The sequence below is a fragment of the Perognathus longimembris genome, chromosome 19, assembly GCF_023159225.1.
Source record: "Perognathus longimembris pacificus isolate PPM17 chromosome 19, ASM2315922v1, whole genome shotgun sequence".
NCBI classification, from domain to species: Eukaryota; Metazoa; Chordata; class Mammalia; order Rodentia; family Heteromyidae; genus Perognathus; species Perognathus longimembris.
Genome location: NC_063179.1, coordinates 42,791,067 through 42,930,566, shown reverse-complemented (window position 1 = coordinate 42,930,566; position 139,500 = coordinate 42,791,067). Strand labels below are relative to the sequence as shown.

The window sequence follows — 139,500 nt, the reverse complement described above, 5'->3', positions numbered from 1 at the left end:
ATTCAATGAGCTGGAAACTGAGGCTGCATGAATTGTTAGTTAATGACGCAGAGGAAGCTATAATCCTGATTTAATGCACCTGGTTTCGACACCAGTTTGCCATTGCCCAATAAAGTTCCTTAGCAAGATGCTGGAGGCTCACACCTATAATCCTAGCTACTCAGGAGGCTGAGATCTGACTGTCATAGTTTTTTTAATTATTTATTTATTTTTTGGCCACTCCTGGGCCTTCATTCTATTTATTTTCTGTTGGTCATGGCTCTTGAACTCAAGGCCTGAGCACTGTCCCTGGCTTCTTTTTGCTCAAGGCTAGCACTCTGCCACTTGAGCCACAGTGCCACTTCTGGCCGTTTTCTGTATACGTGGTGCTGGGGAATTGAACCCAGGGCCTCATGTATACAAGGCGAGCACTCTTGCCACTAGGCCATATCCCCAGCCCCCTGACGGTCATCGTTTAAAGCCAGCTTAGGGAAGAAAGTCTCTGAGACTTTTATCTCCAATTAGCCACCAGAAAACCAGAAGTGGAGCTGTTACTCAAAGTGGTAGGATGCTAGCCTTAAGCAAAAGAGCTCAGGGACAGCACCCAGGCCCTGAGTTCAAGAGCCATGACCAACAGAAAATAAATAGAATGAAGTCGAAACCTGCACATACTAAGAGCAACTCTGTCTGCAGCTGTTTACCTTAAAATGCCTCCACATGCAAGCCAGGAAACTCGATGTTCAGGCAGACTCTAGAATAACTATAGGGAATCTATTCATGTAAAATTCAAAAAAATTAGGAAAGAACAGTACATAGTTATATATTCGTTTCATATAACTTCATAGCATAAGATCAATGACCACATATTGGCATCCCAACTCTTTAAAATCAACTTTGAGAAAAAGAACCAGCCCTTTGGGGTTGGAGGTCTGGCTCAGGTCATAGAGCACCAGCCGATGAGCGAAAACAAGTTTCTGATACTAACTTCATGTCCCAGTCTCAGGCCAAACACTGAAAGTTTGTCCCACCAGACGCCAGTGGCTCAGGCCTAGTCAGGATGTTGATCTGATGGCCGCAGTTCCAAGCCGGCCTGAGCTGGAAAGTCCATGAGGCTAGTCTCCAATCAACCACCAGAAAACTGGAAGTGAAGCCGTGGCTCAAAGTGGTACAGCATACACACACACACACACACACACACACACACACACACACACACACACCCTACATAATGAAACTAGTTCCAAAAAAGAAAATTATTTTGTCCATTGTAGGGCTTTAACTCGGCCTGGGCACTGTCCCTGAGCTCTTCAGCTCGAGTCTAGTGCTCTACCACTTGGGCCACAGTGCCACTTCCAGTTTTCTGGTAGTCAATTGGAAATTGTTATTATTTTTCATGGACTTTCCTGCCCAGGCTGCTTTTAACTGCAATCCTCCAATCTCAGCCTCATGAGCAGCAAGGATTACATGCACGAGCCACTGGCACCTGGCAAGAAAAACAGTTGAACCTGTATATGATGAGTCTGTATGATGAAAACCTGTATATGATGATTGATTCCACTCAAGCTTGGAATACTGGAAATTGAGGAAAGAGCATAAGATTTATTACTAAGATCAGGTAATCTATATACAAAGCAAGTAAGTGCTTCTGTATTCATCTTTATGTCTTTACTGAAAAATATTCCTTTTTCACTTGGAGGGTACATTCTTTCAAGTAGAAAAATATACCTAATTTTCTATCTTTTCAACATGTAAGACTCAAAACTGTAGCACTTGCATTAAAGCCCTGAGAAAAGGAAAGGATTGAGTTCCTGCGCCTTTTCTCCCAGGTGTGCTAGGATTTTTCCAGTATCAACATGTCAGTTTATAAGCTTAATGCATCTTGATGGGGGTCAGTCCTTCATACCTAGTATTTCTCAGTTGTAATACTCGGTTTGTCTGTAGATGAGCTTAATTTTCTTTGGACTCTAGCTTGAACTATACAAATTCCACTAGAGGGTGCCATTCACCTGGATTAACCCTAGAAAGATGTTAAGAGTATTTTGTAGGAACATAATTATATTTAAAAATGAAACATTTCCTTAGAGCAGTCTTTAATGTCATTCTCCTCATATGCAGAGAACTTTCAAGATGTTTTCTTAATCCAAATATAGGGTTTCTAACGTAGACATGACAGTGAGGACTTTAATGCATGTAGATATCACCTAGGATACAATTGATTTCTTGATTCATTAGAAAGAGCTGAGATGTGTGTTCCTAACAAGCTCCCAAGTGATGGTGCTGGTTTTTGTGCTCAACTTTGAAGTATCAAGGACCTAAGAGTTTTAGGGAACCTAAAGTTCCCTATGACAACAGTGACTCTATAAATAGTTAATATATAAGTGCCGAGAGAATACAGGCTTTGTTCATGTATTTGCAGTGCCCTGAAAAATTCTCGAGAGATAACAGGTGCTCAAGAAATGCCTGTTCCATTAATGAAAGAGGGCAGTTTCACAGTGTCTGTGTACACTAGCTCATTTAATCTTGACAGCCTCCGAAGCCAGTCATTCCTTTTTTGCAGAAAGCAAATAAGTCATAGGTCGTGGGACCATGGTTTGAATCAGGTGGGTTGAACTCCTCCTACGTAAGTCTGGAGCCCATGCTTTGGGGGAAATGCCGTGCTGCCATTTCATTTTCAGCACGTCACCGACAGACAGGCGAAGACTCTGCTATAGGCAATTCTTGCGCAAAGGCGTGGTGGGATGCACGTGTTTCTGACAACTGGGAGCTGTCAGACTGCGGGGCTTGTGTCCGCGGGACTGCACGCCGTCCTCGGAGAGCGTTCACTTCCCCTCTGTCAGATGTGCCCCACAGGTTGCAGAGAGGAAGAAACACACTTAAGATCCACGCAGCGTGTATGAAAGCTACAATTAGCCCTTACCCCATTATCTACTTAAGCCCTGTAATCTACCGAAAGAATGAAAGGTCACAGTCCCAAATTAGAGAAGAATGATGGATAAAGGCGATCGTCTCAGTCCTCGGCAACGGTCCAGATGGAGCTGTTTGTCTTCCAGCAGGTCTTCGCTGGGTCAGGCGTCAGTTCTCTGGCTTCCTGTTGGGAATTGCCATCTTATTCATTTTCAAAACTTATTTTGCTTCATTACTTTCCCCGCTCATGCCACCACTTAGTCGGTTGCATTAGCAAATGTAGCACAAAGAAGATGGCTATTAGGATTCTTTTTCCCATCTTTTTTCTTTTTACCAGAATTTACATGATTTAAATAGTGGGGAGGGGAGATGTATTTCAAAAGTTACTTTCTGTCTGAGTAATCCATTTCCTAGCTGTAACTACATGCTGTGTCTATGTCCATGTGCACGCGTGCGTGCACACACGCATGCTTGCCAGTGTAGGGCTTGACCTCAGGGCTTTGCTCTCGCTTAGCTTTTTCCACTCAAGGCTGACATTCTGCCACTTGAGCCATATCCACTTCTAGCATTTTGCTGGTTAATTGGAGACGAGTCTCATGGACTTGCCTGCCTGGATTGACTTTAAACTTGTGATCCTCAGATCTCAGCCTCCTGAGTAGCTAGGATGACAGGTGTGAGCTACTGGCACCTGGCTGATGTCAATCTTTCGCATGTCCAAGGCTGATTGCTCTTTTTATTCATGGTGCTTGAGTTCCTTGTTTGGGACTCTTAACACTCCCGTGACTTAATTTGTGCAACTTCTTGTGGCGTGGATTAAGTGTATGGCCCATCACGGGGCTTTGTGTTTGTTTCTGCTATTTATTTGATGTACAAACAAGTAACCTAGGCCACTTCAAAACACAGTCCGTGCTTGGAGTTTGGGGATTGTTTATTTTTGCTTTTTAAAAATTTTAGCCTGAATTAGCCTACAAATCCATGTTCAAGTTCACAGTTAGGAGTTTTCGCCAGACGCCACCACCTCCCATCTACTGGGAAGATCAAAATTAGCTGCTTTCCTTACTGTTCCGCCCTGAGCAGGTTACATTGCGTCTGCCTTTGCCAGCAGGAGTGCTGTCGTCGACACCTAGTTTATAATGAAGCTGATGTTTTACTAAGTAAAAGGATGAAAAATTTAAAAACAGTTGAGTAATAATAGCCAGGAAAAAAAAGATCAGATCCATAGATTAATACCTTACTCCATAAAATATTCCAAATAGAGTAACCATTTTTAGGTTTAAAAGTGAAATCAGGGAAAGACTGTAATGTATCTGTATATTCTTCTCCTGAAGTAGCGAAACAATTTGATGAAACTCTGATGGCACCTGAGCCCTCAGGAAAGGGCCCCTTACCCTGGCTGTTGAATGTTACTGAGACAAACAAAATAGTATTCAGTAACATCTCTTTATTTTGCTGATGGAGCTGCTGTTTGGGACAGGCTTTAAAAAAATGAAGGCAGGCGCAGGTGACTCACATGTGTAATCCTAGCTACTCAGGAGGCTGCTGTCTGAAAATCCAGGTTTGAAGCCATCCAGAGCACGAAAGTCCATGAAACTCCACTTAACCACCAAGAAGCTGGAAATGGGGCTGTGGCTCAAGTGGTAGAGCACCAGACTTGAGCAACAAAGCTCAGAGACAATGCCCAGGCTGTGAGTTCAAGCCCCAATACCCACACAAAACAAAGAAGCAAAAAAAAAAAAAAAAAAAAAAACCAAGGTCACAGGAAAACCACTGGTCATGGGAGGGAAGTTGAAAGCTAAGAGGAAGTAACATCTGATGAAAACAAGTTAAGGCATGACATAGGACTTCCTCTTTCCCTTCCTTTCTCTACATTCCATGGAAATCACAAAGAACTTCAAAAATGGATTCAAGATAGCACCATAAAACCAGAAGCCACAAGAAAAAGATGACAAAACAGGAGAACTGATTGACAGAAACTGTTAGCAGAACGGAAGAAGTGAAAAGCATGATGGGTGTGAAGCACTAGGTTAACTAGAGCAGTAAGTAACAGAGCTACCCACTTGAGAAGCTGCAGCCCTCTGCAAGAACTCCCTGTGGCTGAAGACGCCCGTCAAGGCGAAACTTCTCAAACGCCCAACACCACAGCCCCAGAGCAGGCCAGGCTCCTAGGAAGGAAGCCAGGCTCCTGGGGGCCTCCTGAACCCCCCTCTTCCCATCACACCCTGCTCAGTCCTGTCACTTGGCTGCCTTGACAGTGGCACCAGCAGAATTGACATGGCATGAAAATTAAGAAATGCTGCAAATTAGGACTTGCTGCTTGCCGCCCCCAGCTGGGTGTTAAACATTTACCAGCATGCCACCGCTCCTGGGTAAGCTAAGGTTAGAGAAAAACCAGTGTCCTGGGGGACAAAGAAAACTGCTACAAAAAGAAGTTCCCCAGGTGGTCCTGTTCCCACCCAAGCACTGGAGAAAACCTCAGGCACCTGAGTCCCAGCGCCCACACTGCCAGGGAACCAGCTCTCTTCTGGAGGGAAACGAATATACCCACAAATAGGGACAGAAATCCACGACAACACTTGGGGAAACCGAGAGTTTGCAGAATTCAAAGAACAGATCTAGCCCACTCTACAGAAAGCCCCTGGAAACAGATGACCTCTCAGCATAGTAGCTCCACATCCAATTAACTCAGGTGCTGTGAAATCCTCAGATTTTATGGAATTGTAAAATAGAATTGCTAAATCCAATCATTGGGGTAACTATGAAGCAATGGATTGGGAAGTGGGGGTGACATATTCTTCTGAAATGATATTGAAAGGAAAATACAGGGGAGGGGAGGGACAGAGATAAGAAAACGAAAAGAAAAACAATAAGGATATAGATCAGTGGTACATTGTTTGCCTTGTATGCACGAGGTCCTGATTCATTCCTTGTGTGTGTGTGTATGGGGGAAATAATTTGAAAAGGATGAGGAAATTAAAAATATTTCCCAGAACTAAAGAGGGACTTAGAGGAAATGGGTGTACTAAATGCCAGGTGACATGAATGAAATGGTCTTTGAAAAAGATAACGAGATCCCTAACAAAGCATATAGCACCTAAATAAGAGGTCTTGTTTTGTGTCTCCTTTTAGAAATTAAGAATGAACTGTCAGTTCAACCCCTAACATGGGCAGAGAGAGAGAGAGAGAGAGAGAGAGAGAGAGAGATTTAAAGGAAGGGAGGAGAAGCAGTAATAGCAGCTCAGTACTGGATAAACCTGGAGAGGAGAGTGAGAGGCAGTGAAGGGGAAATACAGATTTAGAGAGGCTTAGAGGTCCAGGGGTAGAGGCTTCTAGAAAGACAGCTGAAACCCTGCACCATAGCTGGCACCTGAAATCCTAGCTGCTCAGGAGACTGAGATCTGATGATGATGGTTGGAAAGCAACAACAACAACAACAAAACACCCAGAAGTGGAGCTGGGCGCAGCTGGTAGAGTGCTGGCCTTGAGCAAAAATCTCAGGGACAGCGCCCAGGCTCTGAGTTCAAGCCTCAGAACCGGCCGTGAATGTCCATATATGCACACGCACACACAAGCCAGGTGAGTATGTGACTGCAAAGTACATCACAGAGCCTAAGATGAAAACTCAGTAATTCCTTTTTTTTCTTTTTTCTTTTTGTAATTAGCAAAGGCTTTTCTGGCCCCAACTTGGCACTGAGAAAAAGCTGAGGAAGTAGATTTGAGCAAGAAATATCACAGATGAATCATATTTTTCGGGAAGTAGTCTGCAGTTGAGTAAAGAGGAGAGGAAGAGCGGGTTGTGACATCCCTCCGTGCTGACCTCAAGCAGGCTGCCGAGATGCAAAATCTAACGGAAGTGATCACACGCATAAAGCGCTGTGTTGTGAAGAGGATCTCAAGCCTGGAGTGCAACCTGGCTTCTCTCAGAAACCACATGCCAATGCACTTCATTGCAGGTTCATTGTTTTTTAAAGCTTAGGAAATATAAAACAAGGGAAACTGTATCTTAGTGGGGAGAAGTGGAGAGGACCAACATTCTGGCAAGGCAAATGTCAGATGAAGCATTGTCACTATGCCACGGATAAAAATGGAGCCCAAGCAAACGATCATCAATTAACTTTATCATTAGCAGTAATTGCACCTAGGATAAACTTCATTGGCTATGATGTTCCCAGTGCACAAAACTTATAATATTGGTCTCTATAAAACAAAAACACAGGGCTGGGAATATGGCCTAGTGGCAAGAGTGCTCGCCTCACATACATGAAGCCCTGGGTTCGATTCCTCAGCACCACATATATAGAAAACGGCCAGAAGTGGCGCTGTGGGTCAAGTGGTAGAGTGCTAGCCTTGGGTAAAAAGAAGCCAGGGACAGTGCTCAGGCCCTGCGTCCAAGGCCCAGGACTGGCAAAAAAAAAAAATATATATATATATATATATACATATATATATACATATATATATAAGAAGAATATTCTAAAAATAACATCAATCAATTGAAGAAACATGATGTATCATTGGCAAAAATCTCCGTTAGATACCAAATTCCCTTCTCTGCTTTGCTAAAGAACTGAATCTATGACCAGAGTCCTAGAATTGTGTTAAGAACAGTTGTTTTATTACCTCAAATACCTGTTATTGACTGTTCACTTAAGAAATAAGTTTTGGCTGGTAATGTGGCTTAGCGCTAGAGCACTTGCCTAGCATGCATGAAGCCCCGGGCTCGATTCCTCAGTACCACATAAAGAGAAAAAGCTGGAAGTGGCGCTGTGGCTCAAGTGGCAGAGTGCTAGCCTTGAGCAAAAAGAAGCCAGGGACAGTGCTCAGGCCCTGAGTTCAAGCCCCAGGACTGGGAAAGAAAAGAAAAGAGAAAGAAAGAAAGAAGGAAAGAGAGAGAAAGAGAAAGAAAGAGGGAGAGAGTGGGAAGGAAGGAAAGAAGGAAGGAAAAGAAAGAAAAAGAAAAGAACTAGGTTTCCCCTCTGTTTTCTCAGTACCGATTTATTTTGAGAATCTACCACTATAATTTATTTGACCCTACCTCATTTAGGGTCACAGAAAAAAAAAACACATGCAAAATATCTGTAATGTGCCTATGTGTTATGAATTTATATATATTTTTGGTGGTGGTGGGGTTTGAGCTCGGGACCTTGAGTTTGCTTGGCTTGATCAGTGGCGCTGTACCACCTGAACCATGCCCTCGGCCCTGGTCTGTGTGTTCCTTTGGAGGTGGAGTCTGTGGCCCTTCCCGGGTCGTCTGTCTTGGGTGGGACCCCAGTCCTCATCTCAGCCTTCTGAGCAGCCAGGTGGACGGTGTGAGTCACCGGCCTCCAGCGACATTTTTGCACAGAAGAAGAGGATGGAATGTTTCCTGCTCCCTATGCAGAAGATGAGCGTGAAACACTCACCGTGTGTGGTTGTTTTTTGTTTTAGTTGGCCGTGGGGCTTGAACTCAGGGCCTGGGCGCTGTCGCCGAGCCTCGCTGCTGGAGGCCAGCGCTCTGCCGCTCGGGCCGCGGTGCCCCCGGCGGGTCGGGGTTTCTGGGGGTTCGTTGGAGATGAGGAGTGTCGCGGACCGTCGCGCTCGCCTGCCGTCCCCGACGCTCGCGCACGTCGTGGGGGAGGCCGGGGGCGGGCGCAGGGAGGGCGGGCGCAGCCGCGGAGCTCACGCTCGCGACACGGAGGAACGTGAACCGCGCGCGCGTGGGTGCGGACGGGCGGGAGGGGGCGGGAGGGGAGGGGACCGCCGGCGGACGGGACGACGTGGACGGGAACGCGCTTGTTACCCGCCGTGCGCAAAGGTAACCCTGCTGTGTATCACCCCCAAAACAACGCCCACCCCACGCACGAGACAAGCACGTGGGGACTCCCACGAGGGTCCGCCGGCCCTGGGGTGCACACGCCTGCACACACGCGTTCAGAGACGGAGAGCCAGGACACACCCACCCCAACACCAGCACTCTGGCAGTACTTCACTACCCTATGGCCAGCCATCCTGAAGAGTTGAGGATGAACACTCAGTGAGCCAGTAGAACCAGGGGTTCCGTACAAATACCGCAGACAAGGCTATCCTGACAGTGGGTTGGGTTTCCCAGTGTCCAGAAGATCTCAGCTGGAAAACAGATGGCTTTGAAAACATCGTGTGCAAAGCTGTACAGCACTGCATCTAGAAGAAATAAGTACAAGACGATGCTGGAAAGATCTAGATTGGAACTTAGGAACACATAAGAAAATAACAGGGCTGGGAATGTGGCTTAGTGGCAAGCGTGCTTGCCTAGCATGCATGAAGCCCTGGGTTCGATTCCTCAGCACCACATACACAGTGGCTGTGGCTCAAGTGGCGGAGTGCTAGCCTTGAGCAAAAAGAAGCCGGGGACAGTGCTCAGGCCCTGAGTTCAAGCCCCAGGACTGGCAAAATAAATAGATAAAAATAAGATAAAATAACATACAGTTTTCCACAGACTAGGCCACAGATCACCAAATAAATCATTGAATGACCTGGAAACTACGCAAGGATTTTATGCTATCATTAAAGGACTACGCTGATTATGAATCTTTATTTTCAAAAAAAGAGACTAAGTCAATTTTTTACCCAAGCCTTATTTAATATAGGGTAGGAAAATTTTTACAACAGCAAGTTGTGTTGTGTGCGCTAGTACAGTATTCTATTGAAAAATATAAACAGGTAAATAACTCAATAAGAACAGTCTGCTAAAAATATGAAGTAACATAGCTGTAAGTAGTACAAATATTCTTAGATATTCTTATATTGTTTTATTGGCAGTACAGTGATTTGAACTCAGGGCCTTACACATGCTCGGCAAACACTTTTCTACCTTAGGCACACCCCTCAGCCCTTTTTGTATGTATGTATGTATTTATTTTTTTTTGCCAGTCCTGGGCCTTGAATTCAGGGCCTGAGCACTGTCCCTGGCTTCTCTTTGCTCAAGGCTAGCACTCTGCCACTTGAGCCACAGCGCCACTTCTGGCCGTTTTCTGTATATGTGGTGCTGGGTAATTGAACCCAGGGCCTCATGTATACAAGGTGAGCATTCTTGCCAGTAGGCCATATTCCCAGCCCCCTTTTTATATTTCTAGGCTGTCCTCAGACAGTGTTCCTCCTACCCACAACCCCCACAGAGCTGCAGTTGCAGAAGTGAACCACCACTGCTGGCGTGTTCATTGAGACAGGATCTCTCTAACCTTTTGCCTTGTCTGGCTTGGTTCTGTGGTCCTCCTGAGCTTCACCTCCCAAGTAGTTGAGATTATGGTATGAGCCACATGAGCCACTGAGCTACTTCTGGCCTTTTCTGGGTATGTGGTACTGAGGAATCAAACCCAGGGCCTCGGGCTGGGAATATGGCCTGGTGGCAAGAGTGCTTGCCTTGAATACATGAAGCCCTGGATTTGATTCCCCAGCACCACATATACAGAAAAGGCCAGAAGTGGCGCTGTGGCTCAAGTGGTAGAGTGCTAGCCTTGAGCAAAAAGAAGCCAGGGACAGTGCTCAGGCCCTGAGTCCAAGGCAAAAAAAAAAAACAACAACCAAAAAAACCCAGGGTCTCATGCATGCCAGGCAAACACTCTACCAATAAGGCATATTCCCAGTCCCCTGGTATGTTTTTAAGAGCAAAGAAAAAAAAAAGGATAAATTTTCTCCTATCCCTGTAACACCAACAAGCAGTACAAACACACAAACTTAAAAAAACAAACAAACATACAAACAAAAGATACAGGGGCTGGGGATATGGCCTAGTGGCAAGAGTGCCTGCCTCATATACATGAGGCCCTGGGTTCGATTCCCCAGCACCACATATACAGAAAATGGCCAGAAGTGGTGCTGTGGCTCAAGTGGCAGAGTGCTAGCCTTGAGCAAAAAGAAGCCAGGGACAGTGCTCAGGCCCTGAGTCCAAGCCCCAGGACTGGCCAAAAAAAAAAAAAAAAGGAAAAAAAAACAAAAACAAAAGATAGAGCTTTTTGTGACAAAAGTCAATAACTTTAAAGAATGCATCTATCCATAAATATGGAGGGGGGAAAGCAATATTTTAGTCATTTCCTATTTTGGGAGGACATATTTGAACACAGCTTAGAACACAGGAAAGAAGTGGTTTGAGCTGCCTGTGGGAGGTGGGAAAATAAAAATACATTTTCTGGACCTAAATGAAAAAAAGTACTAATTAGTGACAGTTTGTTCTTGAAACACTATATTCATATTTATATACATATATAAAGGCTGATGTCACCCAATGGCATTTTAAGACAAGAAACAAAAAAAGGGATTTTTCTTACACGTGTGTGTGTGTGTGTGTGAGAGAGAGAGAGAGAGAGAGAGAGAGAGAGAGAGAGCGCTCAGCACCTCCAGCATGCTGGAACCACTGAGCTATAGTCCAGATATTAGTGATCATTTCTAAGGATTTTGATAAGAGGTGATTGCAGCAATGTCTATAGGCTGATTTGGTTCTCTTTTGCCTACAAAAGAGAACTGTAATTTCCTATTTTTTTTCCAGTGCTAGGGATGGAGCCTAGACCTTTGGACACGTTAAATACCTGCTCTTCCACTGAGCTATACCCCCTGCCCAAAGAGACTAGGCCGTAATACAATGACCAGATGTCCTGTTTAGGGTGGGTCAGCCCTTGATTTTGATTAGAATCTGAGCTTTTGGGCCATTTTATTTTCTTGCTTTTTCAGGACCTACAAGAGTGAAAAGACTTTTTAAACAGAGAGGCTACATATAATCTTCCTTAAAAATGTTTATGGCTCTTTATTAGGTTATCTATAGAGTACCTGGGATTAGGAGACATTTACCCAGGAATGGATTTCTCTTTACAAAGAGTGTCGATCCTTCGGTCTAAAGTCAAATTTAAAAATAAAAATAGGAATAAACCAAATCCCTGAGTAGGAGTTTAACTTTCACCATTCTCTTCCTTTTTATTTTTGACAGTCCTGGGGTTTGAACTCAGGTCAGCCCAACGTTGCTAGGACGGCCCCAGACCGCTGAGCCCTGCCCTCAGGCCTGCTTTGGGGTGGTTTGCAGGACGGCGTCTTGCTTCCTGTACAGACACTTGCTCAAGCTGCTTCCCATGGGACTGGGATGACGGGCCTGAGCTCCATGTCCGGCATCCCTCCTGTGGACATGGAGCCTCACGGACTTTTTCCGACTGGCCTGGCCTTGAACTGTGATCCTCAGCCCTCAGCCTCCTGAGGAGCTAGGATTACAGGCGTGAGCCCCTGGTGCCCAGCTCTCCGAACTGTTTTAACTGTGGCGGTTGCCTACACTTGCTTGGTGGGTTGGGCAACTCCTGGAGTGTATGGAGATCAAAACAGCCTCATAGGGTTGTCGTGACACGTCAATGGGCCAAGATGCGAAAGATGGTTTGTTTTTTTTTGTTTTTTTTTTTTTTGGCCAGTCCTGGGCCTTGGACTCAGGGCCTGAGCACTGTCCCTGGCTTCTTCCCGCTCAAGGCTAGCACTCTGCCACTTGAGCCACAGCGCCGCTTCTGGCCGTTTTTTCTGTATATGTGGTGCTGGGGAATCGAACCTAGGGCCTCGTGTATCGGAGGCAGGCACTCTTGCCACTAGGCTATATCCCCAGCCCCGATGGGTTTGTTTTTTAAATTTTATTTTTGTTTGCCAGTCCTGGGCTTGAACTCAGGGCCTGAGCCACTGTCCCTGGCTTCTTTTTGCTCAAGGCTAGCACTCTGCCACTTGAGCCACAGCGCCACTTCTGGCCATTTTCTATGTATGTAGTGCTGGGGAATTGAACCCAGGGCTTCATGTATAGGTGAGCCCTCTACCACTAGGCCACATTCCCAGCCTGCGAAAGATGTTTTTATAACTTTTTCTTCCAAAGCTGAGGACTGAACTCAGGGCCTGGCACTTGCGAGGCACGTGGTCTTCTGCTGAGCTAAATGACCAAACCCATGAAAGATGCTCTTAATGTGCAGAACCAAACGAACTACTTTCCTCACCTATCCAGACTCTCAGTAGACTTGTTAGCTCCAAGTTCCATGTCCTTTCCTCGCCTCTCCTCGCCCACTGGGTCACACAGTGTGCTTGTTACCTGGTTCCGGCCCAGGCCCATCTTACTGCTTCTCCCCTTTCACCCAGTTCCCTTTAATAGCTGCCATTTTCACCCCCTTCACAGCAAAGCTTCCTGAGGGAGCTGTCTGTACTTCCTGTCTTTACTTCCTTTTTCCTTTCTAACCCACTTCAATCAGATTTGTATTTCCATCACTTCAAAGACTCCGAATTTGCCAAGGTCACCTCCATTGGGCTAGATCCAGAGGCCATTTCTCAATATCCATCATCTGTTGGCCACTTACAAAACGTTTTCTGTTCTGGGCCTCAGTTACCTTTTCCCAGTGCCGCTTCTACTTTACATTAATCTCCCCTGTGAACTCCTCCTCTTCTTCCTCCTCCTCCTTTTCCTCTACTTCCTTCGCTCCTTTCTTTTTTTTCCCCCTATGTAGTCCATGAGGTTGATCTTGAACTCATGATCATCTTACCTCTGCCCCTGACTGCTAGGATTATAGGTGTATACCAAGGAGTATAGTACCATAGGGTTATAGGTGTGTACCAGGCTGGCTCGCTCACTTCTAACCTCTAAATGCAGGAATCCACTTGCTACTAGAGATTGAACCCAGAATCTGTGCATGCTAAACACACACTAACATGTGCGTGATCTTATCAAGTGTCAACTCTATGTGCTGATGACCCTTCAATTTATGTCTTGAATCAAGCCTCTGTTGTGAGCTCCGGAATCACAAGCTGAAACACACGATGGTATTTATGTTTGGATTTTTACAAAGCACCTCAAACTTCAGTTAAAAACAGAGCCTAAGCCAGGTACTTGTGGCTCACCCCTGTAATCCTAACTACTCAGGAGGCTGGAAACTGAGGATCATGGTTCAAAGCCAGTTCAAGCAGGAAAGTCTATGAGACTCTTATATTCCAATTAAACACCAAAAATCTAGAAGTGGAGCTGTGGCCCACTAAAAAATCAGAAGTAGAGCTGTGGCTCAAATTGGTGGAGTGCTAGCCTTGACCAAAAAACAGGTCAGGGACAGCACGCAGGCCCTGAGTTCAATCTCATGTCCCACAAAAGCAAAAACCAAAACAAAACAGAGCCTGGAATTCTCTTGTCTCAAACCATTATTCACATAGTTTCCCAGCCACGACTCAAAGATCATCCTTAGTTTCTTTCCTCCCTTTTCACCCCATGTCCAATTCATTAGTAAGCTCTGTCAGCTCTGTCCTCTAAGTCCACCTGGAATCTAGCCACTTCTTTCTTCTTTCATGCTGTCACCTTCTCCTACCTGGGCTATTTTATCCATCTTGTGAGTGACCTTCCAATAATTGTTCATACACTCCTTCATAGAGCACTGTGAACTGTTAAAAAGTTAAATCAGTTCCTTCACTGGCTTCCTATCTCCCTTTGATGAATCCTGTGTCTTTGACTCACTGTGCCTCCTTTTCTGACCTTGTCTGGGTATTTCCCTTTGACACCAGCTCCACTGGTGTCTTTTGCATGTGCTTGAACACATGCAACATCATCAGCCTTATTGGAGATCTTTTTTTTTTTGGCCAGTCCTGGGCCTTGGACTCAGGGCCTGAGCGCCGTCCTTGGCTTCTTCCCGCTCAAGGCTAGCACTCTGCCTCCTGAGCCACAGCGCCCCTTCTGGCCATTTTCCATATATGTGGTGCTGGGGAATTGAACGTAGAGCTTCATGTGTAGGAGGCAAGCACTCTTGCCACTAGGCCATATTCCCAGCCCCTTATTGGAGATCTTTAGTGTGGACTTTCCTGCTGTTTCCTTTAGCATATTCAAGTCTGCTGGAATGCCTCTTCCTCAGAGAAGTCTGACAACTCTAACTAGAGAAGATAATCCCTTTCTACTACAATCGACCTCACATATACTTCACAGCACGAATCCCTATCTAGAAAGGCCTCCTTTGTGTTCTGTCTTCCCCCAATAAGTGCCAGGGGAGTAGCAAAAATGACTTGTTTTGTTCACCATTGACTCCCTGGTATCGAGAAGATGGTGTACCTCATCACAGGTGCTTGCTAATAAACAGATGGATGAGACCACTGGAACAATGCATTACTGCTGAATTCTGCTGCTACACGGGAGAACAGAAAGTGTTGGTATGCTGGTTGTTATGTTTGCGTCCTGCTGCTATTACAAAGTAGCTTAGACTGGGTATTTTATAAAGGAAAAAGTTTCCTTAGTTTATAGTTTGGGAGGTTCAAGAGCATGATGGCGCAGCTATCTGCTCGGCTGGTGCGGGCCAGTGGCGGATGGTATCATGGTGGTGCGTCTCAGCCCATGAGGAAGAATTCATGGGAGGTGACAGACTTCTTTAGAACAATCTGTCCTTTCAGGAATGAATTCAGTCTCATGAAACCTTCATTAATCCTCTCAAGGGTGGTACCCCATGACTTATTTCCAGTAGACCCCGCCTCTTACAGGTTCCACTACCTCAACACCAGACACTGGAGAACAAGTACCCAGCATCTGAACCTCTGAGGAAATCGTCATAGCCATTGTGACTCAGATCCTTGCTTGCTCAGGCTTCAGGGCGTCTTCCACGGTGACCTCCATGCTTAACTCAGCCAAGGGCGCTTCTTGCTTGGTGCCTATGACATTATTCTTAGTGCTCTGTTCTTCCAGTTCCCACAGCAGTCCATAGTTGGGGACTAGCTGGCTCCAAGACTGTTCTAGACGTTGCTCTAGTCTGCAATAGTTCATGGATTCCCTCAGATCACTTTGCTAAAGGTGAACACTCCTGGTGAATCTAGAGCATGTTCACTTTCCTTTTGAAAGAAAGAAAGAAAGAAAGAAAGAAAAAGAAAGAAAGGAGGAAAGAAAGAAGAAGGGAGGAAAGAAAGAAAGAAGAAAGGAGGAAAGAAAGGAAGGAAGGAAGGAAGGAAGAAAGAGAGAGAGAAAGAAAGAAAAGAAGACAGACAGACATTAAATTTCTGTGAGTTACCCTTCTGGAACACTGATTCCTTAATTTATTCATTTAACAAATATTCATAGTTGGCTGACAACTATGTGAAAAACACTCTTCCATGTCCATTATTATAACTGTCATTTTCTCTATCAAATTCATGATGATTCTGTATGAAATTAGAACTTTCTTAAGAGCAAAGACAAACATTGTAACAAGTGCTTGATAAATTTCTACTACCAAAGTAAAAGAGAGAGCTAATGAAATATGTTAAAGAAGATTAGTCCCAAGTACTTAAAAATAATTTTAGAAAGGGCTGGGAATATGGCCTAGTGGCAAGAGTGCTTGCCTTGTATACATGAAGCCCTGGGTTCAATTCCCCAGCACCCAGGGCCAGAAGTGGCACTGTGGCTCAAGTGGCAGAGTGCTAGCCTTGAGTAAAAAGAAGCCAGGGACAGTGCTCAGGCCCTGAGTCCAAGGCCCAGGATTGGCCAAAAAGAAAATAATAAAACTGTGAGGTTAAAAAAAATTAAAAGCTTAGTTTCAATTTACATATATACATATCTGGAATTGCTCTTGAAATTTTACAGTTGAGGTAAAATTTTGACATTTGTAAAAATGTTTAGCAATTATAAAATTAGCCATATATACATTTCTTCCCTTCCATCTTTTCCTTTTCTTTATTCAGTTTTTTCTTGTCAGTCATGGGGCTTGAACTCAGGGCCGGGGCCCTGCCCCTTTAGCTTTTGCATTCTAGGCTAGTGCTCTTACCACTTGAGCCACAGCACCACTTCTGTTTTTCTGGTGGTTAATTAGAGAGAAGAATCTCAGACCTTCCTGCCTGAAATGGTTTTGAGCCACAATCCTCAGATCTCAGCCTCCCAAGTAGCTAGTGTTACAAGTGTAAATCATCAACATGCAGCTAGTATTACCTTTGACCTTCTGTAATTTATAATTTCTCCTTTCTTATTTTGGAAACCCTTGTTGGTTTCCCTGTGGCCACTTGCAGTGTGAATCTCTTCACAACTTGTCTGAGGTTTTGTGCATCCTCCACAAGCAGCAAGGTCAGGGAGCCCCCTGAAGAGTCTGTGGAGGAAAGGATGGTGCCACTTCAGAGAGCAGGCAGTCCCAGAGGCCCTGAGAAGAAAGGTGCCCAGGGAGCTGCTCTGAACCAGGGAAGTTGTATGCAGACTCACGTTTGGCACATTCTGCAGTTCAATTAACATGTTTCTACCTCTTGGTTTTCGCATTGCAGGCTGCCTGGTTACCATCTGCTGAGCTTTTACTTTTTTTTTTTTTCCTGTTGCATGAAGCATTCACATTTAATATGCTGAAAAGCAAGGTAATTCCCGACTCCTGAGAGCTGGCTCTTTCTTTCCTGCCTTTTTAACAGAGCTTAGTCCTTTTGCCATTTGCTGTCATCAGATAGCTGAGTAGTGAGAAGGACTACTCCACTTGACAGGAAGCTGCCCCTGCAGTTATAAAGTCTACAGGAACTTCTCCTCGGCTGCTGTCATCCTGGGAACAAGTGAACGGTGCCAAATTATATTGAAAACAAATGGGGAAATGTGCTTTACTTTCTAGCTAACCCTTCTGAAATGAAAACTTGTCAGTGCAGTTATGAGGAAAGCAATTTCTGGGTGTGTTATCTCAGAGACCAGACTCTCAAACTTGGTAACAAACCGTATTTTGTAAGGCAAAGAAACTAGATTTATTTTATGCAAATGGTTTTATGTGCTACCAGTCATCAAGTTATGTTCTGATAGTCCAGGAATAGTTTGGGCTATACTGTATATGTTTGGGCAGGAATTTAAGGAGGACCAAGAACAGCTTTTGGAAGTCACCATATTAATGGCTGGTGTGATTAGATAGAGATTCTAAGAGGATAGTGAATCTGGTGGTGGGACACCCAAAAAATGAAAGGGCAATTACTTTTTTGTTCCAGTACTGGGGGCTTGAATCCAGGGCCTGGGTAATCTCCCTTAGCTTTTTTTTTTTTTTTTGCCAGTCCTGGGCCTTGGACTCAGGGCCTGATGAGCACTGTCCCTGGCTTCTTTTTGCTCAAGGCTAGCACTCTACCAGTTGAACCACAGCACCACTTCTAGCCATTTTCTATCTATGTGGTGCTGGGGAATTGAACCCAGGGCTTCATGTATATGAGGCAAGCACTCTACCACTAGGCCATATTCCCAGCCCCAGCTTTTTTTTTTTTGCTCCAGAATGGCACTTTAGCATTTGGGCCACACCTCCAATTCTGATTTTTTGCTGGTTAAGGGAAAATAAGGGTCTCACTGGCTTTCTTGCCTGAGCTGGCTCTGAAACATGATTGTTAGATCTCAGCCTCTTGAGTAGCTGGGATTAAAGGTGTGAGCCACTATCACCATTAAAAGTGTTAGGTTTTTAAAGTAGGTAGCCGGTAAAGGAGAACACCACGCAGTATTCAGGAAGGAGAGAAAGTTTATTACCGAACTGCTGGCCTGTGGCAGAGATGATGCATGGCCGGAGGGAAGGGGCGACCCCCACCCAGCCCTACCTTATCTAGGGCAGGGGCAAGGGGTGTGGCCAGGTGGATTAGGATGTGACCTCAGGGAAATGTGAGGTAACTGCCTCCAGGTCTGCTAGTTACCCCTTAATGGAGTGGAGACTTAATGAGGTGGGGGCATCTGCTTGGAGCCTTGTGAGACGGTCCTAACAAAAAGATATTTGAATATCTTTTCAAAATATTTAAAAAGTAATGTAAGCAAATTAAGTAGGGCATTTTTCTGTGAGTCCTGGGATCTAATAAAGAGCATGTTAAAAGAATGGAGTTATTGAATAGCCACAGACAAATCCACTTTGATGTTTGATAGGCCTAGTTGTTCTTTCATTCATTGAACATTTTCTACATGATTAATAGGTGACAGGTAGGCAGTTTAGTTGTACACTGCTGTGATCCAGGTCAGTTTTTCACAAGTTCACAGTGTATTTGTGTAAGAAAAGGCTAAGAGTGTGTGGCGCTAAGCAGCTTGCCTGCTTAGGGCCTTATCTTTGTTCTGCCAGAGGAGCTGCCCATTGCTGGAAACTTCACTGGAGAGAGGACCCAAGGTGGCCGATACCACCCACGGTCTTCCTACACTATACCTTCTTATCTGGAATTTAGTCACCCTAATCATTATTTATGAAGTTCCACAGCGAAAACACCAGGCAATTACAACACAGCGAACTTTATACCCGGAATTCACAAGGGCTTTATCTCCCTGGCAGACTTACCCTTGATATTTATGGAATCCAAGGTATGAGGACAAATCCGGGCCCAGTGTAGCACGAACCACCATGGTTATGGCAACCACCATGTCAAACCACGTTGTAACCACACATTACAACGCCAGAAGGAGACAAAAAAAAAAAAAAATCTAGGCTTGACACTACGAGGAACGTATTTGTGATGCCAATGTAGTGCATCCAGGCTGGGTTGGAGAATTCAAGTCCCAGCTAGATGACCACTTCCGAATTAAAAGCAGTGTGTGATTTTATTTTTTTTTAACTTTTGAGGATGAAAAGAACTTCTCACGGAGCGTCTCCACATGCCACACCTATCTGAAACCCCGAGACGGGGAGGCGTCGCGTGCCGATGGGGGTGTGACAGCTCAAAGCCGCGGACCGTGGAAAGCTCTGGGGGAGACCCTGCCTCCCGGGGCTGCGGGTTCGGGTCCTGGCTGGGCCCTCCGGTGCGGCAAGCGTTGGAAAGTCGGGCAGGGGCAGGGATTTACAGTCCCCCCTGAGCTAGGCGTGTTAAAACATGCTTTTTTCCAAACGCACAAGTTGCTAGGACAAGCAGGGTGGGTTTGTTTTTTTTTTGTTTTTGGCGAGCAAAGAGGGGCAAAGAGAGGCTTTCCTCGCCGGGGTCAGGGACTCCCGCAGGGTGGGGGTCACTGTGCCCTGAGGCCCGGCGGACCCCCGCTCCCCCCCGCCCGCCCCTGGCCCCCCCCCCCCCCCCACGGCCGCGCGGCGGCTCCGGCGACCCGGGGCGTTGCCTCCCTTTCCGGCCCCGGGGGACGGGGGGGGGGGGCGGGGCGCCTCGCTGTGCTCCGCGTTCCCAGTCCAGGAAAGGCGCCCCGCAGACTAAAGGTCCCCCCAGTCCCCCGGGGTGCAGGGCCGCCCCCCCCCCCCCCGCCGCCGGGCGTCCTCCCAGCCCGGAGGCCCGAGCCGGCGGCGGAGGCGCCGCGTGACCGAGCCTCACCCCCGTCGTCGCTCGGCTTCCGGCCCGCGCGCGTCGCGCCGTTGGGGACGGTGGCCGGGGACTCCCCCCGGGACCCGGCTCCCCCACCACTTCCCGCGAGGAGACTCCGAAGCGAGTGGCGCCCCCCGCGGTGGCGGGGGCGGGGCGGCGGACGGCGGGTGGCCCGGCGCGCCGCGCGCTGCTGCGCCTGCGCGCCCCGCGCTCGCGGCGTGGACGCGCGGCTCTCGCGGCGGCCGCTAGGTGGCGCATGCGCCCTGGAGGGTCCGGGCCGGTCTGTGGGAGGAAGGCGGCGGCGGCGGCGGCGGCGGCGGCGGCGGCGGCGGCGGCGGCGGGGAAGGGAAGGGCGGGGGCGCGGAGGGGGCCGGTCCGTGTTTACACAGCGGCGGGAGGGTGCGGACGCGGAACCCGGCGGCGGCGGCGGCGGCGGCGGCGGCACGATGGTCATGGCGCATTTCGTCGAGAGCTTCTGGGTAAGCGCGGAGAGGGGGCGGGTGGGGAGGGCGCCGGGGCGCGGGGCGCGGGCGCCGGACCTCGGCCTGCGGGCGCCTCCTCGGCGGGCGTCCTCGCACCGCCGCCGGCCGCCGCCTCCCGGCCGCGGCCCCGGCGGGTCCCCGGAGCCCCTCCTCGCCGCGGGGGCTGTCAGCGCGGTCCGGGGAGCCGCGGCGGCGTCGCCCGGCCCGGGACAAAGCGCCGCCGGATGGGGCGGGAGACTCCGGCCGGCCTCGCCGGAGGCTCCGGCCGCGCTCGGCCCCGGAGAGCGCGCCCGGCCCGGCCCCGGCCCCGGCCCGGCGGGGTCGTCCGTTTCCCGCGCCCACCGCGGGCCGCGCGTCCCGGCGCGCCCGCCCCCCGCCCCCCCGTCCCCACTCGCGATCCCGCACGGGGCCCGGCCGGGGCGGCCCTTCCTCTCCGGCCTCGCCGCGCGGCCGTGGGTCGGCGCCCGGGACCTCGCCTCTAGGCCCGTCCACCCCAGAGCCGTGGAAGTGCAATCGAGTGTTGAAACCCAACTCTTGGGGCGTCAGTGCACCCCGACTTCTCAGAGCTTCGCCTTCCTCGTTTCCCCCCCCCCCCCCCCCGACTTAGCCCTACTTCCAGGAGCTCGACGTTTGCTGCAGGACTGCTGGCTGGGTGGCGATGGGAATCCCGGTTCGGCCGCGTCCCGGAAAGGATCCCGCCTCAGGTGCCTGGAGCCAGCCTCGTTTTTATGTCCTGACAGTCGGCCAGGGCCGCACTTTGATTTGAGCAAGATCTAGAAGCTAGTGAGGGGTGAATCCCGGAGTCTGCATCCCCAGTGTTTGAAGCAGGTGCTCAGGCTCAGAAGTCAGATCAGCTCACGTTTGCCAGTCATGGCCCTCGCTCCCCACAAACAAGGGCATATACTAGCCATGTTCCTTTAAACAGCTTTATTAACATAAAATTCACATTCCACACACACACAGCACACCATTTCCAGCGTCTATCTCAAGAGTTCCTGAAAATGTTTATAAGAGTTGTCTAAACGTGACCACAGTCAGTTTCAGAACAGTTTTATCAGGCTAGAAAGAATCCCGTGTCCCTTTGTAGTCACTATTTTCTTCCAGTCCCAGCCCTAGACAGCTGATTTACTTTCTGCTCCTTACAAATCCGTCTCTTCTGGGCCATATTGACTGGCTTCTTTCCTGTGGCATCATGTTTTCAAGGTTCATCCGTGAGGTATTACTGTATGTGGCCAAATTATGTTATTTCCCACATTTTAGTTAACCATCTGTGATAGATTTTTTTTTTTAAATTTGTAGTACTGGGCTTGAACTCAGGGCTAGAGTTCAGTGTCTGCCTTCTTGCCCACAGCTAGTGCCCTACCACTTGAGCCACACCTTCCAGTCCTGAAATGGATATATAATTTCCACTTTTTGCTTGGCATGAATGAAGTTTCTATGAACAGTATTGCACAAGTTTGCCTGAATTGTTCTTACGTCTTTTCGGAATGGAATTTGTTGGGTCCTACAGTAACATTGTGTGTACGGTTTTAAGGAACTTCTGACTGTTTTCCAAAGCGGTTTCCGCGTTTTAGAATCCCGTCAGCAGTATCTCACGGTGCTCACCAGCACTTGTTATGTGACTCTTTTGATTGTAATACAGTATCATAAAGTGCTGATGTGAAGTATATCTTTGTATGGTTACTGTTGTGCTGTTCTTCATGTGCTTACTGTTAAGTTTTACATTTTGTTTGGAGAATTGTTTACATCCATTGTCTATTTTTCAATTATGATGTCTATTACTGAGTTGTATAAGTTTCCTTTATATTCTGGATAAACATTTTTTTACCAGATACGTGACTAGAAACACGATTTTCTGCCATTCTGAGTCAGGACGGCATGCTTGCCTGGCTGGTGCTTTTCTGGTTCAGCCACACCGTCAGCGTGGCTTTATGCTGGTTATTTTGGAGATAGAGTCTAGTGAGCATCTCTGCTTGGGCTAGCCTTGAACCTCTAGCCTCTGTCAGTCTGATTAGTAGCTAGGATTGTAGGTATGAGCGGACTCCCAGCTTCTTCCCCACCCTCTCTTTGCCTGCATTAATTGTGGGGGAGGGCTTTATTGTAACATTTCCACACATTTTGTTTATATTGTATCCTCATCTCCATCAGCAACTCTCTCACATAACTTCCCGAAAACAATTTTAGCAGGGATTGTTCTGTACTTATGCATGCAAATAAACTATGTTGCAAATAAACTATGTTGATCATATTCATCCCTTTCCACCTTCCCACTGCTAACTATTGTCCTTCCCCACCCGCGCCCCCCTTTTTGGTGTCCTTAGGCTGGAACTTAGGCCTTCGGCGCTGTCCTTGAACACTTTGATTCAAGGCTGGCGCTCCACCACTTGAGCCACAGCTCCACATCCAGCTTTGGGGGGTGGGGGGTGGGAGGATAATTGGAGATGGGAGTCTCAGGAACGTTCTTGCCTGGGCTGCTTTGAAGCTCGATCCTCACATCTCAGCTTCTTAAGTGGCTAGGATTACAGGCCTGAGCCCTGGCTCCTGGCTCCGTTTACTTTCTTGATAACATCATTTGAAGCACAGTTTTTAATTTTGATGAAGTCTGGAAATCCAGCTTACCTGCTTTTCTATTGTTTCTCTTTTGCTTAACCCAGGATTTACTCCTACGTTTTGTACAAAGGTTTTTACACTTTTATTTTATCTGCTTATGTCTGTGATCCATTTGCTATTAATGTCTTTGGGGAATAGAATAGGGGCAGCTTCATTCTTTTGCATAGATATGTCTGGGGTTGTTCCAGTCTCATTTGTTGGCAAAAAGCCTTTTTTCCTCCATTGATTGCTGTGGCAGCTTTATCAATCATCACTTGACTATGGATATGAATTTATTTTTGGAATTTCAATTTTATTCTGTTTGCTTTCCTTATGCCAGCCAGTATTAAACCTTTATGATGACTGTAACTTCATATACTAAGTTTGGAATCAGGAGTTGTGAGCTCTCCAAGTTTTGTCTTCTTTTTCAAGACTATTGTGGCTATTCTGAGTCTCTTCTATTTTCATATGAATTGTAGGCTTGGCCTGTATATTTTAGACATTAGATTTTGCACTAAAAATTTAGAATACTATTGTAAAAGTGCTGAAAAGTTGTTATTCTTACTGTTTTTGCTGTTAATTTATTTGTATTATCTATTATTGTTGCTGTTATTATTATTTGTCAGTCCTAGGGCTTGAACGCCCTGAGCCTCTTTGTGCACAAGGCTGGTGCTGTAGCACTTGAGCCATAGCACCACTTCTGGCTTTTTCTGAGTGGTTTATTGGAGATAAGTCTCAAGAACTTTTCTGCCTGGGCTGGCTTTGGGCTGGCTTTGAACTATGATCATCAGATCTCAGCCTCCTGAGTAGCTAGGATTACAAATGTGACTCTTTTTGGTATTTTAAACTCATTAATATTTTTTCAGTTTGTTCACAATTCCAGATTTTATCTTAACATTTTAAAGTTTTGTGTTCTATAAATTGAATATTTTGAGAATCATTTTTTTTGCTGCTTTGAATAATGCTTTTCTGAAATTTTTGTACATATTTTTTGTGTTGTTTGGTTGGCCCTATTAATCAGCAGGAATAAATTTGAATATCTGAAATCTAGAGAAAGCCCCATAAAGTCTTTGCCTTCATTTAGACTATTGAGAGCAGGTAGTAACAGGCTGAATTTCTATGTGATTTCCCATCCTGGAATTGAAGCTGAAAGCTCCAAATTGGAGCATTGACAGCTCCAGAGGAGACCAAATGAGATAAGAGGGTCTAGGAACTAACATCATAGCTCCTGAGAATTTGGTATTGCCTACACAAAACAACTTAGAATTTAATGTAATTTTAGGATCACTTTTGAAGACATTCCTTAAAATAGAGAACTTAACATTAATTTCATTTCCTAATTAATGTTTGAAGTAGAACTGTCATAAGGAAATAAGACTGTAGTTCAAAACATGTACAGGATAGGTACATTTATAAGCCTGTCTTTGGGCTTGAACTCAGGGCCTGGGTGCTGTCTCTGATCTTTTTTAAAAGCTCAAGGCTAGCATTTTATCTCCTTGAGCCAAAGTTCCACTTCTGGTTTTCTGGTGGTTAATTTTTCTTTTTATTTCTTTTCTTTTCTTTTTTGCCAGTCCTGGGCCTTGGACTCAGGGCCTGAGCACTGTCCCTGGCTTCTTTTTCCTCAAGGCTAGCACTCTGCCACTTGAGTCACAGTGCCACTTCTGGCCATTTTCTGTATATGTGGTGCTGGGAAATCAAACCCAGGACTTCATGTATACGAGGCAAGCGCTCTTGCCACTAAGCTATATCCCCAGCCCCTCTGGTGGTTAATTTTTATCAATTAAGAAGAAACTTACAATTTTTTATTAATTAAAAAGTAACTTTCAAAGTGAGGTAGTAGGAACCCTTCAAGTTTTAGATTTCTAACTTCATCTGTTAGCTGTATTCTCGCTGTATTATATAATGAAAAAACTTTTGTTGTGGCACTTCGTTGGATGAAAGTTTAAGTCACTGAAATTTTCTAAATTCTTTTGAAAGTAGTACATCCTTTATAGGTTTTTATTGAAAGAAATTACATGTTAAATAAAAAACTTCCTAACACTATGTACTTTGAAGAAAAAAATATTCACAGCTTCCTACACAGCAGGTGTTTTGTTGCTGATAAGCCAGTTGCTATGAACTATAGTGCCATTGATAATCATGTTGAAAATGTTTTCTCTTAAAATTGGATAGCAGAGTAATTTTGATAGCAGAAATGCACACTATTGAATTGATATGTAAAAACAGCTGTTGATACTTCAAAAGAATATGTAACTTTCAGAAGGGTATTGGCTAGTATTTATGTTAAGAGATTGTTTCTGTATGCTGTACCTTTCTCAAGAGAGTTGAGAATTAGCATATAGTCTAGAGACTATGTCAACATTACTGTAGAACAAAATTAAAATCAAGTTGGAACATTTGAGTATGTATCCAAATTTGGACCTGTTATTACATAGGTAAAACTGGAAGGATTAAAATGCTTTTTAAAAAATCTGAAATTGCTATTGATATGATTCTGGAATGTAAAACTATATTTTTTGCTTGAATGTGTGATTTAAATTTAGTGTCTTAGTTTGAGAGATTAACATCATCATTCTTTAGGGAAATTTACCCATATAAAAATTTTAAAAATAGGGCTGGGAATGTGGCTTAGTGTAGATTGCTTGCCTAGCATGCAGGAAGCCTTGGGTTCGATTCCTCGGCACCACATACACAGAAAAAGCTGGAAGTGGCACTGTAGCTCAAGGTAGAGTGCTAGCCTTGAGCAAAAAAAAAAAAAAAAAAAAAAGAAGTCAAGCTCAGGCCCAGAGTCTAGGACTGGCAAAAATAAATAAATAAATAAAAATATATCTTTAGAAAATTCAGATGACCACGGAAACCTAGAATATAGTCTTGTCTTTTCCTTCCCTCCCTGCCCCCCCTTTCTTTCTTGAACTCAGGGCTTGGGCTCTGTCCCTAACCTTTTTGCTCAAGGTTAATGCTTTCCCACTTGAGTCACAGCTCCACTTCCTGCTCTTGTGGTGGTTTAATGGAGATAAGAGTCTCATGGACTTTTCCAGGTTGGCTTCCAGCTGTGATGCCCAGATCCCAGCCATTGTCTTTGTAACCTGAAACTTCCAAATACTGTAGTTTGGGATAGATTTTCAGAATATGATCCGGTCTGTAGCTATACAATAATTAAATACATACATGCATACACATATGTACATTAACTTTATATGTTAATGAGTTTTACAACATCTTAAATGGTTTAATATTCAAGAGATACAAAAGAGAACATAGTATGTAAACTTCTTTCCTCGAGCCATGAAGATGTCCTTGAAGGCAGTCATGGTTACCAGTTTCTTAGCTTTCCAGAGGTCATGTATACATGGTATATGCTAAGTAAAACATAGTATCTCTAGCACATACTATATGTATACTATTTTTCATTCATACATCTGTACATATACATATTTATGTATATATGTATATATATACACACACTAAATTAAAAATAGTGTTATTGTATAACTTAAATAGACATGTCCAAATTATTTTCACTGCCACAGATTGAAAATACAAACCATAGATTTATCTCACTTGGTTCAATTTGATTTGACAAGCAGACATTCTAAAATTGTTTTGTTAGGTTTTATTTGTTGAGATTGGTGCTCACTATGTAGCCTAGGCTCTCCATCTTGCTTTGCCCATCCTACAGCTGGGATTACAGATATGAGCGACCATGCTTGGTTTAAAATTATAGTGTTAGATTGAGTGTTAAATATCATTGTGATCCCTTTAGAATTTGATGCAGGAGTGGTTTATGTTTTTAGCTAAATATTAGAAAAGATTTGTAAGTGAAAAATTGGTAGGGATTTAGTCTGTGTAAATTCATTTGGAGGGAGAATTTTAGAATATTGACATTGGAGAGAATAAAAATTGGATGTCTCTATTTTCTGGATCTACATAATAAATCTTGAATGCACTAATCCTTTGAGAACTACTTAAATTATCCTGCACATTCAGTTAATGCAAGCCTTTGGAATTATTATTATTATTTAGTCATAAGAATATCTCCTTAGGTTATCCATCCTGATAATCATAATTCTAGAACATTTACAGACACATTTAAGAAATACGAGTGGAAATGTGGTATCATGAAGACTTTTGCAGGAAAAGGACTCCGGGCTTGGCTTTTAAGTCTTCTCAATATGGATAAACTAAAGGATATTAGAATTGGAAGAATTTTACTGAGTCTAGTTCACAGAAGTAAACATAAAAGAAAAGCAACAGAATACAAACACAGCAGAATAGTGGCAACTGAAACCTATACTTGTATTTGTTGATAAAGGTGTGCTAGAGCATGTTGTAAGAGAGTTAAGAGTCATAAGGGATGGAACGGGGAAGTGATTAGGGAGCTGTGTGCTGAAACAGGCCATTTCCATCCTGGAATAGATTAAAAGGAATAAAAATCCTGGGAACTACAGTAAACATGTTTACTTGGCTTTAGGGAAAAGATAGGTATAACTTAAGTAAAGCAAGTTGGTAGTAATGGGTTCTTTTGAAACAAAGGAATGCAAGTTTCATTTGATTAAAACAATAGCCTCAAATGTAGTTTTCATTTTAATTATAGCCATTATTATACAATAGGTATAAAACAATCTGGAATAAAAATGACCAGCAACCTCTGTACTAGCCTCATGGTTTTCCAAATGGATTCTACTATCTGTTTATCTTGATTTTTTTCAAATATGACCGTCAAGTCTTAATCATGTGTCTACATATTTTTTTAGTACTTTTCATTGATTGCATAGAGGTTCCCATTGAATGAATAGGCTGTGATGTTTTTGTTAACTACTCCTCTTCAGCATACTTAGATTGTGCTGACTTTTCACACTTAATTTAGAGGACTTGAAACTTTCTGATGAGGATAACATGCTAGCTTAAGAAACTTGCCTTCTTTTTGTTTGTAAGCATAGATTGAAGAGTTGAGAAAGCTGAAATGGTTAATTTTTTATTTTGAAAATAATGTAAATCATTTTTATTACTGACTAGTACAGAAATCAGAAGATATAAAAAAAGTTACCTTACTACTGTTGCTTCTGCCATTATTTATTTTTTGGCCAGTTGTGGGCCTTGGACTCAGGGCCTGAGCACTGTCCCTGGCTTCTTTTTGCTCAAGGAAAGCACTCTACCACTTGAGCCACAGCGCCACTTCTGGCCATTTTCTAAATATGTGGTGCTGGGAATCGAACCCAGGGTTTCATGTATACGAGGTAAGCACTCTTGCCACTAGGCCATATTCCCAGCCCTCTGGTATTTTTAATTGAAACCATATAAATCTATTTAGATGGTTTTAAGGATTTAATTCCCTAGAAGGGGTGAGTTATAATTAAAAATGGTTAGGGATGAATAGCTGAGTGGTGAGAAAAACCATTTCTTAAAAATGTAGTAAGATTTCTTTCCTTTGGTTAACCAACAAATGTGTTTGAGTCACTTTTGTGCCTGTATCAGATAGTTCTGTCTGCTGAGCAGGGCTTATTGTACATAGTTTAATGACTGTTTTCTGTTTTGGCAATGTCTTGCCCAAGAGCTCTCCTCAGTACTTTTAGTGATAGTAACTGAACATTTCAGTAGATAAAGAAAGCGTTGACATGAAGAGGTTATAACTTGTGGTCAAATTTCCTGCTTATTTATTGAAGAAGGAACAGAAACCGTGTGCATATATTTCATCCTTCTCTTCCTAGCAGTTTCCAAGGCAAAAGAGCAGAGTAGTGTTGCCACTGCAGAATTGATATATCCTCATCAAAAGGATCCCGATAGGTTCTTTACTAGAGAAGCCCTACCCTGCCCTACCTGTCTACCACTGCCTACCTGTATTTCCTGGGTAGCTGGGATGGCAGATGTGTGCTACCATGTCTGGCTTGTTGAGATTGGGGTTTTGGCCAGACTAGCCTTAAACGACGATCTTCCCAATCTGCCTCATGACTAGCTGTGTCTAAGGTATTTTTTTTAATTTAATTTATATTTAATTTACTGTTGCTCTTAATTCACTGAGGAAATCACAGCTGGGAGCCTTTAGCTCATGCCTATAATCCTAGGTACTCAGGTGGCTGAGATCTAAGGATCAAAATTTGAAGCTAATCTGGGCCAATAAATCTTGAAGACTCTTATTTTCAATTATCGAGCAACTCCAGAACTGGAGGTTAAGCACAAGTGTTGGAACACTAGCCATGAGCAAAAAAGTCAAATGAAAGTATGAGGCTTTGAATTCAAGCCCCCAGTACTGGTATAAACAAAATAAAACAAGCTATTGCATTTTTTAGTTCTAGTGGAAATGTTAGAATGCTACACTATAAAACAACCAAAAAATCTGGTTTTAGAAATTGGCTTAAAGGCTTATTTAATTTTTTTTTTTTTTGACAGTCCTGGGGCCTGAGCACTGTCCCTGGCTTCTTTTTGTTCAAGGCTAGCACTCCAGCTCTTAAGCCACAGAGCCACCTGTGACTTTCTTTCTGTACATGTGGTGCTGAGGAATTGACCCAGGGCTTCATGTATGCGAGGCAAGCACTCTATCACTAGACCATATTCCCAGCCCTTAAATTTTTTTCCCTTTTTTTTTTAACTAATTAAATTTTGTTGACAAGGCGTTATGCAAAAAGGGTACAGTTACATAATAAGGCAGTGAGTACATTTCTTGTGATATCTTACACCCTTGTTTTTCTTTCCCTTCCCTAGATCAGGTAGGGATATATACAATACCCCAGTGTACCAAAATCACATACAGTAACCACATAGTGTACGCCGAAGGAAGTTTACCTAGAACTTTAAATGTAACATCAACAATAGAATCCTCCTGTGTCCTTCTCTTGGAGTTGTTTTTGCTTATCCTCGTCTTATATGTACATAGCTGTTGAACTGTTGTGATCCACTGATAGGTCTATTCTAGGCCTTTTTATGTTTAATAGTTGTTTGGTTTTAGATACATAATGTAAGGTCGCTGACCCAAACCTGTGGAAATACCATTTGAAAATAAGTTTTTTGTTTCGCAGACCTGGTCTCTACTGTCTCTCCCCCCCCCCACCCCAACAGTCATATATCAAGGAGATCATGCCCCTTTGTTCTCTGTGTTCTAGGCTTGTCTCACTCAACATTATTTGTTCAAGTTCTGACCATTTCCCTGCGAATACCAGTATTTTATAATTTCTAATCGCTATGTAGTATTCCATTGTGTATAGGTACCACATTTTTTGGATCCATTCATATGTAGTGGGGCATCTGGGTTGTTTCCATATTTTGGCTATTGTGAATTGTGCAGCGATAAACATGGATGTGCAGATGTCTTTTTTGATATCCTGAGACCTGTTGTTCAGAATAGATGCCTAGGAGTGGTATGGCTGGGTCATAGGGTATGTCTGTGCTGAGTTTTTTGAGGACCCTCCATACTGTTCTCCAAAGTGGTTGTACTAATTTGCACTCCCACCAACAGTGGAGAAGGGTTCCTCTTTCCCCGCATCCCCTCCAGCATTTGTTGTTGCCTGAGTTCAGAGTATAGGCCATTCAACTGGAGTGAGGTGGTATCTCAGGATTGTTTTTTTTTTTTTTTGCATTTTCTTTACTGCCAGGGATGTTGAACATTTCCTCATATGTTTGTCATTTTTATCTCTTTTCCTGTGAAGTCTCTCTGTAGCTCCTTTGCCCATTTAATAATTGATTTACTGGGTTTGGAGGGGTTTAGTTTTTTTGAGTTCTCTGTAGATGACGGATATTAGGTCTTTGTTGCTGTGCTGGTGAAGATCCTTTCCCATATGGTTGGCTGTCTTTCTAGCTTGGTGGCTATGTCTTTAGCTGTGCAGAAACTTTTTATTTTGTAGTAGTCCCATTTGTTGAGACTATCCCCTATCTGTTGTGCCCCTGGGACTCTATTCAGGAAGTTCCTTCCTGTGCCTATAAGTTCTAGCATCTCTCCTACTCTGTCCTTCAGTAGTTTCAAGGATTCAGGTCTGATGTTGAGGTCCTTGATCCATTTTGAGTTGATCTTGGTGCATGGTGATAGGCTTGGGTCTACTTTAACTTTTCTACATATGGCTGCCCAGTTTTCCCAGCACCAGTAGTTGAAGAGGCTATGTTTTTTCCATTGTATGTCTTTAGCTCCTTTGTCGAATATCAGCTGACTGTAAGAATGCAGCTTTATTTCTGGGTCTTCTATTCCATTGGTCTTCAGGTCTGTTTTTATACCAATACCAGGCTGTTTTTGTTATGATGGCTCTATAATAGAGCTTGAAGTCTGGCATTGTGATACCTCCTGCACTGCTTCTTTTGCCTAGAATTGCTTTGGCTATTTATTCTAGGTCTTTTGCTGTTCCATATGAATTTATAAATTGTTTTCTCTATTTCAGTGAAGAATGTAGTTGGGATCTTGATGAGGATTGCTTTGAATTTCTATAACAATTTGGGCAATATGGCCATTTTCACTATATTGATTCTGCCTACCCATGAGCATGGGAGGTCTTTCCATCTCCTTGTGTCCTCTTTGATTTCCCTTTTTAGATTTTTATAGTTCTCATTAAATTTTTTAAAATTAGAAAGTTAAAGGAATTTAAAGTAATTTGTCAACTATATTGTAGCTTAGAAAATTTGGACCTATCAGTGACTTGATAATTTTACATATAAATTATCTTTTCAACTAAAGTTTAATATGTATGTATGACGCGCGCGTGTGTGTGTGCGCGCGCGTGCGTGCATGTGTGTGTGCTCACGTGCTGGTATGGGTGCTTGAACTCAGGGTTTTGGTCCCTTAGCTTTTTTGCTAAAGGCTGGTGCTCTTCCTCTTGAGCCATAGCTCCACTTGTGGCTTTTTGGTGGTTAATTGGAAGTAAGAGTCTCACAGACTTCTCTGCTTAGGCTGGCTTTGAACTGTGATTTTCAGATCTCAGCTTCCTGAGTAGCTAGGATTACCGGTGTGAGCTACCTATGCTTGGCAGTTTAACTGATAATTTAAATGTAAAACATGCGTAATCTGATTGCATTCTCATGTTAAAAAGTAGTATCTGGGGCTTGGAATGTGGCTTATTGGTAGAGTGCTTGCCTAGCATGCATGAAGCCCTGGGTTCCATTCCTCAGCACCACATGAACAGAAAAAGCCAGATTGGTGCTGTGGCTCAAGTGGTAGAGTGCTAGCCTTGAGCAGAAAGGAAGCCAGAGACAGTGCTCAGGCCCTGAGTCCAAGCCCCAGGACTGGCCAAAAAAAACAAAAAAAACACAAAAGTGTGTGGCTGTTTTTGTGCAAAAAGGAATCTGGACTGATACATATAACGCTGTCATCTTAGGTATGGGAAATGCATATTTAGAACAGCTCAGCATCATTCTGAAATTACGTTTTAAAAGGATGATAAGACTACATTGAGTTGAAATGGATTAAACTTTGTACCTTGGATGTGCTAGGAAAGCATTCTACTACTGAGTACACTTCCAGCCCCATTACAATGACTTTTTAATACTTATTTGTATTGGATGATAAGATAAATCTCATTTAATTTATCACTAAATGAAATCACTATCTCTTTGTAAAATAGTTGTGAGATCAGCAGGTAAAACATCTCATAAAATACAAATTTGCTTTGCAATTGTCTTCTTTGGATCAGCAATAGCATTAACAGCTATTTTTGTTACACAATAGTGAAAAATTCTTTATAAGAATTTATTAGGACTAGAAAGCTGTTTTTTTTTGGTTGGTCGTGGGGCTTGAACTCAGGGCTTGGATACTATCCTTGAGCTTTTTCGCCACAGCTCCACTTCCAGTTTTCTGGTGGTTAATTGGAGATTAGAGTCTCATGGCCTTTGCTGCTCAGGCTGGCTTCCAACTATGCTCCTCAGATCTCAGCCTCCTGAGCAGGGATTGTAGGCATAAGCTACCAGCACCCAGCTTGAACTCTTTAACCATAGCTATATGTCTCAGATGTTGTTAGTCAACGCAGGGACTTGGAGAGGAAGTACACAAAACTATGAATTACTTAATTTATTTATTATTTTTGGCAGTATTGGGGATTGAATGCAGGACCTTGTACTTGCTAGGCTACTATTATTTCTAACAGGTTATATACTTGTTTCTAGTCGTTCTTCACTTTGAACTCTTTTCTAATTCAGCCTTTATGTGTGTGTATGTGCAAACATACTCATATGCACGTACATATTGGTGTTGGGAATGAGCTAGAGATGGAAAGATTGAACCTTGCATATTTCAGGCACATTCCGCCACTAGATTATACTCGCCCCCCTCTTTAACTCTTTATATTGCTCACTAGGAAACTAGGTAACCTGACTTGTTAGAATTAAAATGAATATGAGAACTGTGGGGTATGAGAGCTCACACATGGATTTTATGGTTTCAGGTTTCAGTGTTTTTGTCGTTGTTTGCTTATTTCAAGGCTCACAACTCTATTCTGGAAGTTTAATTAGGTGGAATTTCTGTGTTATATTCAAGTAATAGAATTCATAAGGAATGCCAATCTTGCATTTTTAAAGTTTATATTTACTTTTATTTTATTTATAAATCTGCATGATGATACTATTTTTTACTTGTTATAACTAGTGAGAATCATTACCTCAAAGAATATTTTTATTTTGGCTGGAAAAATTTTGCTTGAGAACAGCAGCATAAGTAACTTAAAATTAGATGTTATATATTTCTTGAACATGAGAAGATGCAGAAGCCCAATGAAAATGCCTGGATTTCTAAGAGAATGTGTTTTTTGTGTGTTATTATTCTTGGTAGGTGGAAATAAGATGTTCAGAATGTTAAGGATATAGATTGTATAATTCATAACAAGTGAGACATTTTCACTTGTATGGGTTTATTAGAGATCACTTCAATTTAACTGGAAGTTTTAATATTGACTTTTTAGTGAGACATTAGGTTTCAGATTATGTAATACTTGCTTCTTGTGTTTTATTTTGAACAAATATACTTAATTCTTCATTATCTTATTTTCACTGAAGAGAATTAAAAACAAAAACACCTCTTAGCCTGTAGAGAGCTGCTAAACTTAGTTTATCAATGCTTTTTTATTTTCCAGTGTGGGGCTTGAATTCTTCTGGCTATTAATGATTTTTCCCCCCAGTCCTGGGGTTTACACTCAGGGCTTGGACACTGTCCTTGAGCTTCTTTTGCTCAAGGCTAGCACTCTACCAGTTGAGCCACATTCCCAGCCCTGTTAATAACATTTTATTTTACTGATTAGACACTTCTAATGTTTTCTTTGTTATAACTTAATTTAGCATTTGAAGGATTAAGCAGCTTGAAGATTTTTCTCAGATTGTATGTTCATGTGATTCTATTTATTTCTTTTTAATTGAAGACGAAGCTAATAGCTGAATTCTTGTCCTTGCATGTTTTTTTTCTTTTTCTGACCTCTCAAGTTAAATTTCCCGAGTGACTTAGAATGGGAATTCTGAAGTGTTTTATGCTGTACAGTGCTTGCATATTTAGTAGTTTAAAATCATCTGATGAGCCCCTGCTCTCCCAGCCATTGCAGTACATTGAGCTCCATAGAGACAGCACAGGGGCAAGTGAGCTCCGGACCGGCCCGAGCGACCCTGTGCCTTGCGAGGACAAACTACACATGGGCAAAGGAGATCCTAAGAAGCCGAGAGGCACAATGTCATCACATGCATTCTTTGTGCAAACTTGCCGGGAGGAGCACAAGAAGCAGCACCCGGATGCCTCCGTCAGCTTCTCAGAGTTTTCTAAGTCTTCAGAGAGGTGGAAGACTATGTCTGCTAAAGAGACAGGGAAACTTGAAGACATGGCCAAGGCGGACAAGGCTCGTTATGAAAGACACATGAAAACCTACATCCCCCTAAAGGGGAACCAAAAAAGACGTTCAAGGATCCCAATGCGCCCAAGAGGCCTCCTTCGTTTCTTCTTGTTCTGTTCTGAGTATCACCCCAAAATCAAAGGGGAGCATCCCGGCCTGTCTATTGGTGATGTTGTGAAAAAACTGGGAGAGATGTGGAACATCACTGCTGCAGATGACAAACAGCCTCATGAAAAGAAGGCTGCTAAGCTGAAGGAAAAATATGAAAAGGATATTGCTGTCTACTGAGCTAAAGGAAAACCCCATGCAGCCAAAAAGGGGGTTGTGAAGGCTGAAAAGAGCAAGAAAAAGAAGGAAGAGGAGGAAGATGAAGAGGATGAGGAAGAAGAGGAAGACAAAGAGGATGAGGATGAAGAGGATGATGAAGTTGATTCTAACGCAGTTCTTTTTCTTGTCTATAAAGCATTTAACCCCCCCATACACAACTCCTTTTAAAGAAAAAAAATTGAAATCTAAGGCTGTGTAAGATTTGTTTTTAAACTATACCGTGTCTTTTCTTGTATAGTTAACACACTACCCAATGTGTCTTTAGATAGCCCTGTCCTGGTGGTATTTCTTGCCTGGTACAGGATGGGGGTTGTAAATTGGCATGGAAATTTAAAGCAGGTTCTTGTTGGTGCACAGCACAAATTAGTTATACATGGGAACGGTAGTTTTTTCATCTTCATTTGTCTGATGCAGCTTATACTAAATAATTGTTGTTCTCTCAACTGAATACCACTCTGTGGTATTCAAAAAAAAAGTTGCAGCTGTTTTATTGACATTCTGAATGCTTCTAAGTAAATACAATTTTTTATTAGTAAAAAAAATCATATGATGATTAATAGTGATTGAATTAAGGAAATAAGACTTACCAGAAAATGCATAAGAATTGTATAATAACTGGTATAGGGTTATTGTAGTTTCAAGTTATTTTTATGTCTATTTTGTTAACCTAAATATCTCTTCTAATTTTAGGGGGAAAAAAATAGTGGCTTTGATGTTCTCTACCATAATATGAAACATGGACAAATATCAACAAAAGAACTAGCAGATTTTGTGAGAGAAAGGTATGTATTTTTATGAGTAATTCTTAAATAAATTGTTATCAGTTTAAATGATATAAGTAATTAGAAAATTTCTATTTGAAATGAAAGCACACTTTAGAAAAGCATGCTGTGCTGGGCTCTGCTGGCTCATGCCTATAGCCCTAGCTACTCAGGAAGGTCAACTCTGAAGATCATGGTCAAAGCCAACCCATGTGGGAAGTTTGTGAAAACCAGAAGTAGAGCTGTGGTTCACAGTGGTAGAACCCTAGCCTTGAGCAGAAAAGCTCTTGAGTTCAAGCCCCCTTGACTGACCAAAAGAAAAAAAAAATCATGCTGTAGGTGCATTTTATTTTATTTTGTAAGTGTATTTTAAAGTAGGCTTTTTTTTTTTTTTTAAATATCTACACTCCAGAGGCTGAGGTGATGGCTCAAAGGTTGAGTGACCCCCTTCTCAACAGAAAGAGCTGAGCCTGGTTTTATGGGTTTATCATGGTGGGAATCTGTATTGCAGTTCAGGCTGGCTTAAGGAAAAGGAGAGACCCTATCTCAAAAGTAGCCAGGGGCTGGGAATATGGCCTAGTGGCCAGAGTGCTTACCTCGTATACATGAAGCCCTTGGTTGGATTCCCCAGCACCACATATATAGAAAGGGCCAGAAGTGGTGCTGTGGCTCAAGTACCAGAGTGCTAGCCTTGAGCAAAAAGAAGCCAGGGACAGTGAGTTAAAGTAGCCAGAGTAAAAAGTACTGAAGTGTGGCTCAAGTGTTAGAGAACTCACATAGCAAGTGTGAGGCCCTGACTTCAAATCTTATGTTTATTATCTCTGTAATCCCTCTCACTTACTCAATGATAACTGGTTTGCTTCTAAAGCTTAAGCTAATATTTGTTTTCTAGACTTTTGTATAAATGGAGTCATACGTTATAGTATGTAGTCTTTGTTCTCCTGCTGCTTTCATTCAGTGTATTTGTCTCAACTATGTTTAGTTTATTGGTTCCAGGACTCCTATGAATACTAAAGTCCTCAGATCTTAAGTTATTTACATAAAATAGTAGAGATTTTGCATATGATCTACACATCATAGTCACCCAAGTCATAGCTTATCTTAGAATCTACTCTTGTTGTTATTGGTTCAAGTTTCTCTCGGGTCTTTTTATGATTTGCCAGCTCATTTATTTTTAGTGCTAAGTAATATCCCATTTTTCAGATGTATTACAGTTTATTATTAATCTCCTAAAGGACATCTTGGTTATTTCCAAGTCTTGGTATTACAAAGAAAATTGCTATAAATAGCTATGTGCAGATTATGGTGTAGTCTTAAGTTTTTAGCTCTTTTAGATAAATGACTACGATTGCTGAATGATAGAAAAGAATATGTCCAGTTTTGTAAGGAATTAGTGAACTGTTATCCAAAATGGTACAGCCGTTTTGCATTCCTGTTAGTAATGAATGACAGTCTTTGTTTATCCATATTCTTTCTTTTTTTGGGGGGGGGCGGGGAATCCATTGTGGGGCTTACACTCAGGGCCTACGTCTATCCCTGAGCTTTTTTGTGCTCAAAGCTAGTGCTCTACCACTTGAGCCATAGCTCCACATCTAGTTTTCTTTTCTTTCTTTTTTTTTTTTTTTTTGCCAGTCCTGGGGCTTGGACTCAGGGCCTGAGCACTGTCCCTGGCTTCTTTTTACTCAAGGCTAGCACTCTGCCACTTGAGCCACAGCGCCACTTCTGGCCATTTTCTGTATATGTGGTGCTGGGGAATCGAACCCAGGGCCTCATGTATATGAGGCAGGCACTCTTGCCACTAGGCCATATCCCCAGCCCCTAGTACATTGTTTTTTGAACATTTTCTCCCTTCAGACTTCCCTGCCTCCCACATTATATAAATTCATTTTCAACATAGTGTCTAGTGAGTATCACTGTTAAATTAGTTCACCCTTTGTCTCACCCTTTTTATGCTCCCTCTTCTCCTCCCTAAATCAGATAAACTTAGCACAAGACTGACATAAACTTACAGACAAAAGGTACTGAAACAAAAAACATCATCAAAAGGGAAAAAAATCAGAGAAAAAAGAAAAGAATCAAAAAAAGTAAAAACACAACAAAACTTTTTTTTTTTTTTGCCAGTCCTGGGGCTTGGACTCAGGGCCTGAGCACTGTCCCTGGCTTCTTTTTGCTCAAGGCTAGCACTCTGCCACTTGAGCCACAGCGCCACTTCTGGCCTTTTCTACATATATGGCGCTGAGGAATCAAACCTAGAGCTTCATGTATACGAGGCAAGCACTCTTGCCACTAGGCCATATTCCCAGCCCCAACTTTATTCTTTTATGACTCTAAAGGTCTCTTAGATTATCTAGCTGGCATTTCTTCTTTGAGACTCTTTCTCTCTCTCTCTCTCTCTCTCTCTCTCTCTCTCTGTCTCTCTGTCTCTCTCTCTCTCTCTCTGTGTCTCTCTGTATACACACACACACTACTTTTTGGGGCTGGTCCTGGGGCTGTCCTTGAGTTTCTTTTGCTCAAGGCTATTTATGTGTTACTGAGGAATTGAACCCAGGGCTTCATGCATGCTAGGCAAGCACTCTACTATTGAGCCACATTCTCACCCAGACACCATATTTTAATAGAGATATTTAAGTAAATAATAAGCGAGGGAGTTAACCTAGAAAGCTAAAGTGTACTATATGAACATTCCATAAGATTTTTTTTCTGATACTGAGGGTCAAATAGATAAATTGGCCCACAGCTAAATGCTAAGTTATTCTCCCATGACTCTTTGACAAAAGATCTTCAAATTCTGAAATGAATTCACACAAATGAGGTGATCCCACTAACAGATTGTAGAAAGGACTGTGTTCTATTATTGACATGATAGGAAGCAGTTAAGGAGACATTAAGAAAGGCACAGCCTCACCTATAGTAATATACATCTAATAGTTTTCATTTATCCTAGCTATTCAGAGGCTTAGGTGGGAGGATTTTAGTACGAGGGACCCTATCTGAGTAATAACCAAAGCAAAGAAAGGGTTGAGGCATGGCTCAAGCATTAGAGCACTTTTTCATGAAGCTCAGTAGCACACATATACACCAAATAAAAACAGCCAACCAACAAAATAAAAACAACTCAATACATTTTGAATTTGGTATTTTTCTTCGATACCCACATTCTTATTCTGTAGAGCCCAGTATAAATTACACCAAAATTTGATGACATAAACCCACCTCAGCATAGTACAGATATTTTATCTTTTTTTTTTTTTTTAAGTGCTGGTACTGTGGCTTGAACTCAGGGTCTGAGTCTATCCCTGAGCTTTTTTTTTTCTTCCCTCTGAGCTTTTTGTCACAGCTCTGCTTCTGGTTTTTTGTAGTTAATCGGAGATGAGAATCTCACATGCTTTCCTGCCAAGTCTGTGTGTACTGTGATCCTCAGGCCTCAGCCTCCTGAGTAACTAGGATTATAGATGTGAGCCACCAGTGCCTGGAAGTCCTTTTATATATTGATGAAAGAGTTTGCTCTTTTTTTTTTTTTTTTCCAGTTGTGGGACTTGAACTCTGGGCCTGGGCGCTCTCCCTGAGCTCTTCAGCCAAGGCTAGTGCTCAAGCACTTTGAGCCACAATACCACTTCTGATTTTCTGGTAGTTAATTGTAGATAAGAGTCTCACGGACTTTCCTGCTCCAGCAAGCTTTGAACCATGATCCTCAGATCTCAGCCTCCTGAGTAGATAGGATGAGCCACTTAGGGGCCGACTGCTTTAATGTTTCTAAAATAATTTTATTAGCATATTATAGTTGTATAAAGAAGATTTTATTGTCCTTTGCTGCTTGGTTTTTTTAAAAATCTATCACGAGGCTTGAACTCTGGGCCTGGGCCCTGTCCCTGAGCTCTTCAGCTCAAGGCTAGAGCTCTACCACTTTGAGCCACGGCGCCACTTCTGGTTTTCTGGTGGTTAATTGGGGATAGGAGTCTCAGGGACATTCCTGCCTGGGCTGGCTTTGAACCACAATCCTCAGATTTCAGCCTCCTGAGTTGCTGCCATTTTTTTGTAAGTGAAACTGGCCTGAAAATTATTTTCTCTAATGATGCTTTTTAGGTACATTGTTAGATTGCAAGTATTAAGGTTTGCTGGCTTCATTAAAAGTGTTGAAGAATATGCACCATTTTTACATTCACTGTAAGAAATTGGTGAAAGATTTATTTTTGTATGTGTTTGATAGAATTTTCTTGTAGCCAGTTTGGTTTGATATTACCTTCACAGAAAGGTTTTTTTTTCTTATTGAGTTTGTTACTACATATATTTCACAGTACACATTTTAACCTTCACAATGATGAAAATTATTCTACTCTACATAGCTTATGAAGCCTATGAACTTTAATGACAAAACCATTTCTTCCATTTCGGTTGCTATGTACATTACTTTCCTTTTGTTTAGTAACATCTTCACAGAAAGGTTTTAAATTACACATTTGATTTTCTAAATATAAATTTATAATCGATATAGCTATGGCAATATTTAGATTTTTTAAAATTTTGACTGGGGCGGGGGCAATACCCAAGATCAAATGGGCCTTGTGCTTGCTTAGCTTGCGTGTTCACAGTTGACACTCCACCACTTGAGCCTCTACCTGGCTTTTTGCTGGTTGTTTTGGTGATCGAGTTTTTCTGCTTGTGTTGGCTTCTAATCATGAACCTCCGGATCTCAGCCTTCTGAATAGCTAAGCTACAAATACGAGGCATCCATGTCTGCCTTAAATTCTATTTAATGTTAACATTTTTCTTCACAACTTTTTAAAAATTACATGTAAATTTTCAAATTTATTGACAAAAAGCTACTTCTAGTATCTCTTTTTGAATTTCCTTAATGTCTTTAATGTCTGAGGATCTACACTGATGTCCCATTTTTCATTCCTTTCTTTTTTTCTTTTTTTTGGCCAGTCCTGGGCCTTGGACTCAGGGCCTGAGCACTGTCCCTGGCTTCTTCCCGCTCAAGGCTAGCACTCTGCCACTTGAGCCACAGCGCCGCTTCTGGCCGTTTTCTGTATATGTGGTGCTGGGGAATCGAACCTAGGGCCTCGTGTATCCGAGGCAGGCACTCTTGCCACTAGGCTATATCCCCAGCCCCCCATTTTTCATTTCTGAACCTGGTTATTTTGGCTCAGTCTCATTTGGCATTTATCGGTTTTGGTAGTGTTTTTTTTTTTTTTTTTTTTTACAAAGAATCAATTACAGGTTTTGTTGATATTCTTTTGTATTTTCTATTTCACTAACCTCAGTTTCTTAGCTCTTTCTACTATGTTCAGTTTGCTATTTCTTTTTTCTTATTCTTTTATTTTTAAATGTATTTATTAATTAAACAAAATTTTTTTGACAAGGTATTGTGCAAAAAGGGTACAGTTTCTTATTCTTTTTTTGTGCCAGTACTGGGGCTTGAACTCAGGGCCTGATTTGGTCCCTTAGCTTTTTTGCTCAAAGCTGATGCTCTGCTACTTGAACCACAGCTCCGCTTTTGGTTTTTTGGTGGTTAATTGGAAATAAGACGTGGAGAATGGGGTTTTCTACCTGGGGCTAGCTTCAAGCCATGATCGTCAGATTTCAGCCTCTGGAGTAGCTAGGATTATAAGCTTGAGGCACCAGTGCCAGGCCATGAGTCACCAGTGCCCAGCCATTACTTTTTTTTGCCAGTCCTGGGGCCTGAACTCAGGGCCTGAGCACTGTCCCTGTCTTTTGCTCAAGGCTAGCACTCTGCCACTTGAGCCACAGCTCCACTTCTGGCTTTTTCTGTTTATGCGGTACTGAGGAATGGAACCCAGGGCTTCATGCATGCTAGGCAAGCACTCTACTGCTAAGCCACATTCCCATTCCCTAGCCATTACTTTTTTTGGACAACGTTACTCCTTTGTTTGCTTTTCCCCAGTTTTTCCCTCCTATCCCTTCATAGTTCATTTTTCACATAGTATATACTGAATATCATCTGTTCCCCCTTCCCTTTTTGTGCCCTTCTTTTGTCCCCCTCTAAAAAGACAAAACAAACTCAAAGCTAAAAACAAACAAATAAACAAAACAAACCCAAAACTATAGTTCCTCCCCCCCCCACCCCAACAATAACTATGCAAACCTCATGTTGCAATTTCCTGGAATAATTTCAGTAAATAGTATTTTAAATGTTTAGGAGAGTTACTGCTGTGGGTTCCTCTCCTAAGGGTATCCTCTTTTAGTCTGACAGTTTGTGTGTGAATGCCTACAGTGCCGTACAGGCTATGCTATCCACTAATAGTGTAGATCTAGCTGCCATATATGAGAGAAAATGTAAGACGTTTGTCTTTCTGAGCTTATCATGATTTGTTCTACGTTCAACTATTTCCCTGCAAATGACAACCTTATTCATTCTAATGGATGAGTAAAATTCCATTGTGTATATGTACCACATTTTTCTGATCCACTCATCTATTGGAGGGCATCTTGGGCTGTTTCCATAATTTGGCTATTGTGCCACAGTGAACATGATGTGCAAGTAAGTGTCTTTACTGTATCCTGACAATAATAATCTGGTAGATACCCGGGAGTGGTATGGTTGGGTTGGGTCATAGGAAGTTCTATGTTTAACTTTTTGAGGAACCTCCAAACTGTCTTCCAGAATGGTTGTACCTAGCTTATATTCCTACCAACAGTTCTATTATAGAGTTCCTTACCCCACATCCCTGCCAGCATTTATTGTTGTTTGAATTGTTGATGTTGGCTAATCTGAGATGAGATGGAATCAGAGTTGTTTTAATTTGAATTTCCATTTAATGACCAGTGTTGTTGAGCATATCCTCATGTGTCTATTTACCATTTTTGCTTCTTCTGAGATATTACCTTTTTTTTTTTTTTTTTTTTTTTGCCAGTCCTGGGCCTTGGACTCAGGGCCTGAGCACTGTCCCTGGCTTCTTCTTGCTCAAGGCTAGCACTCTGCCACTTGAGCCACAGCGCCACTTCTGGCCATTTTCTGTATATGTGGTGCTGGGGAATTGAACCCAGGGCTTCATGTATCCGAGGCAAGCACTCTTGCCACTAGGCCATATTCCCAGCCCGAGATATTACTTTTGAGTGCCATTATCCATTTATTGATTGATTTGTTAGTTTGGGAGAAGGGTGATGATTTTTTGAGCTTCTTGTGTAGTTTGGGCATTAGGTCTTTGTCAGATGTACTGCTAGTTAAGATTTTCTCCCAGGGGCTGGGAATGTAGTGAAGTGGTAGAGTGCTTGCCTAGCATGCATGAAGCCCTGGGTTCAATTCCTCAGCACTACATAAACTGAAAAAAAAAAGTGGCCTAAGTGCTAGCCTTGAAAAAAGAAGCCAGGGACAGTGCTCAGGCCCTGAGTCCACACCCCAAGGCCAAAAATAAAATAAAATCTTTTTTTTTGTAATTTATTTATTAATTAAACACAAATTTTTTGACAAGGTGTTGTGCAAACAGGGTACAGTTACATAGTAGGGCAGTGTGTACATTTCTTGTGATATCTTACACCCTTACACCCTGTTAAAATAAAATCTTAGCTCTACTTTGAGTTGATACTTTCTGTTTTTTACATATAGGTGTCCAGTTTTCCCAACACCAGTTATTGAAGAGGCTTTTTTTCCCACTGTACATTTTTTCCCCCCAGTCCTAGGGCTTGAACTCAGGGCCTGGGCTCTGTGTCTGAGGTTCTTTTTGCCTTAAGGCTAGTGCTACTTCTGGCTTTTTCTGTTTATGGGGTACTGAGGAATCCAACCCAGGGCTTCATGCATGCTAGGCAAGCATTTCAGCTGTTAGCCACATTCCCAGCCTTTTTACTGTACTTTTTTTTTTTTATTAATTGAACATAAATTTTTTTACAAGGTGTTGTGCAAAGAGGGTGCAGTTACATAGTAGGGCTTTACTGTACTTTTTTGACTCTTTTATTTGTATTTTGATAACTTTGATAGGTTTTTGATCATTAAGCAAGAGGTTCTATAATAATGAAAATTTGATTCAACAGAGCTACAATAGAAGAAGCATATTCCAGATCAATGACAAAACTAGCAAAATCTGCAAGCAATTATTCACAGCTTGGGTGAGTTAATTTCTTCTTCAGTGTTCATTTAGGCAGGGTTTTTTTGAATATTAAGTTTCTATTAAGGATATAATAGTTTGTATGGTGTTGTATGGTGTTGGTGGTATTATGTCATATATCACTTAATCACTTAATCACATATTCTGGGAAATGTGTCAGATGTGATTTTGTCATTCTGCAAACAATAGAATAGAGTGTATGTGCAAAAACTAAGGCATCTAGAATATCACTAAATGGTAGAAGTTTATGGGACCAGTGATTTATATTATTGTAAAGGTTATTTGTTAAAATGTCAGCAGGCATGGCTATACTAAGTACTTAAAATGTCTGTCTTTTATAAATATATTTTTTATTATCTTTAAGTAGTTTAAGGGATTGCAATTCAGCATGTCATTTATGAGTACAGTGCATCTTAAATGTCAGCCTTGTATGAATATATTCTGACTTAATGGAAATAATCATTGAAGTTGCTGAATCAGTTAATGCAAAGATACTGAAACTTACTTTTCTATCCAGCCATTCATTAGTTTAAGTTTGAGATTATAAATGCTCTGGTACATGTAGTTTTAGTTTTCTATCAGTTAATTTACATTCTATTGTAGTTTAACAATGATCCTTACCTTGCCAGGTGTGTGGTGTATTCCTGTCACCCCAGCACTCAGAAGGGTGAATGAGGAAGATTGTGAGTTTGAGGACATGCTGGCCTTAAGAGTAGAATTTTTTCTCAAAAACAAAATTAGATGACAAAAACAAAACTCAATTAAGATATTGAAATAATTAAACATTATTTAAAATGATTCCTATTTAATTGACTCATTAAATCCTTTAAACAATTTGTATTGAAGAAATGTGCTCCTTAAAAAGTTGAAAATTATTAAGACTCTTTAAAATGAACTCATAGCAATAAGAACTATGGAAAGAATGGTTCTATAGTCAAAACCTATAAAACTCTGGAAGGAATTGATCTTGTTTAATTATATTCAAGTTGAGGAAAGGACTGGGGTCATGGCTCATGTTTGCATCTACCTTGCAAACATGAAGCCCTGAGTTCAAAACCCCACCCAGTACTGCCAAAAAAAAGAAGAAAGTTGGGGGAAGCTTCTGTCTTATTCAAGATGTTGAAGTAATTAGTCTAATAAGATTTTTGGCAGTGATCTTCTGTGAGCTTGTCAATTTCATGAAAAAAATTTAAGTCATTTTATGAAGATGGTCAGTACAAATTAACCGATTTTCATCTGTGTGATTACTATTACTTTTTTCTTTTTCCAGTCCTGGGACTTGAACTCAGGACCTGAACACTCACTGTCCCTGGCTTCTTTTTGCTCAAGGCTAGCACTCTGCCACTTGAGCCACAACCGATTTTCAAATGATTCTGTGATTTGCAGAATGTCTGAGAACACCTATTTTATGTAAATATTCTGTAGTATGTTTAGTTTAAACAAAAGTTGTTTGACTTTGGGGCTGGGTCAAGGGGAGTTGAAATCTCAGTGCATTCCCAGTGTAGCGTCCCTGTCTTTTATGTATGTGGCGACAACCACACAACCGAACAGTCCTTGTGCAATGCTAGTGGGAAGGCTGGGAACTCCACCTTGAAGAATGGAGACTGATCGTTGAGAAATACTTCTATTTTTTTCCTTTCCATTTGTATTCCTTTTTACAGCTTCATCCCTACCCTTTTCTCACTTTTTGGCACTCCTAGTTCTAGAGGCTCTAGTATGATAAATATCCAAAACCTAATTTCTTCTTTTCTCGTCACACTTAGAAGGGTCAGAAAAAGTTAACTGGAATGACAAAAGTGTGGCGGCAGCTTTAACTAATTGGCCTTGGTTTTATTATCGAAAATTCTACCCTATTTTAGGAATATGGTGGATGGAGCATTTATTGACATCAACTTTGTTTCTTGACAACGATACTGCCTTTAGAATGTGTATTTTGTGTGTAATGTGTATTTCCATTAATAATAGATTGTTTATTACTTTTTTTTTTTTTTTTGGCCAGTCCTGGGACTTGGACTCAGGGCCTAAGCACCGTGCGTCCCTGGCTTCTTCCTGCTCAAGGCTAGCACTCTGCCACTTGAGCCACAGCGCCACTTCTGGCCATTTTCTGTATATGGGGTGCTGAGGAATCGAACCCAGGACCTCATGTATACGAGGCAAGCACTCTTGCCACTAGGCCATATTCCCAGCCCCTGTTTATTACTTTTTTGTAGTATCTTTTTTTAAAATTTTTATTTTGGCCAGTCCTGGGCCTTAAACTCAGGGCCTGAGCACTGTCCCTGGCTTCTTTTTGCTCAAGGCTAGCACTCTGCCAACTTGAGCCACAGCGCCACTTCTGGCCTTTTCTGTCTATGTGGTGCTGAAGAATAGAACCTGGGGCTTCGTGTATATGAGGCAAGCACTCTTGCCACTAGGCCATATTCCCAGCCCCTGTAGTATCACTTCTTAAGATTGTAATGATTCTAAATATTTACATTGTTTACTGTTGCATATTTTAGCATTAAATTGAATTTTGTCTTTTCATGTTCAGTTGCATTTAAACAGACTTTGAATTTCGCATTATCTTTCATAGTGTTTTTTTTTTTTTTGGCCAGTCCTGGGCCTTGGACTCAGGGCCTGAGCACTGTCCCTGGCTTCTTTTTGCTCAAGGCCACTTGAGCCACAGCGCCACTTCTGGCCGTTTTCTGTATATGTGGTGCTGGGGAATCGAACCCAGAGCCTCATGTATACGAGGCAAGCTTTCTTGCCACTAGGCCATATCCCCAGCCCCTATTTTACCAATTCTTTAATGTACTTAAGACTGCTTAAGGTTGTAAATCCTTTTGAGGAAAAAAATGGTAGGAAAGATTCTCACATCCCGTACACTGTAGAAAAAAGGCAGTTAATGTATTATTGAGGTACAGAGGTAGTGCCAGAACATTTCAGAAAACTGCTGTTAAATAATTCTTAAGTAAATGTTAAGGATTTAAAGTATCACATACAAAAAATTGCTATTTGAATGTTAAATTCAGACAAACTGTTGTTATTATTTGTGGTTCTGGGGATGGAACCCAGGGCTTCCCATATGGTAGACAAAGCCTTCTTAACATTGAACTCTGTCCCTGTAAGCTTATAGAATGTCCCCCCCCCCCCCCAATAAGGTCTGCCCTTGGCAATGCGACTCTGCCCCTGGTGGAGCACCTCCCACCTTAGTTGTTATAAAGACCCCCCCCCCCCCGCCCCCGAGAGAGAGAGTTCAGGTGCCATTTTCCTTTCCTTTGTGGGAATTTGGCCTTGCCGGTCCTGCTGGCAATAAACCCTTTTGCTCTAAGTGACTTTGCCTATGGTCTGTGGTTCTTCTGGGACATTTTCCTTTCAGTCCCTAGGCTCATAGAAACTTCAGTTTTGATGAAATGTCTTGTGTAGATACTTCATAGTTTTAAATTGAAGTTTTGGTGATCAAGTTAATTTTATTTTATTTTATTTTATTTATTTATTTATTTATTTTATTTATTTATTTTTTTTGGCCAGTCCTGGGGCTTGGACTCAGGGCCTGAGCACTGTCCCTGGCTTCTTCTTGCTCAAGGCTAGCACTCTGCCACTTGAGCCACAGCGCCACTTCTGGCCATTTTCTGTATATGTGGTGCTGGGGAATCGAACCCAGGGCCTCATGTATACCAGGCAAGCACTCTTGCCACTAGGCCATATCCCCAGCCCATCAAGTTAATTTTAATAAGTGATAAAAAGTCTTCTAATTGAACTCTGAATAACCAAATCAATATAGAAAACAATTATAATGAGAAGGACCAGTGACCTGTGACATAAAATTGACCCATATTTGTGTACTTGTGGTAGGAATAATTAACCAAGGATGAAAAAAATAAAAATATCAAGATCAGTTTGTCAGTCTTTCCATTATTTTAATTTGGTCTTCAAGTTTTAGTGGCTCCATCTTAGAACCTTAAACTTTTCTTTTTGTTGGTCATGGAGCTTGAACTCAGGGCCCTTTCCCTGAGCTCTTTTGCTCCAGACTAGTCTAGTGCTCAACCACTTTGAGCCACAGTGCCACTTGCAAGTTTTTGTTCTTCTTTTAGTAAGTTATTCCCATGTTGTTCCTTTCCCTTAGAACATTTGCTCCAGTGTGGGATGTATTCAAAACATCTACAGAGAAATTAGCAAATTGCCACTTGGATCTTGTTAGAAAATTACAAGAATTAATAAAAGAAGTTCAGAAGTATGGAGAAGAACAAGTAAAATCTCACAAAAAGGTATTGTGTTTTTTTTCTTACAAAAATATTGATTAGTCAGATATTAAGTGCTTTATCATTTACTCATTTTTTTGTTGAATCTTTTCATGTCAAACAGACAAAAGAAGAAGTTGCAGGAACTCTAGAAGCTGTTCAAACCATTCAGAGCATAACTCAGGCCCTTCAGAAATCCAAGGAAATTTACAATGCCAAGTGTGTAGAACAAGAGCGTCTGAAAAAGGAAGGAGCTACACAGAGAGAAATAGAAAAGGTAATTGTAATAGAAATAGTATATGCCACAGTAGACTCCCTTGGAATACCTTTTAAACAGTCAACAGGCAGTTTAACAAAATGAATATCAAGAACCTAAAACTAATTGGAAAGAGGGGTTACTGGGAGAGGGTGGGCGAATGAAAAAGGGATTGGGGCACAAATGCAATCAGAATACTCAATATACATACATGATAAAGGAAGTAGGAAATGCGAAATGAGTCTGGGGACAGGGGCCAATGGGATGAATGAGAATGGTGGAAGGGATGACATAAAGGGACATAATAACGCTCTCTTTTTAAAAATTCTATTTGTATTATTTCTAGTTGTACAAAGGGGTTATCATTCAGCAAATTTGTTTATACATACAATTCATCTTGACCAATCACCCTTTCATCATTCTCCCCTTTCTGGTCCCAACTCATCCCTATTCTATCTCTTAAATTCCTTTATGATGTGATGAGTAATGTTGTGAAATAATTACTTTGTTGGTATTCTAGAAATACAGGTCTTCTATAAGGAGTAATTTCCTTCTAGGCAGTCATTCTTTATTTATTTATTTATTTTTGACCAGTCCTGGGCCTTGGACTCAGGGCCTGAGCACTGTCCCTGGCTTCTTTTTGCTCAAGGCTAGCACTCTGCCACTTGAGCCACAGCGCCACTTCTGGCCATTTTCTATATATGTGGTGCTGGGGAATCGAACCCAAGGCCTCATGTATACGAGGCAAGCTCTCTCGCCACTAGGCCATATCCCCAGCCCCATTCTTTATTTTTATGACATCATAAATTCTTTGTCAGTAAAAAACCATCACTGAACTGTCCAAAAACAGCTTGTTTGTTTACTTGGAAAATAATCCAAGAAGAGTTAAAGAAAAATATTATTTAACTTTTACAGTTCATGAATATAATAAAAATTAATTTAAGATTATAGTTTAGCTGTAAGCTTATTAGAATAGTTACACCTTCTTAAATAACTTCTTCAAGTATTTTTCTGATTTACTATTAGATTATGATATAATAATTTATATTTAATAGCAAGCCAGAATTTTAGTTCCAAGCCTATCACTATGCTAGATTCTGTGAATGTTACAAAAGATTAAATACATGCTATCCCCTTCTGTCTGTAAGCAGCTTTTTTTTTTTTTTTTTTTTTTTTGCCAGTCTTGGGCCTTGGACTCAGGGCCTGAGCACTGTCCCTGGCTTCTTCCCGCTCAAGGCTAGCACTCTGCCACTTGAGCCACAGCGCCGCTTCTGGCCGTTTTCTGTATATGTGGTGCTGGGGAATCGAACCTAGGGTCTCATGTATCCGAGGCAGGCACTCTTGCCACTAGGCTATATCCCCAGCCCCTGTAAGCAGCTTTGCTTGAAGAGCTGAGATATATGATTAAATAGTTATAAGAAGTTAGCATATACTCAGATGGCTGAGATCTGAGGATCTCCATTTGAAGCCATCTGGGGCAGGAAAGTCTGTGAGACTCCTATCTCCAATTAACCACTATGAAACTCTTACCTCCAGTTAACCACCAAAAAGTCAGAAGTGGAGCTGTGGCTCAAGTAACAGAGTGCTAGCCTTGAATGAAAGGCTAAGGGCCAGGAACCAGGTCCTGGGTTCTACTCTCATTACCAGCGCGCGCGCGCACGCACGCACGCACGCACGGTCCTTACTTTCTTACGACTTTCTCAAGGATTGCTTAGTTACAGTAGAGAATAGCATTTAAAATATCTCTCAAGTGCAATTCATTAGCGATGTAATTAGCAAATAGAGCACATTTGATAAATACAAGTACATTTTATGACAGGTCTCTAAAGCAATTCTTTAAAGAGTACTAACAATGTCAAATGTCCAGGCAATTTTTTAAGATGCCAGGGTGCATAAGGTCTAATTGTCTATGTTGCTATACTGTGACTCTGCGTGAGTGCCTTTGAACAGTGTTACTCTACCTGTGCTTTTTGTATTGCTGCACAATAATTTATATGTAACAATATGAAGAAAACTCTTCCATTTAAAAATATGCATGAAGCATTCCCCCTCCCCCAAATCTGGTTTTCCTTTCAGAAAGCTAAAGAGAAATGTACTACCTCTAGTTGTTCATTAGGCAAATTTCAGTGTTTTCTCTGTTAGTTTTAATTACAGGCTGGGATTCCCAACTGTTGACTCTTCCTCTAGTGCCTTTTGCTGTAGATAAGGTCAAGGTCCAAGTTCTCTGGCATTGGACTAGATCTCAAATCTTAAGTTGTCTTTGTATCTGTGCTTAATTTTGCTCTAAATCTTAAACATCTCGAAAAATAAAGTCTATTAAAATTAAAAATAAAAGAAGTTAGCATAAGAAGTTAAAAAATTGCTTGTGTGGTAAGTTGAGAAGTGCAAGTATCCTGTCATGTATAGTACCTGTGAAAAGAAAGATTGTGGCTAGAAATGTGGCTCAGCGGTGGTAGAGCATTGGATTAGTGTGCTCCAGGTTCTGTGTTTGATCCCCAGCATTGAAAAAAAGAAAAAGAAAAGAAAGACTATAAGAAAGATGAAGAATTTACCTTTAACATTATGGACATAGTCATAGTTTTGTCGTAATAGGTGACATAAGTTACTAAGCCATACTTTAATAAGCAGTAGGGGAAAAAGGTAGAGTTTAGGATAACGAGCAAGTAAAGAAGGGTTTGCCAGTGAGATTACATAATTTTGTTAGCCTCTGTTATTAAAAATCACCCTATAGGCTGTAGGATGACTTTTAAGTTTTAGAAAGGATTTATTTTAGTATAGGATGAAGTAGGGAAAAATGGAGAAGAAAGAAAATAATTTCCTACTCTCCATCCAGGAAATGGGAATTAAACTCTTGATTACATGATATCAAATCCTTGTAATACAAACTGAAAATTTAGGTTGTTGAAAGATGAAACTGAAGGTTTCTGAATAAATATGGTTATGTGGTTTTCTGAGATGGTACTTAGGAAACTAGCCATTTCATGTCATTCTTACACTTGCACAGGATTGTAGAGGCAGTAAAGTAACAGTATAAAATAATAGCAACTAGCTAGAGAGTAGGAAAAGAAATAAAAACAATTTACAAGAGGGCTTGGAATGTGGCTTAGTGGTAGACAGCTTGCCTAGCATGCATTAAGCCCTGGGTTCAATTCCATAGTGACACATAAACAGAAAAAGCCAGAAGTGACACTGTGGCTCAAGTTAAAGAATGCTAGCCTTGACCACAGAGAGGCTTAGGGACAGCTCAGGCCCTGAGTTCAGGCTCTGGGACTAGCAAAAAAAAAAAAAAATTGCAATTTGGGTCATTTTCTCTAGGGATATGCAGCTGTACAAGTCGATAACTCAGGCATTCATATAATAGTATATTTTAATAATATGTGTTTTTGATGGGTAAGAAATGATAAAACAATAGATACCATTTATTTTGTGAATTGAACTATATATCTGATCCTATCCTAAGCATTTTTACATTTCATACTACTACTGATTTAAAAAAAATCTTACATTCTTGTTTTAGGAGAGAAATTTGCAAAGCTCAGACAGTTAAGGTAGTAAAGAGTAGAGCCAGGGTTTAAACTGGTTTCTTCTGGCTCCGAACAGCAACTTTATTATGCATTCATTGTGCTTCATTCTTCTACAATTAGATGGTACAGTTGCAGTCCATATTTTTTACTTAAGAAAGCAGGAAGGCATGTAACATGTACACTTAATATAATATATACAGCTTAGCTTTTACAAAGTACAAATTGGCTTGGTTAGGGAAAAAGACTATATGTGTCTATGGCCAATCTTAAATTTCATGGAAAATCAAATTTCTGCTACCAGCTATTGTTGTTAGACTCCTGATCACAGTAGAGATAAGTATTGGTACTGATTGGTTCTACACAGATGTTCTCATTTCGAAAGCTTTATGTGGCTCTTAGCAAGACTTTTTTCCCCCTCCCCTTTTAATCTAGTGTTATAAGGTATTATGACTTCTACGTTCTAATTCTCATTAAGCTCTCTAGCCTGTCATGCTGTTTCTCCTTTATCATAGACATCTGTAACCTTCTGAAAAACATAGAGATATTTATATTAGGAATTCCTACAATTTGTCTTTGATGTTCTACTAACTTATCTATTCCAATTCTCCCTCCACATTTTCTATATCCAAATTCATCATCTTTTTGAATAGGAAAGTTTCTTGATAGCCATGTATCTGCCCCAACCCACAAGCTACACATAATCTCCTTTCCCCTCAGTGTATCTTCTTCAAAATTTGTCTTGATTTCTGTGGGGTTGTCTTAATATTCCGTTTTGGTCATGTTTGTTTATTTATTATTGTTATTATTAAGGAGTTGTACAAAGAGGTTACAATTCCTTAAGTCAGGTAATGAGTACAGTGCCTCTTGGACAATATCACTCCTTCCTTTGCTTTCCTCTATTTTCCTCCTTCTTTTCCTGCCCACAAGTTGTGTAATTCATTTTTTACATGGTATATATTGAATACAATGACTGCATTTGTTTACCTTTTTTCCCTCCATTCCTTTGCCTCCCTTTGCCCCCCTAAAAAGACAGGAGCAACAACAACAAAACAATACTACCACCAACAAAAACTATGTTTCCATTTCCTGGAATTCTTTTGGTAATTCTTTTTGATGTTCAGGTGGTTGTGTTCCTTAAAAGTCCTTGAGGAAAAGATCCCTTATATAATTTACTTTGATTTTCTTCACTTTCTCATATTTAGTATATTACTAAGATTTTACTAAGTAATAAAACTAGAACTGTGATATTGTACTAGCAGTTCTTTTTAAGGATAGAAATTTTGAAAATATAGGAAAAAATAAAAAAAATCATTGATTTAATTGAACATAATAGAAAATGAGAACAATCAGGGGAAACCAGTAATAATTTTTTAGCTTGGTTTATAGACTTTAATAAAAACATTAAATGGAGGGTGTGTATGTGTGTTGTCATCAGGGAAGAAGAAGAAGAAGGATGCAGGTACAGAAAGAATGTCAAGTGCTTTCTGATGGTATTGTCAGTTTTTCTTGTAGTTAGGAAGTTTCTTTCCAGTAATGTGTTGACATATTCTTAGTAACTTTGAACCACTATCATGTGGTTATATGTTATATAGTGTTATTACTCTAAGCTATAAAGTAAGCATATTTAAAAATTTCAAAGCACATTTGATCAGATAGAAAGGAGAGTCAGTATTTAATTTCTGAGTTATTATTTGACCATAACAAAACCAAAGTGACTAAGACAAGCTTTACCAGGCTATTAAAATTGGTTGTGTGTCATACTGAACTCTTTAAAATGTGCTTTAATTTGTTATTTAAAACTATATTAGGAAAGAAAAGAGGTTAATGTGCAGTTTAAAATGTTTTTATCTTGTTACAGGCAGCTGTTAAAACTAAGAAAGCTACAGATACCTATAAACTGTATGTGGAGAAATATGCATTAGCAAAAGCTGATTTTGAACAGAAAATGACAGAAACAGTTCAGGTTGGTATTTTTAAGGCTTTTAATTGAAAGTATCACATTTGTATTTGTGTATAGTCATTAATACTATCTTTATATGTCACATAATTTAATTTTAGAGATGTTTAGATACATAGACTAAATGTTCTAACATTGCGGTATTTTAAGGTCTTGTATCTTGTTTGTCAGATTGAGGACCCAGATGTACGGTAGCATCCTAAGGACATATTCAGGTGGAAGAGGCTATTTAAAGATAATTGAGCTGGGTACTCAGGCTCACACCTGTAATCCTATCTATTCAGGAGGCTGAGATCTGAGGATTGTAGTTTGAAGTTAGCCTGAGGAAGAAAGTTTGAGACTCTTATCCTTAATGAACACCAAAAAGCTAAAAGGGGAGCTGTGGCTCAAGTGGTAGAGTACTAGCCTTCAAAAAAAAAATAGGTAAATTGAGGTAAATGAGGGCACTGGTAGATAATAAAGATGCTGGTGACAGGCTGCATGTGCATTTTAAGATACTTTTGCTTAAGAAGTAAACTAGAGTGGCTCAGTGCTGAGGGTATGGCAGTAGACAAAACCATTTTTTAAAAAAAAGCCCCATTTTCACAGAACTTACATTTTAGTGGGGGAAAATGAAAATAATGAAATCTTTCTTCCAACCAACCCATTGAGAAAAAATCTTTATCAGTTATATATTTGACAAGGGCCTAGTATCCAAAATGTATAAGGAGCCCAAGAAATTAAACTACCTTGAAATAATTAAATAATAAATGAGCAAAGGAGCTATGTAGAGATTTCTCAGAAGAAGTAAGAATGGCCAATAAACACAGAAATTGCTCATCATCCTTGGCAATAAAGGGAATGCAAATCAAAACAATATTGAGATTCCATATTATTTCTGTGATTGGCCAGTGTTGAGAATTTGGACAATAACAAATATTGTCAAGGTATGGGTCAAAAGGAGCCTTATTATACTGTTGGTGGAAATATAAACCACATTAACCACTCTGGAAGACAGTTTGGAGATTCCTCAAAAAACTAAATATAGAACTACCTTGTGATCCAGCCATACCACTCTTGGGCATCTACCTAGAGCATTACAAGTCTGGATACGGTAAAGACACTTGCACATCCATGTGCATTGCTGCACTATTCACAATAGCCAAGTTAGGGAAACAGCGCAGGTGCGCTAATGTGGACAAGTGGATCAACAAAGTGTGGTCAAATACACAATGGACTTTTACTTGTCTTTTAAAATAGTACTGTATCATTTGCAGGGAAATGGATGGACCTAGAACAACAAGTCATGCTAAGTGAAGGAAGCCAGACTCAGAGAGAGAAATGGCACATTTTCTCTTGTGTGGAAACTAGATCTAACGTACAACTATGCATGATAACATAAGATAGGGCTCAATGCATTTTACACACAAACTTAACTACAGGAGGATATACTTAAGGGTAGGAATAAGAAAACATAACTCCTCTGAACAACTAAAGTTGAAGCGTATTTTGGGAGGTAGGCAAAGAGGGCACAGGAGAGGAGAGAGGAAGGGTGAGCAAATATAGTCATTATATTCAGTGTACATTATATTAAAAAATGAACTATGCATCTTGAGGGTAGGGACAGGAGGAAGTTATGGGGGAGAATGAAGGAAAGGGTGACACTGACCAAGAAGCATTGAACTCACAACCTGAGTCATGGAATTGTAAGCTTTCTGAACATCTACTTAATAACAGTAATAATAATTTAAAAAAGAAGTCTGTCTTCCATAAAATTAGCTAATTTATATTCAATTTGATATTCCTTAGAACCTAATTAAAGGCCTGGTTTAAAGTGCTTTTCATAAAGTCAATTCCACTCTTATTTTTTCTTGTTTTACTTTTTCTTTCTCTCTCTCTCTCTCTCTCTCTCTTTTTTTTTTTTCCTTTTCTGGTACTGGGGCTGTCACTTGAGCTACAGCTGTACTTCTGGCTTTTTGGTGATGATTTTAGATAAGAGTCTTACAAACTTTTCTGCATGGGCTGGCTTTGAAATGAGATTCTCAGGTCTCAACCTCCTGAGTATTTAAATTACAGGTGTGAGTTACCAATGTCTTGCTGATTAAGATACTGGGCATTTTTTTCCCCACACAGTCAGTGACTTATAGTATCAGGGATTAGCTTGTTTCTGTGCTTTGTGTTTGTAGTGGGTTAAAACTCTTGTACTGAGGCTAGTGGTTGGAACTTCTTTCTGGAACATATTTAGTCATTATGTTTGAGAGGCTAGAAACATAGTGAAGGAGCTAGTGAGCTCCTTTACCCTTTTTTTCTTTTAATGGTCATTTCTTTCTTTCTTTCTTTCTTTTTTTTTTTTGGCCAGTCCTGGGGCTTGGACTCAGGGCCTGAGCACTGTCCCTGGCTTCTTTTGCTCAAGGCTAGCACTCTGCCTCTTGAGCCACAGCGCCCCTTCTGGCCGTTTGTATATGTGTGGTGCTGGGGAATCAAACCCAGGGCTTCATGTATACAAGGCAAGCACTCTTGCCACTAGGCCATATTCCCAGCCCCTTTATTGTCGTTTCTCAGTAAAATTTCAGTTCTCTGAGAACAGCAGTTGATGAGCACGGGAGGATTTGTGTGTTTTATGTTGATCAGATGCCAACCCCACCTTTGATGAAGTGTGGAGAGTACACAGGTTTTCTCACAAACTTCCCTGATGACAGTCTACCTCTTTTGGAGAATACATTAAGCATATCAAGGATTGTAAGGACATTTTAAGAGTGTTTAGATTATGAAGGCTTCAGAGGTAACATCTAGTTTTTTCTCTGCTATCATATACAGTTTTTCAGTTTTAGAAACTTTTCCTTGGCTTTTGTAACTATTCTCTTTTGGGGCTCCAGTTTTTTTTTTTTTTGGCCAGTCCTGGGCCTTGGACTCAGGGCCTGAGCACTGTCCCTGGCTTCTTCCCACTCAAGGCTAGCACTCTGCCACTTGAGCCACAGCGCCGCTTCTGGCCGTTTTCTGTATATGTGGTGCTGGGGAATCGAACCTAGGGCCTTGGGTATACCGAGGCAGGCACTCTTGCCACTAGGCTATATCCCCAGCCCCTGGGGCTCCAGTTTTTAAATCATGTTTATAGAGTTTAACTTGAATTATTTTTAAGCTCTAAAAAAGTTTAAATCTGCAAAGTACTATAGCAAAAAGTTAACTTCTAGTGTATCACCTAAATTGTCTAGAGGGATTGTTAAATGCTATATAATCTAACTTGCTTAAGTTGGTTATCTAAATTGAAATGATTTCTAAAACCTTTTGATTCCAGAATGTGTATTTGTATTTGAATCTATATTTTTATATGTAACTAGAAATTATGTTTTGCTCTCCAGAAATTTCAAGATATTGAAGAAACTCACCTCATTCACATAAAGGAAATTATAGGATCCTTATTGAATGCTATAAAGGAAATTCATTTGCAAATAGGTCAGGTAAGTACATTATTTTACTTTATGTTCATTTGATTTATGAAGTTTTTTCTTTATAGCATTTCATAAATCTTTATCACTTTATAAAACTCACAGATACACTGAATTATTGCTGGTAAAGAATATGTATTTGCATGTATTTTTAATTGTTTTCCCATTATACATGTAATTCAAATTATTTAAAAAATAATTATAGCTAAGTGTTATAGTATTTAATTACTGTGTGACAATACAGTTAGTATATAGTTAAGTAACTGGTTATATTTATTTGTTTTTACCAGTCCTGGGGCTTGAACTCAGGGCCTGGGCTCTGTCCTGAGCTTTTGCTCAAGGCTAGCACTCTACCACTTGAGTCACAGCTCCACTTCTGGCTTCTTCTGTGTATGTGGTACTGAAGAATGGAACCTAGGGTTTCATGCATACTAGACAAGCGCTCTACCACTAAGCCACCTTCCCAGTCCCATAACTGGTTATTTTAAATAACTGGTTATAGTTTTTAAAAACAAACTACAGTTCTGTTTACACTATTCAAAAGTTAATAATTTTTAAATATTTCTGATTGCAAGTTCACTGTGTTTAGCATTGGTGGGGTTCATGTCTATAATACTAGCTACTCACAAAGCTGAGATCTGAGAATTGTTTGAAGCGAATTTGGGCAGACAGATCAAAGCGACTCTTTATCTCTAATTAACCAGCAAAAAATGGAACTGGAGGTATGGCTCAAATGGTAGAACACCAGCCTGAGTAAAAAAGCCAAGCCAGACAGCAAGGCTCCAAGGTCAATCCCTGATGTTAGCACCAAAAAAAAAAGTTTTATTTTTAGTTAGAGCAACTTCAGTAAAATAGATAACTTGAACTTAGAAATGTTTTGAAAACATAGAGGAAGTTTAATTATAATATAGGTTACATTTTAAACTATGTAGTAGAGAAGAATGAAGTCTATTTTTTTTTTACTATTAAAATGGCAAACTATATATCATTGTCTTTTTTTGTTATTTTTTGCCATTTCATTATTTATTTATTTTTTGGGCAGTACTGGGGTTTGAATTCAGTCCCAAGTGCTGGTTAGACAAGTGCTCTATTACTTCAGCCATGACTCAGCTCTTACCACATTGGTTTTATTAAAAGTTTTGATTAGCATAAGAATTGAGAATGACTTCTAAGGGCGTTGATAGTTTAAAGAATAAAAGTAAGCACTGTTTGATCCCCATATAATCTGTCAACCTTGCAAATTAGGTAAATAAAGGTTTTCAAACTGTTGGTTGGATCAAAAAAGTAAGAATTTTGGTGGAAAAAGAGAAAAAATTGTCTTTATTTTGTTTGAATAGGTTCATGAAGAATTTATAAATAATATGGCTAATACAACCGTTGAAAGTTTGATACAAAAATTTGCTGAATCAAAAGGCACTGGGAAGGAAAGACCTGGTAAGATTACTAAGCACAAGAGAAGCATTTTCAGATTTGTAAATCTCATAACAAATGTAACAAATGTTTGCCCCCCCTCTCCCTTTTGAGGTGGAGTCTTACTGTGTATGTAGCCCAGATTGGCCTCCAGATTATGATCTTTGTACCTCAGTCTTCCAGTTGTAGGATTATAGTTGTGCTGCATATCTGAATAATAAGTGTCCTTAAAATCATCTGTACCATGGGTGATTTTTAACTTTACATCCTATATCTGAACCGAATCATACTTTTAACTGAAATAGAACCAGATCTAAAATAGGACATACCAAAAAATCAGTGTAGAATCTCAGTTATTATTTTCTTTGGCTCTAATGGATATATTCTATTGAGATTTTTGTTGTAGCATTTAGCAGTTAATAATTTAGTAGTATTTAAAATAGTTTTTAGAGCTGGGTGCCCGTGGCTTATGCTTGTAGTCCTAGTTACTCAGGAGGCTGAGATCTGAGGATCACAGTTGGAGGACAGCATGAGTGACAAAGTCCATTGCAGACTCTAACTAGGGAAAGCTGTAAGTGGAGATAGGACTCAAGTGGTAGAGTGTCATGCTTGAGCCAAAAAGCCCAGTGAGAGCTTGAGCCCCCAGGCCTCAGTACAAGTCTCAGTTGCTCTTGCCTGCACATATGCACACCCCTCCCCACCTTTACTAACTGTTTCATAGTTTGTTAGATTTTTTTTAAAGGAAATTATCTACAGAAAGCCATTTTAGAGAAAGATTGGGAGAGAATGTTAAGCCCTTTAAGCACTGAGATCAACACAGACTCTTTCTTAGGATTTAATTTCTTCCTTTTCCTATGCCCATACACATTGAACAAACATTTTTATCAAGGGTCAGGAGTATACTGGACGTTATTGTAATCATTGGGATCATACCAGTGAGAGAATGAAAATAGGAATCTTTCTGTTTTTATTAGTATGTGATTATTGGAACCCCAAATTCTACTTTTAATACATTTGTTATGATATAGCAAATATAGTAGAATATTTTCCCCTAATGCTTAGCATACTCAGTCTTATCGATTTTTTGAATTTGCTTATTAGTTTCTGTAAGGTACTTATTTCACTCCACAAGTAAATATAACGGTCCAGTTATGGAGTTAAAATGTAGTATGGAATCCAGGAAAATAGAGGTGTTTGTGGAGATATCTGGCATCCATTTTTCTTTAGTATAGTTCACAGAACTAAGGCTTGAGTCAGCTAAAGTTCTTCTTTACAAATGTCATTACTTTTCAAATCTTAGGGTTTGAATTGTGTTAGTACTTCTCCCCTCAGGATGTCTACCCATGCCTTCTCTACCTGCATGATGAATTTCTTTCCTATCCTGGCACAGTAGATGTTTCTTCTACAGCCGTATTTATATGTTATAGCAATTCATCTTTTGACTATACAGTTATGAACTATTACTGTCTACTTGTAATCTTTAAATTTTTTATTATAGACAGGATGAAACTTACACTTCAAATTTGGACTTAAAGCCTTTAAGTGCTGAGGTTGATCAAGCTTTACTTTTTATCGCTATGCATTGTTCTTAACCTGGGACTTTGGCCAACCTGAAAACTGTACTGTTTTCTCTCTATACTCCATATTTCTCTCCATATACTCCATAGCATATTTTTCCTAATGTCCTTACTTCAAAAATTTCCTTGCTTTAAATCCTTCTAAGCATGTGCACAATATACACTTAAAGAGCCAGTTATATATTACTTTCTTTATCAGAAGTGCCATGGAACTTTATTCCTTTTTTTCACATCATTGCTGTGTGCCCGAAATTTTTACTTTTTTGTGGCACTGTTTTGAAGTTGGCGGCATGCTTGCTAGGCTGGCATTCTCCTACTTGAGTCACTCTCCCAACACCTTCCTGCCCTAATTATTTTTGAAAGAGGGTCTTGCTTTTTGCCCAGACTGCCCTGGGCCACAATTGCCTTATTTATGCTTCCTCCTTTAGCTGGAATGATAGGCATGTGCCACTATGACCAGCTTTATCTTTTGAGATAGGGGTCTCATGAACTCTTTTTTTTGCCTGGCTTACCCTGGTGCCAAAATCCTCTCCATCTTAGCTTTGTATGTAGCTAGATAGACAGGCATTGCTCAGCTATTAGCTGATATGGTCTTTTTTTTTTTTTTTTGCCAGTCCTGGGCCTTGGACTCAGGGCCTGAGCACTGTCCCTGGCTTCTTTTTGCTCAAGGCTAGCACTCTGCCACTTGAGTCACAGTACCACTTCTGGCCATTTTCTGTATATGTGGTGCTGGGGAATCGAACCCAGGGCTTCAAGTATACGAGGCAAGCACTCTTACCATTAGGCCATATCCCCAACCCAGCTGATATGGTCTTGTGTGTGGTCTGAGGTATGGTCTTTTTGCCAAGACTGGCCTCAAATTTCATTTACTGGGGCTGGGAATATGGCCTAGTGGCAAGAATGCTTGCCTCGTATATATGAAGCCCTGGGTTCGATTCCCCAGCACCACATATATAAATATGGCCAAAAGTGGCACTGTGGCTCAAGTGGCAGAGTGCTAGCCTTGAGCAAAAAGAAGCCAGGGACAGTGCTCAGGCCCTGAGTCCAAGGCCCAGGACTGGCCAAAAAAAAAAAAAAAAAAAAAAATTCATTTACTTTCCAAGTAGGTAGGCGTATAGGCATGAGCCACCAGACCCTGAGCTAAATTTTACATTTGTGAAAAAATGCAATATGTAATTAGCCCCTTTTTTCTATTTAATATTTTTGTTGAATGATGAACAAATAAGCATATAATGTTAAGATTAGAGCATAAGGAGATTGAAATGAATGATGTTGCTGTTAGAAAGGTCATCTGAACACTAAATATTTATGGTAAATCTTTAGTGAACACTTAGCTCCATGTTATGAACCATGATAATCGCTTTGCAGGCACACTGTTTACTAACTCTTGAAGTTCTTTGATTCTATTTTTATAGATGTGGAAATACTGAGAAGTTAAATGATTTACCTAATCCAATGTGTAGCAGAACTGGACTTCATTTCTGGGAATTTTGATCCCAAGACCAATACTTTGGAAAAATTAGAATAGAACTAATGAGAGATAAAGATAATGATGATGATGAGGTGTTTAAGAATATTATGACAGTCCAGAACTCTTACGAAGACATTAACTAATAAATGAAGGCATGGGGGGAGGGGGGAACAAGTGGAATTTGCATAGAGTCTAGAAGAGTTGATAGACTGAAAGCAAAGATGTATTTGCCAGTTAAAAATAACTTAGGGGGGAAAACATGATTGGTAGATTATATTTATATTGCTATTCTAGTTGTGATGACCTAAGTTTTGCAAAATGTTATTGTTATGGGAAATTGAGCAGGGAAGGATTTTCTTCGTTTTTTTTTGTGTTTTTTTCTCCCAGTGTTGGGGCTTGAACTGAGGTTCCTGAGCTGCTTTTGCTGAAGCTAGTGTTCTACCACTGGAAACAGTGCCACCCGGGGCTTTTTCTGTTCACATGATACTAAAGAATCAAACCCAGGGCTTCATGCATGCTAGACAAACACGAAGCCACATTCCCAGCCATAAATTATTTTTCACAATATAGGTGAATTAATTATTTCAACAACAAAAAAGCTGGTTTTTATTTTACGACAAGCTCTCTGTATAGCACAGGCTGGCCTGGAACTCTCAGTCCTCCAGCCTTGGCACTGCATCAGCCTTCATGCCCAGCTTGGATTTGGCATTTCGGAAAGCCAGTCTTTTGGTTTGTTTTTGCTTTTTGTTTTTTCTTCTCTGTTTTGGCTTCTTGAGGTCCTTTACTGCACTTATGTGCTACTGTTGTTTCTTAAGGCACTGCTCACACAAAGGCAGACACATATGTAGCTGTGTCTGGCCTTATTTTTGGCAGATACTGCTAGTAGATCATTGCACTTTCGTCCAAAGAAGACTCAAGAATTCCTCTTATCACAGTGCTGCAGGCAGCAACTGCCAGTATTGGCACTCATGTCAAAACCTGTCATTTTTGGTCAGTTTAATAGAGGCTCTTTGTTTGCAAATGTCAGCAAGCTTAAGCAAAAATTCCATGCCTTGATCTTTTCTTTAACCTAGGACAGGAATGCATTAAAGTGCCTTAAAGCTTTCTTTTTTGTTTTGTGCTAGGCCTGGAGCTTAAACTCAGGGTCTGACTACGTCCCTAGGCCTTTCTTTGCTCTAGGCTAGTGTCCTAAGCTCCACTTTTGGCTTTTTGATGGTTAATTATAGATAAGAGTCTCTTGGACTTTTCCTGCCCAGGCTGGCTTTGAACCACAATTCTCAGATCTTAGCCTCCTGAGAAGCTAGGATTATAGGTGGGAGCCACTAGTGGCCAGTAAGACTTCATTTTTGTATATATGCTTGCTTCTGATTGACTTCACTCTCTTAAACTCCTATTGTAGCCTCTTTCTGAATTGGCTGGGAAGGAAGACATCAACACCACTCAGCCTATATTTGTTTTGTTGAGCTTCCAAATAGAAAAAGCTTTCTTTTTCCTTAGTGTCAGCATGTTCATTTCCAGGAAGAGTCTTCGTTTATCACATGATTGTTTTTAGAACATTGTTGTGTTTAAGATAGTGGGATATTATAACTGGTCAACAGAGGCCATGGGGCAAAATGCTTTCTGAGGAGATACAATAGCTGCTAGATCGTTTACATTGTAGAGTCACCATATAAAGTACCGAAAATACCATTCTCTCTCTCTTTGTATATATACATACATATACAGTGCCACTTCCAGCCTTTTCTTTATATGTGGTTCCAAGGAATCGAACCCACAGCTTCATGTATGTGAGGCAAGCACACTACCACTGGGTCACATTCCCAGTCATGTATATATGTTTTCAAGTGCAGATACTAGGGCTTGAACTCTAGGTCTGAGTGTACCTCAACTTTTTTTTTTTTTTTTTTTTTTTTTTTTACTGAAAGCTAGTACTCTACCATTTGAGCTACAGCTCTACTTTTGGCTTTTTAGTGATTTATTGTAAATAAGAGTCTCACAGATTTTCCTGCTGGGCTAGCTATATGAATATCTCTACCTCCTGAGTAGCTAGGATTATAGACATGAGCCACCAGCACCTGGCTAAATAAAACCTTTTTAAACTGGTGTGGGGGGGTTGTATTTGTGTTTTAATTATAGGACTTAGTCATGTTATTAATATTACTCAAAACCATCAGAGTAGGAAGTAGGGATTCATTTTATAACTAGTTAAAAAGTAAAGAAAATTATTTAGTCTTAGAATCATGGAATTTTATTGCTTAACAAAGACCTTAAAAATAATTACTCCCAAGCCATTCATCTAGCATATAAAAATATGTTGGACATCTAAACATGCAACTAATTTCATTTAATAGAGTCTTAAAAGTGAATTAAAATTTTGTCAGTTCTCAGTATTGGAGATTGCTGAATGCTTACTTTATTCTTTCCACATCCTCACCTATTAATATATTTCTCAGTGAAATTCTGAAAAAATATGTAATTATTTTATAAATTCAATTCTCTTAACTAGGTCTTCAAAATAACTATACATCACAGATGGCCTCATTTTAGGAAGGTTTTCGAATCTGGCTGACTGATTTCCAGACGTATATTTCTTGTCTGTTTTGCAGGGCAGTTATCTATCTATCTATCTATCTATCTATCTATCTATCTATCTATCTATCTATCTGTTAATTATTTTGTCAGTCATGGGGCTTGAACTTGGGGCCTAGGCTCTGTCCCTGAGCTCTTTTGCTCAAGGTTAGTTTCTACTACTTTGAATCACAGTGCCACTTCTGGTATTTAATGGAAATACGCTAATTGGTTTTCTGGTGGTTCATTGGAGATAAGAGGCCCACAGACTTTCCTGCCTGGGCTGGCTTTGAACTGCAATCCTCACCTCTCAACCTCCTGAATAAGGATTACTTGTTTGGGCCACCAGTGACTGTCTTTAGGGCAGTGATTTATACTCTGCTCTTCATCAGAAGTGAATCTGAAACCAAAGTTTTAGGTTCTGGGCCCAAACTCCAGATGTTTCACATGCCAGGTCTGCCACCTGTCCCAAATAGAGACAGGTACAGGGTAGAGAAAGGAGATTTATCACATGGCACAGGGAGATCAAACTTCAATCCATCTTCAGCTGTCTTCTCTAAGCATGCAATTTCCCTAAGTTAAATAGAGGGAATTAGGGCTGAGAGTGAGAAGAATGCATGAGTGGTTCTAATCACAGGTGTTTTTTGGTGGTCATTTCAGTTCTTTGTTGGTAGGGGTTCCAGGGAGTTGTTAAAACGTTTTTCACTTGAGGGCAGCAGCTTGGGCTGGATAAACAAGCCACTGACAGTTGGCAAGTAGCTAGTCTTTCCTGGATTCCAAGATGGCTGTGAATGATTGCAGGAAGGAATGGCTCAGGGAAAAAAACATAGATATAAAATGGAGGCTGGAACATCTAGATTTTATCCTGTTTTAAGCTAATTTATGGGCCCAGGAAAGGAGTTAGAGTTTTTCAGAGAAAGTAACTTCTTTGTATAAGACCTTAAGTTTCCATGCCCTCATCTGTAAAGTAGGGATAATAGTAATACTTATCTCATGGAATTGTGAGGTTTACATGAGATAATTTTATTTGTTTGTTTGTTTTTTTGGCCAGTCCTGGGCCTTGGACTTAGGGCCTGAGCACTGTCCCTGGCTTCCTTTTGCTCAAGGCTAGCACTCTGCCACCTGAGCCACAGCGCCACTTCTGGCCGTTTTCCATATATGTGGTGCTGGGGAATCGAACCCAGAGCTTCATGTGTAGTAGGCAAGCGCTCTTGCCACTAGGCCATTTTCCCAGCCCACTACATGAGATAATTTTGTAACATTAGTATTCAATAAATACCGTTTTATAAAAAAACTAGTCACATTTACTGATTAATATCTATTTTTTTAAATAAATTTAAGTTCCTCCGTCTCAAGATATACCAAAATATATAGAAAATTCCTATAGTGGAATGGTAGGAGATCAGAGGGTAGACATGGCTTTTCTTTGATTCACTAAGCTTAGAATAAGGTTACTGTTTCAGGTTTACTGTTGATGTCATGTATATAGGTGATTTGCTTAAAAAAAAATGGTCCTACAAGTAACTTTAATAAAAGGATGTAGTGTTGGAGTGAAGGCTCTTTTATGTATTTGCTTAGTTTATTTAAACCTGAACAAAGGGTTCCAATTTACAGTGACTGAAATGTGGTGTTTCTAAGAACAATAACATGCTACAAGATTTGTAGTGATTAGTGGAATTCATGTACTTAAAGGTTTTTTGTTTTGTTTTGTTTTGTTTTCTGGCTTGAACTCAGAGCCTGAGCACTGTCTCTTAACCTCACTGTGCTCAAGGCTAGTGCTCTACCACTTGAGCCACAGCACCACTTCCAGCTTTTCCTATTTATGTGGTACTGAGGAATCGAACCCAGGGTTTCATGCATGCTATGGAAGCACTCTACCACTAAGCCACATTCCCAGCCCAAAGGTTTTGCTATTTATGATGAATTTTAATCTACAGTTATTTTATACTGTTAATTTCTTCTTTTTTTTTTATACTGTTAATTTCTTTTAACATTTATTTCTGTTGTTTTGTAAGGTCTCCCCCTAGTGGATGAGTTTCTTTTAGAAATGAAGTTTTAATCACAAAACAAGAGGCTCCGTTTTTGTTTTCTTTAAATGAATATCTTAAAAAGATAACCTATTTTTCTGGTGCTAAATAAGCGACTCCATTTAATCTTTCTTTTGGCCAGTCCTGGGGCTTGGACCCAGGGCCGGAGCACTGTCCCAGGCTTCTTTTTGCTCAAGGCTAGCACTCTGCCACTTGAGCTACAGAACCACTTTCAGCCTTTTCTGTTTTTGTGGTGCTGAGGAATCAAACTCAGGGCCTCATGCATACTAGGCAAGCACTCTTAACACTAAGCCACCTTCCCAGCCCATCCATTTAATCTTTAGTCTGCTGCAAGGTATGATCTGTCAGTTTATCTCTCCAGCTCTCTTGTGTAAGTCACATACTTTCAGAGCATTGAGACTTTTCCTGACTCACTGAAATAGTATGATAAGTCATGGCATTTTTATAATTGTTTAAATGAAATAGTGCCTGGCCCCTCTGGAATTTGAATCTCTGTAAATGGATACTTTGAATACCAAAGTGCCTATGGTCAGTCTTGAAGAAACAGGTGTTTTCTCATTTTAGGTATCTTTTTATGTTCTATGACATTATCCAAGTAATCCTAGTTATTATGTGTTTTTATTTGTTAAAGGATTATGTTTTTATGTTTTAAAATGATCCTACTAACTTTACTGTCTGCTTTCATGCAGCTTTTCATAGACATTAAACAAGTTTCCACTTAAACAAAAGGGCAAATAATTGAAAGAAAATAAAAAATTTGGTGGCCAATATGTAATATATCTAAATAAAGATTTTGTTGAAGAGGTTATCATTATTTTCATTATATGGCAAAAGAGGCTCATAGCTTCCATTTGAAGACTTCTAGAAACTTTACAAAAACAAATCTTTAAAATTAAAGATAAGAGTGTGCCTATAATCCCAGCATCAGTGGGAGTGGAGATTGGTAGGATTACAGTTTGAGGCTAACCTAGACAAAATGTTAGCCTGACCTCCACCTCTTAGTGAACAGAGGGTTACTGTGGCATGTACCTGTGGTTCAATTATTTGGAAGCATAGCTAGGAAGATCAAAGTCCAAAGCTAACCCTAGGCTGTATCTGAAAAAAACAAAAATAAAATAAAGAAGGACTGAGGACTTGGCTCAAGTGCTAGAGCATTTGCCTAGTAAGCATAAGGGCCTGAGCTCAGACCTCCACTACCAAGAAAAACAGAAGACAGAAGCCTATGACCCCCCAGAAAAAGAAAGGAAAATGTGACTTCTGTTGTCAGATTTCCTAAATGAGATTAATGTACTAGCTTAGCTATTTGGGGATATTTTAGCTTTTATATTAGGTATATTATTGTATTAGGGGGCAAAGCAAATAATTTAAAATAGCTATAATATAGTGATCATCTTTCCAGCCCTCTTGACAATTTGATATTATGCTAAATCCATAGAGCTTCCTGTCTTCCCCATTTAGACTTTAAAACATTCTTTTTGAAATCAGAGAAACAAAAACAAAATTCAAAACAAAATTTAATTATAGCTAAGAAGAGGAATGGGAGATGGATAAGAAAAAGCAGAGACTCACTAACCACACAAGATATAGTATGCTTAATTTGTTTTTGTTTTTTTTCTATTAGAGAATGGTTAAGTTACCAGAAAAAGAGAAGATGAAAGGATAATGACCAGAGACGGGGATACTGTAAATAGTACCAATGGCATAGTAAAAGAGGGAGTTCACAAAGAAAGGAACATCAAAAAACTCCATTCTGACTTGCCTCGATTGTATATCCCTAGGTTTAATCCCCAGCACCCAAATCCCAAATCTAAAACAAATGCTCAACTTTGTGAGGATACATCTCACCTGCATGTCCCAGCTACTCTATGGCAGAGGCCTGATTTAGGCCATTTTTGTGAGGCTTCATACTTTTATGGTTGGGGGAAAAATCAAAAGAAGAGTAATCTTTTATGGCACAGGAAAAGTTCATGATCTTCAGGTTTCGGTGTCTGTAATTTTATTGTTTATGTATTATGGTTGCTTCTGTACCACAGTAGCAGAGTTGGGTAGTTGTGACGGACCCACAAAGCCTGAAATGCTGTTTTATAGACAAAATTTGCCCACTCATGTGTCAGAGAATACTTTTTTGTTTAATTTTTTTAAATATGATTTTATTATATTTTTTATGTGGTACTGAGGAATTGAACCCAGCGTCTCAAGCATGTTAAGCAAGCACTCTACTACTAAGCCACATTCCCAGCAGAGAATACATTTTTTGCATAGCGTAGGAGCATATGGTATGTTATAATATATTAGAACTGTATGGCTCTTGACAGAGCTTTTTGTCAAGAGATTTTTGCTGTTACTAGTTTTGAAATCATTTAATTTTACATTCTGAACTAACTAGCACTTACGTAATAGTAGTTGATTCTCAGAATAATAGTCCTAAATTGTGAAACAGGTAGTAGTGTTTTTATTTTATTTTATTTTTTGTTTTTGTCATCAGTTTGGGTCTTGAACCTGAGCTCTGAGTTCAATGCTAGCACTCTACCACTTTGACCCACAGTTCTACTTCTAGTTTTTGAGTGGTTAATTGGAAATAAAAGTCTCCCTGGGGACTTTTCTGTCCATTCTGGCTTAGTACCATGGTTCTCAGATCTCAGCCTCCTAAGGAGCTAGGTTTACAGGCGTGAGCCACTGGCGCCCGAGCTGGGAGTGGGTTGTGGTAGCCTAGACCTGTAATCCAGCATTCAAGAGGCTGAGGCTGTAGGATCCAGAGTTTAAGACCAGTGTGGGCCATCTTTACAGACCCTGTCCTTGAAAAAGCAATGAAGAGGCTGGGGAATATGGCCTAGTGGTAGAATACTTGCCTTGTATACATAAAGCTCTGGGTTCGATTCCTCAGTACCACATAAAAAGAAAAAAAGCTGAAAGTGGCGCTGTGGCTCAAGTGGTAGAGTGCTATCCTTGAGCAAAAAGAAGCCAGGGACAGTGCTCAGGCCCTGAGCTGAAGCCCCAGGACTGGCAAAAAAAAAAAAAGCAATGAAACAAGGCAGGAAGGTCTGTAAGATTCATCTCCAGTTAACCTTCAGAAAGCCAGAAATGGAGCTGGAGTTCCAAATGGTAGAGCTAAGGGACAGCCCCCAGGCCCAGAGTTCAAGATCCAGTAAGTACACATACACATAAGTATTATTATTGATTGGCTTTGTTCAAGGGAAGACTGATTCATTAATTTGAGATAGTCATTAAAATGTTAATAATGTATACGTTTTCTGGTACCACATTAGAAGTAAGACAAAGTAAGCTGATGATTATTTTCCTGAGTTGGAATTTTCACTGTGTTGCCTGGACTGTAGTTTTCCTGCATTAGCCTCCTAAGTGCTGAAATCATAGGCACTGTACCCAGCAAGAAAAGGGGGTTAGTTCTTTTTGCCATATCAAAGAGAACTTAACTCAAGCCAGTTAGAATTTAAAAGGACATTTATTGGAAAGAAACTGAAATATTGCAAGGACCCAAACTCAGGAATATAGCCAGACTTCAGAAGGAAACCCAAATCAGTAGTAGGAAAGCAAAGTATAATTTTTCTTATATTCTATCTCTGTTTTTATTTTGAATCATTGCTGTTTCAGGATGGTTTTATGTATGTGTGTGAGCTCATAATGATAGTTTGGGATATTTGTGGTAAGAACATCAAGAAAAAGAGCTAAGTAATTTTATTTACAGTTGTATAAACTAAATTGCCCTTGTGACCCAGCATAAAATTTTAAGTGCAGTTACTTACGTATTGACAACAGAGCTAATTGGGTCTAAAACAGTTGAAATTCCAATTATAGCAAACTGTTTATTAAGACTCTCACTCTGGCTTTAGTATTGTCAAAAAAAATAACTTGTCTTATGATTAAGTAGCATAATGATGGGCAGTGGACTGCACTTGAGGGAGATGCTAAATCATCTTTCTTCTTGTGAAGCAGTTGGGCAGTGACATGCTCCCAGGGGGGTCAGACTGCATTGCTATCCAGCTGAGCTGTCAGCTGGCACCGAGCCAGGCACGCAGAGCGCCAGGCCTTGCCGTGTGAAGGAACATATGGGATAATAAGTGCTGCTTGAAGAAAGAGATCTCTTTGTGTGTGACTTAGTTCTTAGAAAGTGGCCCATTTAGTTTCATTATGCTGGGAGCTGTTGGTATTGCTGCCATTAATAGAAATGTTTATGTGGATTGTACTTAGACGTTTTTACATGTTTTCTATGACTTGAACTTGGAGATTTTGACATTTGTATTTCAGAAATGTTTGTTATTTTGAATATTTTCATTGGGTGCTTTGCTATTTCAGGTAGATTTTAAGATGTTTAAAAAGATGAAGGAAATAATCAAGGAATATCTATGTAGTAAGGTTTGTAAAGGAAAAAAGTGGTGAATTTTATTTAAGAGGATTGAGTTGAAAGATGATGTTATTATTTTCACATATATGAAGTTATCCAAAGATCTTAAAAGATAGTTTCCTATGTATTCCATTTTTGATAAGATGAAACAAATGTACATTTAGGTATATTTTAAAAAATATTTGTCAATTCAGTTTATTTGATATTGGTATTTTGTTTTTCGTGTTATCTTCTCTATCTGAAATAAGCTCATGCCTATTGAGTCTTATAGTTATGGGCACAAATTAGGAGACTTTTCCTGTTTTTTTTTTTTTCCTTTTTGTTTATTTGTTTGTTTGTTTTGGATGTCCTAGGGATTAAAACCAGAACCTTGAACATGCTAGGTTTGAACTATACCTACAGCCCTTTAAGAGATTTTTTTTTTTTCAAATTGCCAGTAACTAGGATGTAAACTTGGGCCTTGAGTTTTTGTTTGGCCTTTTCTGCTCATGCTGGCATTTTACCACTGGAGCCGTGCCTCCAGTTCTTACTTCTTGAGGTGTCTCATGGTTTTGTCTGCCCGGACTTGCTTCAATCCATGATCCTCAGAACTCAGACTCCTGAGTAGCTAGTTTTATACATGAGCCAACTGTAGCCCAGCAAGAGAATTACTTGACTAGTCACATTTTTAAATTGCTTTTTTTATTTGACAGATGGTGATATTGCCTAGAACTTAGAAAAGCCAATAGTAATACACAATGAGATGTTTGTAGTTTAGAGCTTTGGGTAGCTGGGTGCCAGAGGCTCCCAGCTACTCAGGAGGCTGAGATCTGAGGATTGCAGTTCAAAGCCAGCCCAGACAGGAAACTCTGTGAGACTCCTATCTCCAATTTGCCACCTAAAAAGCTAGAATAGAGCTGTGTCTCAAAGTGGTAGAGTGCTAGACTTGAATTAAACAGCTCAGGGACAGCACCCAGGCCTTGAGTTTTAAACCCAAACTCTACAACCCACTTGGGGCGGGGGAGGGGGGGGAGCAGGCTGTACTGATTACATATAACAAATTTAAAAATATTTCACTAACTAGCTGGAGTCCATAAATTTAAATATTAAAGAAAGGCAAAAATGATACTTTACTGAGAGATACTTTTTTTGTTCTGATATTTAGCTTTGGGATATTTCAGTAGAGGAATAAGTCAGGCTTTTACTGTTTTCCTGCTTCCTATTCAGTTTTATTATTTTAGGACTATTTTAATAATTTTGTAATTTCTACTTTAGCATCCATTCCTGTTCTACAGTCTTTCATTTTAGTAAAAAATTACTTTTATAATACCACTTTGCCTGAGGTATATGTTTATATGAGAAACCTTTGTTACTTAGTAAAACTTTTCCCATTTCCTGCAAATTACAGTTCATATTCCTTAACCTTCTAATAAAGTTAAGAGGTCAAGATTATAACCCTGGGACTACTAGCTAATCAGCATATAATTCATTTATTTCCTCAACAAGTATTTACTGTAGACTTGGTATTTGCAAAGCATTCTAGGAATTAAGGGTAGAGAGGTAAACAGGACAAAGAGGTTATCCTGCTTATATTCTAATACCATTCATTGTGGATAACTTTTTCCCATAACAGAAGGATTTGGCACCTGCCTCTTTGTGTTTTTGTCATTAGCTGTGCCACAAACTCCTTGAAAGAAGAAACTTGGGCTGGGAATATGGCCTAGTGGTAAAGTGCTCATCTCATATACATGAAGCCCTGGGTTTGATTCCTCAGCACCACATATATAGGAAAAGCTGGAAGTGGCGCTGTGGCTCAAGTGGCAGAGTGCTAGCCTTGAGCAAAAAGAAGCCAGGGGGCTGGGGATATGGCCTAGTGGCAAGAGTGCTTGCCTCGTATACATGAGGCCCTGGGTTCAATTTCCCAGCACCACATATACAGAAAATGGCCAGAAGTGGCGCTGTGGCTCAAGTGGCAGAGTGCTAGTCTTGAGCAAAAAGAAGCCAGGGACAGTGCTCAGGCCCTGAGTCCAAGCCAAGGACCGGCCAAAACAACAACAACAACAACAACAACAAAAAAGCCAGGGATAGTGCTTAGGCCCTGAGTTCAAGCCCCAGGACTGGCAACAGAAACAAAACCAAACAAAGAAACTATGTTAAATCTGTGTCTTCAGTTCTGTGGTATCACATATAAAGTATTTTCAGTAAATTATTGTGAATTTAAGGAAATAAGCAAGTATCAGTTTTTTTCACTGTTTGCATTGTTTGATTTAAATACTTACCATAGATATCTTAGTTATCAGATAACTATAGAACACATTACAGGACAATTGAAAAGATGTCATTCAATTTTGAAATAAAACATTTAAAAAACAAATTATCAAATTTGTATATATTGGATACATATTTTGTACTACAGGTTGTCCTTTTCTTTTTCTCCAGGTCTTATTGAATTTGAAGAATGTGACCCTACTAGTGCTGTTGAAGGTAAGTCAACTAGTTAACATCACACATGGTAGTTACGTATCTTCTGTGCATTGAATAAAGAGGAGCAGATATTTATTTGATTAGCATACTATGGAGTAATATAAAAATCTGAATTGTAATTTGAAGGCCTACATACGTTAATTGTTTCTTACTAAATTAGCAATGTATTTGCCCAAAGAAATATTAGTGTATAAAAATGAGTATTTTATTGTACTTGATATTTAACACAGGTCTCACATATGCTAACAGTTCTTCTATGACTGAGTCACACCCAGCCCAAAATAAATTTTTTACAAGAAGAAATATAAAATGTGCATTTGTTTTTAAATGTACAGTGAAATAGTTCTCTTTTGACATATTTCTTTAAATTTTCTAATGTCATAATATGATTCTTTTCATTACACATTAACTAATAGTGGTTACTCTGCAGGGAGTAACATTTCCTCTATTAATGAGATTATACTTTAATGTTAGTGTTATCATTATTCAAAATGGGTGTTTAAGTACACTTGGAGGAAGGGTCTACAGCCAGCCTGGCTTCTTTATAAGTAGGTATGTCATTCATAGCTTATAACCCAAGATCCCTGCTGTTGTGTTCATATTTTATGTCTTTCAAAATGAGATTATTTCATTTTGATAGAAATAATTTGGAAGCAACATTTCATATTTTTCTTTGTAAAAATGATTTTGTTATGGTGTATAAGTTAATTATTGAGCTAATGAATAGTCTAGGGATCTGGGCTTCTTGCCATTTGAGACAATAATTAAGGTCTCTGAACTTTTAACTTTTATTGCAGAATGAGGCTAATAGGAAATACACTGTGAGAATAAAACAGGTAGTTGATTTTTAAAATATAATTAAGATTTACAAATGTGTAGCTTAGGTTGCTAGCTTTGCATGATAATAAATCCGTTACTCTATGACACCTGAATTCTTGTTCTAAGTTAAGGACAAAAATAGTACTAAAGAGGCTAAGATTGGAAGGATCATAATTAGAAGCCAGATAGGCAGAAAAGTTTGCCAAACCTCACCTCAGTGAAAAACTGGGCATAGTGGCTCAAGCTTGTCGTACTTAGCTACATGGGAAGCCTAACATAGGTGGTTTGCTCCTAGGCATGTGTCTGGGCAGGAAGCAAGACCTTATTTCAAAATAAATCTGAAAAAAATATTAGAAGTGGAGAAGTGGCTCAGCTGTATGAGTGCCTGCCTACTAGCAAGTGCAAGAATCTAAGTTCAAGCCATGGTACACACAAAAAAAATTTTTAAAAGAGAAATTAGAACAGAATTTGCTTGAATTTGCTCATCTCTGAGGTGTGAGGTGTGAGGTCATCAGAGTTCTCTTACTGTTGACTTCTTAAAAAGTAAATAAACAGCTAATAAAGTTATAGTGCTAGGTTCTCTCAGCAGTTAGACCAATCAATTAGTTCAACAATTAGATCTTAAAGATAATGTATCATTTAAGTTGAGGGTGAGTAATGGATGTACTAGGAAAAACAAAGATGATTTTGGGGATAACATTTCGTCTACTTCTAATAGGATTTCGTGTCATGACTTAGGACAGCACATTTCTATTTTGTGACCTTCTTGATAGAGAATGTGATTTGACCCTATTACATAATGAATCATATAATGGGCAATTTGCCTTCTCTGGAGTTTTGAGTTATCTCCATATGATTATTTGCCTGAGGTGACATAGGGGAGACTCAGATGAAGAAAAAAGGCTTTCATTAATTGAATGTTCTGTAATTTCATATTAGAGTATATTATATTAACATAAGAAAGTATAAAACAGACTATGGCTGATGTAAGTAGTAGAGTTTAGTGATATATACTTTTTATTTCTTTTCACAAGTTTTGCACCAATGAGGACAAGTTTGTCCTATAAGTATTCATTGTTCCATATGTTTACCAAGAACAGTTATGTTTCTGTAACAATACACATTTATCTTAAAGGCATAAAACCAAGGAAAAGAAAGACTTTCGCTTTGCCAGGAATAATTAAGAAGGAAAAAGATGCAGAATCTGTGTAAGTATTTTAACTATTGCCCAAATAATTTTCACTGTTATAAGTAATTAAGAAAAAGGGTTGTTTTGAAGATAGAAAAAAGTCTTATAAATAACTCCAAATTTATGTTTAAACTATGTAAAAAAAAATTCAAAGCCTTCTAAGTAAATATATCTACCATTTCCTTTGGTTTTCATTCAGAGTATTTTTAGCCTGGTGTCATGGCTCTCACACCTGTAATGCTAGCTACTCAGAAAGCTGAGGTATGTATGAGGTTCGAGGTTTGAAGCTAGCCAGGCAGGAAAACTCATGAGACTCTTAACCTCCAGTTAATCACAGAAAAAGCTGCAAGTGGCCCTGTAGCTCGAGTGTTAGCCTTGAGCCAAAAGGAGTGCCCATGGGCAACAGTGCCCATGCCCACAGGACGGGGAAAAAAAAGTATTCTCATTTTGTGAAATGCTATATAAAATTAAAACTACAGAGAAAACTAAAAAATTATCAGTATTACTAACCTAAGGTAAAACTTATAATTAGGGCTGGGAATATAGCTTAGTGGTACAGTTCTTGCCTCTCATGCATGAAGCCCTGGGTTTGATTCCTTAGCACCACATAAACAAAAAAAGTTGGAAGTTTGCGCTATGGCTCAAGTGGTAGAGTGCTAGCCTTGAGCAAAAGAAGCCAGGGACAGTGCCAAGGCCCTGAGCCCAAGCCTCAGGACTGGAAAAACAAACAAACAAACAATAACCCAACCCCCCAAACTTCTAATTAATTACTCACTCCCCTTTCCCCATTATTTAGAGAATACTTCGTCAGCATTTGTAATCTGGTCAGCTATTTGCTTGAAAAGCTTTCTAGGCAGTTACAAGCAGATGGGTAAAATAGGGGTGTATTAGTAGAAAAGGTTAAATGGAAGGAGACCTAACATGTTTTATCATTTGTTAGTAGCTCTTGCTTTTACATGGAATCCATTTGTGAGTCTTACTGTCTTTTAAAAATAAGAAACCAAGTGGATGCCAGTAGCTCACCTGTAATCCTAGCTACTCAGGAGGCTGAGATCTGAGGATTGCAGTTCAAAGCCATCCTGAGCAGGAAAGTCTGTGAGACTCTTATCTCCAATGAACTACTGGAAAAAAAAGCTAGTAGTTGAACTGTGGCTCAAGAGGTAGAGTGCTAGCCTTGAGCAAAAAGAATCCAGGGACAGTGCGCAGGCCCCGAGTCCAAGGCCCAGGACTGGCAACAAAAACAAAACAAACAGTAAAGCTTAAAAAAAATAAAGAATTTGAGCCTCTATTATTAACCAAACAAAATTTTCTACTTGGCTACTCATTAGAACTACTGGAGGTATTAAAATAATATGTCTGTGTCATGCCAGCCAGGACCCATTTGAGACAAATCAGATTTTCCCAGTGTGTGAGATCTTACATAGTTTTTGTTTAATTTGTTTTAGGCAGTCTGTGTGATTCCTAGTATATGCATAGGATTGAGAAGTTTTGAGCTATGATTAATTCAGACAAACTAGATGTAAAGGAGTCTTTCATTAATTGCTCAGTCTGTTGAAGAGACAACTGATCAAGTCTTAAGTGACTTGTAATACTATTTGAAAATTATTTTAAAATTCCTTCTCTAACATAATGGAACTCTCGACATGGTTTAGTACTTTGATGGGCATTTATATTAGAGAATAATTAGTGCTTTCTACTATATTAGTGCTTTCTACCTTCTATTATAATAACCAAGTTTCTCAAAGGGGTTTTCTGACTATAAATGTCTGCCTCTTTTTTTCTGCCTAAGTGACATTTAATTAACAAATTAGGACTAATTGCAGAGCAATTTCTATTATTATCATCTTTTTTGCAAATACCTTTCTTAAACATTTATGAAGAAGATATTTTACTATGGAGCAAAATTTCTTTTTACAATATTAGAAATAGTAGAACCTAAACAACTGATTTGTAAGCAGATTGTAAAAATGGAATCACATCTGTTTGGGACTATATTATAAAGAATGAATGCCTTAAGTATTTTTATATTTCTTTCTTTTTTTTTTTTATTACTTTTAACTTAGCGAGTTTTTTTTTTTTTTAAATATGTCTTGCTTTTGAAATAGCTTTCACCATCAAGAATTTCCCAATCTGGGGCTGGGAATGTGGCTTAAGTGGTAGAGTGCTTGCCTAGCATGCATGAAGCCCTGGGTTTGATTCCTCTGTACCACATAAACAGAAAAAGCTAGAATTGGTGCTGTGGCTCAAGTGGTAGAGTGCTAGCCTTGAGTAAAAAAGCTCAAGCGTAGGCCCTGAGTTCAAGCCCCACAACTAGCAAAAAAAAAAAAAAAAGGAAGAAAGAAGAAGGGAGGGAGGGAGGGAGGGAGGGAGGGAAGGAAGGGTTTTCCAATCTGATCATTAAGCCATTAGGATAATGGAATTTTTCTTTATTTTTTTTCCAAATTAGTGTCTTACTATATTACCCAGAGATTTGACTTCTGGGATTAAAAAATCCTTCTTTCTTCTCCTGATATCTGAGACTATAGGTTTGCACCACCAGACCTGTTTTGGTGGTAGAATATTATTTGTTAACTGAGAATACAAGAGCAGAAAGCAGACTCAGAACCCACATCACCCTCTTTCAAACTTCCTAGCAGGAACAATGCTAGAATCCATTTTTCTTGAAGTGCCAGGCGTTCTTCCCCTGCTTCTTCCTCATAGCACAAAGACCAAAGTTTAAGACGCCAGCAATTGAAAGGTTGGTTCTGGTCAGAGCTTTACCTTCCTTGGTCTTTGTATGCGGGTCTTATGCAGACCACTATGGAGACGAGAGATGAGAGGAGAGCCTACCACAAAGACTGGGGCGTTCTGCCTCAAAGCCACACAGTAGACTGCAGTCAGAACATTTGAGGTTTAAGGAGTCCTGGAGGTTTTTTTTTTTTTTTTTTTTTTTGCCAGTCCTGGGCCTTGGACTCAGGGCCTGAGCACTGTTCCTGGCTTCTTCCCGCTCAAGGCTAGCACTCTGACACTTGAGCCACAGCGCCGCTTCTGGCCGTTTTCTGTATATGTGGTGCTGGGGAATCGAACCTAGGGCCTCGTGTATCCGAGGCAGGCACTCTTGCCGCTAGGCTATATCCCCAGCCCCGAGTCCTGGAGGTTTTGACTGCAGTCAGAACATTTGAGGTTTAAGGAGTCCTGGAGGTTTTTTTTTGTTTTTTTGTTTTTTTAAAGAAAGGTTAGAAAAATCCTAACATTTCACTGATTTTTATACTTTACCATGGGTGGGAAACCTTTATTCTATTACCAAGGGCCATTGATATACTAATAACATCATTCTTGGGCCTTTCAAAATTGCCAAGACAGGCATAGAGCTGAGGGCAGCTGACCAGAAGGAAGCATGTGTGTCTATCATGTACCAAATTGAGGACTGTGTATGGCCTGTAGGCCAAGGTTCCCCACCCCTGCAGTCTAGACACATTAAATTATTATTGTTGTGCCTTTTCTAGAACATTCCCTCAAAGTATACTTTTTTTGGGAGGGGGGCAGCTTGAACTCTGGGCCTGGCCATTGTTCCTGAGCCTCTTTGTGCTTTAGGCTAACACTCTACCACTTGAGCCACAGTACCACTTCCCAGCCTTTTCTGATTAGTATTGGAGATAAGAGTCTCATGGACTTTCTTAAGCCTGGGCTGGCTTCAGACCATGATTCTCAGATCTCAGCTTCCTGAGTAGGATTACAGGTGTGAGCCACTGGCATCTGGCTTACTTTTTTTTTCTTTTTAATTGATTTATTTATTGCCAAAGTGATATACAGAGAGGTTACCGTTTCACACGTAAGGCAGTGAGTACATTTCTTATCAAACTCGTTACCTCCCTCATTTTACCCCCTCCCCCTCCCAGTAAGAGTGGGCCTTGCTAGGTTGTCCAGGCTGGTCTCCAGCTCGAATGCTCAGGTGATCCTCTTGTCTCATCTTGTAGGTGGCTGGGATTATAGTCTTGTACCATTAAACTTCACTTTTTAAAAAGTAATATTTTTTAAAAGTGATTTTTGAGTGGACCTAAAGATATATTTGGTCTGTCTCTTGGATATTTCACTGGGATTAAAAGCATCTCTGCTTTTCATTTTAAAACATCTATCTTTCTTTAACAGAATTTGATTGTAAATTTTTCTGCTTTGTGATTATCTTTGGTAGATAGATATTGCCTGTTTTTAGAAGATTCTGATATTATATACATTATCTCAAGTTGAAGTACAAAATGCCTTCTAAATCTGCTTGTGCATTTGTTTCAGATTATATACATAGAAATTCTCGTAGAAATTCTATGAGAACCTTACTCTCATGGCGTCAGTAGTTTTAACTTTATGATAATTTTGGTCTTTGTTTTTTTATATTTCAAGGAATAATTTTACTAGTTTATATGTAAATTTATTAATTTGTTGATCAGTTAAAGGATATTAGTCATCAACTATTGCATTATACTAGAAAGTCATTCCAAGTAGAAGTCTGTTCACCTAGCATATATGAAGAAACTAGTTTTGACTTCTAGTTACAAAAAGTATGTCAAATGAAAGGGTGGTATTTAAAAATTGGTGGTATTTAAAATTTTTGTATCAAATACAAATTTTACCAGTTGGTTTTAAGTGTTTGGATTACTAGCAGCTTTAAATATATATAGACCTTGCCTTTTTTGTGTGCTGATCCTGAGCCTTGAACTAAGGGCCCTCTTGGCTTTGTTGCTCACAGTTGTCACTCATCAACTTGAGTCCTTGAGCCACACCTCCAGTTAGCATTGCATTGATTGAGGATGGGATCTTGCAGACAATTTTTGCCCAGGCTGCTTCAAATTGAGAATATCAGTTTTCAGCCTACTAAGGAGCCAGGACCACGGGCATAAGCCACCAGTGCTCAGCTAGACCTGGCTTTTTTTGTGTGTTTTTTTAAAAATTAAATTTTGTTGACAAGGTGTTGTACAAAAGGGATACAGTTACATAATAGGGCAGTGAGTATATTTCTTGTGATATCTTACACCCTTGTTTTTCTTTCCCTTCCCTAGATCAGGTAGGCATATATACAATACCCAGTGTACCAAAATCATAGACAGTAGCCACATGGCGTATGCCAAAGGAAATTCCCCTAGAACTTTAAATATAACATCAACAATAGAGTTTGCTTATCCTTGTCTTATATGATCATATATACATAGCTGTTGAGCTATTGTGATCCACTGAGGGTAGACCTGGCTTTTTAAAGCCAAGGTTTTGTTTTTTGTTTTTTTTTTTGTCTCTTCTTGGAGGATAAGAAGAGTTGAAAGCCTTATAATAATGATAGCTTTTGATGTGATCTCTGAATGTATTCATAGAAGAAAAAGTGCTGTTAAAATAACTTTTAGAGTATTGGTAAGCTGTATTTTGTTTCATCAGATATTATGCATACCTTCCTTTGAATTGCTTAGAACAATTTGCTTCATATTTTAAAAAATAGTATCATTAACAGACAGTTCTAATAGTTGCATGTTTCTGATCCTTTGTTTGTTTTAATAGGGAATGTCCTGATGCAGACTCACTTGTAAGTAGATTAAACTTTGATACAATTTAAATTTGCTGTTTTCATTAAGATAAAAAAGTGTATTTGAGTTGCTAGCCAATCTTTAAAAGAAAAATGTCAAACATACTAAAATTCATAAAATTATTTTTTAAAATTACTTTTGGTTTTACATTGCCATATACTTTCCTATTAAGTTGGAAGTATTTCTTACTTCTGTAAAAACTGGACTTTATGCTTTCAAAATTGGCATAGTGCCATATCAGCGTGTTGTGTCCCTCCCACCAAAAAAAGTACCAGAGAGAAGATCTGCAGTCTGTATTTTACAGTGTGTTGCCCTTTACTGATTTAGTCTCTGCTGTATAAATACACCCTCATGTGTTCATGCATTTGGATTTTTAGTTAAGAGATTATCATGTTAGAGATAATTATAACAACCATGGTTAGTATTTTTCTGTGCCTTTAGTGTAAAGAAGGATTATTTACACTATTTCTTGTATATATAATTAAAGAAGTTACTAAATGGAGGCGGTACAGTGGCAGAGTAGCTATACCAAATCTGTAAGTTAGGTATAGATAGATACATTTTCATACTTTCATTAGACACCATATTGATACATGTAGGAGTTTCAGATATTCTCTTTTGCTTATTCTTATCATGTAACTGTTATTTCCTTTGGAGTATTTTGATCTTTTAGGGTAAAATGGTATACCAAAATATAGAACTAAAAATGTTTTGTGAAATGTGTTTTATATATCTTAGCTTAACTATTATTTTTCTTCTATATGTCCTTTAAAATTTCAGCTTTTTTTTTTTTAAAGAAAGTTAAGCTTTACAATTTTATATGAAAATTAAGAAATGGATTTTTGGTAGGCTTTGGTGTTAAGACCATCAGTGTTTTTGGAGTTAAAAACATTTACCCTCGATCCTTTGATTAACTAATTAATGAAACAGCAAATGTGTTTCAGGTTCACGATAGCTCTCATCATGCATTTTCATTTGCAGCTAATTATAGACTCATTTGATGGTTGCAATATTGAATAAAATCCTTTAACACTCCATTTTTAAAAAATATTTCCTCCCTTAAATGATTTTGATTGTCTTAGCAGCAGATTGGCACTCTTTCTGTGACTTTCAGTGTTTTCCACTTTCACGGTTTAGCCAGTGCTTATAAGGAATTAGAAAAGGGCTAAAGAGAACATGAAATCTAACCCATGCAAGAAAAGATTGGTAAATGTGACTGTGTAAAAATGGAAAAATCTAATTAGAAAAAATACTACTTACAAGAATTTCAGTTATCAGTTCATTGGTAGAGCATATTTTTAGGACATGTTACAAAGGGATAGTTGTTTGTATTTCTAACATTTTTATTCAAATTAATATGAAAATTAAGTGCTACTAGGAGAAGGACATAGGAAAAGATTAGATTTTCATAAAAGGAAGTAAACGATGAACAACCATAATGAGTGTTACTCAAAAGTGATATAAATTAAATGTCATATTCTCCAATCATATTAGGAAAATTTTAATACATGATACTTCTGTTAACAGAAATATAAAGTGGTACAGTCTGTAATGTGGATAATTTGTCAATGTCATTGACACTCAAAATAAATGTATATTCTTATTAACTAAGAAATCCCCTACTAGGAATTTACTGTTATGGTTATGTTTGCAGAACATCCTGTATTTACAGTATATACATGTGAAAATACTCGATTTATATTTACATAAATAGATGGGGAAAGAGAGGGACAGATGTTTATATCAGCATTATATATTAGCAAAAAGTGGGCCACCAAAGCACTAGTCAAAATAAGAACTGGTTAAATGATTAAACATTAACTTGATGATCAGGTAATGTAAGTTACAAAGAATTAGGTTGATCTGTTTTCTCTGCTCACATGGAAAGAAATTAAATTAAATGAAGTGTGGTCTTGGCATATGTGTGATTTTTTCCCCTCTGCAGCATGAGTTACACAACACACTTAATTGTAGTTACCTTCGGGCAGTAAGTTACCTTTGGTTGCAGTGATGATCAATAAGGAAAGAAGATTGTCACTTTTGTTGTTTTCTTATATTTATGGCTAATTACTATTACTTACTTATGATCTATTCATGGCTTTATATTACTAGTTTAGATTGTCAGGGAAATTATTGTTGATTCCTGTTCTTCCTTTGAAGACTTTTAAATTAATTTGAAGGACTACATTCTTGGAAGGTAAGAAGTATAAATTGTTCTTTTTTGGCCAATGTCTCCCTATTCCATTGGCCTTACAGTGCACTTCTTTCTTGGGGGAAAGGGGTGTTTTGGGTTTTTTTTTTGCCAGTCACAGGGCTTGAACTCTGGGCCTGGGTGCTGTGCCTGAGCTCTTCTGCTCAAGGACAGTGCTCTACCACTTTGAGCCACAGCGCCACTTCCAACCCAGAACTTTTTATAAAGGGAATTATATGGTACCCTTTAAGACTGGCTTTTTCCATGCATCTCAGTTCTCTTCAGATTTATCCAGTTGTTTATTTATAAAGAGTTTGTTCTTTTCTATTGCTGAGTAGTATACCATGTATTAGACATTCCAAAGTTTGTTTTACCATTCACCTATTAAAGGATATTTTATTAGTTTCTAGTTTTGAGACTGTCAGAACTGTTTGTGTATATCTTATGTTCCTTAATGCTCTACTAATTTTCTTCTGAAATCTAGTGCTAAGACAATCATTCTTGCCTTTGTACACTTTTGCCCTACTTACATAATTAAACTGATGTTTGCTTGATACTTTTTATATCCTTTTTCTCTCAACTTAGCTATATGAGAAGTGATTTTCTGGTATGCCAAATACAGTTGGATGGTTTCTTACTTATTTTACTAATCTCTGTCTTCTAAATTAAAGAAAATTTAGAAGTTAATATGTTTTTAATTGCCACTTAAAATTATAATGTATTATTTTAATTGGTATAGTAATCATACATATTTATGAGGTATAATATTTTAGTATCCTTTTATAGTATATAATATTCAGATCATGGTAACTGGTAAATCCATCATCTCAAGCATTTGCCATTTCTGTCGCTGGTGCACATAATTTAAAATCTTCAGTATGTATCTTTTTGTTCCTTACTTCTTTCACTTAACATAATATCCTCCAATTGAATCCATGTTGCTACAAAGGAGAGGATGTTACTGCTTTTTCATGGCTCAGTAATATTGTGTTGTATGTGTGTAATTTATTAAAATTTATTCATCAGCTGTTGGTCATCTAGGCTGATTCTCCATGTCTTAGCTATTGTAAATAGTGCTGCAATAAACATGGGAGTACAAATATCTATTTGACAGATGAATTCTTCCTTTTGGATATTTCCCCTGTTCAAGAGAGATCCCTCTGCATTAATACTAGTGCTTTTTCCCCCTTTTGCTGTTGACCTTTCTAACTGGGGTGAGATTATATCACATTTGTGGGGTTGGTTTTCATTTCCATGATAAGTAGTACTTGTTGGCCATTTTGATATCTTCTTTTAAAAAGTATCTAATCAGATCATTTGCTTATTAAAAAAACTTGGTGGGCTGGGAATATGGCCTAGTGGCTAGAGTGCTTGCCTCGCATACCTGAAGCACTGGGTTCAATTCCTCAGCACCACATGTATACAAAAATGGCAAAGGTGGTGCTGTGGCTCAAGTGGCAGAGCGGTAGCCTTAAGCAAACAGAAGCCAGGGACAGTGCTCAGGCCCTCAGTTCAAGGCCCAAGACTGGCCAAAACAACAACAACAACAACCAAAAAAAACCAACTTGATTTATGTGTATTTTTGCTGTTGAGTTGTTTGATTCCTTACTATGATTGTTACCCCCTTCCCCCTCCCCCCTCATGTGCCTGTATTGGGGCTTGAACAAGGGGCTTGGGTGCCATGTCAGCTCTTTTGCTCAAGGCTAGCTCTCAACTATTTGAGTCACATCTCTACTTCTGACTTTTTAGTGTTTAATTGGAGATAAGAGTCTTAAGGACTTTCCTGCCTGAGCTGGCTTTCAACCATAAACCTCACATCTCAGCTTCTGGAATAGCTAGGATTAGTCCCTTTTTGTATGTATAATTTATGAATCTTATTTTGCATCCCATAGATTACCTTTTTTTTTTTTTTTTTTTTGCCAGTCCTGGGCCTTGGACTCAGGGCCTGAGCACTGTCCCTGGCTTCTTTTTGCTCAAGGCTAGCACTCTGCCACTTGAGTCACAGCGCCACTTCTGGCCATTTTCTGTATATGTGGTGCTGGGGAATCGAACCCAGGGCTTCAAGTATACGAGGCAAGCGCTCTTGCCTCTAGGCCATATCCCCAGCCCTGTAGATTACCTTTTAATTCTTGATGATTTTCTTTATTCTGCAGGAGCTTTTTAGTTGTTATAATTGACATATTTAGACAATTTATATTGAATCAGGATTTAACTCTGCCTTTTTTTTTTTTGCTTTCTGTTTGTTTCATCATTTTTCTCATTTCATTCTCTTTTACTTACCTTTTTGTGAGTTATAAGTAAATCCTTTGATTTATGTATGTGGGATTTTTTTTTTTTTTTTTTTTTTGGCCAGTCCTGGGCCTTGGACTCAGGGCCTGAGCACTGTCCCTGGCTTCTTCCCGCTCAAGGCTAGCACTCTGCCACTTGAGCCACTGCGCCGCTTCTGGCCGTTTTCTGTGTATGTGGTGCTGGGGAATCGAACCTAGGGCCTCGTGTATCCGAGGCAGGCACTCTTGCCACTAGGCTATATCCCCAGCCCGTATGTGGGATTTTTGATAAATCACTTTGTAGAACTGTTTAGTGGGTGCTCTGGTTCACTCTAGTACCTTTAGTTAACTATTTATATTTAGCTGGACTTTATACTTAAGCTGTAGGAGACTGGCCTCAGAGCAGCTTCATAGAATGCAGCTTTTCAGCTTCATGGAAAACAGATTGATTTTATTTAAAATTATTATATGTATAGTGCATTTTAAACGAAGTAGTGTCAGTTACCAAATTCCAGATGGAACCTGCAAGAGACACAATACAATTACCCCTTCATCACATATGTATATATCTATTTATGTTTATCTATATATAAGCAGACATATACATATCAGATATGTATCTGTTTACATATATATGGCTGTATATCCATTTCCCTATGTGTATTTATACCTGTGATAGTTTCATAAGTTAATAAGCACAGTAAAAGGTTAATAAAAATAAGTAGAATAGTTATAAAAATTATCATAATAGGGGCTGGGAATACGGCCTAGTGGCTAGACTGCTTGCCTTGCATACATGAAGCCCTGGGTTTGATTCCTCAGCACCACATATATAGAAAAAGCCGGAAGTGGTGCTGTGGCTCAAGTGGTAGAGTACTAGCCTTGAGCAAAATGAAGCCAGGAATAGTGCTCAGGCCCTGAGATCAAGCCCCAGGACTGCACCCCCCCAAAAAAAAATTACCATAGTAAATTTACTTAAAATGTGTAGGTCTTTGATTTCTGGAATTTTTAGTTTCATATTTTCAGACCACAATTGACCACAGATAACTGAAACACTGGAAAGCAAGACTGTTCCTGTGGGGAGAAGGGGACTAGTATATCTGGTATATTTCTAGCCTACTTGGAATAGGGATAAAATATCTTGAAAACTCTTCACATTTCTAATTTCTAATGAAGCCACACTTAGTAAAGTTTCTTAACTTTTCAAGTATTCCACATACTAATATCTATATATTAACAAGCAGTATATAATGCTGTCAGAAAGTGTAGTATTTCTGTTTCTATAACGGTAGCATTTGCCATCTCTTTATTCATAGAATCCACTCTCGGTGAGATACAATTTATTTTTCCATCTTCACTCTGGCTTTTCATCCTCTAAACTGCTTGGTTTGGCACAAAGCTGTAGCTTTTTCTTAGAAATAATTGATAGCATAAAATAATACACTGAATTCTGTGTTCATTTTTTCCCCCACTACATTTGCTTTACTGTTTTGTTTTTCTATAGGCACATGTGTTTATATGTACACTATGGTCCATTTTAACATGGTAAAGTCCTTTTAACATGTTATAGTCCTTTACCTCTAAATACTTAGATGTGTATTTCCAGAAACTAAGAAAGTGTCCTTCTCCTTTATTCCTTTGATTCCATTGCTCTCTGCTATAGACAACCAGGTTTAGTTTGTTCAGATTTTTCTAGTGGCTTTATTATAAAGATATATGTATATTTTCTTATTTTTCCTTCTTATTTTAATGATGATACAGGAATACTTTATGCTTGGCTATTTTCTAGTTAAAAGTATTTCTTAGCAGTCACTTTAATTCATACAAAGCTTCCTCTTTTTATTCACTTACATTAGTTATACAGTTAATTATTTCTAAAAGCCGCATTGTGCTCTTTAGTGTATTTATCAAGTTTATTCAACTGTGCTTGGACAATTAGACAATTTCAAATAAATTTTATCTATAGTAAATACTTGATGAATGGCTTATGCATGTGTATTTTTAGATTTTTGGAATTGTGTCTTTGGACTGAGTTTCTGGGAGTGAGACTACTGAGTAAAAGTAGTTTTTATAGATATTGACAATTCTTTTTATTTTTATGTAGAGATTATACCATTTTGGTTCTCATAAGAGCAGACTCTGAGGGAACATTTCTTCATAGCTTTGTCAACAGTGTGTGTTTATCAACTTTTGAATTTGATATTTTCATGTGCTCTCAATTTTTTTTTCGCTCATGTTTCATTTTCATTTTTTGGCTTATCATTTACTTAAGCTGTCAGTCACATTGCAGTCCCACCCACATATGATCTTGTCCTTTTATTTCCCTACTTTGAAGACGTGTTTATCCACAAACCGCTCTTATTCCTCCCCAAACACTTGTTCTCTTTTTTTCACTGTTTTCTCCCTAGTTCTTCAGAAACAAGAGTTTTATTTTGTATTTTATTTATTTATTTATTTTTTGGCCAGTCCTGAGGCTTGGACTCAGGGCCTGAGCACTGTCCCTGGCTTCTTCCCGCTCAAGGCTAGCACTCTACCACTTGGGCCACAGCACCGCTTCTGGCCATTTTCTGTATGTGTGGTGCTGGGGAATTGAACCCAGAGCCTCATGTATACGAGGCAAGCACTCTTGCCACTAGGCCATATCCCCAGCCCCTATTTTGCCTTTTTTTTTTACTTGACTTTTCAAAGACCTTTCTCCCAGTATCTCTCTTCTCATTTTTGAACATCTGTATTTATTGACTCCTCATTCAGTGTTCAGGTTTTCCCTTTCCTTTAACTTGAAAAGAACCTTGCTGTGCACCTGAACTATCTGTCTATTTTCTGTATCTTGGTTTATGATAGATTTCTTTATTCACCATGTTCTTTGTTCTTTACACCTGTGGAGATGTTATAATATGAATGTAAAGATCCTTCCTGAAGCACTTAAAGTGTTTTGAAATGAATATATATCCAAACCAGAATATTTAGTAACTTGCTGTGTTTTATACTGCCAGCTAGATTTTTAATAACTTCTTACTATATAGAATTTTAAATAAAATGTAAAATACATACAGTGCTGCCATAATCTCTCCTGTCCTCAATAGTTTTAGGTTTTCCGTAGCCAATTCTGCCGGTCACTTTCCATCCCCAGATAACAGAATAATGATTCCAACTGATGACATATTAAGTGTATGTCTAAAGCATGATCAAAATGCCATCATACTGAAAAACAATTCTGCTGACTCTTTAGTGTTTTCAAGTAGCCTTTTAGTGTTTGTTTTTATCATTATCTTTTAATGCCAGTTCTGTAACATTTTTATTTTGTTGGTATCTCTAAATTTCTTTTAATCTGTAGATTCCCCTTCCTTCTCTTCTTTAACTTTTGATTTATTGTTGAAGAGACTGGGAAGTTTGTTTAGTAGTTCTTTTGGTCTGATTTTGCTGATTGCATTTCAATATTTGTTTTATTCTATTAAGGCTACCTTTTCAAGAAGCACTAGTAACTATGAGATGTTGACATATGTTATGCACTGTCCTAGCTCATTTAGACTTTAAGCAACTCAGTGAGACATTATATTTGTATTTCCATATGCCTTGTGATAACATTGAGAATATTTAACATTTTAAAAGAATAGCTTTTTCATTTTAATTCATAAGAGAAATGGTAGATTTTGGTAATAGTGGGGTTTGAACTCAAGACCTCATACTCACTGATCTATAATTTTATAACTTGAGCCATGCCTCCAGTGGAAACAATAGATTTTGAACACTCCAAATTGGTCTTTACCCTTGTAGTTTTTATACTTGAAATTTTGAGTTGTAATTCTCTTATCTCTTTTTGCAGGTGTTCAGATATCTGAAGCATAGAATGTTATTTGAAGCTTATTAACTAAATAAAAACAACATAATTTTCCCCACAGTGTTAATAGTTCTGTGAATTTGTTGGTTTTTGATAAGTGATTTATTTCTCAGAAATATGTAAGGTTGGTTTGGCTAATTTATATTTTACGATTGTTACAATAATTCTTTTTTTCTCTTTTTCCCATAGAACATTCCTGATGTAGACGAAGAAGGCTATAGTATTAAACCAGAAGCAAATCAGAATGATATCCTTTCATCGTTTGGGTATTTATTCTTAGGGATTGTGTTGCATATAAAAAACAATGTTGCTTGGCACCAGTGACTCGTGCTTAAAATTCTGGCTGCTCAAGAGTTATAGATCTGAGAGGATTGAGGTTAGACAGCCAACACAGATAAAGCCACAAGACTTTTACTTCTAAGTAACAACAACAACAACAGCCAGAACTGGAGGCATGGCATAAGTGGTATTGTGACAGCCTTGAGCAAAAAATTTTAAAAAGCTAAGAGTGTGAGGTCCTGAGTTCAGTCCTCAGTACCAGCACACAAAACCAACAAAACACACATACACAATGTGATAAAGACTCTTCAGTTTTAAAATTAATTGTTAATAAAAGTGGGTAGTTTTATTTCTGTTGATTTATCTTACCCTTAAGGGTTTTGTTCCTTTATATATATATAAGTGTGTGGAAAACTGATTAGGCATGAAGGCAATTTAAAAACTAAGTTCCTTAACTGATACTCACATACCAAAGAGAATCATTTTTATTCATCTAGTGATTCTGACTCTGAAGATGAAGAACCAAAGAAGTACCGCATAGAAATCAAGCCTATGCATCCAAGTAACTCACATCACACAATGGCTTCTTTGGATGAATTGAAAGTATCCATAGGGAATATATCACTCTCCCCAGCAATACCTGTAAGTGAAAACCTGAACAAAAGTTTTCTCTGTATGTAGAAGTCTTTATGTATTTATTTTTAACTTATTTACTGTATCTTGTTAATTTTAAGAAAATAAAAAGAAAGACATCAGTTAATCCTAAAGCATTTTTTCATGAGAAAATAGTTTCTTATTTTTATATATACTTTGGGTTTGGCTTAGTTTTACCTTGGTTTTGAAAGTATTTTACAAAAAAAGTAGAAAACTCACAATTTGCCTTCCTTATTTTTATACACAATTCCGTATGTCTCAGGCAGACTGAATTTGCAAGATTAATCCTTCCCCCATCTAATTCTAAAGTTTTGCTTTGATGTTTTATGAACATTACAAGGAAATTCCATGAAAATGAATTTAAAGGTCAAATTAATTCTTAGCTTTTACTTTTTGGTGACAGTGTTGGGAATGAACAGTTTGCCCTTTTGAATGCTAGGTAGGCACTGTACCGCTGAGCACCACTCCAAGCCTCTCTACATTTTCTCTTTTTGTGTATTATTAACATTTGCTTTGGGGAGAGAAATAAAACATAGTTGTAATAAATCTCAGTAATATCTCTTCTTGATAATATTCTGAATTCAGAAATCTTACCTACCTATGGGAGAAAAGGCATATCTTAGAATGTTAAGTACATTTCTACATTTTCTTAATGGATGAATCTATTTTTCCTCATAATGCATGAAAGTTCTTACTTTTTTGGATTTTTTTTTGGCAGTACTAGGCTTTGAACTCAGGACCTCACACTTGTTAGGTTGATACTATATTACTTTAGCCTTACTTTTTTGTTGTTGTTGTTGTTGTTGGCTATTTTGGAAACGGAGCTTCAAGGATTTGTCTGCCCAGTATGGCTTTGAACCATGACTCCCTCCCTCCTTCCCTCCCTCCCTCCCTCCCTCCCTCCCTCCCTCCCTCCCTCCCTTCTTCCCTTCCTTCCTCTTTCCCTCTTTCTCCTGTTCCCTCATTCTCTATTTTTCCCTCTCTTTCGGTGTGAGTCCTGGGATTTGAACTCAGAACCTGAGTCCTGTCCTGGAACTTTTTGCTTAAGGGGCAGCCACTCTACCACTTGAGCCACAGCTCTACTTCCATCTTTTTGTTGGTTAGTTAGAGATAAAGAAGTGCCATGGAGTTTTTCTGCTGGGGCTAGCTTCAAACCATAATCTTCAGATCTCAGCCTCCTGAATAGGTAGGATTACAGTCATGAACTACCCAAGACTGACTTTTTTGTTCAAGCTGGTGCTTTTCCACTTGAGCTATAGCTTTGCTTCCAGCTTTTTGCTCGTTTCTTGTACTCAGGGGCTGGCTTCAAACTGTGATCCTTATTAGATCTCAATTCTTCTGAGTAGTTAGGATTACAGGTATAAGCCACTTATGCTTGAGTTTGATTGTATTTTGTTACTCAGTTTTTGCTCCTTAACAATGTCTGTTTTAAGATGTTTATATTTTAGATAGAATTCAGAAGGAAAGAGACAAAAGCAGCAAAATAGGATAACTAAATTCTATACTGAATACTGTCTTTGTTTTTTATTCCATGTACTACCAGAGACACAGTCCAGTAAGTGCAAGATTTTCTATTTTTTATATTGACTTATAAAGCATTGTTATTAGTAAACATTGGGTTTCAAACATTTGTGTTTGATTTAGATTAACAAGTTATAGTATCTCACTGTAGTTGCTGTTTTAATATTTTAAGAACATTTTATTGGCTTTTGAAGGTTCTTATATTACTATTTCTTATAGAAAATTACTGCAAAGTTTTTCTGTGTTTTATGTAAATAAAATTTACAATTGATCAGATATACTAAAAGCAACTAAAAACTAGAATCTCAGTATAAATTTTGTCCAGTATTTTGTTACCAAATTAAGTTGTTTTTTTAATGGTACTTAGTTTTTGCATTTCTGTTTTAGGTACAGATGAATCGGAATTCCTCTAGTAAGTTTTGACATTTATGTCTCTAAAACTATCAGGCATTTTGTCTTAGAGCCCTATGTAATTGTAGCAATAAATATCCTTTCATCATTACCAGCCTTAGAGAGTAACTAGAGTCTGATGAATTTTGGAGGTTGAGGCAAAATGGAAAAAGTTGGAAAATAGTACAATAAGTGGTTTGAGGCTAAACACTTAACAGCCAAACTGAGCCACATAGAATAATGTGGTACACCTCAGGAATGTACAGTGGCACTTACATTCACTTTCTTTGTGTGCATCACTGCATAGTGGTGTATAACATTGAAGTGTAGAAGTTGTGTATGTACTATCATGACTTTTGTGATATTGATGCCATTCGCCTGTTTATCACTTACTTATGAAACAAGACACATAAGTGCTGAGACAGCCATATAAATTTGCTGTGGGTGCTCTAAAATTTTCATTTTGAGAATAGTGTCTTCAAGATGAATCACTACTTTTAATGAATATAATGATCACTAATAATAGTCTCAAAATTTGAAAATGTGCTCTTGTGATTCATCAATTAAAATTCTTGAGTAAAATTTGCAAACATGTTTAAATATTTCTCCTGAGTTTTAAAGTTACAGCTCCTATTTTCTCTCTTTTGAATAGTAAGTTTATTTTAGTGAATACCATGGTTGAGTTAAAAAATTTCATCCCAAATTTGTTGGAGACATCTAGACTCAAGAGAAAATCAGCTTATTTTTTTCCTCTGTGATTACTTATGTTGTCAGTTCCAGAATTTGAAATTGTTCATAGGATTGATTGGTATATGTGGGCAGTTTCTCTTTTTATTAAGGTACTTTATTTCTCAGATTATGAATTTTTGTCTTAATTTTTTAATTAGATGAAGAGTTAACAAAGTCAAAGTCATCTGCTCCACCCAATGAGTAAGTTACCTGTTTATTGTTTTAAAAATAGGTGTGCCAGGTGATAGTGACTCACGTCTGTAATCCTAGCTACTCAGTAGGCTGAGACCCGAGGATCACCTTTTGAAGCCAGCTTAATCAGAAGTGGAGCACTAGCCTTACACAGAAAAAGCACTTGGACAGTGCCCAGGCCCTGAGTTCAGGCCCTACAGCTGACAAAAATAGAACAAAAACAGATTTGATATCTTAGAGCAGTTTTGGGTTCAGAGCAAAACTGAGGAGAAAGTATAAAGATAGCTCATATATTCCCCCCCTCCCCATACGTATATGCCCAGCCTGTCCAACTTCCTCACCAGATTGAGCCATTTGTTAGAACCAATGAACTTGAATTCATCAGAGGTCATAATCACTCAGACTTGGTAATTAAAAGAGTTCCTTCTTGGTGTCATATATTCTGTAGGTTTTTACAAATGCATAATGAGAATTATGTGTCTTACATTATGCTCTCTCACAGAATATTTGAACCGCCCTGAAAATTATCTGTGCTCTACCTATTCAGTCTTTCCATTCTTTAACATATAGATTTTAAATATATTCCTTTTTTTATTTTCTCTAGGGAACTCTATAGCTAAGTGTTCTTAGTCAGCATGTTTTCTGAACTGAAATGGCAATGTTGGAGTGTTTAGATGTGTTATTTTTTAACGTGGTATTTCTTTTGACAGTAATTAAAAAAAAAAGTTAAGTGAACTTTGCCCTGGTGGCCTTACTACTTCTAAATAAATGATGGTATTCTAAACTCATACGTGTCTGTACTCAAGTAGCTGTTTTCATTCTCATTCTTTTCCTTCGTTTTGAACTTCAGCTTTAAAATAAATTGTATTTTATGCGCTTCAAAATGAGCAAGTGTTTGAATTAAGATGAAATGGCATGACCAATCTTGTTAAAAAGAAAAAAACAGAATTGTATGAATTCCTCTTCATTTCTTTATTAGAAAGAATACTATCTTTGAATGGACTGAATTTGTTTAATTACTTATCTATGACCTGGGGCTTGACTAGGCCTTTTGTTTGTTTGTTCAAGGCTAGCACTTTATCACTTGAGCCACAGCTTCACTTCTGGCTTTTTCTGGTAGTTAATTGGAGCTAAAAGTCATAGATGTTTCTTGCCTTGCCTGGCTGCAAACTAGGATCTTCAGATCTCAGCCTCCTGAGTAGCTAGGATTAGAGGTGTGAGCCACCTGCACCTAGTTAAATTGACCTCATAACTTAAAAGAAGTTAGCCTTTCTAGTTGAGTGTGGTGGTAGTGTTTATTGGATTTATTATTTTTAGGGTAAATATTTTAGTATTTCAAATTTTGTTTTTAATAATTGTGCAATTATGGTACTTTATCAAATGTCGTAATACGCTTTCATATGTGCATGTTGAGATATAAGTACTTTTAGATAATTGTAACATTTCTGTAGTTGTTGTGCTTTCTATTTAAAATCTCCTAAAATATTCTTAGAATAATGGCCTGTGCCTCTTTTCTCTACCTATGACTTTTGAAGAATCCTTTACCTGTTTTCTTCATCTTTGAAAATAAATGTGGCTTATGAAATTTTTAATGAAGTGTATATTTCTTAAATGTTCTGTCCAAGACTGGGTGCTAGGTGTGACTCAGCAGAGCTGAGTGTCTTAGAATATACTAGCTGTATGACTCTGTGCTGCTTTCAACAGTCTTCCAAAGCTGTCAGTATCTAGGTTGCAAGCATTTGATATGGTATGAGTGCAATTAATCTTTACTTTTTCTTGCCAGCTTTAGATATTATTGTAGTTTGACTGAACTACCAGTTTATTGAGGCTGTTTATTACATTTCTTCATGTAAAACCATTAGTAGAATGCACAGATTTTAAGCCATGTGTATTGAATTCTTCTAATTCTGTGAAATAAAAATATGTCACTAGCCAGGTGTCAGTGTCAGCTGGAGCAGGAAAGTCTGTGAGACTCTTACCTCTTAATTATGAAAAAGCTGGAAGTGGAGCTGTGACTCAAGTGGTGAAGTGCTAGCCTTGAACAAAAAAGCCCAGAGACAGTTCCAGGCCCTAAGTTCAAGTCCCAAGACAGGTACCAAAAAAGTCACTGGATTTTATACTAATTCTTTTTTTTTTTTTTTAATGGTATGGAAGAAAAGGGACCAGTGATTTACTTGCTTGGGACCCACTCTTTGGACCATCTCTTGATTCATCTTCAGCTGCAATAACGTCTTCATCATCAGGTAAATTACCCATATATTTAAACTAAGGAATATAGTAATTCCTTTCTTTTTTTTTTTTTTTTTTTTTTGGCCAGTCCTGGGCCTTGGACTCAGGGCCTGAGCACTGTCCCTGGCTTCTTTTTGCTCAAGGCTAGCACTCTGCCACTTGAGCCACATTGCCACCTCTGGCCGTTTTCTATATATGTGGTGCTGGGGAATCGAACCTAGGGCTTCATGAATATGAGGCAACCACTCTTGCCACTAGGCCATATTCCCAGCCCCAGTAATTCCTTTCTTATAATTGATTTACTTACTACTACTGTATTGTATGTAATCAACTGATCATATTATCAGATAAAATAATTTTTTGTTTACTATGTGGCTTAAACAATAACATTTTATCAAATCATTTGGCTTCTTCACACATGGCTAGTGCTCCACCATTTGAGCCATACCTCCAGTTTGGGCTTTAAAAAAAATTGTTAATTGAAAGAGTCTCACAGATTTTTCTTCCCAGATCATCAGATTTCAGCTTCATTTCTTTTTTTTTGTGTAGGTACTAGGGCTTGAACTAAGGGCCTCATGCTCTTGCTTAGCTCTCTTTTTCAAGGCTTGTGCTCTACTACTCGAGCCATACCTCCACTTCTACCATTTTTTTTTTTTTGGTTAATTGGAGGTATAGGTCTCTCAGAGTTGTCTGTCCAGGCTGGCTATGAATCCCAATATTCAGATCTCAGCCACCTGAGAAGACGTGTTTAATACAACTGTCAGAAAGGAATTTTGTATTTAGAATGAGAAGTGTTACTTGGTCTTTTAAAATTTCAACACCCTTTTATGAGTGTTCATTAAAATATTTAATAAAATCATCAAATTTGTATTAAAAGGCCTTATTTATATAGGAATTTCTTCCCAACTCTGTCCATTCTTTCCATCTATTGTCTCTAATAGAATTCTTCCTTTTCAAAAATGTTCTCCCTCTTTGAACCTGTCTAAAGAATGTCTCACCCATATTAATGTCACTCTCAGTAGAACAGAAACCATTTTTATCCTTTGAAGTTTAGCAGCTAGAAAATGATAAAACATTTGTAAACATTTTTTTGCTGTTTTAAGATTTTAGTATTTGTTTTATGCTGATTCTGGGGCTTGAATTCAGGCGGGCCTGAGTGGCACCCTGAGTGAGCTTCTTTGCTCAAGGCTAGCACCCTAATACTTGAGCCACATTTTACTTCTGGCCTCTTCTGAGTAGTTTATTGGAGAGAAGAGTCTCACAGACTTCCCTGCCCAGGCTGGCTACAAACCATGATCCTCAGGTCTCAGCCTCCCAAGTAGCCAGGATTACAGGCATGAACCACCAGTCCCCAGCGTTTAAGTGTGTGTTTTTAAGCCTTCAAAAAGTGTTAGCAGTATTCAAAAGAAATAATTTTCCTGTTATGCCATAATTATTATCAGTCTTCACTTGAACAAAAGATAATTATTGGTCAAGCTGATCAATAACATTATTGTACATTTTACAAACTGCCCTGAGTAAAATTATGAAATAAGCTTTTTACTCCATCATGTGTTTGCAATATACTTCTTTCCCATCATATCATCCTTTTACTCAGGTTCCCATCTGCATATTTTAGCAAAGTGTAGGTATGACATTATCCCCTTCTCTCCTTTGTCTCCTTCAGAATCTTAGTTCAGTCAGTTAATAATTAAAAAGAATGCTCAGATTTACCCAAAAAGTTACAAACCAGCATACAGTAAGCCACCAACACAACCATGTTTATTATTGCAGCACTATTCACCATATCTACAGTAGGGAATCAAACCATATGTCTCTCAGTGGACAAATGGATCAAGAAAACGTGGCATATATACATAATGAAAGTTTATTCACCCATTAGAAAGAGTGTAGGTATTGTACCATTTGTAAAGAAATGGAAAGACCTGGAAAAAAATTACGTTAAGTGTAGTAAGGCTCAGAGAGACAAAGGATGCATGTTTTCCCTTATATGTGGAAGCTAGATTTAGCTTATAAATCTGTAAGTAAATATGATGGGTAGTATGCAGGTGTAACAACTGAAATATGGTAGATTCAAAGGAGATCTCAAATCATTGTAATTCATTAGAAATGCAAAAAAATTCAGTAAAATAAAACTCTAGGAAGCAATGAATGGGACCAACGAGAAAGGAGGAGAAAGATGGATGATGAAAAGAGGAGGAAAGTATACTTAAGAATCCAATCTATATCCTACAAAATTAAGGAGAGTGAGGGAAAGGGGGGCGGTAGAAGAAGGATGTGTGAGAATGGTGAAAGGGAAGATAAATTATATTCATAAACTGGTTTGTTAAGTGGTAGCTCCTTTGTACACTACTTAAAGATAATACCAATAACAAGAATGCTCTTAGAGCTTGACTGGGAAGTATTTTCAGTGGTACTTTGTACCATGTGGACTATAAGTATACATATTTAGTTCTGAGTATATACCAGCATTCATGGAGGGTGTGTGTGTGGTATCTCAAAATACTTAGGCTTTGTTAATTGTGCCTTGTAGATTATTTTCTCTGTTCAGGAATTAAGCTCCATGGCTCTGCCAGACAAACCCCTCTGACATTACCTTAAAAAATTAGTTTAGGAAGGAGGAATAGTGAATAAATGCAGTCATGCTATTCAGTGTACACTGTGTGGGAAATGACCAGTGTAACTTTGGGCAGGGATGAGAGAGGGAAACTGGTGGAAAGTGAAAGAAGGGGTGACATTGTGAACAAAACACACATTCTCTTTACCTGACCTATGAAATGGTATCCCCTTTGTACAATACCTTAATAATAACAATAAAATTGTATTAAATATTAGAAGTCAATTAAAAAACTTAAAATTCACATAAAAAATTAGGTTGGGCACCAGTGGCTCTCACCTGTAATCTTAGATACTTAGGAAGCTGAGATCTGAGGATTGAGGTTCAAAGCCATCCTGGGCAGAAAAGTTTGTGAGACTCCTGTCTCCAATTAACCACTCCAAAAGCCAGAAGTAGAGCTATGGCTCAAGTGATACAATGTCAACCTTGAGCAGAAATGTTCAGGAATGATGCCCAGGCCCTGATGACATTCAAGCTTTAGGCGTGTGTGTGTGTGTGTGTGTGTGTGTGTGTGTGTGTACGTGTGTGTACGTGCACACAGAGGAAAGTAAGTTAAGTTAGTCTAGCTGGGCCCTAGTGACTCATGCCTGTAACCCTAGCTACTCAGCAGACTAAAACAAAAGTCAGCCTGGGCTGGAAAGTCCTTGAGATTCCCATCTCCAAACTAACCTGCCAGGAAAAGTAGGGCTGGAGGTATGGCTCAAGTGGTAGAGGAAGCAAGTGGAACAAGTGAGAACCCCAGAGTTACTAAATACCCTGGTACCAGCCCAAACAAGATTAGTTTTGAATATTAACTCTAAGACTGATGAACCTGTTGCCTGTGATAGATTATCCGCAGTCAGGAACTTTGTGGAGTCCCACACATATAAAGTACTCTCACTTTGCTACTTTGTTAAATCTTTTTGCACTTTATACTGACTGCTAAAGCTACCTTGCTGCTTTCAAAGCAGTGGTACTGATTTTTACATAATTTGAGGTTTCATTTCCTCATATATTTTAAACTACTTTTGCTCACAATTGTTTTTCTCAGTGATAGAAAGCTTGCCTAGAATGCATGAGTCCATGTGCCTCTTCTTCCATGTTTTACTGTTTTTTTTCTCATTTCAAGTGATTAAAATAACATTAAGCTGAAACAAGGGAACTGTTTATCTATATAGATACTTCTAGTTTTGTAGTTGTTTTCATTTTACTCAGCTGATCTTAATAGAACAGAATAGGAATATCACTTCCTTTCCTACTGATATGCCCTCTGTCACTCATATGCCTGATATGTGATAATTGAAAACTTACGTGAAACAAACCAGATTCTGGCTATAGAAAGTTCATACTTTTTCCCTGTTTTATACTACAGTAACAGTACCACCAAACAGTAAAGTTTCCTTTTGCTTCATGATCACACATTCATTTGGCTTCCTTTATTGATAAGCTTACTGCAGTAAGTAACCCTAGTGGTACTCAAAAAGTAGTCCAGGAGGGGCTGGGGATATGGCCTAGTGGCAAGAGTGCTTGCCTCGTATACATGAGGCCCTAGGTTCGATTCCCCAGCACCACATATACAGAAAATGGCCAGAAGTGGCGCTGTGGCTCAAGTGGCAGAGTGCTAGCCTTGAGCAAGAAGAAGCCAGGGATAGTGCTCAGGCCCTGAGTCCAAGCCCCAGGACTGGCCGAAAAAAAAAAAAAAAAAAGTAGTCCAGGAGAACATTATAAAGCTGAAAATGCTTTTTGGGTTCCTTGATACTAAAAGTGGGGTGCCTTCTAGCGTCTGCATCTCTTAAGGATCAATATGGCTTTGCCACATATTAAATATTCTGAAAAATTTTTGACAAAACAAATGTTACTTCTACATCATTATCATTGCTTCTAGATTCTAGATTCATTTCTGCCTTTGTTCAGGTAAAAAACAGTGTGACAAACCTGTTCATTCCATACTGGATGCTACTCAGAAGACTTAGACCTAAGAATTGCAGTTCAGAGTCAGCCAGGGCAGGAAAATCCTAACCTGCAAAAAGCTGGAAATGGAAGTGTGGCTAAAGTGTTAAGAGTGCCAAACCTGAGCGAAAAAGCTATGTATGAAACCTCAGTACCTGTACAATAAGTAGGTGGTAGGTAGGTAGGTACGTAGATAGACAGACAGGAGGAGAGAGAGAGGATAAATACAAATAGTATTTGGAGGCTTCTTGTACAATAATGAAACTTTAGGTGTTAAATTCTCTCTCAAGCTTGAAAAAATTGAAATAATTTAAAAGTTCAGGTCAGTAATGATTCATTGATAATGAACATGTCTTTAAAGTAGATAACCATACCACAGGGAAGTGCTCAGATTGGTGGACATGTGGACATTTCTTCTAGTATACACCTTAAAGTGTGAGAGCAACATGGAACGCCAAAAGAAGTGGCCTTAGAATCTAAGTTTGATTTTATACCAGCTTTTCACTGTTTTCCTCAAGCAAAACAGCTTTTATCCCTTCAAGTGATACACTTTCTAATGATAGCCCAATTCTCCTATGTTTATTTTCTATCCTATGACTATCCTTTAGTGTCTTCATATCCTTTAGGTCTCTTCTTCCCTAATAAAGAGAAGTCCCTTTATGTTTTCATTCTCCCATTGATGGCCAAGGACCTTCGGATTTCTTTGTATTCCCTCATATGCATACTGAAGCCCATTTAGTTATTTTTAATTATTCATGTCTGTAAATGTGGAGAACTTGCGGAGGCTATTTCTTTCCACATATTGTGTTTTAGTCTTTGAATTGCAGCCATATTTTAGAATAGACAAAATGGTTTTGAAACTTGTTTTAACTTACTTAATAAGATAATGTAAGCATGTTAGTTTCTAGTCATCATTCTTGCTTTGATTATGTAATATATTTATGGCTTTGATGATGGACACTTCTGTTTCACTCAGTGATAAGAGTTTTAGGAGTTAAGAATAATGTTAGTTGCAGGGAGAGAATGATGCAAGAGAAAACACTGGTCAAGAAGCATTGTACACACAAATGTACATGTTAAATTGAAACCCCTTTGTACAACTACTTAAATATAATTAAAGTAATAAAAACAAACCCCAAAATAAATTAGGAATATTGATTCCTAATTTTGTAAATTTGCAAATTTTGTAAATGACATTGAAAAAGTGTGAAGACTTAATTTATTTCAGAAAAGTTATTGTGAACACTTACAAAATGTAATTATACTGATTTGGGGAAATACATTTGGCAAATGTGGTCAAATGAACAAAGGTTGGTGAAGGTAGGGATTTGATTCAGAGCTCACAGCTGTGAAGGCTGGGTAGGTTTGTAAAGATGAGTTATTAGTAAAGACATTTCACCGTAAATTGCCTTATTCTTACCAGCTAACTTATTAGATTTAATTTTATACGCATAAATAGGAATACAATTTGTCAGTTTTGTTGAAAATTGTAATGATTGTTTTTCTTAAGAATATTATTGCTGGCTTCAAAAACATATTTGATGAATGGGTTCCATCAAACAAACACAATTACATTTAAAAAGCCCTGGAAAGTGAGCTTTTAGTCCTAACAGTTCCTTTATAATCGAATGTCTTTATGCAAGGATTACTCCATTCTAATGGTTTTCTTCTAATTCTCTTTTTCCCACCAGCCAGGCCCACAACTCCTCTCTCAGTAGGCACCCTTGTCCCACCTCCACGGCCTGCTTCCAGACCAAAACTTACTTCAGGCAAACTCAGTGGGATTAACGAAATAGTATGTACTTGTTTTCATTTTTGTAACTGTATAACTGTTTTGATTTAAAATGTAAATAATGTTTTTCTTATACACTTTAGTACTTGAAGTTTTCTGCTCTAGTCCTCAAAGAATAGAAACTTTCCCAAACCAATATCTTACCTCAGCCGTCATTCCTGTTAAGAAACATGCGATCAGGAAGGATATTCCTGAGACTATCAACACATTACAGAAGCACCAGTCAGTGCCCATTGTCCTCACATAGGATTCTGCCTAAAATTAGACATTAAGGAGGAAATGTTGGTGTATCTGGAGGCCTTAGAAGTATACTGCCAGGAGAGTCCTGGAATGTGTTTAGTCCAGCTTTTTTATGCATAGGAGAGTTACACATCAGTTAACTGGTTCATATGGAATGGGAACACATTGGTCTTCAGAAATCATCAGAATGAGTCTCTTCCAAACCAGCCTTGCCATGATCTGTTTTGCTTTGCTTTCATCTTTACATTAATTACTAGTTTAATTGCCACAATTGAATTTCTAAAAGTCAAGTTTTAACTTATTTTTTTCTTCATATCACATCCCTAAGGGAACCTATAATCCAAGTGGGTGCCTATAATCCATAAAGTTGTCTCACTAATCTGCCTCACCAGAGTAATATTTAAACATTTAATATTTAATATGTGTGTGCTGGTGGAGATTGAAGCCAGGGCTTTGTACACACCCTCTTCCATGGAGCTACATTATGTCTTTCTGTTACGTGTTCACTTTGTTTGAAGTACTCCTCAGAGTTTTTTGTAGTATACTAACCTTTTTTGGATGCAGCGAAATGTATGTAAAGCACCTTTGGCATTATTTCTCCAGCAGATTAAACGAATCCTCTTGCTTGCTCCCATATTCTTTGCTTCTGTTTCTGATAGTGCACTTTTCAATTGTATAGACCGTGTGTGTTCCCTCACTGGACTGTCTTAGACAATGTCATCAGTATTTTACATCATCCCTATCACATGGCACATAATTAGAAAATGATGAGTGAATGGAGCATCACAGCTGCTCCATGAAATGATTCACATCACTATTTCAGTGAACTGACTTACTGGCATAGGAGAGTGGAGTGAAAAATGACATACAAACTGCCAAGGAGATGACTGTTGTAAAAATTAGTACATCTTGGGTTTTTTCTTCTGATTATAAAAGCATTGCACGATCAAGTTATAAAATACAGAAAATAGGGGCTGGGAATATGGGCTTGGCGCTAGAGGGCTTGCCCTAGCATGTATGAAGCCCTGGGTTCGATTCCTCAGCACCACATAAACAGAAAAAGCCAGAAGTGGCGCTGTGGCTCAAGTGGTAGATTGCTAGCCTTGAGCCAAAGGAAGCCAGGGACAGTGCTCAGGCCCTGAGTCCAAGCCCCAGGACTGGCCAAAATAAATAAATAAATAAATAAATAAATAAATAAATAAAATTATGGACTAAATAGATATGCATATGTTAAGACTCTTGATAATTATTACTTCATTGACCACCAGAGCACACGCCCTTCCCACCCCAAGGGATAACGCTCTTTGTCCTAGAGTGTGGTGCTCAAAGTGGGACCCCAGGCTGGCAACATTGGCATTTTTACTGGTAACTCAACAGAAGTGGTGTTTATTCCTCTACCCCAGACAAGTCGGACGTTCAGGAATGCATTCTGATAATGCATTCATATTTGAGAGCCACTGTTTTAAAACCATGACTTCTTAAGCATGATTTTCAGCTTTCTAGGAGGCACATTAAGAGTTAAAGACAGTGAAAATCAGTGTACCTGATTTACCTAAAACATCATTTTAGTATGTGTTCAGAATAAAAATTACTATTGCAATTTTGTATTTTTATGTGAATGCTGTCTTCAAAGCCCACTGTTTTTCAAATCTCAGTAAACTTACAAGAGCTACATTTTAGTAGTTATTGGATATTGTACTAGATAGAGCAGTTTTAAACATAAGAGAAAAACACTTGAGAAGGAATCTTCTTTGCCCTTTCTTTGAGAACTGTAAAATACACTATAAAAATATAGCTACATTTTAGTACCTTGCTGTATTTTTTTCAGTGTAGTGAGTCACTAGAAAGTTCTACTCTAGAAAAAAAAGTGTTTAACAATAAATGGGTCAGGATGTTGTTATAGAACAGTTTATATAATAAAAGTTAATTTTCATAGAAATATATGTAAGTTTTTATTAATACAGTGAAGAGTTGGCTAATTTATGTATTAATACTTATAGAATTGTGTTGGGGTTTGTGTTTTTCATGTCTTTCACACGAGGAAAGACAGGTTTTGTGGGGTCTTTAGCAGGAAAAGGTAAATATGCTTTTTTTAAAAAAGAATAATATAACACTCTAGGAAAGCATTGCTTATGTATTACCAAAGCAGCTAGAAGTTTGGAAAAGGAAAAACATACTCACCAAAGTAAAAGATAAATGGATTGAGTTTTTTTTTTCTATTGTTTATGGTTAACTACAAAAGTAGAAAAAACAAAAAATTCAGATTTTTCTCAGCTAGGCCTGATGGCTCATGCCTGTAATCCTAATTATTCCTGCAGCTTAAGGTTCCAAGCCAGCTAATCAAAAATTAACTTATCCAGAACCCATCTGAGCCAATAAGATGCCAGGCTTAATGGCTCATGCTTATCATCTTTGTATAAATAGAAGAATAGAGGTCTGGACAGGCCTGGGCAAAGAGTAAAACTGTATTTAAAAAATAACAAAAGCAAAAAGGGATGGCTTGGGGTATGGCTCAAGTGATAGAATACCTGCCTAGCAAGTGTGAAGCCTTGAGTTCAAACCTCAGTACTACACCCTTTTCCCCAAAAAATGATTTTCTCAAGCCTTTCTTAATAAGGAAGCATTCCAAAGAGTTACAAAGGCAAATGGGGATGGACTTGTAAACTCAGAAGTGAAAGGCAGTTAGTTGAAAATGTGGTTGACACCCATAATCCTAGATAGTCAGGAGGCTGAGCTCTTGATGATGGTGGTTTGAAGACATCCTAGACAGGAAAGTCCATGAGACTTATCTCCACTTAACCACCCAAAATGCGGGAAGGGAGGCTGTGTGGCTCAAGTGGTAGAGCACTGGCACTAAGCAAAGAAGCTCAAGGACAGCATCCAAGCCCTGAATTCTAGCCCCAGGACCAACCAAAAATAAAAAAATACATCTCTAGCTATCTCTCTCTATATAGTATACTTTTTGAAATATAGATGGTGTTTTTTTAAAAAGTACAAAGACCCTCTTGATCAGTTAAGTGTTCCAGCTTTCAGTGTATTCTTAAGAATAGCATTTGACTGTTTTGAGATGAGGAAAAAAACAGTAAAATTGAAAGCTAAGCTTACTCATTAAAAATATTTTCTGGCAAAGCAATTATTTCAACATAAAACCTTTGTTTTTAAGCCCAGGCCATTCAGCCCACCTGTAACTTCCAATACCAGCCCACCCCCTGCTGCTCCCTTAGCCCGGGCAGAAAGTTCTTCCTCTATCTCATCTTCTGCTTCATTGAGTGCTGCCAACACACCAACAATAGGTAAGTAAGACCCTGTCTAAAAAAGTAACTTTGGAGATTTGGTTCAAGTAGTAGAGTGTCTGACTAGCAAGTGTGAAGAAGCCCTGAGTTCAACCCTGTACTGACATTTAAGGAAAATAAAGTCTAAACATGATATCAACTATTTCATTTACCTTCCTGTACAGCATTTTTCCTATCCTGTAACTTCATATAAATTGAATTTAGTAACTTCATCCCTTTATTTGGTTTAATGAATACTTCGTATATTTGCTTTCAATAATTTCTATTTCTATAATAGTATATTTTAGTCATAAAAATATAAATGGTTTCTACTCAAAATCAAGCTGGGTAATCAATTAATTTTTAGTTCTTTTTCATTGCCTACATTATTTAGAGCTTTCTGTTTGTGATGGAAACTAAGTTATTTTTTGTTGAATTGGAACAAATTTGCTCATGGTTTCAGCCAGTGCCGGCAAAAGGAGAACCAACAGTAGAAGACAGATCTGCAGGCAAGGCAATTGGCTATGGATTTTGTATAAGAGATGGTCTTTAAATCTACTCCCAAATTTTGTTTGTCAAGACATTTATGTAACCCTGTTTACATTTGAAATTTTGATTCTTGCTACTTGAAAGTGTTTTCTTTTCCTACAACATTTTGTTTTATTTAAATATAATAGAAGATGATAATTTGATTGGGACACTCTCTGAAATTGAAAAGCACTGTGAGACATCACCAGGTAGAGTACCAGAAGCAAGTGTTTATGTTGACTAATGATGCTAAAGTGTATCTAAAATATTTTGTTACCCAATTTTTCCTTTTCCAGCAATGTTGGTGTCTCAGAATTCAAGAATAACACTAAGATTAACTATCTCAGTTTCGTGCTAATTGTGTCCAGTTGCTGTACAACAATCATTGACATCAGATCCTTAGTTAATATAATATTTTTGTATTTTCTTCTATCTCCCTGCTGTCTTCTTTTCTCAATATTAAAATATGTCAACAAATCTGAACTCCAGAGCTATCTGAATAAGAAAAAAAGAGTGATTGCAAAAGAAGCGGGGGCCTCGCACCAGTGAGATGAGATCTGAGGGTCAAGATTTAAGTCAGCCAGGGCTGGCTATGAGACTTTTATCTCTAACTAACTAACAAAAAGCTCGAAGTGGTAGAGCACCAACTTGAGTGAAATAGCAGAAAGACAGCATCCAGGCCCTGACTTGAAGCCTCAGTATCATCCCCTGTTCCCCAACAAGTTATAGTTCATAAACTATCAGAGCAAAGGCTGTCATATGAAAACCACAAGAAGATAAAAGCACAGGGGTAGAGGCAGTTCAGAGGGAGTAGAATGAGGTTCAGGTTTCATGGCTTAAATAATGCCCACTCTTACAGAAAGGTAGCCTATTTCCTTATCTCAAAATTACAGAACATACAGAACATATTAAATAAGCAACAGTTAAACTGGAATTGGAAACAAAAATGTTCAAATTAAAATATTCTAATTAAAATACAGATTTCAAAAAAAGTTATTTGAATGAATATTATTAAGTTGCTTAGAGACTTAAGTAAATACTTCTTCTATGAACTTATTTTCTTATCTGTGCAATATGATCTTGAAAGGAAAATAAAATTATAAGTACCAAAACTGATACTGCCAAATGCTAATCGATTATGAGTTGTCTCCAAGTCTTCCAAACACTGGTTGTGTATTTGCAAATATTTCAAAATAGTCATGAAAATTGATAGGGGAAATTCCCAAGTTATATGATCAGAATGGCAGATTGAAAACAGTAAGTTACTATATCGTTTGTTTTGTACTGGGTTTTAACCTGGTCCTTGTGCTTGCTAGTGAATCAGCTCTACTGCTGAGTTACATCCATAGTCCTATAGATTTCTTTTGCTATTTGTAGTTAAAGCAGTAGCAGGCAGTAATCTTATACTTGACTGTGTCTACATATCCATAGGTTGCTCAAGAAAAAAATTCATATTTAATAAAATGCAGGAAGCACTTGATACAATCTACATAAATGTGGTATTTGCATATAACCTCTATATAATTTTCCTGTGTGCTTTATCATCTTTTGATTATATTGCATAATATAGTTTTATATTTAATTGTATTTATAATCCATCACATAAATAGGTGTATTACCTTGTGTAGAAAAAAGTCTGTAGATGTTCATGAGGCACAATTTTTTTCTAAATATTTTCAGTCCATGGTTGGATTTGCAGATGTAGAATCTTTAGACACAAAGGGCCAGCTGTACGATTTTCCTCAAGGCACAGCATAGATCAAGTGGTAGAGTGCTTACCTAACAAGCAAGAGCCCCAAGTGTAAGTACCACAAAAATAAATAAATTAAAAATAAATGAGTGGGCCAGGCAATGATGGTTCATGCCTATAATCCTAGCTACTTAGGAAGCTAAGGTCTAGAGGATCATATTCAGAGCTAACCCAAGCAGAAATGTCTTAGCTTAATGTCTCTAATAAATGACTTTATCTCCAAAATCATTTAAAAAGAGAAAACCAAAAAACTGGGCTGAAGGGACAGCTAACGTGCTCGAATGGCAGCCTCAAGCAAGCATATGGAACAAGTGGGTGGGGAAGGCCCTGAATTGAAATTCTGGTACTGGCAAAAAAACCCAAAACTAAACCCCACAATTATTGGACTCAGAAGATAGCTCCGTAGTTAAGCATTTGCGTAACATGCACAAGGGCCTGGGTGTGATCCTCAGTATAGACCAAAAAATATTATGACAGAGAATTTTGGTGATGTGAGAAAATTGGCAACCCTAGTGCATTGTTCGTGGGAATGTAAAATGGTACCGGTATAATGGGAAACAGTGTTTGTTACTAAAAAAATTATAAGTAGATTTACCATAAGATCCAGCAGTTCCAAGTTTGCATATATACCCAAAAGAATTGAAAGCCAAATCTTTTTTTTTTTTCTTTCTTGGTAGTGGGGTTTGAATTTAGGGCCTGGGCAATGTCCCTGAGCTTTTTTGCTTAAGCTAGCACTGTATCACTTTGAGCCACAGCACCACTTCTGGGTGGTTTATTGGAGAGAAGACTCTCACAGACTTTCCTGCCCGGGCTGGCTTCAAACCGCATTGCTCAGATCTCAGCCATCTGAGTAGCTAGGATCCAAAATATAAGCCACCAACACTTGGCTTCTCTTTTTTCTTTTCTTTTTCATTTTCTTTTGGTTGTGGGGATTGAATTTTAGGTCCTAGGCACTGTCCCTAAGCTCTTGCTAAAGGCCAGTGCTCTCCCACTTTTTTTTTTTTCCCAGTCCTGGAGCTTAGACTCAGGGCCTGAGCACTGTCCCTGGCTTCTTTTTGCTCAAGGCTAGCACTCTACCACTTGAGCCACAGCGCCACTGCTAGCCTATTCTGTATATGTGGTACTGACTAATCGAACCCAGGACTTTATGCATGCAAGGCAAGCACTCTACCACTAGGACATATTCCCAGCCCCTAGTGCTCTCCCACTTTGAGCCCCAGTTCCACTTGAAGTTTTTCAGTGGTTAATTGGAGATAAGAGTCTCATGGGGACTTTCCTGCCCAGGCTGGCTTCGAACCGCCATCCTCATATCTCAGCCTTTTAAGTAGCTAGGATTATAGCTGGCACCCAGCTCTTTCCTTTTTTGTCATTATTTTTTTATTTCATTTTTTAAATCACCTTAAATATACACTTTTTTGGTCTGTTATGAGTCCTGCATAAAGACACTGTGTTCTTATCAGTATTGTCATATGTCAGAACATTTCTCAGTGGAAAGAATTAAAGAATGTGTCCTGTTGTTACAATGTGAGCTTCTGTCTTTGCTGCAAGATTGACTCAAGTTAGAAAATTTCTAAGAAATCAGTACAGAAGATATGTTAAGTGCTGGTGCCTTACTACATGATTCACGGTTCTGGCTTTTTGGTGGTTAATTGGAGATGAGTTTCATGGACTTTGCTGTCCAGGCGGTTTTGAACCATGATTATCAGATCTCAGTCTCCTGAGCAGTTAAGATTATAGATATGAGCCAACAGAACAACGACAGTGCACTATATCTGAGGGCTGTTTTAGGTTAAAAAAACCCCAAACCTAGGGCTGGGAAGGTGGCCTAGTGGCAGGAGTGCTTGTCTCATATACATGAAGCCCTGGGTTCAATTCTCCAGCACCACATATACAGAAAATGGCCAGAAGTGGCGCTGTGGCTCAAGTGGCAGAGAGCTAGCCAGGGTCAGTGCTCAGACCCTGAGTCCAAGCCCAGGATTGGCAAAAAAAAAAAAAAAAACCCAAACCTGAACACATGCATAGATGTTATGATTCGAATATAAAAATGTCCCCCACAGGCTTATAGAAGCTAATAGTGTTATTTTGAGAAGTTGTGGAAACTCCTTCAGTCCCAGAGGACATAGTCCTTCATCCCTTCCTCTCTCTGCTTCACGTCAGTCATTAGGTAGGAATATGAGATGACATCCTCTCATGCTACACACTCCTGCCACTATTATTTTGTCCAAGCAACCATGAACCCAATATGATCCTTGTAGTTCTTCAAGATTGAAAGGTTCTGAATCCTCACATTGCTTAAAAAGTTACAGATTTTGGAGCATTTCAGATTTTAAATTTTTGTGTTATGGCCATTCAGCCAGTAAGATTTCAATTCAGTATTTCAAAAATAAGAAATACATCTCATCTCAGCCATTTCAAATAAGAAATACTTAAGCTGTACAAGCATCCAGGAGGTTTAAGATAATTACAGCAATAAGGAGTCATGTGTGGAGCATTATGTTTTAGAGATATAAGTTACATTGAGAATTTCAATTTAATACTGTGAAGTATTGAATTGAAAGAATTTGGTATTTGCAAGTTTGGGGAGACATACTAGCAATTTTAGCTTTTCAAGTCAGGGATCTTTCCGTTCAATGCTCCTTAAATATCCCATGCCTTTCCATTTAAAAGGAAACTCAGTATGATGTGTCTCCTAAATCTTTGTCCTTGGCATTAGTTCCAGTTTGTTTATAGACTCTAGGTTTACACGTGGGCATCATTGAGACCAGCAGTTGAGTCAGTTGTGACAACCTAACATTGTGAACCTGACTGCAGGATTTAACAATGGGTTGTGTGTATTCTAGGTGTGTCACGGGGTCCCAGTCCTGTCAGCCTTGGAAATCAGGATGCCTTGCCTGTAGCAATCGCCCTTACAGAATCTGTTAATGCCTACTTTAAAGGAGCAGATCCCAACAAGTGAGTTTTTAAGTCTTATGTGTGTGCCTTTTGGGTGTGTGTACATGTGAGTGTGTGTGCACGTATGCATGTGCTGGTCAGGAGGGACTTGGTGGTAAGTTTAGGATTTACACTTTGATTTTTTTTTTATATAAGAGGTTTTTGTTCATCTGCTTTTTGCTATGTAAAGATTGTCTTTCAAATTAAAAAATGCTCTGAATAGCAGTAAGTGATGACTTCCCCCAGTTCATTGCATTCTTGCCTACGTTGTTTGATCACGACCCATCTGATGGAATATCTGGTGAAATAGAGACCTATAATGTGTGGCTAATATAAGGCTCGTGCAGAATTTATTCAGCATCTGGCCTTATAGAAATTATGATTGGGTGAATAACCAGTCTTGCATAATGAATCCATTCATCCATGAAATGTTTGAGCACTTACTATCTCTAAGACTGTGATAGGTGCTAAGGATACTTAAGTAAACAAAGCAGAGTTCTCTCCTGGGCTGAACTTGCTTTATAGTAAGGAAAAAAAAGTCAAACAGATATTGAGGGGCTGGGGATATGGCCTAGTGGTAGAGTGCTTGCCTCATATACATGAAGCCCTGGGTTCGATTCCTCAGCACCACATATATAGAAAAAGCTGGAAGTGGCACTGTGGCTCAAGTGGCAGAGTGCTGGCCTTGCTTGAGCAAAAAGAAGCCAGGGACAGTGCTCAGGCCCTGAGTCCAAGCCCCAGGACTGGCCAAAACAAAACAAAACAAAAAAAAGACAGATATTGATATTTGTAATAAATCAGGGTAAGAGGTAATTTTAGATGGTGTAACCAAGGGGAACTTTTTGAAATTACATTTAATCGGGTATTTGAGAGATGTAGAGGAGCAAGCCATAACGGAATCTAAGAAAAGACCATTCTAGTTAGAGGGAACCAGTGAGTGGAAGGATCTGCAGTAGAAGCATGCTTGACGTAGTCTAGACATTGAGGGGAACTATGTCTATGTCACCGAGTAGAAGGAGGAAAGTGGTCAAAGATGCATCCAGAGGTACCAGATCACATCGGGCATAGGTCCTGATAAAGAATCTACGTTTATTTTGAGGAAGTAATTTATCCCTAATTATGATAACATAAGTCAGATGCCTTTAAGCACTTGTCAACATCCCAATTTCAGGTGTATTGTGAAGATAACTGGTGATGTGACAATATCATTTCCAAGTGGAATTATTAAAGTATTCACTAGCAATCCCTCTCCAGCTGTGCTATGCTTCAGGGTAAAAAACATCAGCAGACTTGAGCAAATTCTTCCAAATGCACAACTTGTGTTCAGGTTTGTATACTTTTGTCTTCGATGGTGAAGTTTCTTTTTAAGAAATGTTTTCCATTCATTGTTTTGGGATTGGGGAAGACGGGGGGGCGGTTAGAATGGAATATATTGTAAACATGTGGAAATGAACAACTAATGTAAACTAATAAAAAATACATAGGGCTGGGATTATGGCTTAGTGGTAGAGTGCTTGCCTTGCATGCATGAAGCCCTACGTTTGATTCCTCAGCACCACATAAACAGAAAAAGTCAGAAGTGGCGCTGTGGCTCAAGTGGCAGAGTGCTAGCCTTGAGCAAAAAGAAGCCAGGCACAGTGCTCAGGCCCTGAGTCTAAGCCCCAGGACGAGCCCCCCCCAAAAATAAAAACATTCCGGAAAAGGAAACTTTTTCTTTCTCTGAAATAATGCTCAATTTGAAGGCAATACAAGTTATTTATTAATAGTAAACAAGCTTCTGTTGTGTTGTTGATTCATTTTTTATGTTAGTGATAGCTTTTTTTTTTTTTTCCAGCTGTGTTTCATTCTTTATCCTCTTTCCTTAGTTTTCCCTCATCCCACCTTTTGGTTCAGTTCCTCCTGATCTTTTCCAAGCCACCACATTACTGTTAGAGGTAAAGGAAAGAGATAAGTGAGCTGAAATAATGAAAATATTTATGTTCATACAGTGATCCGTCACAGTGTGACTCCAACACAAAGGATTTTTGGATGAACATGCAGGCTGTTACTCTCTACCTCAAGAAACTTTCAGAGCAGAATCCTGCTGCCTCTTATTATAATGTAGATGTATTAAAATATCAGGTGAGTATGGTGTCATTGTCAAAATCCTGAATTTAAACATTCCCTACTGAAATAGAATGTAACACTAAAAGAATAAATAGGTCACAGCCAAATGAAGTTTGTTCTAGAAGTGCACAGCTGTTTTAGAATTGGAAAATCTGTGAATAAATGAGTGGATTACTTCACTCAATTTGATAAAATGTTTACCATCTACTTGTGATTACAGTACTAAATAAGCATAGACATGAATTTGTATTTAACTGGTAATAGTGGAGAGCAATGGACTTTGGCTGTAGCTTAATGGTGGAGCACTTGTCCACCATACACAATGCCCTGGGTATGATCCCTACCACCTCCACCACCACCAAGAGAAAAATGAGGGGAGGAGAGGGGAGGGCAAGGAAGGAGAAAGAAAAGGACGGAAGTTAGGGGAATGGAGAAAAGAAGATGGAGGAAGGGTAGAGAAGAAGAGAAAAGTTAATGCCAGAGATAAATTTCCTGTTTATTATACTTATATGTTGTTGGACTTTTTTTTTATTATCTTACATTAGAGAATCTGGCATTATATTGCATGTTTACTGTTTTTCAATCAATTTCATTCCCTTATCACTGTTTGACATTTAATTAATTTATTTAATTATTTTGCCAGTCCTGGGCCTTGGACTCAGGGCCTGAGCACTGTCCCTGGCTTCTTTTTGCTCAAGGCTAGCACTCTGCCACTTGAGCCACAGCACCACTTCTGGCAGTTTTCTATATATGTGGTGCTGAGGAATCGAACCCAGGGCTTCATGTATACGTGGCAAGCACTCTGCCACTAGGCCATATTCCCAGCCCCTGTTTGACTTTTTAATAGGGTAGTTATATACAAAAGGACCATAGGTCAGATGATCAAACACTTAAAGTAGAAAGTATCCAAATTTCCTGCTTGTGGAATTGCATTGTGAACTTACTCTTCCCCCCCCCCTCTCTTTCTCTCTCTCTCTCTATATATATTCTTTTTTTTTTTTTTGGCCTGGGGCTTGGACTTCTTTTTGCTCAAGGCTAGCACTCTACCTCTTGAGCCACAGCGCCACTTCTAGTTTTTCTGTTTATGTGGTGCTGAGGAATCGAATCCAGGGCTTCATGCATGCCAGGCAAGCACTCTACCACTAAGCCACATTCCCAGCCCCTATTATAAATAAATTCTTATAACTCATAATCATAGAATTCTATATTGAATTTTGAGAGGTTCTCAGACACAGATCACCAGGTAACATGCTGACTCCCTGAGCACTGTCCCTAAGCCATGGAGTCAGATGTTTTTTTCAGTTGGGTCCAGGGACGTACACTATAAATGTGCTCCCTATCTTGTTTCTGTGTAGGTAATCCCAGGTCAACATGCTGAGAATGAACTGTATTCCTGTGAGCGGAGTCTGCTTTACTCTGCCTAGCAGCAGATAGCCCTAGCCCCTTTGCTACTTGGTTTTGATTCTCTAATGTCTTATTTTCAGGACCTATGTCACCAACATGATTTGTTTATTCTTCAGGCTAAAGACAGTATTTATTCATTTCTTCTTTAAAGGTAACATCAAATGGCATCCAGTCCACCCCTCTGAATCTTGCAACATACTGGAAATGTAATACCAGCACCACAGATGTAAGGGTGGATTATAAGTATAATCCAGAGGCTATGGTGGCGCCCAGTGTGCTTTCCAACATACAGGTGGTAGTACCAGTGGATGGCGGAGTCACAAACATGCAGTCCCTTCCCCCTGCAATATGGTATGTTAAATACATTTATTTCTAAACTCATGCTGTATTTTTGCAGTCCCCAACTTTTAGAACCCGTGTTCTGAAAGTTGTAAGGTTCAAAAGGTTTTTGTGCATTTTCCCATAAAACCACACCATTAAAGATACTGCTCATTTTACTAATCAAACCACAATAATAAGTAAAAATCCAAAGTAAATAAAACTAGTTTCGATGTGGTTACCACCAAATGTGAATGATGCAGTACTCCTTCCCCTTAAACAAATTGCTTATCCTCTTCAGAATAGCAACATTTTTTAGAGGATTAAACACATCTTTAACTACATTTTCTGTCCTCTCTACTAGCGCTAGGATAGTCCTTATTTTTGCCTCTTTATAAGAGCAGTGTTGGTGAAGGTGTGGCTCAAGTGGTAGAGCACCTGCCGACCACGTGGGAGGCACCTGAGTTCAAACTCCAGTACTGCAAAAAAAAAAAAAAAAAAAGAAAGTTTCCTTAACTAATCAAAGTACTAAGACACATACATTCAGTGGTCCTTTCTCTGACCACAGAAAAGAGAAGAATCTTATAGTTTAGTAAAACTTCCATTATTTGAAAAAGATACAGCATTGTATTTATTTATACTATTTCATAAACAAATTTGCACCGGTATTTAACTTAGCACTGTAGTTGTGACATAAATATTAAAAACTTAATTATTTTTGAATAGCCATCCATGAATACGATACTATATTAGACAATCTGAAGATACTTATTCTTACCACAGGAATTCAGAACAAATGAAAGCCTTTTGGAAATTATCTGGTATTTCTGAAAAATCAGAAAATGGAGGTAAGAATGTGCTTACTTTTTATTTTTATTTTCACCAAAAGTGGATTTTCTCTCTTTTGCTCAGTAATTACTCTTATGTGCCCCACCCTTTCTTCTTTTTTCTCAAACTCAGGACCTGGTACTGCTTAGCAAGTATTGTACCACTAACTACCCTCCCCATCTCCCTCAGCCTCCATTGAGGTTTTTTTTAGGCATGTTGTAGGTTTCCCTCTCAAATATCATGCCTTCAATTCTAGAACTGACCACTAGGTGGAAGTTAATGCCTTAAATAACAGTGGACCAGCTGAGACTAGGAACACTCAAGATTTCTTTCTTAGGAAAAGAATTTGTTTTGTTATAACTTGTATAAGTGTTACTTGAGTGCTTCTTATACTCACAGGTTAACATTAAGAAAAAACAATTTTTAAGCAGGAATATCTAGTCCTGGTCAATAGCGTCATATTACTGATTTAACATGCTATTTAGTTAATCCTATGAATGGCCCAAATCATGTACAAGCTTGCACATTTTAATAAGTCTTCTGGCCTGCTTTGTCTTGCTAAGAGAAACTTTGTTTTTCCGTATTAGTACTAATCATAACAGCTTTCAATTCTGTGATGTAATTATTTTAAGGAGGAGCAAGTTAACTTCCTCGTCTCATAAATCTGCATCTAATTTATGTTCACAATGCAAAGGAAAGATTTCTGTTGGTTGATGACTCCAGTATCCCCCCTGCCCAATTCAACTTAAAAATTGGGATTCAGTCTAGTAACACGAAATATTTTTATTCTCTTCATTAAAGAGAAATTTAGCAGGGGCTGGTAGCTCACACCTGTGTTTGCAAGTTGCATGACCTTGAAGAAATCAGTTAACTCTTCTGAGCCATGTTTGTCTGTTTTTAATAAACCAATTTAATAAAAATTCTACCTACCACTGGTGGCACACCCTTTGGATCCTAGCTACGCAGGAGGCTAAGATCTGAGGATCACAGTTGGAGGCCAGCCTGGGCAGGAAAGGCCTCAAGACTCATCTCCAGTTAACCACCAGAAAACTAGAAGTGGAGTTGTGCTACAGAGTAGTAGAGCACTGGCTTAGGGACAGCATCCAGGCCCTGAGTTCAAGCCCTGCAGCCGACACACGAGGAGGAGAGAGGGCCTCCTTGGATGGCTAATTAGCCTTTAGTAACTTTTTCTATTGAGAAGGTATTTGGGCATTTTCAATTTTTCTTAGCTCTGAGCATTTTGAGCATATCAGTAGTTTTTGTTGTAATCTTTCTGTGTAAGAGAATATAAGCATATTTGTATTGTTTGTTCACTTGCACCTTTTATGCAGAATCAGACTTGTACTAGAAAATCAAGCTTTGAGTGCAATAACCAAGCTAGCCTTTTTACTGTTTGATACGTAAAGGTTGCTACTTGTAACTGTGTCCGTGTGCTGACTTTTACTCTAGGCATGTGGCTTTTTGGAAACTACACTGAAGTAAGTCAGGAATCCTACTGGCATTTTGAATTTACAATCCGCAAGCAAATTAGGATGTCTTCCACCTATTTAATGAAACCATGCTACAGTTTCAAATTCTTATCAAGAAAGGAATTTGTTCTCTAAAAACAATACCTAAATGTTCTGATCAGATGCTTTAATAGTTTTCCTGTATTTTTCAAGTGTGAAAATGTCTATGTGAGGAAATGGAAATTTTTCCTAAATGTGGTTTTGACATAGTCAAGCCTTTAAAAAGAAATATAAATTAAAATGTTGTCAAATAGAAATCTCTTTCTTTTCTGGCTCTGTATGCAGAAAAGGAACAGGAAACAATTCTAAAGCCTAAAGATTGCCCAAGTGGGTGTTCTTCATTCATGGTAGAACTTTCACAGAACTAAACTGCTTATCAAGAGGTGGAAGAGTTATTAGCCAGATGTAGTGGTAAACATCTATCTGTAATCCCCGCTACTTAGGAGGAGGGAGGATCAAGTTCTAAAGACTCTAACTCAAATACAAACCAAAGGACTGGGGCATGGCTCATATGGTAGAACCCTTACCTGGTGCACCCAAAGCTCTGGGTTCCGTCCCCAGTATCAACACGAAAAAAAGTTGTTAAAAGTTTAAGGATTTGGGGCTGGGGATATAGCCTAGTGGCAAGAGCACTTGCCTTGTATACATGAAGCCCTGGGTTCGATTCCCCAGCACCACATATACAGAAAATGGCCAGAAGTGGTGCTGTGACTCAAGTGGTAGAGTGCTTGCCTTGAGCAAAAAGAAACCAGGGACAGTGCTCTGGCCCTGAGTCCAAGGCCCAGGACTGGCAAAAAAAAAAAAAAAAAAGTTTTAAGGATTTGCCTGGGCACCAGTGGCTCACGCCTATAATCCTAGCTACTCTGGAGGCTGAGGACTGAGAATCTCAGTTCAAAGGCAGCCCAAGAAGGAAAGTCTGTGCGATTCTTAGCTCTGATTAACTGCCAAAAAGCTGGAAGAGGAGCCGTGGTTCAAGTGGTAAAGAGCCTTGAGCAAAACAAAACCTAAGGGATAGTACCCAGCCCCAGGACTGGCACCAAAAAATTTAGAAACAACAACAAAAACTATTTGTGCCATAGTGAAGAATTAGGAATTAGGTATCAGTTCATCTTCCACTGGGATCTTTACCCCCAGCCACAATAAGATGGGATGGCCCACTTGTAACATCTTGTTCTGTTAAACTTGGGTACAGGGGGATCATGGGATCTTACCAAGCAATCCTATCTAGTTGCCTTGACCCAGGAACTTTCTAAACTCCTGCTCCTTTCTCCCTTCTTGTTTCTAGCTCCTAAATAGCTTTGAAATGCATTCTATTCTTTCCTTTGGCTCCATTTCAAATCCCCTCTTCCTGTCACTGTGGAGTCCTTAAATTGTTTATTGTTTCAGTGTTAGTTTCTTTCCATCTTGCTCCTCTCTGCCCTTCTAGAGTATTCCTTTAGAAGGGAAGATATCCTTGCCAGCTTTATTTGGGGGTTTTCCCCAAAGTCGTGTCATAAGCTTACCATGGCCAGGTCCTTCCTATTTCTCTCTCAACTTGTATCCTGTTCTGTAGCTTTCTCTGAGGTATCCTGTCATGTACCTATAGTTACTTTTTAAAGTACACACTGTTGGCCAGGCACACTCACAGGGATGGATAATCTGGGCCAAAAAAAACACAAAAGTTCTTGAGACTCCATCTCAACCAGTGACTGGGCATGGTGGCATGGAGCTGTCATCTCAACTACAGGGAAGAAAGCACAGTGGTCTCACACTGTAGTGTGTGGTTGTCGTCCTCAAAACAGGCATACACAGAAGATAGAATCAACACGTCCCAGGTTGGCATGGGCAAAGCAAGACACTGTCTTGAAAATAATTAGCACAACAAAAGGCCAGCATAGTGTGACTAACGTAATAGAGTGCCTGCCAAGCAAGTAGAAAACTCTTGAGTTCAACCCACAGTACCACATAAATAAACACACTTCCCACAGCGTAACTTCCAGAAGAGCGGTACACTTGTGAGCCTAATGACTTCGCCTTGCCAGTGTTTACCATACCCTAATTATAATTACCGTTCCGTTGTTTCTGCCATGCTGTTAGATTGAGTTGTGTTGAATGGAATGATTATATAAATAAGCAAGGACTTTTGAAATAGCTAGAGCGGTAAAAGTAAAAAATAAAAGTGAGTATAAATGGTCACATTGAATCAACTCTTCCCAATAGTAGCTACTTTTCCTCCCTTTCCTATTCTTGTGATCTGGTACTCAGTCAATTTTTACTTCATACTGCCCTGTATAGGGTTTCCCTCCGTGCTGTCCTCTTTTATATCTTACTCCTTTTCTCAAGAGAAAGGATGTGTGAAGACAAGGGAAAACATGAATTACAATTCAGACTTAATAAATAAAATCTGGTTTAGAAATAGGACAGTATTTTTTTTACTTGTCTCATGAATTTAGTATGGAGTGAATAGAATTTAGCTTCTGTGTTTATTTGATTTAATTTGGTAACAATGTATTTTACTCCATGTAAGTCCTTTGTTCTTTTCTTTGTAGGTTCTGGGTCCCTGAGAGCAAAATTTGAGCTTTCAGAAGGACCCAGTAAACCCACAACCCTTGCGGTGCAATTCCTCAGTGAGGGAAGTACCCTGTCAGGAGCAGACATTGAACTTGTTGGCACTGGCTACAGGCTTTCCTTAGTAAAGAAGCGATTTGCCACTGGTAAGTTGGGGAGATTCGAATTGCTTAATGCACATGGGAAACACATTTATTCTAGCAACTACTCAATAATGGTCAAGTTTATAAACTAAAGACATGGACATTTTTTTGTTTCATTCTTGCTCCAAGGTAGAGGCACACCTACCTGGTGAGAGCGTTCCTGTGGTCAGTACAGGTAAACACCTGTGATAGGATTCTTCTGTATTATAAACAGCAGATGGGAACTAGGTGCTGTATCTGTAACCACAGTGAGAAATGTCCTCCTTGGGTGTGTTTGAAAGTATAATTGCAAAGCTGTGCTTATTGTTTTTCAGGACGATACCTAGCGGATTGTTGATGGACCTATGAAAGTGGTTCGCTCCAGGAAATAGTTCAGACCTGCCATTCTGCGTTACCTGTTCTTTCCAAACACTATTCTAAGTTGTATAATGCCTTTTAAACTTCATATTTGAGAGCTGACTACAACATTAAATCGCACTTTCAAAGTGACTCAATGAAAGAAATAGCACTGAAATGGTTTTCTACACAGTAATGATCAAATGCAATATTCAAGAAGCACACTCAGATTCTTAAGTAAAAATGAAGTTTTTGTAGGCTGAAATTTTAAGTTGTCTTCAATGTCTGCTTTAAAGGGGTTATGGTGTTAAAAAAATAGGCCTATAATTTCAAGAGAGCAAACACAAAATACGTTAGCTTTCTGTAAATTTGTAGAGTCAGATAGCTCTGAAATTTCTTGAGTTTGCTATGGGTGGATATGAGCTGCAGATTGTTAAATTCTGAATGACGGTCACTCAGAACACTCAATCAAATTGAGTTATGTGCCATAGGTAATAAGACCAGAGTCCACGTTGTATGCAAAAAATATATATATATATAATTTGATTCTCATCACATATTAATAAAGTGTAAGTGGTATTTTATATGATTTTGTTAAAATTCTCAAGTGCAATGTGTTTTAAAATAAGCTTGCAAAAGACAGCAGAAAACTTTTCTTCTGCAGTTAATTAACTTTATAAAAGTTATGGTTGTTTTGATGAATTAATGCTGTAGATTTAATTTATTTTTGTATGTTTTACATAATGTGTGCCTTTTAAAACAATAACAAAACCCAGAAATGTGCCTATCTACCTATGTCCATCAGTGTGCCTCACGTCCTCACACCCGGGCTTCCTGTTCCGAAGCTTCCAGTGGCCACGCAGTTTCCCAGGGTAGTTACAAGTTCCGGAAACACCTCTGTCCTGCAATTGGGAATAACGACAGGATAATTTATATTTCACCCTGGTTCACTTCCTCAGTGATAACACTGTAGCCACTAGAAAGAGAAATACACCTAAGTGATAACCTCACACATTTGACATGAATCTCATGGAAAATATGGGAAACACATTCTGAGAAAGTCTGTGCTAAGTTGGCAGCTGTGGTATTTTAGCTCTCAAGTTAGCATTTCTTTTGGCCCTCTTTACCAGTGAAATTTCACACAGTTATTTACTGATTGGTTTATGGACTTGAATTTTGTAGTATTTTGTGAGTATTGCAAAGAAAGAGTAATTTTGGAAACAGGAAGAGTACTTTCACTTGTTTTCACTTAAACAATTGGAAAAATTGTCCATTTTTATGTTTTTATTCCTAATTCCCACAAGATAAAAATAGGTAAATTATTTGAAGTGATGGGGTGGCTTACGCATTTCTTAAAATGGACAATTTATAGTAAAGAAACCCTTATTTTAACAAGTCCTGATTCATTGGAAAAAATATTTTTACACAAAATTGCATAATTTACACATGGGAATTGTTATTTTTAATGCTAAAGACCAGTGTCCTTCATTTTCCGTACTAGAAGTAATACTTTGTTCTGTGATAACTTATATAAAACCACTAATTATTCTGTTACACATTACAGAAAACAAAAGCCTTTTTACTAGCTATTTATGTAACACATTGTTATACTAAATACAGAGGAAATCCACACCTTAGAAATGTATAACACAGTATGTGCATTTTCATATATTCAGAATTAGTCCCATTCTAAATTTAGATTTGACTAAAGTAACAAACAAAACACTTGGCTAAAATGTTAGTCTTTACTAACTAGCAAAATTAGAATTTCTAACTCTTACATTGTGCTCTTTAAAATGCCAATTACAGCCCCCTTCTGGAATTTTAACTGTAAATCTGCTTTGCAATCATACTGCTTTTTTTGGGGCAGTTAATGTTTTATTATTGGAATTCTGACACTATTATACTCACCTTGTTTGTTTTTAATCAAGTATTAAAATGTGCAAATTAGTGAAATGGTTAAACTTCTGCACTTTCTTAATTATCACAGTCTTCATATTAAGTATTGATATATAAATTTGTATTGGGTACAGGTTATAAGTTTGAAGCCATATGAGTTTATATTGATTTTTTTTTCATTTAAAAATCTAATGGAGTAAAAAAGAAAGTAGGTTTTCAATGGGAAATGTATGAGCAAGCTGGTTCTTGCTTATGTATAGTAATAAACATAGTAGCTGCCTCTTTAACCAAGAACTTGTAAACACAGAACTCTTAACAAATGTGAGTTTTTAAGGATTGTTATTTACTACTTTGGGTTGTAATTAGAACAATGCACATCTATCTTCCAAAATTTTGTAAATATTTTTGATTTTTTTCATAAAATGTAAATTTTACATGAAAGTTGTACCCTTAATAAACATGTAATATATAATTCCTTGGTTGGTGGATTGCATCTTTGTGCCCTCACTGACGGCAGTAGCTCTGTGTTCGCTGTCAGGACAGTTCACATAGGCAAGGAAGAAACTTCATCTCGCCCATGTGCCGGCATAGAGATTGAACCATTGCTTAGTTTTCATGGGTGATATAGAACACTTTGTTTGGAGCGTATCTCCAAATGAGGACTATTTTAATATCTTTAAATTAATATTAAATTTGAGCACAATTTTAAAATATACTTGTCCAGAGAGGTAGGATGATCAATCAAGCGTGCTGCACGGTGGCAGATGAAGAAAGGAGCAGGGGAAGGAAATGAGGAAAGAGAGAATTCATGGTAAATGTTAAAGGATTTGTTATGTCAGAAAACCCACTTGGTCCAAGTTGGGAAACACGTTCTGTTCCACGCTGCGCGGTGTCTCGAGCCTCTTTCGCGGCTGTCCCGGCCGCCTCTGCTCGACGGGAGGATGGCACCGTGGCTGAGCACACGCGCGTGTTGCTCACGTCACGGCTGGAAGGAGGCTTGAGGGGTTCGCTGTGCTCCGCACGGCCACGTGGGGAGCCAGGCCCCTCCCCTGTGTGATTCTGCTGAACACCTGTCCGTTGGGCCAGGAGATGTGCTAGCAAAGACTCGGAGTTTTCATCGTCTCCACCCACACGTGTTGAGCCGTGGCACGAGCATGGTTGCAGCCAGCTCCAAAGAAGGGGGACACGCAGGGGGACTTACGTGCCAAGAGGAAAAGAAAGCAGGATGTGGGCCAACAGTGGTCTTCTGTCACCTACCCTGTCCTGTCTCTAATATTCTTACTGTTCTTTCCTCGAAGGTGTATTTAATAACGTCTGTGGTGTTCTGTACTAAATCCATGATTTTGCTATTTATTAGTATTTTATTCCTATTTTAAGTGTAATCTGGCTTTTCTCCATACTTCCTCTAATGATTATTTCTGAATGATCATTTGTGATACCTAAGAATTCTTGGTTTATCTTTAGTATTGTCTGTGAAAACTTCAAGTAAGAGAGGATAATTAGGAAATGGTTTAAACAGAGACCTATTTTTTCTCATCTTTTAAAAAAATGACTTTATTGTGATTCTAGAGGTGACATACAGAGGGTTAACAGGTGCGTGAGTCAGGGAATGAACGCACTGCCTTTGGCCCAGTGTCCTCGGGCCCTCCCTCGCTCCCCGCCCCTCCCTCCCGGCTCCACCCGGGAGTGGCTAAGTTCACTTCCCTCAGTGTCCAGTGAGCTCCACGGCTGCACTTTCTCACCCTTTCCCCTCAAGTTCTGTGCCCTGCCCCCACCCTCCCCCTGATAAACACACGGATATACTATACATAAGGTAAAGAAGACAGAAGCGTCAAAAACCCAGTGTTGTTTTTTTTAAGTCTTTTGCTTCCCTATCTTGGAGTGTGTCTCAATATGAACCATGGCTATGAAGAGGCGCTGGGCATTGTGCCTTTGTGAGTCTCTCCTAAGGGTGTCTTCTTTTGATCTCACTGGGTGTGAGTGTCTAGAATCCTGCATAATCTGTCAGTGCTAGAGAGAAAACGTGCCTTTTCTTACCTCACTTGACATGATTTGTTCATATCCTCAAGTTTGACTGGCTCCTGGCATTACAAGGGCACACGTAGACTTGGCCTTTTCCTTGTTTGTAGCGTGAGGGACTATAGCTCCGACTGTATGTGTACATTTGTAGCTGGGAGATCAGGATTCTACATTTTATTTTTTGGAACAGTAAATTAGCATAACTTTCCTAGAGAGCAACTTGAGTCCTTTTCCAAACAAAGTCTTGTTTACAAAGCATGCAGAGGGAAGTCCTGGGGACAGACGACGAGGTGGCCTTCCACACACCAGGAGCAGCGCGGTGTGGGGAGGAACGGCCCTGTGGGTGCCTTCCTGGGACCTCAGCCTCCGGGAGTGAGCAAAGCACCTTCCATTCCTCGAGCCCCAGGAAGCTTGGCCATGCTGACTGCCGCACAGCCCCGCGTGGGCACCCGGAGCTCCCCAGGGCGGAGAACTGGCGTCCCTGGGCAGCGCGTGGGCTGCTTCCGCCCCTGCCACTGAGGAGGTGGTGTTGACACCCATTTTCTCATTGGTCAGGTTTTCAAATGCTGGGAGACAAAAGACGTTCACAGAGAGGTAGTGGAACCGGTGCCCTCCGTAGGTCCGTCAGAGTATCCCGGACGTGGGGTCTGTACACTGAAGTCTGGGCTGCACAGCCCAGTGTGGCCGCCTTTGTCAGGAAGCCCCTAGGGGAATGTTGCCCCTCACACCAACTTCCCAGTGGCGGTGGCCCTGTGACGGGGTGTTGAACTTGCAGTCTCTGATGGGCTTCTCAGCCCCGGTGCACTGGGCCCAATCCCTGGAGAGGGAAACACAAAAACACACTGTAAAAGCTTTTGAGGAAAAAAATGACTCGAAATTAACAAGAAATTCCTGGACAATAAAAATCTGCCCCTTGGGCTGGGAATGTGGCCTAGTGGTAGAGTGCTCGCCTAGCATGCATGAGGCCCTGGGTTCGATTCCTCAGCACCACGTAAACAAAGGGCCCCCATGCAGCCCTTTCTCAATCCGTTTGCTTGCTTCCTTATGAGCTCAAGTTAATGGCACCCACAAAATCCAGTCCAAGATCCACGGTCCCAGCCAGTCCTTAGACCAGGCAGCAAGGATGAGCAATTCACTTACACATGCCGCGGATGGGAAAAGTAGCTGTGATCAGAAATGACCTCTCTTCAGCCCTTGAACCCCCCCCCTCCCCCCCCCCCCCCCCCGCATTTCCCAGAAATCAGGAAAGCCAATATATTGGAAGTCGAATATTTTGCAAGTTCCACGCCTGCTGCACTGCATTACGGCCGGGCACTAGTGGCTTCTGCCTGTCATCCTAGCCCCTCAGGAGGCTGAGATCTGAGGATCGAGGTTCAAAGCCAGATAGGGCAGGAAAGCCCATGAGACTCATTTCTAATTAACCAGCAAAAAGCTGGCAGAGGAGCTGTGGCTAGCTTTGAGTGGAAAAAGTAGAGTGCTAGCCTTGAGCAAAAAAAAAAAAAAAAAGTTCAGGGACAGCTCCCCAGGCCCTGAGTTCAAGTCCCAGCATTGGCCTACAAAAGGAAAAGAAAAAGAAATATATGAAGTTAAGACAGATAGCACTATCTTCCTGAAGCTTTTGGGGAACAAATGTATGGGAATTTTAAAATGCACATACTTCAAGTTCAATTAGCCAGAAGTAATGTCAAATGTTACAAGGTATGCACATTTTATATGGCTTCAACAAAATTTCCACCTATTATCTACTAGAAAAGTCCTGGAGATGTCAACCTCTGATTTTTTTTTTCCAGATGAGTGACTGCAAAACCTATCACCTAGAATTGCTTAGAGCCGTCAAGGGGAAACACCTAGATACCATCGATATCCGAGGTCAGCTTCCTGGTAGAAACCCTGGCCAATACCAGTCTTCTCTCGTGATGTGCGAGACCCGGTCCTCTCCCCATAGAAACCCCTCCCCCCCACAAGCTGCTGCCTGATAAGCACCTAGGGGCTGTGTGTGTGTGCGTGTGTGTGTGTGTGTGCGTGTGCGCGTGTGCGTGTGCGCGTGTGTGTGTGCGCGTGTGTGTGCGTGTTTCAACATCGGGGAGGATTGTGCCCAGGGCTTGGGGCGTACCGGGCAGTTGCTCTGCCTCTGAGCCCCCCTGCAGCCCTCCGTGGAGATGTTTAACTGAGAATCCTCTGGCATGCGTGTTCTGCCTTTGAAGCTGAAAAATGCTTCCTGTAATCCCGTGACGAGTTTGCAACTTTACACCCAGGCCTCGTCCTTCCCGTGGCCAGCAGCGCCACTTCCCTGTCCCGGAGCGACGGGGACAGGCCCAGCCCTTGCCGCGCGCCCGTGTCGTTCTGGAAGCGTGACCTCGCGAGCGTGCGCGTCGCGGGGCTTGGGCGTGGGGCGTGCGGTTACTGGGTGCGGCTGGAGCGTGAAGCCGCTACCCGGCGAGGCGGCCGGGTAGCCCGGTTTGGCGGGAACGTGGCACGGGCTGGGCGTCGCTTTGGCTTTTCCCGGAGGGGAGCCCGCGCCCCGCGCCCCGCCGGCCCCTCTCGGGTCTCTGGGGTCGCCGCGCCTGGTGGGTCGAGGTCGGGTCTTGCCGAGGCCCCCCCCGAGTCGGCTTCCGACTGGGACCCTTCTGTTGGGGGAGGCCGGGCCTGCTGGCGGCCCGGGACCCCGCGCCCAGGCGAGGCCGGAGCGGCGGCGGGGCCTCGCCGGCTCCCGCGCACCTTCCGGAAGCTTCTGGAAAGCTTGGCCGGCTCAGCGCGGCTCGTGCCGGTGAGGAGGTCTTTCTCGTTAGTTTGTTTTTTTTAAATAACACATCGTATAAACTTCTACTCCCCACGCTCGCGCCCCGTGAAATGTCGTCCAAATGGGGCTGGGGACGTGGCCCAGCGGTAGAGCGCTCGCCTCGGATACACGAGGCCCTGGGTTCGATTCCCCGGCGCCACCTAGGAGCTGGGGCCGCCGCCGCCGACAGGGACAGAAGGGCAGAGGGACACGTGCGCACACGCACGCACACGCGCACACCCACACTTACGTACGCACACACGCACACGCACATGCGCACACACCCACACACGCGCACACGCGCACACACCCACACTTACGTACGCACACACGCGCGCACACGCACGCACACGTGCACGCACACGCGCTCACACGCACGCACACGCGCTCACACGCACGCACACGTGCACGCACACGCACACACACGCGCGCACACGCACACGGCTTGAACAGCCAGGCAGGGGTGGGAGCGGAGCGCGGGTGCGAGCGCCGCGCTGGGAGGCGCCCCGGGGCGAACCCCGCCAGCCCGCCGGGCGCCTGCGTCCCGGGCCGGGCCCCGCTGGGAAGAGGCCGCGGGCTGAGCGGCGCTGCGGCGCCATGGCTGCTCCCAGAGAGACGCATGCGAGCCGCCGGCGCCGCGGGAGGAGGAGGAGGGCGGGGCCGCGGCCACGCGGGGAGGAGAGGAGGCCCCTGCACCGTGCCGCGGGGCAGACCCGGCGCCCACGCCCAGCGCCCACGCCCAGCGCCCAGCACCCACGCCCAGCGCCCAGCGCCCACGCCCAGCACTCAGCGCCCACGCCCAGCGCCCACGCCCAGTGCCCACATCCAGCACCCAGCGCCCACGCCCAGCGCCCACGCCCAGCGCCCACGCCCAGCGCCCACGCCCAGCGCCCAGCGCCCACGCCCAGCGCCCACGCCCAGCGCCCACGCCCACGCCCAGCGCCCACACTCAGCGCCCACGCCCACGCCCAGCGCCCACGCCCACGCCCAGCGCCCACGCCCACGCCCAGCGCCCACACTCAGCGCCCACGCCCACGCCCAGCGCCCACGCCCACGCCCAGCGCCCACACTCAGCGCCCAGCGCCCAGCGCCCAGCGCCCAGCGCCCACGCCCAGCGCCCACACCCAGCGCCCAGCGCCCACGCCCAGCGCCCACGCCCAGCGCCCACGCCCAGCGCCCAGCGCCCACGCCCAGCGCCCACGCCCAGCGCCCACGCCCAGCGCCCACGCCCAGCGCCCACGCCCAGCGCCCACGCCCAGCGCCCAGCGCCCACGCCCAGCGCCCACGCCCAGCGCCCAGCGCCCACGCCCAGCGCCCACGCCCAGCGCCCAGCGCCCACGCCCAGCACCCAGCGCCCACGCCCAGCGCCCACGCCCAGTGCCCACATCCAGCACCCAGCGCCCACGCCCAGCGCCCACGCCCAGCACCCACATCCAGCACCCAGCGCCCACGCCCAGCGCCCACACTCAGCGCCCAGTGCCCAGCGCCCAGCGCCCAGCGCCCACGCCCAGCGCCCACGCCCAGCGCCCACGCCCAGCGCCCACGCCCAGCGCCCAGCACCCACGCCCAGCACCCACATCCAGCACCCAGCGCCCACACCCAGCACCCAGCACCCACGCCCAGCGCCCAGCACCCACACCCAGCGCCCACACTCAGCGCCCACACCCAGCACCCAGCGCCCACACTCAGCGCCCACACCCAGCACCCAGCGCCCACACTCAGCGCCCACACCCAGCACCCAGCGCCCAGCGCCCAGCACCACACCCAGGGCGCCTGGAAAAGCCAGCAGCGCGCTCCGTGGGCCGCCGGCGGTGCCCAGCGCTCCCCTCCCCCCGCGCGGGCGCCTCGCTGCTCTCTCCCAGCCTTTAAGGGGCGTCCACAGCCCGCCTTGCTCCCCAGGCCTGGCCTCCCCCCCCCCCCCGCCCCGCGGGGCTCCCACAAAGCACCCTCTGTTCCCACGTAGGCCGTGGCCCTGGCTTCCGCCCCGCCGCCCTCGCACTCGGGGAGCCGCAGCTCTCGGGTGTCGGGTTCTCGTGGCTCAGGTGTTTTTAGGGCAGGAGTTGCTGAGGAGGAGCCATGGCTGGGTGCGGGGGGGGGGGGGCGGGCAGGCTACACCCGGCCAGAGCCCGCACCACCTGGACCCCCACTTTCCCCACCAGGCACCATATTCCCAGCACACAGCACCCCAGGGCAATCAGAAACACACACACACACTCACTCGGGGGGCTCTGGGCCAGGCCACCCCGGGTGTGTCCAGCAAGCCCCCCATGAGGTTCTAAACGGTGGCTTTCCTTTCTGGGCAGCTTGGGATCCCCCCCCCCCCTTTCCCGGCACGTTTATCAACAGCTGTGTGGAAGAAGAGGAAGGGTACCCTAAACCCTTGCTTCTTATGGATGTCCGTGTCTAGTTCACTATTTAAACCCATCAGTGCACCCCAGAAATGAAGGATCCAGAACCGCAATGGAGGAGGCCAGAGATGAGGCTGAGGCAGCTGCATCTGGCCTCAGAGCCGTGATTGGGGGAAACCCTGGGCCCCCGGCCACTGACTGGCAGCCCCCCCCCCACCCCGGGGGACCCCAGCAGCAACAAGGCACCTTCCAGAAGCTCTGGGGGCTGTAGATAGAACCCCAGGACAGTTCACACAGGTTGACAGTGGGGCGGGAAGGCTCGCAAGGCGATGCGACGCACACCTCGGGCCTCTGAAGGTGGCTGGAGGAGCAAGGAGGGGCGCTCCACTGAGCTGCGGGGGAGCAGGGCCATGGGGGGGGGCGGGGGGAAGGAGCAGGAGAAGGTGGAAAGAAATAGATGGGTGAATGGGTTCCTTTGGCTGACTCACGGATGAAGACCACGAGGTACAGCGAAGGTCTTTACTCCCCACCGCCCCACAGCTAGTAGGAAGCAAAGGCAAGGGCTAAGCTCAGCGGGAGTCCCCCCTTCTTACTGGGGGATCCAGTAGGCCGTGCTATTTCATGAGACAGTGCAAAGTGCCAGCAGGCCACTGGTTTTCCTGAAAAGCCATCACTAGGTTGCCCTCCTCCCACCTGCTACCCAATAGCCAGAGTCACCGCAGGAGGTGTCTCCTGTCCTCACAAGGGCAGGCGGTGGGGCCGGGGGGACACAAGCCAGGCTCAGCTGACATCACCCACGTGTTCTCCACTGCCCATCCCGGGCCGCGGAAGGGCTCTGAGGACGAGTCAATGCGCCCGGCATCAGGAGAGGAGTCTGATGGAAACCTCTCACTCCAGCTTGCCACAGGGATCTTGGCACCACCTTTGCAGGTAGGAGGCTGGATAGGGCCTGGGGATGGAAGCTCAGAGGAGTTTCTATGAGTCCTGGGAATGTCCCTGAAAGCTAGAAGGCCTTCAACTGAGCACGAGAACACAAAGCCCTAGAATGGGGGGGGGGGGGAGTCAAGAAGCACCAGGAAATGACTGAAGGAAAGCCAGCTTCTGGGCATTGCATGTGGGCAGAGAGAGCCGAAGAGGAAAGAACTAGAGGCTGGCCTGGCGACTGTCTGACTGTCCTGCAGCCTCATGAACGCGGTGGGCATCATGGTGCTGAGCTCTTCCCTCGCCATGGGTCCTCCTGGGCTGGCAAAGCCTTGGGGAGACGCACTGGCCTCCCTGGAGTGAAGAACACATGTCCCTTGCCATTGTGGGGCCCCACTCTGGCCGCTGTCCCGGGACTCGCTCTCTCAGCCACGCCTACTCTTTCTGTTGGGCCCCAGCTCCTTGCTTTGTGTGTGAGGGTTGAGGGTTAAGCACGATGAGCCCACGTGTACCTGAGTGAGGAGAGACTTCCAGAGTAAAGCCCCGCCACTCCTCTGTGCTCGGTAATGCTGTCTGATCACGGGAAAGGACACGGTCCTCCCAGAATCTTTTCTTCTCACTGGGGGACAAGAGGGTTAGGGGGCTACTGGGGATGGCGCTCTGAGGCTGAGCTCATGAGGCAAGCTCTTTCCCATGGTGCCATGGCCCAGGACTTTGATATCGCTCTTTCCCATGGTGCCATGGCCCAGGACTTTGATATCGGAGGTTGCTTTCCAGGCGCAAGAAGGGTCTTGTCCTTTTACCCAGGCTGGCTTTATCCATGGACGAAGTGAATGAACTCCAAGCAAAGCCTACAGCATCCTCTATCTGGAACCATCTCTCTACCTACCCAGACCCTCAAGTTCGGTATTCAATCGACATCCATGTGTGGAAAAATCCTATGGACTCTATCCTCAAGATGCGGCTAGAGCGGAGCCATTTCCATGGTCTCCAAGCACAAGCCGCAGGCAGCTGTCAGGCTCCCTCCCGCCCTTTCTCCTCCTCAGGTTATACTCTTCCAGAGCAAGCAGAGAAGACATCAGTAGCTATGGCTCTTCAGGAGGCGGAGGCAGGAGGATCACTTGATCTCATGAATTCCAGACGGGCCTGGACAACATGATGATACTCAAAAAAAAAAAAAAAATCAGATCATGTCACACTCAGCTCAAACCATCCGAAGGCTTCTTACCCACTTAACACACTTACAGTGACCCTCACACAACCTGATGGCTCACACAAGCCAGCGCACTTGGCACCGCATACACCTTTCCTCGCCTCCTCATCCCTTTGCTCACTTGGTCTAGACACACTAGCCTCGCGCTTTTTGTGGAATATACTAATATTTCTACCCCAGGGCCTTTGCATTTGCTACTGCTCCTGCCCAATGTAATCTTCCCCTCCCTCAGAATGTGCTCACAGGCTCTTCGATATGCTCCCCTTTATGCACGGAGCCCAGTCCCTTCCCCCTTTGGCTTGGTGGCTCAGGGCTGTGGACTGGAGTGAGAGAAGAGGCGGCGTGGGAGCTCAGAGGTGACGTCACAAGCAGCGCAGGGCTTGCTTCTTGCTTGGCTGTCTCGGACGGCTCATGCGAGGGGAACCAGCTCCCACCTCATGAAGGCGTTTAGGCAGCTCTGTGGAAAGCTGAAGCCTCTTGCCAACAGCTCCGAGTGAGCCAGCTGGGTCTACCACCCTGGCCACACCTCACACACCTGAAGCCCCCCCCCCAAGCCTCCAGCACCCCTACACCAGAACCACACTTGCCCTCAACCCGCCCTCGGCCCCCGGGAGCGCTCACAAGGCCTCTGCTGCAGTGTCTGGGTCTAGAGGTCATGTTATGCACTCACAATGGATCCGTGTGTGGCTTCCTCATTCCCCTCACGATTGTGCACAGGTAGCTTCCTGACCACACCCATCCCCTCACGGCCAGTAAGCTTCTCCCAACTGAATGCTTTGTCCAAGTTCCAGATCTGACTGCCTCTGCCCCAGGAAAGACGGTCACTTCCGTGAGGGCTAAGGACTTATGGGTGGATGGTAGGTCTCTGCTGAATGAGTAAATAAATGCATACCCCTTCTTTTCCTTCTGTTTCATAGACCAAATTGTAGTTCTTGCTAAGTTCTTATTATTATTATTCGGTGCCAGTACTGGGGCTTGAACTCGGGGCTATGATGCTGTCCCTTAGCTTTTTCACTCAAGGCTGACTCTCTACCACTTGAGCTACAGTTCCACTTGTGGCTTGGTTAATTGGAGATGAGCGTCTCACAGACTTTCCTGCCAGGGATAGCCGTGCTGCTTGGTCCTCGCCTCTCAGCCTCCTGTGCAGCTGGGATTACAAGCATGAGCCACTGGTGTTCAGCTTCTTGTTAAATCTTGATGCTGGCTTTCTAAGGGTTTGGTTTGAGCTTCTCTTCTTCCCACTGCCACACAAGTTGGGAAAGACCACTTGCATTTTTGTTTGGACACCAACAAGGTCACCCAGCTTCATTCCTAAGACTAGCTTGCCGTGAGGAGCTTGAAGGCCGCGGCGCGTCTTTCATACTTGACTGATGATGGGTTTCCGGGGAGTTTCATGTAGTCAAATGGGCTCCAAAAGACACAAACAGCGCCAACCCCAGCTATCCCAGAGGGAAGGCTAATCTGATTGTCCTTGGTGCCAGGGCACTCAAGCCCGTCACGGGTGGCGAGCCGCAGTCAGGTGGCACCCGAGGGGCAGCTGTATCAACAGGCCCCTTGCAAGGCGGCGGGACGTGGCCAGCAATCAACTTTCAAATAAAGGGGAAGGGAAGTGCAAGGAGGGGAAGGAAACGGTGCCTGTCCGGGTACAGCAAGGCGCGAGGAGCTGTTGGCAGGCCCGGGTCAGAGGGGACAAACTGTCTGTGAGGGCGTGAGTTCTTAGAAAGCCCGGTGCCAGCTGACGTTGGGCAATCGTCACTGCAGGCGATTGGCCGGGCACACCTGGTGCCCTTCCAGAAGGTGCTCTACCTTGGCATTGTGACCCGTGTCTCCACCCCAGACCTGGCTTGTGGTGGCCATGCCCTTGGGACACTGTGGCTTTGTTGGGGCGACGATCTGCCCGGATCCCTCCCCTGCTGTCCTGGGACCAGGTGATAAAATGTGTTTTCATGTTCACAGTCGTGGCGTGAGTCCTCTGGGTGACGGGGCATGTTGGGGAGGGACAAGGAGCCGCCGGGCATCTGGGCCAGGCGTGCTGCACGCCGGCCAGCTGTGGCGATCACACCCCTCTTCGCTCCGGGGTGGTTTTGGTTTTGGGGGGTACTCGGGCTTCAGTGCCGGGCCTCGTGCTCTCCACTGCCTCTTGTGTTTTTTTTTCTCAAGCTGGTGCTCTGCCACTTGAGCCACAACGCCACTTCTGGCTTTTCTCTTCTCTCCTCTTCCCCCCCCCCCGCCCCCGCCCCATTATGTTTAGATCCTTGCACAAAGGACCTGCCATTGAACAAAGCAGTTTATGACATGAATACATCTTGAGCAATGTCACCTCTTCCACTATTTCACTCATTACTTCCCTCTCCATGTCTTCCTTCCCTCTTCTTAATTTTACAGGACAGGCATTGGATTCTTTTTTTTTTTTTTTTTTTGGCCAGTCCTGGGCCTTGGACTCAGGGCCTGAGCACTGTCCCTGGCTTCTTCCCGCTCAAGGCTAGCACTCTGCCACTTGAGCCACAGCGCCGCTTCTGGCCGTTTTCTGTATATGTGGTGCTGGGGAATCGAACCTAGGGCCTCGTGTATCCGAGGCAGGCACTCTTGCCACTAGGCTATATCCCCAGCCCAGGCATTGGATTCTTGTCCGCATTCCCCCCCCCCCCCCTCTTTTTGGCTGGTTAATGGGATATGAGTCTCAGGGACTTTTCTGCCCTGGCTGGCTTTGAACTGAACTCCGATCTCAGCCTCTCGGGCACGAGTCACCAGTACCAGGCCGAGGGTTGGGTTTCTCGGCTGTAAAATGGCAGGTTTTTCTGGGGCTCCATCCCCTTTGGGCTCCCACCTCCTCGGAGCCGGTGAGGCGCCGGTTCCCAGGCTCCTCAGCGGCGGGGCCTTGGCTCTCAGGGCGGCCTGGCCATGAGGACATCGCCCCCCCCCCGCCCCCCAGCCCCCCGCAAGCGCCCCGCCGCCCTCCAGAGGCTGGCACTGGTCCCGGGTGCTTGCCTCGCGAACCCCGATCCCCGCCTCCTGCCCGGGGGAAGTGGCTCGGTGGGGCGCGGGGCGCGGGGCGCGGGGCGTCCCCGTCGGGAGGGCGTTTGGCTCGTTCCCGAGAGCGGGCAGGAAGCCGGTGCGGGAAGGCGAGGCTGGGGAAGTCCCGGGCTCGGGGCACCGGGGCACCGGGGCGTGGGGCCCCCGGCAGGGCCCGTGCCGCACCTGGGCCGCGCCCTGACCTCGGGCCGGGAAACTGGCACGGGGTGGGGGGGGGGGGAGGGCGAGTGGCCCGGGGCGGGGCGCGGACGGCGCGGGGCGGGCACACCCAGCCCGGACGCCGCCTTCAAGGCAGGGGGCGTTCCCGGCCCCGCGCCCTCCCGCACCCCCCGCCCGTGCGCCCCGAATCCCCGGCCAAGCGGCCCGCGCGGAGCGCCCCGGCTTCCCCAAGAGCAGCACCCCGAGGCGGCCAGCGCCCGCCCGCCCGCCCGCCCGCCCGCGCTGCCCAGCCCGGCCCAGCTCCCCGCGGGCGCCGCCTCCCCGTCCCCACCCCGAGGCGGCTCGCCCTGCGCCGTGGGCCGCGCCCCGCCGGAGCCGGAGCGGAGCCCGAGCGCGCCCAGCCCCGGGCCACAGCAGCGCGGCCCCGGGGCGCACGCGGGACCCCAGCAGGTGAGTGCGCCGCCCGCCGGGCGCGGGCTTGGACTGCGCGCCTGGGGGCCCCCCCGAGCCGGGCACTGCGCCCCGGGGAGCCCCGAACCCCGGCACTGCGCCCCGGGGAGCCCCGAACCCCGGCACTGCGCCCCGGGGAGCCCCGAGCCCGGCACTGCGCCCCTGGGAGCCCCGAACCCCGGCACTGCGCCCCGGGGAGCCCCGAACCCCGGCACTGCGCCCCGGGGAGCCCCGAGCCCGGCACTGCGCCCCGGGGAGCCCCGAACCCCGGCACTGCGCCCCGGGGAGCCCCGAACCCCGGCACTGCGCCCCGGGGAGCCCCGAGCCCGGCACTGCGCCCCTGGGAGCCCCGAACCCCGGCACTGCGCCCCGGGGAGCCCCGAACCCCGGCACTGCGCCCCGGGGAGCCCCGAGCCCGGCACTGCGCCCCTCCTGCCAGAGCATCAGAGCTCGGGCCATGGAGAGATGCAGCCGATTTGCCAATGCCTTTTGCCAAAAGCAAGAGGGGTACGGGGAGCGGAACTGGGCTGTGGGAAAAGTGGGGTGTTGTTATCTGCGGGCGCAGGTGCCCCCCCCCCCAATCCCAGCTACCTGATGTTTACACCGCTTGTCCAGAGAGAAGCAGCTCCTGAGCCCTGTTCACTTGGCTGGGGGGCGGGAATTCGTGTTAAGATGGACCTGAAGCCCGTGGCTCACTGCAGGGTGGAAGGTGCCAGAAACACAGTGGGTTCCACGCAGGACCGGTAGCCAGCAGCCAGCCTCACCTCGGGAGCCGGCGAGGACACGGACTGGATGAGTGAGGAACGGCTTGGAAACCAGTGCCACGCGCTAAGCCTTTCTCTTGGGTCACGGGCACCGCAGACAAGAGGTTTTTCGAAGTTTGAGAGGAAGGTTATTTCTGTCCTGTGTTTCCTTTATTTTCCCTCCACTTCCTTGTGATTGTATCGCACATTTTCCTGGAAAAGTACTTCCTACTTTATCCTCAGATGTCTGCTTCCTTCACCTAAACTGACCTGACCTTCCTTCCTCATGGTTTTGGTTTTTCAAGGTGGTTTTGGTCTTAAGAACTTCCGTTTTCCCCCTCCCCCCCTCCCCCCAGCCATATATATATATATATATATATTTTTTTTTTTTTGTGCCAGCGCCGGGGCTTGAACTCAGGACTTTTTGCTCTTGCTTATCCCCACCTCCACCCCCTCAAGGCTGGCTTCTACCATTTGAGGCACAGCTCTACTTCCAGATTTTTGCTGTTAATTGGAGATAAGAGTCCAACGAACTTTTCTGCCTGGCTGTCGTCTAATTGAAATCGTCAGATCTTATCCTCCCAGGTAGCTGGGATTCTAGAAATGAGCCATGACACCCGGCTAGAAGCCTCAGCCTTGAACTCTTTCATGGGACCACAGATGTGAGTGACACAAGGTATTTTTAGGTTTTCTTTGCATGGGCAAATGGAAGTGCTCTGTAGGCGTTGGACTGTTTGAGTCCATGCATAAGGGCTCTTATCTCCTTTGGAGAAAGGCAGAGAGACTCAGCCAAGCATTAATTAATGGGCTCTAAAGCCTGCTTGGTAAAGTTAGTATCTAATACCCTCGGAGTATGGATTGGGGGATTTTGTAGAAGACCCTTTCCCATTATTGGCCACTTGTATCCTTGTTGTTGTTAGTCATGGGGTTTGAATTCAGGGTCTGGGAGCTGTCACTGAGCTTTTCTGCTCAAGGCTATGTAGGGCTCTACAACTTTGAGCCGCAGCTTCACTTCTGATTTTCTGATGGTTAATTGGAGTTAGGAGTCTTGTGGACTTTCCTGCCAGAGCTGGCTTTGAACCGTGATCCTCGGGTCTCAGCCTCCTGAGTAGCTAGGATGACAGGTGTGAGCTACCAGCGCCCAGCTCACTTACATTCTTCTAAAGACAAGTTTTGTTGGTTTGTAGTGCTTTGTCACTGATGATTTTATTGGCCTCTTATGGTTCACTTTATGGACCTGGGCACCGGGGAGGGTGAATGAGAGCCACCTGCCTTTGGGTACTGTCCACCTGCCTGAGAGGATGGATGTCTTCCTTGAACCCGAGCCTACACTTGACCGGCTGGACTGGATTCCTATGGGTCATCTGAGGGCGCAGGAGTTGTGTCACTAGTGCAGGGGGTCTGAGCAGCTCTGGTGTGGGCCCCTTGAGAACCCAAGAACCACATCCATTTTGTGCCACTACTGGAGTTTGAACTTAGGTCCCTTCGCTCTTTTGATCAAGGCTGGCACTCTTCCTCCTGTCCACGCCTCCTCCTTTGGCTTTTTGGTGGTTAACTGGAGGGAAGAGTCTCAGAGACTTCTGTGGGCTGGCTCCCTCATAGAGAGCGTTACAGGTGTGAGCAACGGGAGCCCGACGCCTCAACAACCACATTTTCACAGCATAAGTGTAAAAGGCCTCAAGCCCTCGGTCTTCCTGAGCACTGCTGAACTTGGGCGTCTGGAGCGGTAGCTCTGGAATGGAGCATGGAATGGAAAGTTGCCCACGTCCGGAACAGGAAGTGGAAAGTTAGTTATAGGGCAAAAAAAAAAAAAATTACCAACGTGGAAATGCTCAGGGCAGCAGTGGTCATCTGGAAACCAGGCCCGCCTGGGCTCCTGGCTCACGCACCATTGTTTTGGGCTTGGGGAAGTGAGGATGCAAGTCTCAGAACAGGACATGCCACGCCCGGTTATTTTCTTTTTTATAGGATACTCTTATCTCAGATGCAAAGTCATTGACTTCCCTCTCTCTTTTTTTGTGTGAATATCTTCCTACCGTTTCACATTGGGGAGTCTGAGTGCCGGGCTGGTGACTCACGAGCCGCCTCATTGTTCCGCATGGTCTCTGCCGTCGGAAGTCGCCCTTGTGTGATTCCTTCCTCCAGTGGAGGTGTCTCAGCCGGCCGGCGGCGTCGGGGCGCGCTGTAACCCCACCTTCCTTAACGTTCTCAGGGCCCGGGAAGCAGCGTCGCCTCTCGCGGGGGAAGGAGGAGGCCTCTTCCGGCCATGTCTTCGGTAGCCGCTGCGGAACCCGAGCGGGACCAGCCGGACGGGCACGTCACCAAGCTCCTTTTCTTCCTCTTTGTGTTCGGGGCCACCCTCCTGTGCGTGGGGGTCCTGCTGTCCGTCTTCGGGTACCAGGCGTGCCCGTACAAGCCGGCCCCCACGTGCAGCGCGGCGCTGAGGGCGGCCGGGCCCGCGTGCGCGGCGGTGGGGCTGGCGCTGGCGGTCCTGGCGCGCTCGCGGGCGCGGCTGCGGCTGCGGGCGGGGCGGCGGGGAGGCGCCCGGGCCTTCGCGTGCGGGGAGAGCCGCCAGTTCGCCCAGTGCCTCACCTTCGGCTTCCTCTTCCTGACCAGCGGCCTGCTTATCAGCATCCTGGGCATCTGGGTCCCCGGGTGCGGCTCGGACTGGGTGCCGGAACCCCTGAATGACACGGACACCGCGGGCGCCGAGCCCCCGATCTGCGGGTTCCTCTCTCTGCAGATCACGGGCCCCTTGGTTGTGCTGGCGGGGTTGTGTTTCTTCGTGGTGGCCCACGTGAAGAAGAGGAGCGGCTCCAGCGCGCACGGGGGGCCCCGTCGAGGGCGCGGAGGCCCCCGCGCAGGGCCCGGAGCCGGTGCAGGTCACTGTGGGTGAGTGGCCTCGTCCCCGCGCGTCCCCCGTGGCCTCCAGCTTGCACGGGGACACTCTTTGGTCCGGTTCGGGTTTCCCCTCACTTCCTTTCACACATCGGTGTGCACGCACTCATGCGTGTACACGTGTACACAGTGCCTCTGCCGTGGTGTGCCTCCCACAGGAGTCCCGGCACGCACCGTGTCCTCCCAGCAGCTCGGATCCGGGCGGAAGCTGGCGGGCTTGCAGGGGTGACCTTCACCGAAGTCACGCAGGAAAGCCGGGACAATCCCGAGCACGTCCTGGCGGACTGTCGTTAGCTTCACACTGAAACTGTGCAGCGCTCCGGGTGTGTGTGTGTGTGTGTGTGTGTGTGTGTGTGTGTGTGACACCCCGGTCTTTCTCCCCTGTTGCTGGCAGGCTCTCTTTGCTAAGCTCTTCATCATTCCTGCCTGCCCTTGGGGATGCGTGTGGAAATCTGAGGTCATTTCTAGGATGGACACTGTAGGAATCCAAGCCTGGCCCAGCCCAAGTCTTCGGCCCGCAGAACTTGCGGGAGCTCTGTGCTGCTGTCTGCATTGCTGTCCCTCTTCCGAGCCTCCTCCAGCCAGGGTGCAGACAGAGTGACAGTGAAAGGGGCAGCGTTTCTTCCTCCCCTGCAACGCCTAACATTCCTCTTGGCTTTGCAGAAGAGGCAGGGGCTCCTTTTCCAGAATCAGCCCCCTCCCTCAAGCAGCATTCCTTCCTTTTGACCTTGGTGTCACACAACCAAGGACAAACCTACCATGGTTCTTTTGCAAGCCGCCCCCCCCCCCCCGCCCCCCGTTTTTCCCAGTGTCCTCCTTTGGAAAGGTGTAAGTTCTGAAGCGGTGGCATAGGAGGGTGAAGTAGAGGACTCCAGGGGCCACAGAGAGCACAGAGGAGGGGTGTGACAAGTGACAGCTTTTCCTGTCAGGGGCCTTCTGTCCTCAGTGCTTGCCGAAGGAACCCGCTGCGAGGCTGACCTTGGCAGGAACGGCCTTGGGGGGGAGGAGGAGGGGGGGCGGGGGGGGGGGGGAGGGGGGGAGGAGGGCGGGGGGGGGGGGGGGGGGGAGATGTCTCTGCAGGCATTCCTTGGCCAGTTTGCTTACGGATGGCAATGGTGCAAATATTAATTATGTACTTAATAGCTCACACTTCCAAAGGGTTTATTCCGGTGCCAAACACCCATCCGAGTGTTTTCACACGAATCTGAAAGCGCTCAGCGTGGCCAGGCCAGCCACACCTAGGACAACCCCCTGAGGCTGACTTGTTAGCTCCGGATGACAGGTGCCTGGGAGCTCAGGAATGTCAGTGATTCCAGTCCCTCCCCCCACCCAGCAGCCGCCCCCAGGCTCGGGGTCGAATTCAACCAAAGCCAGCTGATGCCCAGCACCGGTGGCTCACACCTGCAATCCTAGCTGCTCAGGAGGCTGAGCTCTGAAGATGACAGTTCGAAGCCAGCCAGGGCAGGAAAGCGCTGGAGCGTCTTAGCCCCCATTAACCACCCCAACGCCAGAAGTGGAGCTGTGGCTCGAGTGGTAGGTGCTAGCCTAGTGTGAAAACGCCAAGGGGCAGCGCCCACGTCCCGAGATCAAGCCTTAGCGCTAACACACATAGCACACATACGTGCATGTGCGTGTA

The 139,500-nt window shown here is 41.6% G+C and overlaps 2 protein-coding genes and 1 pseudogene across 2 annotated transcripts in view; all 3 read left to right on the top strand.

The window, feature by feature from the left end:
- The first annotated feature begins 20,275 nt into the window (after positions 1-20,275).
- Positions 20,276-119,986, top strand: Fcho2 (FCH and mu domain containing endocytic adaptor 2). The gene is given in 27 exon segments (XM_048368534.1): positions 20,276-20,467; positions 20,469-20,513; positions 35,900-35,991; positions 43,960-44,034; positions 48,136-48,277; positions 48,375-48,527; positions 53,889-53,993; positions 57,326-57,424; positions 58,750-58,846; positions 73,265-73,309; positions 75,264-75,336; positions 80,838-80,862; positions 89,349-89,406; positions 89,905-90,080; positions 91,636-91,647; positions 92,001-92,025; positions 92,891-92,933; positions 95,079-95,167; positions 101,391-101,494; positions 104,895-105,024; positions 110,122-110,233; positions 111,384-111,539; positions 112,201-112,333; positions 113,874-114,073; positions 114,824-114,888; positions 118,905-119,069; positions 119,381-119,986. Coding segments are annotated over 27 exon segments (2,619 nt in total). The 5' UTR covers positions 20,276-20,290; the 3' UTR covers positions 119,404-119,986.
- On the top strand, positions 34,688-35,235 carry LOC125367820 (annotated as a pseudogene).
- A 17,244-nt stretch (positions 119,987-137,230) lies between the features above and the next one.
- The window catches only part of Tmem171 (transmembrane protein 171), a 7,231-nt gene continuing 4,961 nt past the window's right edge, over positions 137,231-139,500 (top strand). Inside the window, 2 exon segments of the mRNA XM_048368265.1 lie at positions 137,231-137,786; positions 137,788-137,858. Of these exon segments, the coding sequence (XP_048224222.1) occupies positions 137,233-137,786; positions 137,788-137,858 (625 nt within the window). The 5' untranslated portion in view covers positions 137,231-137,232.